The sequence below is a fragment of the Podarcis gaigeae genome (assembly GCF_964106915.1).
Source record: "Podarcis gaigeae genome assembly, chromosome: 1".
In the NCBI taxonomy this organism is placed as follows: domain Eukaryota; kingdom Metazoa; phylum Chordata; class Lepidosauria; order Squamata; family Lacertidae; genus Podarcis; species Podarcis gaigeae.
The window spans coordinates 15,163,778-15,271,404 of NC_139678.1; the positions used below are offsets into that span (position 1 = coordinate 15,163,778).

At 41.8% G+C, this 107,627-nt stretch overlaps 1 protein-coding gene across 8 annotated transcripts; it reads left to right on the top strand.

Annotated features, from left to right (window-relative positions):
- The first annotated feature begins 5,824 nt into the window (after nucleotides 1-5,824).
- Nucleotides 5,825-105,379, top strand: CDC42BPB (CDC42 binding protein kinase beta). Of its 8 annotated transcripts, none has more exons than XM_083730534.1 (38): nucleotides 6,048-6,546; nucleotides 32,149-32,240; nucleotides 42,601-42,684; nucleotides 44,290-44,385; nucleotides 46,284-46,432; nucleotides 49,908-50,001; nucleotides 50,565-50,765; nucleotides 51,289-51,537; nucleotides 52,266-52,345; nucleotides 53,626-53,792; nucleotides 53,902-54,021; nucleotides 56,640-56,773; nucleotides 59,917-60,159; nucleotides 62,497-62,607; nucleotides 64,102-64,349; nucleotides 67,560-67,665; nucleotides 68,196-68,320; nucleotides 69,590-69,695; nucleotides 73,572-73,720; nucleotides 75,248-75,342; nucleotides 76,510-76,589; nucleotides 79,840-79,890; nucleotides 81,283-81,378; nucleotides 81,810-81,884; nucleotides 83,302-83,407; nucleotides 83,884-84,020; nucleotides 85,743-85,882; nucleotides 86,361-86,442; nucleotides 88,748-88,964; nucleotides 89,888-89,950; nucleotides 93,248-93,844; nucleotides 96,844-96,941; nucleotides 97,054-97,138; nucleotides 97,642-97,762; nucleotides 97,927-98,044; nucleotides 99,507-99,612; nucleotides 99,697-99,767; nucleotides 103,407-105,379. In XM_083730534.1, the coding sequence occupies exons 1-38, from the start codon at nucleotides 6,369-6,371 to the stop codon at nucleotides 103,536-103,538; spliced, it is 5,202 nt and encodes a 1,733-aa protein (XP_083586660.1). In that variant the 5' UTR covers nucleotides 6,048-6,368; the 3' UTR covers nucleotides 103,539-105,379. The 8 variants fall into 8 exon arrangements, with proteins under 8 accessions (XP_083586662.1, XP_083586663.1, XP_083586660.1 ...); XM_083730535.1 differs by having other exon boundaries at nucleotides 97,645-97,762; XM_083730536.1 differs by lacking the exon at nucleotides 79,840-79,890 and having other exon boundaries at nucleotides 5,825-6,546.
- The last annotated feature ends 2,248 nt before the right edge of the window (nucleotides 105,380-107,627 follow it).

Below are 107,627 nucleotides of genomic sequence, written 5' to 3' on the forward strand. Positions count from 1 at the left end.
GGAGTGGCTGGGGAAACCCAGCCAGATGGGTGGGGTATAAATATTACTACTACAACAACAACTAATAATAATAATAATAATAATAATAATAATAATGTGAAACAGGTATGAACAATTTCCCTCTTAATATGAAGCAGTACTTACTTCAGGACCAAAATGAGGGAGAAATGTATGAGTCGTTCAATCTTATCAACTCACATGCTTCTTAATTAGTATTTTCTGGCTTTCATGCTGTTACGTGGCCTTCTCTTCAGTCTGGCAAATTACTGACACAGGAGTCATTTTGAGATGGGGTGCTCTCAAACCGTTAATTCATATAACACCATCAATGGGCACGACACTCAACAGAGTAGAAATGTGCAGGCCTCTGCCTCAGAGAGCTTACAATCTAACATTTGACCCAGCAGAAGAACGTTTGATAAGTTAATTTATGCCCACTTAGGTTTCGTTACAGTGCGGCATGAGAACTGGGTGTGCCAAAATCTTCATGGAGAAGATGGGTCTTGAGGTGGAATTTGAGTGAAATGCACTTTGAAGCAAAACTTGGGATGGTACAGTCTCTCTGTGAGGAACTGACCATCTCCTTATTCAGAGCTGTACCCCCATTGTGTTGGTGAAACTTTGTCACTCCCATGCTCAAAGCCATTCCACCAGGCTGCTGAGCAGAGGAAGAGAAGGTAAGCTCTGTTGAGAAACTAGCTTCTTTTAGCCCTCTCAGTTGTTCCCTACCTCCTGTTTCCACCCCAACTTGGGAGATCTGGGTGCTTGAGCTCGCTTTCACTTTTCCTACTTTTAGATTGTCAGGCTAAGGGCAGGGACTCTCTTGCTTTTTATTGATCTGTAAGGCGCTCAGGAGAGCTCTTCTCGTCAAAATGCTTTCAATGAATGAATGAATGAATGAATGATTTAAAGCCCTTCACTTAACCTACTGTGTAGATTGAGTATGTGCAAGGGGCTGCATCGACATGTTCCAAGGGTTAGGGAGTACAGTAGATCTGTACGCCTGCTCAGCCTGCTGCCCAGTTGCCCACTGTTGGGGGGCCAATTCAAAATCCTTTCTGCTCTCCCTGTCATCTCCTTGGAAAGGACAGCTCTCCAAATAGAATATGACTTCTTTTGCAGAGTAGGGAGCCACAGCCACTCTAAGAATGCCTCTTTTAAGGCAATGCCAGTCAACCATAGTCTTGTATTGACAGCTTGGGACTAGATTACCTGAAGGATCACTGCCTTCCACATGGACCTACCTGGACCCTGAAATCATCTTCAGGAGCCCTTCTCTGGGTGTCCCCACTGAGATGCCTTTTGAGCTGGGGCACCCGAGTTATGCAGAGACTCATCTGGCACCTTCCTCATTCTCTTTCTGGCATCAGGCCACACTTCTGATATCTGTGTATTTTTACTCTCCCAGATTTTAGTGTTGCAGTGCATCTTAATTTGCTACAACTGATCCTTTTATTATTCTTTTCATTGTATTCTTTTCATTTATTCATATCACATATAAAAAGAGCAGACACCCTGTTTTTGTATTGTTTTATTGATTTTCAAATTGATTGCGGGTGGTTACTGTGTTTTAGTGTTCTACTGTTGTAGTCCATTCAGAGAACACTGTTATTGGGGGATCACAAGTGAATGAATAAATAAAAACAAACATCAATTCTTAAAGAGGTCTGCTGCCGCCGCCTTGAACCACCTTTCTGCTGGCTGAAAGGTTTTTAATTGACTCATCAAACCACTTGAAGTGGCCCTGTGTCTCCCCCTGGCAGGTTTTATTCAGGAGGAGCTCCAGAGAATGACAAGTTTGGGCATTTGCCAAGACCCCCTTAATAATGCTCCTGTTCCTATTCTGCACAGGGAACCCAAGCTCAGACCTAAGAGAGAATTATTGGTTTGCACGCCCTCTCACTTTCAGATTAAGGGGGCACCCTGAGAGTGCCAAAGACTGCCCTCCTGGAACCAACATTATTCCTGAGTTCCAGGAATGATTGTCTTGAATTCACCACAGCCTCTCCACAGCATGAATGATTGTCTTGAATTGTCTTGAATTCACCACAGCCTCTCCACAGCATGAGCTATCCTAACATTTTGAGAATCGGTACTCTTCTATCTCCTTATTGGTTACTTCACATTTGTTGGTCCAAAACCCCTGATCTCTGGGTGGATTTTCCTGAAGCAGTGACACAGCCATTTCCTGTTGCCATCAAAATCTAACACAGGATATTCCTCTTGTGCTATCTGCTTCATTTCTTGGAACAATGCCAAGAAACCTGGGCAAGCATCTTGGCTTAGAATATCCCATTCAGTTTTACTTCACATACATGTTGCATATTAAGGGCCATTTCAGGAAAAACACTGTAGGAGTCTCTTCATTTTCACTGGTTCAACAAAAGCAACAACTGAACATAATTTCATAGGACTGGAGCAAGGAAGAGAGGTCTGTATTTTTCCACCGAGACATCAGGCAGGAAAAAGGAACTGTTAGGGCATGTTTTCTTTCCTTCTAGTCAAGTCACTTTTATTTTTAGCACGTCCCTCAAGACAGACAACACCTACCCCAGGCCAGTACAACTTGTGACCCACCAGGTTGAATGCAGGCTGCCGAGAATCTCTTTATTTTCATCAGTCCCAGGCTAGTTGCAAAAGCAAAAGAATATTATTGGGCTGACCTATATGGTTGGTGACCTGTATTTGGCTTGGTGGGTAACATTGTAGAGGCATGCCCTACCTAAAAAACTGGGTATCATTTTAAATTGTGCAGATTGTATGGGATGGAAACCCCAATACAGTAAAAACCCTTAGGGGCCAGATTATGTATCTGTGCTGCACCAGTAATAAAAGGTAGGGTGTATTATGTCACAACTGGGAACTTGTGGTCCTCCAGATGGTGGTGTACTACCAACTCTCATCAGCCCCAGTCTAAGGTTCATGATGGGAGCTGGTAGTTCACTAACCTCTGCATTACATTTTAGCATGCAGCCCATATGTAGCTCCAAGACAGTGATTTATTGATCTTATAGCAAGTGAAATAAATATTTTAGGTGCAACACAGATACTATATTACTTTCAAGTAGCAAAGGACAAATATGCCATTTACCGGTATTATTTTGTTGGAACCACAGAAGTGGGTTACGCTGGTGATGTGCGAAAGAAGAACTGTTGCTCTAGCTTTGTAAATCTAGAGTTGATAGTCACATTTTAAAACTGTCTTTAAATATTTATTATTTGTTATGGCTTTTTGCCTTCATTAAACAGCAGGAGCAGAGACGTTTTGGCCTTCCAGATGTTACTGAACTGCAGCTCTCATCAACCATGACAAGCATGGCCAATGGCTAGGAATGATGGGAGTTTTGGCAACATCTGGAGGGCTCAAGGTTCCCCACAGCTGCTCTAGAGCTCAGAGAATCTGCTACAGGGACAATCCGTATTCTACTTTGGCCATTATAGCAACAATAGGGAATGCAGAAAATAGATTTGCTCCTGCTTTTCCTATGTAACCTTAATCTAGGTCCCAGGAAGCACTGGGCTCCTGTGGAGAATTCCAGATTATGATAATTCTGGCACCAATCTTTTCTCCACATACATTTATTCAAAATCAAACTACAGTGGTACCTCGGAAGTCAAATGGAAGCTCCTGCAGCCAATTGGAAGCCGCGGAAGCCCCGTTGAATGTTTGGGTTCCAAAGAACGTTCACAAACCGGAACACTCACTTGCAGCATTTGGGAGCCAAAATGTTCAAGTCGCAAGGCATTCAGGATCCAAGGTACCTGTATACCTTATTCCCTGGGAAATGGGGGGGGGGGGCATGCTCAAACAGTTCAAGGTGTACTCTTTTCACTAAGGAAAGTCACACTGAATGATCAACGTAGTGCTTGTGAGCTTTGGATTTGGATCGCCACTGTGAGAATAGTTGGGCCACTGGCCTGATGCAGAAGAGCTATTATGTCCTTATGGCTGGTATTTCATAGAATCATAGAATTGTGGACTCAGGACCCTGAGGGTCAACTAGTCTAACCCCTTGCAATGCAGGAATTTCACTCTCAAGACTTTTAAGGACCCCACACCCCTGCAAGAGCTACAAACGTCCCCCCGCCCCCGGGATCCTTTTTGGGAAACAATGGATGCTACAGTGGTATAGCATATATAGTATAGTATGGATGCTACAGTGGTATAACAATGGATGCTACAGGGGACGCAGGTGGCGCTGTGGGTTAAATCACAGAGCCTAGGACTTGCTGATCAGAAGGTCGGCGGTTCAAATCCCTGCGACAGGGTGAGCTCCCGTTGCTCGGTCCCAGCTCCTGTCAACCTAGCAGTTTGAAAGCACGTCAAAGTGCACGTAGATAAATAGGTACCGCTCCAGCGGGAAGGTAAACGGTGTTTCCGTGCGCTGCTCTGGTTCACCAGAAGTGCCTTAGTCATGCTGGCCACATGACCCGGAAGCTGTACGCCGGCTCCCTCGGCCAATAAAGCGAGATGAGCGCCACAACCCCAGAGTCGTCCATGACTGGACCTAATGGTCATGGGTCCCTTTACCTTTAAATGTGCAATGTGGATATGAATGACATTTAAACCAGGTAGAAAAATTCTACACATGCTTGCTCTGATGTTAATCTCCCCGTGTAGATATGGGTTTGCAGCCCGAGTCTCTGAGCGTACTGGAAGATCCCATCCTACCCTGCAGCGGCAGAGTTCACCCCAAGGTGAGGAAAGGAAAGGAAAACAGCTCACCTCACACAACTGTGTGACAGACAGATATTCAGCAGGGGGAAAGTGATCTGTCTGTGCTGGGAGAGGCTGCTGCTCCCACCCCATCAAAACTTCCACCATTGATGCAGCTGTTCCAAGTCACAGGGAGTGGGAGAGAGGTGAAAAACAACAACCTTAAACCACTTACAGATAGGTAGCCGTGTATCTGAAGAAGTGTGCATGCACACGAAAGCTCATACCAAGAACTGACTTAGTTGGTCTTTAAGGTGCTACTGGAAGGAATTTTTTTTGCTTTAACCTTAAACCACTGTATTGTTTCCATAAAATAGCAGCTTCTTTCCCCTGATACAAATCGGCATAACCCTGCCTATCAATACCAAGCAGGTGCCTTCTCTGCACTGTTTTCAGCGCTTGCTAAAAACATCCTTGTTCAGACAAGCCAACCTAGAAACCGAGGCGATTTAAATCTAAGTATTTCCAAGCAGGGCTGTAAACCTCTCTTGATTTTTAATGTGTTATCTTTCCGTAAACTGCTTTGCGATGGTTTGTTTGTTTTAACAAATCAAGCAGCGTATGAATTTCACAAAACAGATGAATAACGCCCCTGAAGCGCTTAAAACCCTTGAAAGCGCCGTACAAATGTGAACGGTCCCTCAGACTAATTTTCGTACTGCATTTTAAGATGTCAGAGGCGTAGCTTGTTTGTAAGGAAACTTAATACTGTATTTTTATATGGTTGCAGCCCGCTCTGGGACTTTGCAGTGAAGGGCAGGTAAGAAACCCTAATAATAATAATAATAATAATAATAATAATAATAATAATAATAATAATAATAATAATCAGCTATGACTCGGCGGCTCCCTTCTCCCCGGGCAACGGCTTCCAACGGTTGCGCAAGCGGCCAACCTGAGGGAAGCTTCCTCCGGACGACACGGCCCCGCCCCGCCCCTTCCCGGCCCCGCCCCTCGCCCTCCTTTCCCGTTGCCCGGATGGCCACAGCCAACGCATCGGGATCCCAGGCGCGCGTGCGCACGGGCGCGCCAGGGAGGGGTGTGCGAATGTGTGTGTGTGTGTGAGAGAGAGAGAGAGAGGCTACCGGCGTTAGTGGTAGCTCCCTCAGACCGTTGGGAAGGGACCACCGGTTCGGCGGCGGCGGCCTCTGTGGCGGCGACAGCAAACCCCCCCTCCCCGCCCGGCTTCTTCTCCACACATCCACACACGCACCGCCTCCTCCTCCTCCTCCTCGGTTGCCAGGAGAAGCGAGAGGGCGGGTCCGAAGTGGGAGGGACCGGCCCATGGACCAGCCGGGCCTGGAGCCGAGCCCGGAGGAGCTGCCGCCGCCGCCGCCTTCGAGGAAGGCCTGTGGAAATGCGGGCGTAGCGCGGAGGCGCAGCGGCCGTCGCCAGCGCCTCAGCCGGGCCCGGGGCGCCGGGTCTCTCGCCGGAGAGCGCTGAGGGAGGAAGCAGCCGGATGCTGCCGCCGCTGCCCAGAGCCTGAGGCGGCGCCTCTTTACTTTCCTCCCTCTTCCTCGGTCGCCCTCCTCTCTCTCGTCTTTCCCCCCCTGCCTCGCTTCTCTCTCGCTCCCTCAGCCTCGCGGCCTCTCCCTCCTTCCCGCCTGGTGGGCTCGGCCAGCCGCTCCGCTCAGCAGCGCCCGCCGCCACCATGTCGGCCAAGGTGCGGCTGAAGAAGCTGGAGCAGCTGCTGCTGGACGGGCCGCGGCGCAACGAGGGCGTCCTGAGCGTCGAGGCGCTGCTGGACCTCCTGGTCGGCCTCTACACCGAGTGCAGCCGGGACTCGCCGCTCCGCAGGGACAGGCTCGTCTCCGACTTCCTCGAGTGGGGTGAGAGCCGGGGACGCGAGGGGAAGCGAGGGGTGGGGGTGCTGTCTTGGGGAGGGATCGCCAGGGCTTGCTCTCGAGGAGCCACGGCGAGGCTCGGGCCCTGAATCGAAGAAGAAATACGAGGAAATCTCCGGTGGGGAGCGCAGGGTTTTTTTGGGGTGGGGGTGGGTGGGAGTTTTCGACGGAGGGGCAGATAGCTCCGGACCCACGCAGATGACTTTGTGCAAACCTGTCAGCTGAGGGCTGGGCCCAGGTCTGTTTGGAGAGGACGGGATAGTTTCGGGGCGGGGGGGAAGGTAAGGAAGAGAGCAAACTTTTAAGGAAAGGCGAGTTTTGATCGCACCGGGTTGGGAGTTGGAGAATGCTTCCGGGTGCTCGGGGGTGGTTTTTTTTAGGGAGCGGATCGGGAGAGGGATCTGACAGCGATGTGAAGGGACAATGGGCATGGTGCAACAACAGGGCCTGCATGGTGGTTGCATGAAGGAAGTGTTGGCCGGGATTGAGCAGGGAGAGCTGCTGCTCTTGCAGGGCCTATCCTAGTCCCAGACACAGGTATTGGTGTGGAGGGCGGCATCATAGCCTGTTGATGATTGTTCCATTAGGAGACTCTGGGAATGGTGACAACAATGAGGGCGAGGGAATGAGTGTTTAGTGGTGCTTGGCAAACAGAGGACACATCAAATTATAAAGCACGGCGTACATAAAGGAAGTGAAAGCTGAGGTGGTATACAGATTTGGAGTATGTGTGGGGATACTTCCAGATTATTAAGTATAAAATCTTACACATGGAGAAATGGGGCTAGGAGCAGTGAAGGGACAAATGGCACCTCTTGGGCTTGCAGTGGGAAATGGGATACAATATTATTAAGGAGATGATGAGTAGCACAAACATAGGTTAGAGTGAGCCTTGAAATAAGAGGGATCAGTCAGTGAGCTGTCCGGCAATGGGTTTTGTCAGCCTATGGATTTGCTGGTGATGGGGTGAGGAAGTTGGGTGGGGTAGGAAAAGCATTGACTCATGAATAGAAGTAGCAAGGATATGGAAGAAAGATAATGATGCATATGCAAGATCAGGAACAGGAACTTTGCTGGGGTGTGGAGGGCTGGAATTGTATAGCGAAATTTTTCGAGATATGGAGCAATAATGCGTGATCCAGGTAGAAGCAAGGACTGTCCAAGATCTTGGTCAAGGAGGGTCTTTTGAGGAGAATATGTTACGTGGTTTGTGAAAATGCTGCATGCTGGTGGCAGTTTGGATAAATATTGTATTGGAAATAATTGATGCTATTACCTAGCAGAAGCAGCTCCCAGCAAGGAAGTACTACTGTTCTGTAGGAGTACAGAAATATAGGCAGAAATATATAAATATGGTTGTAAGAAGAAGATTTTCACCTACTGGCCGATAAAGTGGTAGAGTGAGGGAACCTGATTCTATCATAGCAGAGTTGGATGGCATATTGGGAGAGTAAATTCAGAATTAGCCTTCATATAGGTAATCTAGATGAATGATTATCTCCCCTTCCCCAATTTGGGGAGAAAAAGCCCTCTTGACTGTTGGTTACAGTAAGAGATGCTTTTCCAAATTGGGGAGCAGGAGGATAGCATTTGCCAGCATTCTGGATTGGGAGTTAAGCTGTTGTAGCTAATGGACCTCTTGATATACAGCAGTAGTTTTCAACTTTTCCAGATGTGGGACCCACCTTTCAGTCAAACTGTGCATTTTCTTACCATACTTGTCATATTTGCATGGTGGAAGTGTTCCTGTTGCAGTCCACCTTAAATCAGATCACAATCCAGTAGTGGGTCCCTACCCATCAGTTGAAGGCAAGTGATTTAAAGCTTGAGGTCGAACTTTTTGGAGCACAACTTGATGGACTGGATTTCAAAGTTGTTGCATTACTAAGTAATTGGTTTACTTATGAGTTTTGAAACGATGTGGGCCTAACTGTGTATTCTGGTTGTCTGCAGTTTTGGGCTGCAAGTTGATCTGGAGGCTACACGTGACAAATTCTCCAAGTGGGAAGAGATTCCATGAATTATGGTGGTCATGTGGCAACTGACCAAGTGATTTCTTTTGTCAGCTGACCTGCCTGGAAGCAATAATGAGCCTTCCTATCAGCAAGGATTAGACAGGAAATTAGAAATTCATAAACCCCCTTCTTGGGAAATTCCAGGATATGGTACTGAGGGGGACGCCAGTTCAGAAGTACAGCACCTACAGCTGAGGTGCAGCTGAGAAAATGTATGCATGTTGTGGAGAGAAAAAAAGCTTTTGTTTATACATGCTTTCAGATGAGCTCTTCTGTGTTTTGACACTGTTGTTGCGCTGATACTGTATGTTATTTAACACTGGCTAAAGTGTTTTGCACCAAAAGGAATAAAAAAATGAAGATAAATAAAAATGTACGTAGAAAACACAGCAGTGAAATATCCTCGGCTTGGTGCCAAGCTAAGCTTAGCCTGAAATGCCAAGTTAATCCCATGACCTTTCTTAGCCTGTTCTACCTGGAATGGGTGGAGAGAGAGGAAAGGAGAAGCAGGCAGTCAAGTTCCACTGTTTCAACAGTATTTCATATCCTATTCTGTCAGATTTGTTAGGGATATGTTTGTGAGTAAATGTTCAATGCACTAAGTCAGTTTTGCACAATCCTCATGGTATTTTTTTGCTAACTTTATTTTAATTTTTTAAATTTTATACAGAATACACAATAATTGTGTTTTGTGATCATAGTTTTAAGCATGATGACAGTGAAAAGTCTGCAGCAATTAAACAGACTGAAGCAGCAAAAAAGGACCGAGAATTTATTTTTTTAAGTTACTTTGTAAAAATAATAATAGAAATATAAATCAGCATACTGTTTTTAAATTCTGAACGTTACATTTTCTTGATTCTGAAAGTACTTTGTCTGCTTCTAGATAGATCCAAAGGAAACTGGAAATAGTTTCAGAATTTGTTTTTGACCAAGATTTATTGCTAAGGACAACTTCCATTCAGTAAAAAGTTGTCAGGTGGGGAACCAACATTTAAGAGTATCAGTGCTCCATTTTGCTTCTTTCAAAAACGATCCCTTTTCTCCCAAATGGTTGTTGTTGTTTTGCTCTGTTTTTGTTGGAAGACTTCTTTTAAAAAGTGTCAGAACTTCCCTAGAAAGAGCTTCATGTAATTTTGGAGAAGTATTTCTTACTCAGTCTTAGTAAAATGTGAACAGCTGGCTCTCAATTTCTGTAGGGACCATTGCTCTTTGTTATACATTAACCAACTAAGAGGATTCACTTCCTGGAGTCATCTGTATTGGCGTCAATAATTGCCAACTGAATAATTAAACACTGTCCAGCATCTGCTTTGGAAGCCCACCACATTGATTGCTTGTTTTGTGGCAGAAATATGGTGCACCTCCATCATGAGTTCTGTGTATTTGTGTAAACCAGTTGATGTGGATAAATTGTTGTAATATAGTTTCATGAAGGGAAAAGTGTTCTTGCACGTGCAGGTCATTTTTGTGTATTGGTTGACAGAGGAAATTGACAGGCATATTTCTGGAAGTGAACACCTTTATATTCTGATACCAGTTCAGTAGCTTCCATGTCATCATTGTATGACTGATGAATGTTTTAAAAAAGCAGAAAAGATTTACACCTACTATTTTAAAAGCAGTTACTACAGTTCAAAATGAAGTAACTTAGTGAAGGAAAAATTAGCTAACTGATTTTATTTTATATATGACTTGTTACATCCTAAAGTCTCTGGGATAGTGACATAGGTTAATCACTGTCATCTTGCCCTACACACATCCTATTCTTGGCCATGAGTGTGAAAATTAATAATACTTGGATACTTCTGTGTTTAGGTTTGGCACTCCCTTCAATCAACTGGTGAAATATTGTCAACTGATTACACACTTTACTGAAATCCAATGCTGTTTTGTAAATAAGTCCACAAAAATTTCTAGCTTGATAAGAGGCCAGCAGCCTGTGTTTCCCTGCTGGCTGGAGAGTAGGAGAAACCCTCTTTCCATGATCAGCATGGATATGCAGGATGCTGCTCTCTTAGCAGGCAGCCCTTTTTTAAAGTGTTCTACAAAACAGGTTGGTCAAGGAGGGACTGGGCTAAGGGATGGGCTTTCCCCACAACTAGCATGGAAACTGAATCTGTCTGGTGGTGGAGAAATGCAAAGAACCTTCCCTCCTTTGCCAATCCACTCACTTGTCTGTATGGAATTTCTAGTTACTTGTGACTACCAGGCTACTGTTTAAATACAAGGCTGGTTAAATAGCCCATTAAACCAAGAATACTATTCTGTCAGTACATCTTAATTTTTTGTTTGTTTGATCATGTCAGCAAAGAGAGGAGAGTTCTTTGTCTTCTAACCTGCAGCAGTCTGGGGCAGATCTAGCAGCATAACAAAGCTTCTACTTGCCTCCTGCTATTCCTGCAGTAATCTCTGAACAGAAGCATAAGGACCACCCATGACTCCATCTTCCTTGCTGCAGGAACCATGGAGTTCCCTTTTTTATAGACTGACTTATCTGTGCTGTAAAGTTCCTTGTGAAGCATTTAGAAAGACTTCAGTTATTGAAAGAACTGGAGGTATTCATTCATTTTATTTGTATGCCGCTTTTCCACACACAAAAATCATGTTCTAGTGTGTAGTTAATTAACACTCTCCTGAACTCTTGTATCGGTGCAACATCCTGATTCAATTCTGATGTGGGCAGTGACCCATATTGTGACCCTTAGCACCCATTTCTACCCACATTTGCCTTGTTTAGCAGACTATAGCATCAGAGTGAAAGTAGTTTTTTTTTAGAGTAATTGAAATGCATGTGTGAACCACCATCTGGTGCTATACAGGATAACTGGATGTGTTTAAAGCCCATTACAAAAAAGTACATTTCAAACTATTATCCTAATACTTAAACAGAAATTTCTGTTAAAGGCCCAAGTTATTTCTGTGACTTGCCATCTCCCATTAGGCTACTAGTGCTTATAAGGAAACAACAAGGAAATTCCTAGTTGTTGAACATCCTGAAATTTGTCAACACTCTTCTATGCAACTATTAGTGACAGGCCACAAACCCTTAGCAAAGCTCTTCGGTCTTTTTAGAAGAAACACCATATTGATAACCTATTACTTCACCTATTAAATGGTACATATATTTTTAGTTTCACTCTGGCAGAGTTAGCAAATAGTTGAACATTAATTCAGATGGTTGATGCCAGCGACCAAGATACTTCAAATAGTGAAGTGCTATAGCTTTAGTGGAAGAGTTAGATACTTTGCATTTAGAAGATTTCAGTTCCAGTTTTTGGTATGCTACAACTGAAGGGTTATCAGGATTGGGAATTATTCCTGCCTCACACCTTGGAGAGCTGCTGCCAGTTGGACTAGTCAATATTGGACTAAATGAATGGTCTGATTCAATACTGGACAACTTCGTATGTTCAGGTGTATGACTAGCAACAGCTATTTTTATTAGTTCAGAGAAGCAGAATGTAGATATCAATTGTTGCTCTGAATTTGTTAGTTGAGGTTAGAATTGCTTTTGTACTTTCATGAAAATCTGCTCTGGGAGATTGGGACAGGGGCCCTCTGGAATAGCATGGGAGGTGGCTGCAAGGGAAAAAAGGAAACTGGTAAAAATTATTCCCTCCCCTTCTGCCAGCTGGAGCCTTTTCCGTGTTGGAGTCCCTTATGTGAATGGAAGGCACCTTTCATTTTGCAGAATGGTAGCTTGGGTTCCAAGCCAGTGCATATTGGAACAGGTGGTAGCACTCAAAAAAAGACGAGTAAACTGGTGCTTGGTTTTATAAACTATTACACGATTTGAGTGTGCATTATTTTCATGTTGAAGATTTGAGTAGCCTCTGCATGCACATAGAACTCGGAGCTCTTCTGTGTAAGTTAAAATATGGAGCATGAAGTGCTTTGGGGAAGGACAGTGCCTAAGCACAGTTTGATTCTACATTGTTCTTACTCTGCAAGGGTTGACTCGAAGGCATGAAAATGTTTCATTTTCCCATCTGAGTGTATTGGAGCATGGAAGTTGAGGTGGGATGGAATGGCATACACATGAATGGGTATGGCAGAAGGACAGAAAATAGTTTGATGAGATGGGTTATCTGCACTTCCATTATTTGAAGGATACAGCTGAGTGTGGCATCATTATTTAACATCTGTCCAGCACAGAAATTTCAACTGCTATTTAAGCCATTTAGGAGAATTTGGAAATCAACAGCAACATATCTGTTTAGTACTTGAAGATTTCTTGTTTGAAACTCTGACCCACAGAAAGCAAGAAAAGACAAAGTATATTGGGGTTTTATAGGTGTCATATACATTGGCCTGTTTAGATGCTGCATTCTGATTGTCCAAACCATGATTTGGAAGATTGGGAGTAGCCTACGTGCCTTCCTGCTCCATCGTTTTCCTCCTTCCCTCTCACAATACACTTCATTTGCACACAGTGCTAAACAAGACCATTGCATAGTATGAGGGTTCAGTGTGAGGAGAGCATGGCTGCTGTGCTTCTCTCCCAGTCTTCCTTTTGCTGTGTGTGATTCAAGCCATGGTTTTGTGGCTTAGCATTTTGTCTACTCCTGGGCTTATAGTTGGACTTTCTCTGGACAAACCATGAACTGTAAACCTAAGAACAAAGCTTGTTTGCAGCTGATGGCTTGTCTGGAGTGAGACAGACCATAAGCCTGTGTTTGGATGAACTGCTAAGCCAAATCATAGCTGAACACACAGCTGTGCAACAGGAGATAGCAACAGAAACAGCAGCAGGACTGGAAGAGGAGCAAAGTGATCTTGATCTCCTGTCTTTGAGCTTGCATGTTCACAGTAAGCCATAGTTCCGTTTCACTTTTTGTGAAGCTCAGATTTTTCTCCTTCATTTCCTCTAACTGAGGCTTGTTGTGATGTCCAAATGAGATTATGGTTAGTGCTAACCGTCAAACCATAGCTTGCAAGCTCATTTCATGCCATAGTTTCAAATTATGGTCTGGAGGCTTATGTTAATAGTAGATTTTTTTAAAAAGGTAGCAATTTGAGGCCATTTTGGCTTGCTTTCCTACATAAAATGTACTCAGAAATGGCAAACCAAAATCTATTGTTTCTAGGAATATTATTATAAAACACAACCAATTTAAAAATGGTATGAACAGAAACAAAGCTAACTTTTAAACCACTTGGAACAGGTAAAAATAGAAAACTTGCACATCAAATGTCTGTCTACATAAAGAAGTTTTCACAGCCCACCTAAAACTGGGAAGAGAGGAGCCCTATAAGAGTTATCCAGGAAGAGTTGTGGTGCCATCCCTGAGAAGGTCCTGTCCTCAGTTTTGTCCAGTTTATGGGATAGAGAGCAGGCCATCATTAAGATTTGGGTAGGTTGGTTCAGATAGGTGAAGGCAGCTCTTGGGGGTAAACTTGTTCTGGATCATGAAGGGGGTTAAAAAATTAGTACCAGCAGTTTAGATTGATCTCTGAAATGTGTAAGTAACAGTGGACGCAGAGTCAACACACTATAATCTGATTGTTGAGCATGACACAGGATTTTGTCAGCTATGTTTTATGCAAGTTGTTGTTAGTGATCTAGGCAGCCGTAGGTAGAAAGCACTGCAGTAGTCCAGTCTGTTTACAACTAAGAGTATGAGTTACAGAGCCCAGGTCCATTTATTTCAAGTAATTGTCAGTAATTTGCTTGAAACAGAAAGTAAGTACATAGCCATAAAAGATTCAACCATCAACATACAACATAAACATATAGACAAAGCTTACGTAATAGTTGGTGTAAAATGAGGCTGTGGCTGTCATTTCCTGCCTCCATATCTTATGGTGGTTCTCCCACTTACAGCGCTTACGCTTAGATGACTGGGGTGATCGTAATGCATAGCAATATATGGAAACTTTTATTAATTTTATTAATTAAATTTATATACCACCTTTATCTTCCAAGGATTTCAAGGTGGTGTGCGTGATTCTCCTCCTTCCCATTTCATCCTCACAACAACCCTGTGTGATAGCTTAGGCTTAGAAATGGTGACTGACCCAAGGTCACCCAGTGAACTTCATGGCTGGGTAGGAATTGAAACCCTGCAGGACAAGGGGGGGTGACCTTGGTCCCCAGCCTCTCCATAGCTATTGACAACATAGATCATGGACTGGGAATTGGAGGCACGGTGCTACAGTGGTTCCAGTCCTATCTACATGGCCAAGTTCAGACAGTGCCATTGGGAAAGTGCTTTTGGGCCCTTTGTCAGTTTTGCTATGGGATACAGAAGAGCACTATTTTATCTCCAGTGTGATGTAATATCTTTTTGAAACTCCTGGAGGCAGTCATTAGGAGATTTGGGGCAAAGTGCCATCAGTATTTCCTGTGTCTGAGAAATTACCTTTTTACTTAATATGTTGGACGATACTTATTTACATGCATCAATGTAGTTATTATCTTCACATAATTATTCAAACTTTATATCATATGTTGCTGGGACAATTATGATGGTGGTATATAAATGTGGACAAAATGCTAAAATCATCATTTTATTTTCAAGCTACATTAGAAATGGTTGCTTCCATGTCTTGTGGAAATCTATCGTTCTTGTAATAGGAACCAGTGAAAGCACAGCAGCACATAACCATGGTAGATTTATTTTTTAAAAAATAATTTTTATTAATTTTCAACACAAATATAAAATCTTATCCAAATTTTCACAAATTTAACTCTGTTTGGACTTCCTTCAGCTTCTCTGACAATCATCCGTATTTACCTCTCAGTTACGCATTTCTTCTATTTTATATTGCCATTAGTCTTCCCTCCCACTATCTATTTCTTTTTAACAATATATCTCAACTTTCACAGTGCTTCTTTAAACCCCACTAGCGTTGTTTGCACAATAACCATGGTAGATTTAGCTGGTTTTGTCCATAAGGAAGGAAATCCCTAGACTAAAGTGGTGAGAAAGGGAGACTATTAAGATAGTGTTTGGAGCATCTTAAACTAATGCCTGATAAAGCTCAGAATATCAATCGCATAACTTTGATATCATTATACATTTAATTTTAAATCATATGTTAAAGTTCTAATTATAAATATTTGTGTTGGATTTTTACATAAAACATAATCACTATTATTATTATTATTATTATTATTATTATTATTATTATTATTATTATTATTTCTATACTGCCCTTCATCCTAAGATCACGGGGCGGTTTACAATATAAAAACAAAAAATATGTACAAACCATAATAACAAACAAAAACAATGCCCACCTGTATTATTATTTATTAAATTTCAGTTCTGAAGTTTGCAAAACTTTTCCAAGGAAATGTTTTATGGTGATTCATACACTGGATCATGCTGGAAGGTTCAGCACAAGCAATAGGAAGTCACACAGAGTGTAGTTAAACTATAGAATTTACTACTACAAGATGTAGTCATGGTCACCAGCTTGGATGCCTTTAAAAGCCGATGGAAACATGAAGCTGCAAAATCCTTTCTTGTGGAAACTTACTGTTAGTCAATATTTCACATTTATTTTTTATTTTATTGCTCTGATATTTGCAAAATGGGTGTGTGGGTGATTTCAGATTGGTGAGCTGTTTATAAAGGAACATTTCTCCTCTGATTCCAAGAGACTTTCAACAGTGAAGTCTTAAAATGTATAAACAGTTAAATAAGAAGTAGGTCACACAATGAGAATAAACAGATGATTGAACACTATTCTTTCTTCTTCTGATATGATTAAATTATCACAAGCAAGAACACATGATCAAATGTCTTATATCTGATTAATGTCAATTTTTTATGTACAGTGAGGTTATTCCTATAATGAAGCACTGCTTCAAAATATACTGGGAGTATATTAATAAAATTACACATACACACTGGAATGGACAGAATATCCTTTCAGCAAATGAAAATAACTAAGAAGGGTGAAGGGAGTCTGCTTGTAAATTTGTTCTTCTTCCCACTCCATTTCCCATATGGTTCTGGTGAGCCCCCCAACTCTCTGTAGCAGCTTTACAGCGGCATGAGGTTGTGGGGAGGAACTGATGAAAATACTTCCCCTTACGCTTTCAGGAGGATTGTCCCACTCATGGAACTCTGGATCTTACCCACCATTAATAAAGTAGAACTTAGATTTTTCTCTGTTTATAGGAAAAGGTTGAGTTATATGTTTGTCAAAAGACTAGAAGTTTAAATAAAAGTATTTGCTTCATTTTTCCTTGTATTTTGCTATTTCCTCTTGGAAAACAGCAGTGATTACTGATTCTGTGAAGAAAGCAATGATACAGTTTGCTATAATGATCATGTTCAGATAGCTACACCTATTTCTTGCTAGCAACAGCTATAATTTAAAAAGGCATTTTCATACTGCTTAGTTAGATGTAATTCTTAGTTAGATGTAAAGCTCAGGATTACATTTAACTAAGAATTACGGTACCTTTGTGGTCGTGTGCCACATGGCCAGCTTAACATTTACCGGTAAATTGCATACCCGGTTACTGTCTAGTGTGCTACACTGCAAATGGAGGTGAGGCAATCCAGTTTAAATTAGATGATACGTACGTTGAATGTTGCACAAGTACATTTTCCCCTATGTAATAATTTTCATATATATTCATATGTGTTTTTTGTGAGTATGCTCTATCTCATGTTTCCGTTAGGCTTGAAAAACTGTTTCTTACATTTTTTCCCAAGAGTGTAAGGTAGTTATGCTGGAAGAAATAGGTCTTAGATCATTGAAAAATGACTCTTGATGGGTTACAAGAGCTTTTTAAAAAAGAGTCTAGTTCAGATAGCAATGTCTTGTACTGAAATACAGAAATAAATGAGTAATGTACTCTCCTAGATAACATGTTATAATTTAGAACTGATCAACTTATTTAAAATACAGATGTGTTTTAAGTGCCATTGTACTTGTTCTATTTTTACTGTGGAACTGGACATTTTTGAGGCAGCACAATAGTCTTAATGCCACGTTTGCCTTAATAAGTTTATTTATTTATTTTACAGTTAATAGATGGGATGGGTGCAGTGTAACCTGTCATGCTGGAACTTGCAGGAGTGTTTGTTGCTGTGCCCTTCATGTTCTTTCTTCTTTGTGTGCTTGGAGCAAGAGTATAAAACAGCAGCCAGCACCCTTCGTTTTCATTCTACCGTTCAGTTGGATCCGATTATTCAGCTTTATAATATATTGATGTTGCTAAAAGTGCTTGGCTGCTCCTACATAAAAGATTCTATCCATTTTGATGCCACTTTCAACGTTTTGGATTTTTAAAATACAGTAGCTGTAACCCACCCTCGGATCTTATAGTGAAGGGCAGTTGAGAAAATGAATTAATAATAATAATAATAATAATAATAGTAATAATAATAATAAGTAATAATAACTGATCATTTGGTAGATTGCACACATTAAGTTTCTTTCTGGTTACAGTTATTTTAGGACAGTGAACCTGTTTTTTAAGAATCTCTCATGCTGCTTACATTCCAAAAAGTCAGTTCCATTTTTTAATACTGTAAATCTCTAAAATTGCATGCACTTTCACTCTGCAGGTGCCAGTGTTAAGTGCATAGGTGTGTTTAAGACCTGCAAAATATATGTTAAAATGAAAGCCCTGAGAAGAAATGCATTAGGTCTCTGGGGCTGCTGCAAAAATGCTCATCTGGTGAAGACTGAAGTGGGTGACAGCTGGTAGAAGATAATGGATTATTTCTTAGTTGGGGGAAGAGGAGTGGATGCATCCTCCCTCACAGCCTCTTGAAATCCTTGTGGATGGATACTCTTCCTGGTTCTTGAGTGAGAAAGATGGAAAATTGTACAATGTTCACTTTAAAGCTTCTTTACATATAAGGAATGTAGACACAATAATATATTCACTAGATCAGGCATGTCCAACTCTATAGAGACTATGATCTACCATAGTTGTTGAGCTTTTTTTAGGGGGGAGATACGAGAGTTGTTGAGCAAGTGGAAATAGCACCGGTGGCGGGATGTCGAGATCGCTAAGGAGCAACCGGGCAAACTCTTTTTTTACTCCTGTGATTGACCTGCGGAACCCTGGGGATCTACCTGTCAATCGCGTTTGGGCATTGCTGCACTAGATATAACAATTTGTAGAATAAATTGAATTAATTCTACTCTAATAATATATACTGTCTAGGAATAGTTTTTTTGTCTACATTGAGCTAGGGTTGCTATATTTCAGAAAATGAAAATCCAGACACAAAAGATGTTGAGCAAAATTTCAAATAAATAAATATAAGTTTTTATTGTATTTTTAGGAAATTCGGCAAAAAACAACAAGACTTCCAATATGAACTGCCATACGCCCAGGTTTCCCCTGGACATTTTAACCAGTTTTTGAAAATTTCGCCTGAATTCAATTTTTGCCAGACGAAACCTGTCTTTGTCTGGGGAATTCCAGATGTATGGCAGCCCTACTTTGAGCCTTCTATCACATACTATAATGCTGCAGATAGTGTTACTATACTGCGTTTGGACATTTAGCTTCTTCTTGTCCTCTTATGAAACTGGTCAGTTTTTTAATGATAAATGTATAACCAGCTTTCTAGGGAAACACTTCCAAGAAAAGCATAATTGAAATAAGATGAGATCACTCATTAATCCAAAGCCCTTAGATTGGAAACTAGACAATATCATTACTGGAACTGAGAGCATCAAATTTGTTGTGATACCTTTAGAACATGTTTTTCATTGGGGACAGGAATGAAATCTCATTTTAAGAAGTCATGACAACAAAGGGCATTTGGTTCTGGAAATTCCATGTGGACATTCTTTTGAATTGCCACCTGGGAGGCAGAAACTAAGAAAACTCAGAATATATAAGTATTGCACAACCTGTGTGTTGCCATCAACTTAACACCTGGTTCCCCATTCCAAATGCAAAATAATCTTTTTTTTATGTACTTGTGAGTCCCTGCCCACAAGAAATGCTAGGAAGAGCTTGGCCAAACTAAAGTACTCTTTGAATGGACAAGGGAGAAGCACTTTGTACATGGATAGGAACATAGGAAGTTGTAAGCTGACTATTGGTCCTTCTTGCCATTATTCTCTCTGTTTTAGTCTGGAGTTTTCCTCTAGCCCTACTTGGAAATGCTAGAGGTCAAACCTGGGACCTTCTCCATGCATAGCAATGATCTATCACTGAGCTGCACCCAAATGAGTATCTGTATCGCTGTAGGAAGGCAGGAAAGACTAGTTACCTAATCCACACATTTTTAGAGTAACTGAGCAGTAATCTTAAGCATTAGTTTCATGGCTCTCTTGCTGCATTTTCCTAAACCCAATTTAATGTGAAAAGTTTTCTGGAACATGCAGCTAGGAACTTAGGAATGGCTCAGCTATATTCAAGTTCTGTAGAGCTTTTCTAGGAATGATGTGTATACTAAGAACAAGCGTTAGGGCAAATCAGTGGTGCTCTAAAGAGACTAGTGCACAAACACACATGCAAATAGTGTTGAATCCTACAAGTTCTTGCTGCCTTCTGATCATTGTGGAGAAGGAATTGTGGAAAACAAAAGAGGACAAGGGGAAATGTTGCTTCTCTCCTTCTCTGTGTATGTAAATTCAAAATAGATTAATCATGTAATTGTATCCCATTGCAATTCAATTAAAATCCAGCTGCATCCAGAACTTGTGAACTCTCATAATTTTGCTGGCTTAATCCCAGCTGCTAAAAACCTGCTGAAATAGAAAAGTCTCATAATGCTTCCTGAAAATATTTGAACTTTGGCAATCTTCCCAAAAGAGGTGTGTTACAGAATAGTCCCTGAATACCCTTCTCTGTCTATTTGAAGGACTAGCAAAAACAGAATATTCTCCATTTGTTAGCCATTGTTAAGAGATCAGGAGTATTCCTTACCTCTTTTGGCTTAACCATGGCTTGTTGCTAACCATGAATTCCCTCTTAACCAAGGTTTGCAGAACAGCTTCAAACAAAGAAGTTTTCCTTTCTTCTGATTGCACAAGCAACAACAGCAACAGTATTTCTAAGCTGAGTGGTAGATAGCTTCATCTTCTGATAATTTAGTAAGTCTTTCAGCTACTTTCTGTGGCTCTTGCACATTGTAGTGAAATGTGTTGGAGTTGCCATCACTTTTTCTTTTTAAATACAATGCTCATCAGGAGAAGGGCAACTTGTAGAGTAAATGCATGCATTACAGGGCCCTGTAAAGAGTTATGCTTAGCTCTGCATTATTACTATTTTAATCACACTTTCACAAGAACCAAGACCCCTTAAGCAATTCTGAATAATTTGTTCAGGATACTTTTCTGTTCAAAATGAATGTCATTGTTTTACTTTTGAGTTCCCATTACAGTTCACTTTACAATAGAGAGTCTCTCTAGTTTGTGCCAGTTGTGGTTTTGTTTTCTCATTGTTTCTGCTAGCCAGGAATAAAAAACAAATGTAAAAAGGTTGTCTTGTTTAGCTAATCCCCTTGTATATTTACTGCAATGTGTATTTTTTTTAAAAAATGGTGGATGGTGAGTACTTGATATTCTGAAACATCATTTGTGTTCCATGAAATCTTTTTATTTCCGGTGCCTGACTCTCTCTGTTAATCCCACTGCTAAAAGGAGTTGCACTAGGCCCTTATGTTTTACTTTAGCTGCTGCATCATCAAAGAATGCCTACACTGGAATAGGGAGAATTATTTCCTGAACAATCTCAGACAATCCTGCAAAGACTTCAACCTGAAAAATCAGTACGTGTTCATAGATGTAGCAATATTCCCGTAATGTTACATCTCTTCCAGCACATACGGCCTGGAGGACATAATGTGTTAGCTTCTGTAGGGTACTAATGCAGGTTCAAGGTGATTTATGAATGTAGGAGCAGGGTAAAAGCCTTTAACAGTTGTTAAGAATTGGGAAAGGGCAGTAACTCAGGTGTGCAGCAATTGACTTGTATTCAGAAGGTCCCAGGTTGAATATCCTCTGACTAAAACCCTGGAGAGACACTGCCAGTCAGTGTCAACAATACTGAGCTAGTTGGGCCAATGGTCCAAGCTCAATATAAGGCAGTTCCTATATTCCTGATGCTTGAGTCCGACAGATGGTGGAATGGAAAAGGATGCTCACAAACAAAGCTGGTTACTATCAGAAAACTACGGTGATTCCAAAGGATTGAGAGAAGGGTGTGAGATTGATTTGAAGATAGATATTGTCAAACGGAGGTAGGACAAATGCAACTATTAGAAGAACATCCCACATGGTTGTACAGTTAGTGATTTCATGATTTCCTATCCTGCTTTTTCACTCAGTGGAGCAATTAGGAAGGCTAATGTTTTCAAAAGACCATAAAATTACAATAATAGGGTTCAAATGCACAACAAAAGCACCAGCTTTCAAACCAAAGCACCAGGGGGAGAAAAGATCACACAGATATGAGCTGAAAAGCACACACACACAAAGATTGTACTTCTGAGTGAGGTGAGACACAGCAGGCCTTTTCTCGTCTGTGGTACAGGAGCTGACAGTCCTTTAGGTCAGAGGTTTTCAGCTTTTTTGAGTCTATGGCTCCCTTGACCATCTACATTCTTCAGCACCCTGTGGGGCTCAGGAGCCCACTTATGTCACCCCTTGCCTGCAAAGCTGGCAGCCTTTCAATCTTTTTCAAACACCCTCCCTTGTGGAGTGTTCCCTCAGCCTCCTCTCCCCTCTCCTTGGGAGTCCTCTGAGCCCCCTCCCCAAAGAAAGGTGCCTCCTCACACTGCCCCACAGGGGCCTGGGAGGCACCCCCTGGTCAGCCCCAGAGGCACCATTCGCCTGCGGAGCTTGTAGCCAGCAGCAAACAGCTGTGTAAGCCTTTGGGTGGCAGAGATGCAAGAGGCCATCAGAGGAGGGAGGGAAGGAAAGAGGGACAGAGGCCAGTGTTGTCCGTGACACCCCGACCATCATTAAAGGTACTCCAGGGTGCAACGGCACGCTGGTTGAAAACCACTGATTTTGGTGCTCCCAGGCCTATTTTGTACCTGTTGCTTCTAGCAGAGTCTTTTGTATTATGGCTGTTGCCTTGTATGGTAGGGCAGCAATTTATACACATTTAACTTACGCACATTCAACTTTATGTGCGTGGCAAAAAACAACAACAAAAAACGTAAAAAATTGGAAAGGGGGCCCGAGTTCCAGGAAAAATGACGTTGACAACCCCACTGGCATTGAGCCCGATGTATTTTGACTATATGCCATTTTGGCTTTAGGCGCAATCCCCAGAATGTAACCCCTACATAATTTGTCATCAATTTATTAATTGCCTTCTGCACAATTGTCTTAAGGCAATGTACAATAAAAACAGCAACAAAGCTAACATTTCTTAAGGGTAGGCCAGTGCGAAAAGCCATAAAATGGTGGACAAACAAGCACGCTCAGAAAGGGACACCACCCTTGTAGAACTTGCAGTTTGCTAAACAAATAAACAAAAAGTCTTGTAAAACACTGTTTTTGGCCAACATTCATCACAAATGTAAAAGTCCTCAATTGGAGTCTTTGGATAGCTTTCATCACTGCAAGTGTTACAGCTAATAGCAGCAATGAGTGCCTCTCATGTGTCTTCATGGCTTTTTGCCCAAGGCAGGGGTTTGACTTTCACAAACCTTTCAGTTAGAATTCTGTCTAAGGAAATGAAACAGGGTGTGGGACAGAGTTGAAGATGGCTGGTTGTGTATTGCCATTTATTAAGAGAAAGTACAGTGAACAGAAAGGCGTGCCACACCTACGTGTTCTCTGATCATTGCTCTTTGGTAGTTATCTTTAGTAGGAAATAAGTTCTGTATAAATCTTTAGACTGTGTCCCAACAGTAAACACAAAACTGCTTTTACTTTCAGCAAGCATTCTATAGAAAACTTCTCCTTTAAGGAGGATTATTCTCAAATCTCATTGACTTCTAGTTTCAGATTTATCGTGCTGTGTTACTGAATTGTAAGCATAAAGTACCCACCTGTTCAGAAAGTCAGTTATATTTATAGCACAGAATAGTGGTATTGTAATTCCCAGATACTATAGAAAATCTGTTTAGCAATAATTTAGCTTTCTCCTCTTTAACAAAAAGTAATCTTAATTTCATTTCTAATTTAAAGTTACATTTCACAAAAAATACGAACATAAGAATTCCTCATCAGTTCAGTCCAGAAGGAATGCTAAATGCCTTATTATTATTATTTTATTATTTTATTATTATTAAAAGACTATCAGTGAAGTGTTCTCAGATTTCATTAATTAGAGAAAAGAACTGTTCAATATTAGCCAAATGTCAGATCCTAGGGTTATTGTCCTGTCTCTGCCAAAGCACATGGAGACAAGCCTCCCACCCTGTGTTCCTGGGCAATTCAGGGCACTTGTGTGGTGATTGTCACAGCCTCCACTGAGAGCTTGGTCTGGGGAGCTGTCTAAGTGGTGGCTGGAACTGATGCAGCAAGTTTTACTGGATGATGCGTCTGAAGGGATGTGAAACGCACCACAAGGATGCCACTCCTCAGCAAACAGTGACATAGCAAACAGTCGTGGCTGGAAACAACTGAGGGTTCATTTTGCTGTTTTCTCTCTCGTCATGACAAGTGCAGAAACAGTATTCCACGTACTCACAACATACCTTAAAGTGCAAAACCAAAAGCTTTAAAACAGATGCTTTATTTATTTATTTAGGAGTATTTATACCCCACCTTTTAACTGAAGTTCTTGTGGCAGCTTACAATAGCTCTACAACACAATAAAATAAACAGTGATACACCAGTCACTACCAGCAGGGCAAAGGTAAGTTCCCCATTCCTTTGTTTCAGCACATGCCATTCTGCAGCTGAATCTTCTGGCTATTGAAGCAGCTGTAAGTTTGCCCCACGTGACTTCTTCACTAGGTGGGTGCTCTTTATGTCCCTCACAGCCCCAGGCCTCGTGGAGGTGCTATAGGTGTACACTATACAGGAGGTGCTGGGTGGAGCAAAGATGTTACATGCCTTCCTGCTGAACCCTAGTGCATAAATCAACATAAGGTTTGGTGTTTTGACATACACAGGAGCTTGAGCCTCCCTTGGCAGCTGTCTGTGCCTCTGTAGGGAGAGTTGCCTGCCCTACAGCTTTGAAAGCTACTAGTAATGAGTATAGATGTACTGTTTATCAGATAGGTTATTAAACTAAAGCAGGTTATGGCAAGTTACAACGCAGTAGGTATATTGTCAGTGGCACGCTATGCCTCTGATACCCACAAAACACAATCAGTTTAAGGGTTTGGCAACCCGGAAATAAAAAAATGAGTACTTTCCTCCTCCTATATGTGAATTAGAAAAATCACTCTTAGCTCAGTTGTGGAGCTGCTTCTTTGAAACTGGGGCCTTCTGTGTTCAGTTGCTGGCATCTCCAGTTAAAAGGATCAGTTAGAGGGTTATAAGAGAAGCAGAAGTTACTGCTGCAGATCTGTATACACTGTAGTGCCCTAGAGTTTGGTCTGGTATAAGGCAAATTTCCTGTGATCAGTTTAAAAACAACTGAAAATACTGTCCCTCACACACAGTCTTGAGACAGCTGTGCTCACATTGGTGAGGGTTTCCTTAGTCTTGTTTGCAAATCTCTTTTAGTTCCTTTTCAAATAGTATTTTAAATTTATGAGGACTAGTTAATTCCTTAATTAGCATGAATGTGTCTATAGTTCACGCTGAAGATATTCTGAGGTCATTCAGTACAGTGATACCTCTAGTTATGAACTTAATTCATTCCGGAGGTCCGTTCTTAACCTGAAACTGTTCTTAACTAGAGGCGTGCGATTTCCGTTCTCATCCTGAGGCAAAGTTCTCAACTCAAGGTAACTCTTCCAGGTTAGCAGACTTTGTAACCTGAGGCGTTTGTAACTCGAGGTATCACTATAGTATCTATAATGCCGCATGGACAGCTCACATTATCCTCTGTTGCTTATCTCTTGCTTTATTTTCAACTACTGTTGCAGTATTTTTTGAAGCATGCAGTTTGTTGAAGGTAGGCATGTTGGTTGCTTGGATGTAAACTGATGCAGTGACAGATCCAGGAAATCCTGATTCAGTTTTCAAGTTGGTTACAAAGAGAGAGGTTTTTTTTTTCTTGGAAAGGAGACTCGGATTAAAGGTGTATATCTTTTGTTCTGATTTAGTTTCCATGATACTTCCTCATAGCATACGTTCTCTAATATGCTCTCATTTCACCCTTTCTGAAACCACAATAAAAGTTAAAATCTTCATAGAATATCAAATGAGCCCTCTATAAATTATTTTAGGTTACAGCATCAACACTCAAATATTAATACCAGCTGAATGGTGAACTTGCATAATTTTGAGTACAAATGGTTCAGTAATGTATGGTACGTCACTGCAATGTCGTAGCTTACAGAAACGATATGATTGGAAGACAGACAAAGTTGGGAACAATTTGACAAACTTTGTTCTCCTTTTATTAATTAATTTAAAAGTATTTAAAGCCTTTTCTGTGTTGTCAGTACAGATCAGTAACATACACACAGACACCCTACTCACACTAAGTGTGGGTGTGGAGAGGGAAAGTTAACATCTCTTCAGTGTGATAGGCTTGTTTGAATTTGTACTGTATGTAGCTGTATCCAGGCCACTTAGTAACATTACAAATTGAACATGACTCTGTGTAAACAGCATGGTATTTCCTAATTAGAATATGTTACGGCAAAATCTGGGTGCGAGGCTGCTCTGCCACCCAGCTCATCGGACTAAGTCCGTGGGTCCCTGCGGAGGAAAATGAGCTCAGCCGGAGACAGGAGCAAACTGCAGAAGATCCAAGTTTATTGCGCAACAGGTTCAAGGCGAGATTGAACAGTGAGAAAGGGGTGACATGAGTTTTTGAAACTCCCTCCATGTCCCAGAATACAGTGCAAAACACGTCATGAATACATTAAAGAGAGGTTTGGTTACACAGATTACATCATGAATATATTAAAGGGAGGTTGGGTTACACAGATTAACATATGGAGGAGGGAGGGGGGAATATGCAGAGCTGGAGATATGCACAGATAAACACTTCCTGGGGATGAGAAAACAATGGTCCCAAATATGCATAGTCTGCCACCTGACATTGCCTGGAGGAAAGGCTGATCAGAGCGATTTGACAGGATTAGGGTCTTGACACCTTGCTTGAGGGATTATGCTGGACAGGGGAGGTGTGATGGAGTCCTAGAGAAATTGAGCAAACTGGCACGCTGATTTTCTATGAATTTTATAGATTTTAGTCCCTTTTGACAGGTTAAGATTTCAAACTTGAGACACATTAAGGGTGATTTCTCTCAATGGTTCCAAGTTTTACATAAACCTCCTCTCCCCCCCCACAGTTCCCCCTCCTTCCTCTCTCTTCTATTTAAAAATCAGACTTCAAAGTCAATTCAAAGTTTCAACACATACAAATACATATGGGCCTTGACCAATCCTGTAAATAAAGGGGCAGGAAAAATTTTGTCTGCAAATGGTAAGGCCGAAATAACTTAGAATGTTAAAAAAAAAAAAAAAATCCTATGAATTGACTCTCTGGCCATTTTTTCCCATATATAAGGGCGCGGCATTGTTCCACGAATGGCCAGAGGGATATTAGCCCTTTCCTGTACATAAAGGAAGCAGTCGCTTTGCTTGGGCTGAAATTGCTAGCTTTTGTTGGTGAATACTTCAATTGCTGAGTTTCCCTTTTTTGTTTTAAATCTAACCCTCTTTTAAAATCGACTCCTTACCCTTCCCTTATTCAAATTCTAATTTTGCTGAAAGATGCAACATTTCAATAGTATAAAAGATTTGCTGAGACATGAACTCCACACATGCACAGAGACTAGATCAGCTAAAAAAAAAAAGATAGGAAAAGAAGAGAGAGGAAGGAGGGGGAACTGTAGGGGGGGGAGAGGAGGTTTATGTAAAACTTGGAACCATTGAGAGAAATCACCCTTAATGTGTCTCAAGTTTGAAATCTTAACATGTCAAAAGGGACTAAAATCTATAAAATTCATAGAAAATCAGCGTGCCAGTTTGCTCAATTTCTCTAGGACTCCATCACACCTCCCCTGTCCAGCATAATCCCTCAAGCAAGGTGTCAAGACCCTAATCCTGTCAAATCGCTCTGATCAGCCTTTCCTCCAGGCAATGTCAGGTGGCAGACTATGCATATTTGGGACCATTGTTTTCTCATCCCCAGGAAGTGTTTATCTGTGCATATCTCCAGCTCTGCATATTCCCCCCTCCCTCCTCCATATGTTAATCTGTGTAACCCAACCTCCCTTTAATATATTCATGATGTAATCTGTGTAACCAAACCTCTCTTTAATGTATTCATGACGTGTTTTGCACTGTATTCTGGGACATGGAGGGAGTTTCAAAAACTCATGTCACCCCTTTCTCACTGTTCAATCTCGCCTTGAACCTGTTGCGCAATAAACTTGGATCTTCTGCAGTTTGCTCCTGTCTCCGGCTGAGCTCATTTTCCTCCGCAGGGACCCACGGACTTAGTCCGATGAGCTGGGTGGTAGAGCAGCCTCGCACCCAGATTTTGCCGTAACAGAATATAAGTGTGCATTTCTGATGGTCTCATTTCATTTGCAGAAATGATCAGAAGGTTAGTTTACTTTTGCTTATTAGGAAAGGGTTTTTTTTAAAAAATACTTAGAATGGATACTTATAAAATGGTGTGGTGTAGAAAGTGAGGAGGGATAAATCACCCAGTCTTATGCAGTAACATGTGATAAATTGAACCCAGATTTGAGATTCTAAGGTTCTTAAAATGAGCATTGAACTGAATATGCTTTCATTGTAACTTGAGTTGACGATGGTTGTACACACCAAAAGAGAGGGAGGATACACATAATCTCATATCTTAGTCCCTTAAATCCTAATTTGGCTGTACTGTACTGCAAAACAGCCCATGGGTGTCTCCTGCTGAAGCTGACGGGAAAATGTGAAAAAATGTCAGTATGCCACTGATTAACTACATGCTGGCAGTTAAGAGCAGGGGTTGGCTATCACTGTTGCATATTAAGTCTAGGAGAAATGCCTTGGAAAATGATTTCTATCCTAAATCATGATTTGCCTATAGTTTGATCATATATGTGCAGCAGTTTGAAATGGCAGAATCTTCAGGTTGTAGAATGAACTGTGTTACTTAGGGTAACGTTTTAAATCTACTTCCGCATCTCTTCATTTTTCTCCCCCCCCCCCCCAGCAAGTAAATAAGCTCATGAGGGGAAAATGTTTTAGCTCTATTTCTGAGGAGTGAACTAGTTTTCTGTTTTCAGGGAATCTTTCATGCCATGAAGCATTCAAAAATGTCTTCTGCTTGTACTCTGGAGTGGTGCAATTCATACCACTATTTCAAGAGCCTACCACCTCACTCTTCTATGCTGAATTAATTAGGATCTAGACTACATTAATTAAGAGGCAAGTTAGTGTCTGGAAAATACCACATGCACAAGACTTTCAGGTTTGTGAGTCTCTGTGCAGATGGGGAAAGTATTAACTGCAATATCATGGAACAGGCTGTTGAAGCATGCCTTCCTGGGGAAGCAGCCAGACCCATTAAGACCTACCCAGCTATCTAATCTTGCATACTGTGGATGCTGCTGTTCCACATTCTTAAAAAAGAAAGCACACTAAAATATGATGTAAACAAGAGGCTTGGCCAGTGATCTGAAGTATTCTGATGGGGTAACAGTAGAAATCAAAGCATAAAGCAGCATTCTGTTCTTTGATTGTTAAAGCAGAAAATATTTTACCCTGAAATCTCTTGTAACTTTAGGTATTATCCCCAGTAATAATTAATTCCACGGCCTCAGTATCTGTTCAGCATTCTTATCAGCCTCCAGAGTCTTCTCTTACAGCAGTTTTCACAGTAAAAATCTTAATGTGTTCCTGCACTAGTTCCTAAAGTCTTGCATATGTAGCTCTGGCACGACTGCAAAACTCATTTTAAAAGTTATTTGCAAAGACTGCTCTGTGTCTCAAGATAGGTTGCATGTTGCACTAGGTTATGTTATTCCTATGTACATTTAATTCAATAGGAATGACTGTGCACTGCATATGAACAGCCCCTGAATCTGTGAGCAACCTCTGAGGCCCTTCTCTGTCTGCTTCCTCCACAAGAGCTGAGGAGGGTAGCAAGGAGAGAAGAGACCTTTTCTATGGTGGCTTCCCGTTTGTGGAATGCTCTCCCCAGGGAGGCTTGCCTGACACCTTCATCACATATATTTAGGTGCCAGGAGATAGCATTTCCATTCTCCCAAGCCTTTGGCTAATTAAGCAGTCTATGGCTTTTAAAACTGCATTTGTGGAAGGGGTGATTGCTTTGTTTGTTGTTATGCATTTTTGTGTTTTTATACTGTAACCCTTCTGTGATCCTCGGATGAAGGGTGGTATATATAAGTTTATATAGTAGTCAGCATTATCATCTGTGCAATTACATTGATTACTCTGGCTCACAAGAGAGCCTGACCTTTTAAAATGGTGTTGCAATAATGTTTGGAGGCTCCACTAAGTTTTACCTCCATTCTAAAGCTTGAAGAACATGTTATCATACTTACTGTTTTCAGCTCTAAGGGGGTGGGGATAATTTGCCCTAGGACACTAGGTATTTAAAAACCCACTCAAAGCTATGTTACCAGTCATTGTAAGAAGAGTATTTTTTTTTCTGACTGTGAACCAGACCACAGTGATCTGGTTCAGCTGTACTGTTAAGCCATGGCTTAGCATTAATGAGAATGAGTCACAGCAGCCTTTGGTTCCTGCACTTTCCTCTGCTCTTCTTGTCTGTATGGGTTGCAGCAGCGGAATTGGTCTGTGGGGCCCTTTTCATTCACCTAAATAAATGTGACTATGTCTGAAAATATGAGGGGAGTGCAGAGTGAGTTAGTTAATAACATGTGTTATCTTATCATGAGACTCCAGATCTTCTGGTGGGATGTTTTGTTTTGTTTGCAAAAAGGTGTCATACAAAGCTTTTGTCAATTGGCTCACTGAGAAGGAAAAACTGCACGTAATATTCTATCTAGTCAAAGCATTTAATAGAGTCTAAGGAGTTTAAATTAAACAGTGAGATAGATAAATTAAAATTGTGAGCCTCAGAAATAAATGGCATGCACAGAGTACATCTGCCTCTCCAATAAGATATCTGTTTGTATTTAATAAGATGAGTCCACAGCAGTAACTTCATTTTGAAGTATAAATACATTGGATTTTATCCCTTTTGCCAGTCCAGCTTAGAGGAGACCCATGACTAATTTAGGCTCATCAATTTCAGTGGGTCTGTTCTGAGTTGGACTAGCACTGGCTACAACCACATGATATATGGAATCACTGCTAACATCAGGTGATTGGCAGGTCACGAACCCCACCCATCTGTCAGATTTGACTTGACGGGTAGGGTGATACCGATCTAGAAAGCTAGAAAAGGTTCGCCACACCTGCTGTAGGCTATTAGGCCTGGGAGAGAAATATGCTCAGGCGGCAACAGTTGCTGGATCCTAGCATCTTCCTGTAATTTCTTAGTTGTCTGTATTGCAAATTTCTTGCCAAGTGCCATTATGGTAAAAACAATGGGCTGTACTTAATGCATATGTTCAGTTGTCATAATAGTGGTGCTATTATTGCTTTTGAATTGAGAACTTTGACAGGACACTCAGAGAGTGCTTGACCTGTTGGCTAAGCTGCTGACTTCTCTGCTACACCCAGGGATAGCTATTGCCTTATTTTTGACACTTCCCTTAGCACCTTATTTTTAAAACAAAAAAAATTCCTTCCAGTAGCACCTTAAAGACCAACTAAGTTAGTTCTTGGTATGAGCTTTCGTGTGCATGCACACTTCTTCAGCACTTCTTTAAGGTGCTCCTGGAAGGATTTTTGTTTTGTTTTGACTATGGCAGACCAACACGGCTACCTATCTGTAACAACACCTTATTTTTGTGTGTTTGTCTGAGGGAGTGAACGTATGCCTATTGGAACATAGACTATCTGTAATAGGGGAAAGGGCATAAACCTATTCTTAAGCACAACTTGAAATGTTCTAAGTATTTGCTTCATTCTGTATTTTATGTGACTGATGTAATGCTTTAAGGCAATTTTTCTGGACACTGATTTGACTAGTCTTTGTACAACACTGATCTGCAGCTAGTTTTTGTGAGAGATTAAAAGATAGTAGGTCAGGCTTGTTTCCCCCACTCCTCATGAACTCAACAAATTTCATTCCTAGAGCTCTCTGTTAGCAATCACTTCCTTAATACATCCTGCAGACAACTGGGGTCGGGGGCAAAGTGTTACTCTTCAGAGGTCTTGATTTGGCCCTGTAGCCTCTGTTGCTATTCTAATGCAAGGTAACATTAGGGAAAAAATGCTGATTGAAACTGGCTAGTGTTAGCTTGTAAAGAGCTGTGTGACTGGTTACTTGTATCAGGTAAAGAAGATGTTCAGGTGGGGAACTTTTGTAAATTAGTGATAACATGCCATAGGTTGCTAATACCTGTATAGGTGAGACGGCATTCCAGTAACCTTTGTGGGATTACTTGCAAGGTTGGGCTATTATGCAGACTTTAATTTGTGATTTTCTCTTTATTTTCAACAGCGAAGCCATTTACTCAGCTGGTGAAAGAAATGCAGCTTCATCGAGATGACTTTGAAATCATAAAAGTGATTGGGAGAGGTGCATTTGGTGAGGTAAGATGCCATTGGAGCTCAGTTTTAGATACATTGTCTATTGTAAGTTTTTGGTAAATACACTGCATGCTTTACTTTCAAACTGTTTCTCTTTTAACTATTTTTAGTTCATTGGACTAAGTGAATTCCAAACCACAAAAGCTTATGGCACAATAAAATAGCTTGGTTTTAAGGTGCTTCAGGAATCTTTATTGTATTTGCTAAATTAAACCAATTCCCCCACCCTTTTAGAATATTTAACTCTATAGCTGCCATAGCCTAGGGGTGAACACTTCATACATATAGGACTGAATCCAGTTGGGTCCTTCATTTTGTGGAAGGGCTTTTGATCCAATGGAGGCCTCCACTAATGGAAGAGGAAAAAAATACAGTTTTCACTGATTTTCCTTGCAACCCTAAAAATCTGCTCCAGAGAGTTGAAAGACAGCATGCGCAAGAAGTAGGAGAAATAGGCAAAAAAAATCCCTCCCTTCCACTTGTGGATCAAAGATGCTTCCATGACACTATTGGGTAGAACCCATAATGTGTTGGAATTCCGGCTAGCCTAGCATGAGGCAAAAAGTTTGTAGCGGCTAGTGATCTGAATTGTAAAGTGCACAGGAAAAAATGTTAGCTTTTATTGATGGGGATATAGTGTGAAAAATGTAGAGAATTGTTTGTTAATTATCTTCTATTGAGGCAGGATTTTGGAAATCACATCTAAAGATAGTAGCTAAATTATCAAAGTGATGGTAAAGTGACATAACGCATAACGTTTTGTCTTGAAGATAGCATTCTGTTAAATCCAAGAGAATGTATGCTTCCATGATAAATGGGAGTGGAATAAATGTTTTAAGAGCCTTCTCAGTCATATACAATACTGTGAGATTTATTTTGGTAAAAGGGCTATCTCGGTGTCTGGGCAAGTACTTCTGCCTTCTCAGACCTCACTTAAGTAATTGTACTGGATTCCGGGAGAATGTTGCATGCTGAAAAGAGTTCAGGGTGTTCTTTGGATTCATCAGCAGAATCTGGCTGCAATTGCATAATCCCTTTAGGTTCTTCCTAGGCTTGTGTATGTGAACTGGGAGTTCTCATTTCCTACCCCCTTCCCAATAGCAACTCGTTACAATGCACCAGAAGCTGGTTTTGAAGGTGGTTGGAGCTACCACTTGCTAGGGAAGCATGCAGAGCTGCTTCTGAACTAACAAGGGCATTGCTTGTGCAACTGGATCTCTTGCATCGGTATTATATTTCCATGGGAGATTTAATCATTGACCTGCGTCAGCATCCTTGATTTCTGGAAACACAAGCTGAACGGAAAGAGAATTGAAAATTGTATATCAGTGGTATTTCCAGTCCTAGACCCTGAACTGGAAGTCCAGCCTTTGGTTAATAGCCTTTGTTTATTGCATGGTATTGGTTCCCTGACAAATCAGATCTTTAATTTATAAAGGGACACTTCCAGTCCTTGGGAACACTTAGGAGGCTGCCCTATACTGAATCAGACTCACTAGTCCATCCAGCTCAGCCCTGTCTTTACTGATTGGTTCTTCAGGGTTTCAGACAGGGGCCCTCTCCTCCCCAACCTGGAGAGGCTGGGGATTGAACCCGAGGCCCCCTTCATGCAAGGCAGATGCTCTGTCACTGAGCTACACTTCCATGCTTCTAGTGGTTTGTAGGAGAGACCATTATACTCTTCAGAGTATACTTCGGTTTAGTAGTCTAGGGATTTTATTTTTTGATTCCCTCTATTGCATTTTGCAAACTTTGAGTATTTAACCTGTTCTAAATAAACTATTACTCTGTCTTTTAATTCAGACCATTACATTGTATTTTTGTTAGATAAAAAGTTTACATAATCTTCAGAATGGGAAGCTCAAGTCTTTGTTTAGAAACCATTGATTACAACACTATTGAATTAATAAAAATGACATTTTGGGTTGTGGAATGATGTGGCTTAATATGGTGTGGCTAAGCAGCATGCATGTTCTCCCATCCCAACAGTCATATTAGCTGTGATGATGCTACTGATTTTGCTTTTGGTGTTCTCCACATCAAAGTGCAAAGGACAGGTGCATGTCTTGTAAATATGTAGGACTGTTAAAGGCCCAGGTGCATGCTCATTGCATGTTTAGGAAAAGGTATATGTAATGTTGTGCTGCTTTGGCTTCTGATTGGTCAATAAGGGAATGGTCTCTTTCTGCCATGTGGATGAAGAGTGGCTGTGTTTACCTAACTTTAGGTGCTATAGTGTTTTAGAATGGGCCCCTCTGGGTCATCTGTAGAAGGTGACGTGTGGTGCTGTGTTTTGGAAAAGAGACTAGATAAAGGAGAAAATATTAAGAAGAGCCCACAGTTACCTATACTATCAAGATATTTTATTTCTACTTACAATCGCATGGTCTGTTTTTATAATGCAGCATGTAGAATGTGTCCTGGAAAGAGAGGATTTGCTTCAAATTCATTTAAATAGGAACCCATCAATGAAGCAATTGGCCAGTTTTTTGCTCCTGATGTTGCTGTCTGTTCTAATTTGGTGAAGTTCCTGTATCCTATTTTAGAGCTTTACCAGCTCCTGGCTTGTATATGGTGTATATGTTTGTCTCTCATATAGCATTTGCAACAGAATAAGTTCTTTTCCTCCTTGTGTTTTCTCTCAGTGGCTTCCGATTTGGAGAAAGGAACAGAGAAAAACATCCTGTTATTCTACATTTCTGTTGTTTCCATTAATTAATTAATTAATTGAGTGATTACCTATTTTATTATTATTGATTAGAAGATTTTAAAAATAGCAGAACATTTAGTTTTGATTTACCTTCCCTAACCCGGGGGGCAGGGGGGGGGGGACAGTTCTCCAACTGATCCCTCTCCTTGATTGGAAGAGGTTTTGCATTGTAACTCTGCACTTAAGTTCTGTCCACAAACCGAGGAAGACGGGTTTTCTTGCTGTACTTTAATCTTTAATCTGGAAAGCTGTCTTAACATCTATAATCCATGGAATCTTAAATAGTTTTAGTTTATTAGAAATTTATTCAGCCTGAGAAGTATTTTAAGGATTCCTCCAAATATAGTACATACAAGTTAGATATATTCTGAAATGCAGTAGAACAGTAAAGCATGTTTGTGAAAATGCCCAGACCAGTTTTAGATTATGCAAGTGCTAGTTTACATTATATAGCTTTCTTAATTAAATAACCTTGTGCAAAAAGGCTGAAGATTAATATGTATTAATATGATAAGCATTTAATGAAAAGGTTAGTGTACCCATGTTGGCTTTTTCAGTTGCTTAATGTCACACACACCCAAGAAATATTTCAGTACAATTCTTTATATAAATAAGCCTCTGAGGCTAATTTTAGGTTTATTAGTGTTCATTATTTCATGGTAAAGGCAAACAAATTCATTATATTAAAACAAAGAATCATGCAGCAGCTCAAATACATAAGGTGGAATTCAGTGTAACAAAGGTCATTCCATCAGTGCAAACATTTCTGCTTGCCTGACAGAACAATTTCCTCCTTCATCTCTCTATACACTATTCTGGGGCAGTGTTCGAAATTAGCAGGGCACCAGATGCATTTTGCACCTAAAGATTTTCCATTTGTGAGCACCTCAAAAAGTCTGGGTGCTATTTTTTGTGTTTGGCTGACGCTCAAGGATTAATGAAATGTATGTCCTTTGAAGCCTTGAAGTATATGTTAAGGATAGATAATATGTTAAGGAGTTTAACAATAAAGAGTAGAGTGTTTTGAAAACTCAAGTATGGTACCAGTATTTTTATTGTAAACACCAAATTAAACATCTATTAACAATTTAGGCTACAAATATGATATTAAAGATGTATCACTTTTGTGAATTGCATATTAATCCATGCTTACTAAAATAATAGATAAAAAGTGTCCCCTCCCCCAGCTACTAGGCATTCTGTTTTGGTGCCCACCACCCAGGTCCCAGAAGCCATTTGGCTCCTAGCTTTTCTACTCCAGTTTCTAACACTGTTCTCGGGGTTCTCCTGACCCTCCAGAGCAGATTTTGGGGGAGTTGTGGCGGGAAGCAACCAAAGGCGCCGACTCCATGGGGCCTGAGGGGGCCCAAGCCCCCTCAAAAATTCGTTTGGGGGGGCTCTGCCCCCCAAAAAATTTAAGAAAATTATTAGTTATATTATGCTTTGTAAAATGACAAAATTATGTTGGTATTTTTTATTTTCCTTGTTTGACGATAGTTACCTTTTAAAATACATTCAGTAATGAGTTAAAACAAAGCCACTCCCGATCTAGAGAGGGGGTGGGGTTGCGGGCTCTCGACCCATCAACAATCTCGCGGGGCTGGTGTCAGCCCCGCGAGAAGCGGGGATTCCCCCTAGCTCATTAATATTCACCGCCCACGGCGGCAGCCAATCGGCTGCCGCAAAGGGCGGGCCCTCACAGGTTCACTTAAGGTTGGGGCAGCCCGGGGCTCGCCCCTTTCGTTCCCCCAGCAGCAGCGGTTTGGAGGTCTTGGGCCCCCCCAATATTTTTTATAAGTCGGTATGGGCCCCCCCAATATTTTTTATAAGTCGGCGCCCCTGGAAGCAACATTGAAATAGCAGAATTCCTTGAGCTGGCTTCTACTGATAGTTCAATCTGGTCCCTGTTTTATGCCATAAGAAAATGTTAAGTGTTTCAACGCTCAAAAGTTTGTTGCAGGAAAAACAACAAACAGAACTACCCCCTCTTGTCAACTGTGTTAAACAATACAGCCTGATCTTCACATTAAAGCACAATGTTCAATTTACACCTAGTATTTGGGCTTGCTCCCATTAAGTTCTAAACATTATTTTCTGGTACAGAGAGGATTTGGGTTTTTGGTTGTGTGATGCAGCCATGGTTCCACTTCCTTAAAAGCCACAACTGCTTTGTATTGATAAGTCCATTGTGTCACACAAAATGGACAGGCACATAGAGGGGAAAATGACTTCAAATCTATTTTTTCCCTATAGAATAAAGAGCAGAATGGTTCTTTCCTCCCCAAAAGAACTCTTATATATTTTGTGAGCAAATAAAGGACACTTAGTAGCTGTTGTTTGCACATTTTAGTCTAGACAGTGAATTTTATTCAAAGTACAGGCAGCAGCTTGGTTGTCAGTTTAAATGATTAATGACACGCATATGTGAAAAATAGTATATTTTTCAAAATACCAAGCAGCAGATTGGATTGAACAGGGAATCATATAAAGGGATGGCTGCCTGTATAGGTTATTTATCACTTCTGCAACAATACATTCCTAATATGAGCAGAAGTCCAAGAGTTCAGTATGGCTAATCATTATTCCATTTTCTCAGTATGAAGATAGATTTAAAAATGCTTTTGTGTTTTCTGGATTGCTTTTCAGTGGCCAGAAAACTGATAATGAACTATGCAGATCATGCCTTAAGTGCCCAATCACAGTGCAAAGGTGTAGTTCTTTCATGAATGAGATACTGATGAAAATTCCTCTTGTAATCTAAGCTGTAATGACTGCCTGATCTAGTGCCCAGATTTAGACAGTGGCTATGGAAGATGTACTGCTACATTTGCTGTTGCTGCTGAAACAGGCATAGGGCATCCATCAATTTCTGTTTTGTTTTAACCTCTTGGGTCCTAAAACCTTATTGTGCATAACCCCTTATCCCAACCCCTTACAGTAACTTCTTCTCTTGTCTTCCTATGTTGGAATTGTGTGTGTTTGAGGAGGGATATAATCCCGTGCTCCTCAATTGATTTATAGGCAATAATCTTAATACAAAGGAGTTACTCCTCATTCAGCTAGATTAATGCCACCTAACAAAGTATATGAGCTGCCTGGGGACAACTCACAAATTTGGGGTTAGAGTTTGTATAACAGCTAGGTCATAGGACTGAATTAAGAATATACTACTGACCCACCGCATACACTAGTGCAAGCTAGTCAATACAGCACGCTCAGTTACAGGCAGCCCCTGTTTACACAGGGGTTATGCATACGGCGGTGAAATCATGTATCATTGAAACCGTAGAAAAAACCTGCAAGCACCCTATCCCACCCCTTTAGTGATGTTTCATTGACACCTTTATGACGTTTCTGAGTTCAGCATGATGCATGTATACATGTTCGCACACAAATGAACGTATGTAAATGGGCTGCCTGTATAACATGACAATATAACAGGAACAAAAGTTTTAAAAATGTAAAATAGAGAAACATTGAGACATTGAGGCTTAATTCTTGGCCTTTCTGGATGATATGTAGACCCATTTCAATCTGGCTTCAAGTCCGGCTTTGGAAAAGAGACAGCTTTCATGACCTACTCTAGAAACCAGACAGTAGGGAGTGTGCCTTTCTTGGTTTTGTTGGCTGTTAGTGCCTGTCATTGATTATGGCATCCTTCTGCATAGCCTGGCTGGGCTGGAACTTAACAACAATTTTTTTATGGTGCTTCCATTCTTTTCCGGAGAAGCTGTTTCAGAAAGTGGTGCTAGCGAACTTCTACTCATGCCCTTGGCCTGAGGAAATCTCTATGGGATTCTGTTACGTCTTCCATGTTGTTTAATATCTATAGTGAATTGCTGGAAGAGTTTGAATGAAGATTTGGAATTGGGTTCTGCCATGCAGGCCAGACGGAGGTGCTCCTCAGTATTTTGGTCCTCCAGAGGAGTCCAACAAGGCAGCCTGGTTACTTCAGCACCACAGAGAGCTCCGATGGAGCAAATTGCTCCAATGAGGACCAGAGGTCACCTATGATTCTTTGGGCCTCTGCCTCCAGTTTTCGTCTCCTGTGGTTTTTTCTTTTAAATGGGGGGGGGGGGTACTCAAGGGCACACAGTACTGACACCTCTCTCTCTCTCTCTGATTAAAAAGTGTGACAACTTTTACAACTCATGGTGAGTAGTGGCACCCATTTTTCTAGGGAAAAACGCACTGCACCCTACTAGTTGAAAAACTTCAGATGCAAAGGTCCCTGCTCTGGTTCTATGGACTCTGTTGATATAGAATCCACACCAGCAGCCTTGAACTTAAGATCCTCTGGTTCAGAGGGTCTCCGATCGCCACTGTTGGTCTCAAAGACAGAGTTGAGTTCCTAAGTCCAGTGATCCTGATTGGGTGTCCTGGACTCTAGAATCATGGCATTCTAGTCAGTAGAGTTACAGTGTTATATGGGGCAGGAAGCCAGGGTATAAACATTTGAATGAATAAATTTGGAAGGCTAGGGTAGGATAAAGGAATATAGTTGGAAACTTTTAAGTAGCTTTTTTATTATGAATTGTAGTATTTGGATTTCAATGCATTTTGTTGTTTTCTATTGGCATTCACAGTTGTGGCTTCTGTGTTTTAGAACTTAGCTCTGCAACCATGAAACCTACATTTTAAAAAAAGAAAACAGTCGCATACCAGATAAGCAGTTGGTATTAGAAATTTCATAGAATAAGCAGCCCTGCTTATAGTTGTATGTCAGCAGTAGTGGAAAGCTAAACTAATCCTACTTTCTACTGCTCTTTAGAACCTGCTAGTGCTTGCTTCACTGATTTCGAGAAAACGTGCAATTGTCAAGGTGCCAAGACTCATTACAGTGTTGTAATGAGTCTCCCACTTAGCTGCCCAGATTTTAAGATAGTGTGTGTGTTCTCTCCCAAAATTAACTTCGTTTAGTAGAAGTGATGATACTAGCCTAGGAAATAACATCATTGGGGGAGGGCTGTAGCTAGAGGCAGAGCTACCCTGAGTAGTAGAACATCTGTCTTGCATGCAGAAGGTCCCATTCAATCCTCAGCATCTCCTGGTAGGCCTGGGGAGAGACTTCCTCTCTGAAATCCCAGAGGGCCACTGCCAGTCAGTGTAGACAATACTGAGCTAGATGGACCAGTAGGTCAGACTCAGTATAAGGCAACTTCCTATGAATGATACATTAGCTGTAGCCAAAGGGTTCCACCAACCTCACCCACCAAAGTGTCTCTAAATGCATTTCATTGAAGAGCAGTCTCTTCTCTTTTTGTGACAGGACATCCACAATTGTTTTTATTGAGCTATGGGATATAGGGAACTTCCACATTTCAGGTCAGATTTATTTGGCCTTCTAACCCAACATAGTCTCTTGCATCACTTGCTTCCTGGTGCCTTTTAAGTAAAGCTGTTAGAGATGAGTGAGACATCCTTTAAGTCCTGGGTTAGTAACTAAGTTTTAAATGGAATCATATTTTGAATAAAGCAAGAGATGGAGAGCCAGCAATGCTGACTTTGCTGTGCAATCCAAGACAAAGGCAAATAATTATTGAATCCATTCTCTATCAGCATTAGCTGTGACCAGAAAGGCTGACCAAAAGGCTGACCATTCCTTCTGAGACAAAGGCAAAGGAATCCTAGAAAGAAACCAAGGTGCTTAACATAAAACATGTTTCCTTGCATCCAAGGTCTATGCTTAGGGCCAGATTTGAATCCGTGGGTCACAACTGGCTTTTCTCTTAACCTTTTGTCTGCTTTGCTCATTTTAGAGGGGTGTATGTGGTCACGTTTATTATAATTGAATTAATCTAGAATCACTTCTCTGTGCTTGTGCTCAAGTCTATGGCATTAAAGAAAATTCTCAAGTACAATTTGCAAACATGGAGCTGGAGCTGGAAAAATCTTGGGCATTTAAAAATTGTATGGTGCCCTAGGATCTGGGAGTTTCCAGTGCTTTGCCAATCTGACACGTGCTGAAGAATGGGGACAGGTTCATAATCTCTACGGCTCTTTCAGCCACCTAAACTGTGTATGACAGAGTGATAAAGGTTGCAGATCTGTATTAGGAGTGTGCACCCTAAGCTTGGACAGATGTTTTCTATTGGTCTTGTAGTAAAATCATGCTGCTACTAAATACTCACATATAGGTCATTATGTGCATATCTTTCAAATACTTGTTTAACTTGGCCCCCTTCAAACTGGTGTCTAATTTGTTTCCTTCTAGGGTACTAGCTCTTGTTTTGTGTGGTTACTCTGCATAAACTTCTTATTGACTGGAGGAGCAGTGTGAAATTTCCAACTGGTGGACCTAATTAGGTCCGGCAGGCTTCCCCATTTGGCCCCAAGGGAATTTTGGCTAAGCCATGCCCACCTGCCTTACACCTGAAGTCATATATAACATCAGGAGTGGTGCAGGTAAAGGTGCAGCTGAGCCAGAAGGAGGTGTGCAGGTACCTGCAAAACCTTGTGCAAATTGCTGTGTACCAGGCTTCACGAGCTACAATAACCAGGTGGTTTCTTAAGATCTAATGAGCAGCAAATCGTCAGTGCTTCGTGAATTATGCCTTTGCCAGTGTGGTTTGATTTGAAACCGTGCATGCAGAAACAGGCTACTTGTCAATATCAGGTGCTTTACAGCTGGCCCACAAAGGGTGGTGGAAATAACTACCTTACCTGCTGGCCAGATCCAGCCCCCCCCTCCCGCCGCCTAGAGACATAGGGCTGGATCCAGTTGTGCTTTTCTGTTTGCAGAAGGGACTTTTATCCAACAGATGCTTCTGCTAATGCAGGGGAAGATTATTTTCATCAGTTCCTTTTCACTATAGCAGTCCCCTGTACCCTGAAAATCTATTCCATAGGTTGGGAATCCTTCCAGAACCTGCTGGAAGTGGTTCAGGGGACAGCAGGGGGAAGTGGGAATCAACACACACACACAAATCTCCCCCAATTATTTATTTACAAGAATTCTTCACACCCTTCACCATAAGATCCCAGGGTGGGCTTTGCCAATATAATGTTCAGTTATTAAAACAAAGAAAACAATTACAGTTATAAAAATAAGTAATGCCATTCCAACCAGAATGGTGTCTTTTGTTAGTGGACACTTCTACTAAATCAAAGACTCTTTCATGAATGGAAGGACATAATAATATGCATCCCATAGTAAACAAATACTGCTGTTTCTGGTAAATAATGTGTAGAAAGTGGCCATTTTGTGCTGAGGTTCTGTTCCTGACCACCACATTTGTTGGTGGAGCATGTATAAGCATACCCTGCCCCATTAAGCCTCCTTTTGGGTCCAGAAGCACCCACATCGGTGATCACCCCTGAAATGGTTGTCGCCTGTGCAGTCCCCCCACATCTTCATATAAAAGGCTTCCCGTTTATTTGTTCATAAGTATTTGGTGGCACATGACCCACTGTTTACCCTTAGGATGTGCAGGTTTGCATGTGTATATTTCCTAGTAGTCCTTATTTAAATATGAAACTGATTATCAGTAGCATGTTGATCTCCCCCAAATTTACAGTAGGGTGTAATGTAAGATGACATTCATATTGTGATATACTTTGTTCATCAGAAAATGTATTTCATTTCAGAAGTTATCAATCCATTCAAAATTGTTAAAATGTCATTGACTTCATTTTTTAAAATTTTAAATCCAGGTTGCAGTTGTTAAATTGAAGTGCACGGAACGCATTTATGCAATGAAGATTCTAAATAAATGGGAAATGCTTAAAAGGGCAGAGGTAAGTGCAGTATTTCCAATTCATATATTTCTTTTTTTTTTTTTTAAATGGCATTAAAGAAAATCACAGTGAACTTCAGCCAGATTAGAAAGAATTACTGCATGAGCATATAGGAGCTTGATTCCTCCCTGCAATCCCCCCCCCCCAAAGTGAGCTGCTTTAATGCAATCAAGTCTGACAGTCCCTTCGAGGCATCTGTTGTTCTCAGCAATACTGTGTATTCATTTACCAGACAGTCTGCCCTAGTTTTTTTTACCATGAATTATATTGGCCAGATTTTTGTTTACTATAAAACCAAGTTAAAGACTACATGGAGGCTTCAGATTTCAGTTGATATGACATACAGAGCCACATGCTAAATGCATTATTCAAGACAAAGAATGTAAGTTTGTGCAATTTGAAAGTCAAGTCTTCAAGGAGGATAGTTAATTGAGGGAGGATTTTTTTCAGTTCATTAAAAAAGATCAGAATGTATTTGTGAAAGGAAAATACTGAAGCACTGTTGATCCCTTAATAAATGTAATACTTGGTTCAGAAATGTTATAAATTCCTTAATAGACCCTTTACATACTTTTAAAAAGACTGGGACACAATATGCTGAATAAAGCATCTTAGCATAGTATGCATCACAGTAGAATCAGTGAAAAATGCATTAGCAAAAAACTAAACAATGATAATTTATAACAAGACATATATGACATTTAGCAAGAACTCTCAGAAGTACAAAGGAAATTTGGTTGCAAAGTTCACATACAAGTCTAGTGCCTAGTTTTCATTGGACAGACATATATATGACTGGATGCTGCATTGCATTGTGGGGATACCATGTCCAGTTTCTGGTACAATACATACAACCTTTATCAATCGTTAGAGTTTCATAGCTCTCCAGTTCTTTAGTTACCACTTTATTTTTCATGTAAGAAGTCCTGGGAAATAGTTTCTATTCTGCACACATAGATATAGTCCTAGCTGCTGCTAGAAATCTGTCACTTCCCTGTTCCATGGCTTGTTCAGATGTTTGAAAGGAAAATGACACCATTTCCTTCCCTACCCTGTATGGCTTGGTTTTGCTATCTGTTGAACGGTGCTAACTTCTTTTTCTTACTACTACTACTACTACTACTACTACTACTACTACTACTACTACTGTTGTTGTGGTGGTTATATTGTTATATTTATACCCAGCCACTCTGGGTGGCTTATAAATGGTTTTGCTGTGTTTATATGCCCTCTGAGGGAAATAAATATAGAAATAAAAATTCTGGACTAGTTAAGAAGCTATATCAGACATATTGTATAAATTGGTCAGTTGGGAATGGTTAACGAGTTTGGTGATCAAAGGAATGTTTGACTTTGTAAAAAAAAAAAAAGAAGTAACTTTTACACTGCAATTTTTTAATGATTTGGTGGTTTATAAATATTCATATAATAAGATACTGAGCCTTTTGGACTTGTCTTGAAATGTTCTTTTGATATATTGTAAGTAGTAAGTGGTTCCTTGCTATGAATATTGGTGTGTTGCAGAATTGGTGTAAACATGTATTTGCACCTGTGTTTTCTGCAAAGATATCAAATATTTAAAAGAACTCCTCTTTCCCATTTTAGACTGCTTGTTTCCGAGAAGAAAGAGATGTTTTGGTGAATGGAGACTGTCAGTGGATTACTACATTGCACTATGCCTTTCAGGATGAAAACTATTTGGTATGTGAAAACTGCAATTCTTTAAAGGAATGGGGCATTGACTCCTAGTTTCTCAGTTGGGTATCTTTTTTGAATCTAGAGCATTATCTGCCTGCCTGCTTGTGTCTTTATTGTAGAAGAAAAACAGATTCCCTACATCATTCATATACACTTTATTTTGCTCTTTTGATATGTTGATTTGTCATTAAACGTAATGAGCTAGAGTGAATTGAATTAGATTGTTCATTAAATGCTTTTATTCTCTAGTTATTTACCTTGGCTCAGTTGCATTATGTGTTATTTTATACACAAGATCCCAAGGCTTCTGCTCAAATCCAGGGTGGCATGACTGATTTGAGGGCCAACTGTGGCTTTTAGAATGTTAAGTTACAGCTCTGAAATATTTCTGAGGAAAAACACAGAAAAACTCCAACTTTAGAGTGCAGTCCTATGCATGCTTCTCCAGGAGCCAGTCTCACTTACTTAAAAGGGATTTATTCTTAGTAAGTATGCCTAGGTTTGCAGTGTCATTGCATATGTTTGGAGGGCTGGGGCTCAGCAGGGGGCAGCTGAACTGTCCAAGGGCTATTGCAGAGAAATTGCACCAAAAAATTACCTTGTGTCTTTGAAGAGAGTTATTGAGGAACAGACATGCACAGACAAGGGAACTTTATCCATACAAAATGGATGCAGTTCTTGGGAACCTTGGTCAAAGTTACTGTACCCAAATGATTGAGTAGCCAGATTTCCTTTTATTTTCTTGTACTTTTTTACAGTTATGTTTTCCAAATCAAATTAACCCTTCTCACCTTTGCGCAGTTTCTGCACTTAATTTTATTCTGTGTATCTTTTAATTTGAAGTATTTTTTTTTGAAAATCTTTCTTCACTGATTATCCTGTGGTTTGGAGACAGGAAAGCACAGAGAAAATAATGTGTTTGTGTTTTTTTTTAAAAAAAGTTTAAATAAAATCATTTAAATTCCAGAAAGCATTTTTGTCAGTATTGACCAAGAGTCCCAGAATTCTTACATGACAAGCAGTCAGTATCTTTGACTGTTGGCTGACCCATATTCTCAAGCTGTTCTCTCTTGAGTTAACTGCCTGTCAAGAACTGATGATACCAAACTTCTGACCCAGCAGATTGTCTCCAAGGCATCATTTTACAAGTCTTAAGGACAACTCTATAACCATAGCTCTTGGAATCTATTTTCATAGCAAAATATTGCCACTCAATTTTCTGTCTAAATGCTCTAAAATATTCCTAAAATCTATTCAGTTACCTACAGTGAGTTAATAAATAGAACTTTCACTGGATGCAATTAAGTCAGGCACCTTCATTATAACTCAACTATTTGATTAATTTATTCAGCTACATTTGCACCCCACCTTTCATCTGTCGCACTCAAGGTAACATAGGTTTCTAGAACTGAGCTGCTTAGCTTAATGTCATCTTCCTTCAGTTCTTGAGCTGGGACCATGCCACTCACACACACATTCCCATATTTCACAGAAGCTTGCAGAAGAGAAATGTTTGATGGCTTGTGGCCACTTTAGCAACTGGCTGTATGAAAGCTTGAAATAGCTTAACTTTCCATCTTTCCTGTAACTGCATTACTTAATAATTTAAAAGCACATTTTAAATACATTTCGATATTTCTGTGTTTTATTTCCATGGCTCTGATTTGCTTTAACTTTTAATTCTGAATTTTAAATTGTTGCAACCCTCCCTAGGACCTGCTGTTGAAAAACCTATAATAAATTGGATGGTAATAATTTAAAGACATCAGCCTCTTTGACTCCTCTTTTTGCAGACACATCTTTTGTGCCTTGGTTGTGCAGTTGCTGAATGTGATCAGTTGGATCGCATTCTGCATTGATTTTCACCCATGTTGTTTATTTTGTTTTTGCATTTTTTTCAGTACTTAGTAATGGACTACTATGTGGGTGGTGATTTACTGACCTTACTTAGCAAGTTTGAAGATAAGCTTCCTGAAGATATGGCCAGGTTCTACATTGGGGAAATGGTGCTTGCTATACATTCCATTCATCAGCTACATTATGTGCACAGGTAAGGATTCTGTCTTGTTGGTTGTGAATAAATAAATAACATTGTGGAGGAAACCCTTACAACTTAGGGGTAAGCAATTTTCTTAAAACAGAAAACCCCCACCTCCAACCAAACATTTTATACATCTCTATACATTGTGGCTACACCAAGTCTGCTGATGGCTTCATAAGCATTGACATGTTCACCTGAAGATTAGAAATAAATATAAGATTGATGTAGTAAAAACAGGAATAGCTATGATATCCCTCCTGTGGGGTGCGTTTTATTTCCTTCCTGTCTTCACAGTGATAGAAGAGTTAGCAACTCTTCCAGACATATGTAGCAATGGTTCCACCACCAGTTCTGTTGTCGATCATGTCCTTTTTGTCCCATGTTTTCAGCTTTCCAAAACATAGCTTTTATATTTAAACAGTCAAAATGTAATTCACCAACTTACTTTAAAAAATACACACCTTCAAATTTTAAAATGCTGCAACAGTCTTTCTCCAGGGGAGAGGATTTTGTGATACGTTATAGATGTTTGCCAATCTGTACTTTGTGCAGCTGCTACGACTCAGCAAAACAGATGTTCTGATCCTGAGAATTAGATTAGGTATGCCTGACGAGAACACGTTATATGCACTTCCAGATTGCAACTGTTTATATGCATTTCATTCACCTCTAAATAATATTTCTTTCCCCAATTATTAATAAGCAGAAAAATAAGCATATAATTAAGGCGAGACTCACACTGAAGGATGACATTATGTGGAAGTGTCTGCAGTGTGCACTTGGCACAAATAATCACAACTGTAAAATTACACATATAAGAAAATGACCCCATTTAGTAAGGGGTGAACACCCAGAATGTTAAATTGTACATGATACGAAGGAAGCTTGAATATGTGAAACAGAGGGGGATAGCTAGAGTGCTCTTGAGCTTTGATGGCTTTATTCTTACAACAGCAAATAATAGCATTTGGAACACAATCAATGCAGAAAAAGAAAGAAAGAAAAATTAACAGCATGGCATCAGAAATGTTAAGTTGTCTCATCTAGAAACCTCTTAATGTGTATCAGTACATGATTAGTGAGCAAGGAAGCTCAAACTACAGATCAGCTAATATTTTGTATTAATAGAAACACCCACAGATTCTGAGGCCATGTGGCCATTTAAAATATAATAATTTGGGGTTACAGATGAAGAGTTGGAAGTTACCAAACTAATTTGGGGCATATATATAAAGATTATTCACTCCTCTGTATTTTGATGTCACAGCTTAAGCCTAACAATATTTACTGATTAGTAAACTCCATGTTTGTATGCTTAATTACAGTTTAAGAATATCAGAACAACTAATAGGGATTAATTACAATCTGGGGCAATTGCACAATTGTCTATTCTTCTGTCGTACTTGTTGCGATATGGAATTTCTTTTGGGAAGTGGCTCAGTGTACATTGGTATAACATGGCAGCCATCAAAAATCAAGTCTGCCATTTGGTAGTTGCCCCCATTCTGAATTCTTTTATGAGACAGATTTCAACATGGCGGTGTGTTTGAGGTGATTGCAAAAAAAAAAAACCCACCACTGGTGGGGATGTGAGAGATATAGGAAGTACATGGATCACACAAAAGGTATAAAAGCATCCTGTTTTCCACAGTGGTCATCCAGATGCTTATGAGCACCCTGATTTCCAAGGCTCATGTTGTTGTTTAGTCGTTTAGTCGTGTATGACTCTTCGTGACCCCATGGACCAGAGCATGCCTGGCACTCCTGTCTTCCACTGCCTCCCGCAGTTTGGTCAGACTCATGTTTGTAGCTTCGAAGACGCTATCCAACCATCTCGTCCTCTGTCGTCCCCTTCTCCTTGTGCCCTCCATCTTTCCCAACATCAGGGTCTTTTCCAGGGAGTCTTCTCTTGTCATGAGGTGGCCAAAGTATTGGAGCCTCAGCTTCAGGATCTGTCCTTCCAGGGAGCACGCTGGGCTGATTTCCTTAAGAATGGATAGGTCTGATCTTCTTGCAGTCCATGGGACTCTCAAGAGTCTCCTCCAGCACCATAATTCAAAAGCATCCATTCTTTGGCGATCAGCCTTCTTTATGGTCCAGCTCTCACTTCCATACATTACTACTGGGAAAACCATGGCTTTTACTATACGGACCTTTGTTGGCATGGCTCATGTTGGGATGATTTAAAACACAGTTTAGTATACCATGAGGGCAACTTCCCACAGCAGGACATGAGGGCAACTGTCTCTCTCGCACGGCTGTTTCCCAGCAACTTGTACTCAGAGGCATGCTGACTCTGATCCTGGTAACAGAACAGTCATCATGACTGATAGCCGTTGATAGACTTATCCACCATGAATTTGTCTAACCCTTTTTTAAAGTCACCTCTGGTCGTTGTGTTAGCATCTCTTTGTGATGTGTGTGCCATGCTTTTGTCATTAAAGTATTTTTTATCTTGCAAAACATAACATGGCTTTTAATGACCTTTCTAAATTACTGCTACCTCAGGAAATCACTTGAGGACTTTGCCTAGGCTTGAGCTAGCTAGAAAATTGGCATTTAAGTCAAGTTTTCTAAGTAAACAAATGTAAAATGCCATGGGGGAGGGGACTCTGTAATGTGATATATAACATAGCCGTATAAGAACATTGTTACCTGCTTGATTGTATTTAATTTTACTAAAAAGAAACTTGTTTTTGTGTGGTGGTTGTGAGGAAAGGCGGTGCCTGCATGTTCAAGACAAGCTTAAAAAAACAGAAGAATTCGTTTTTGACACTCTCCAATAGTTAATCACCTTCCTTCCTGTGGGAAGGAAATGGAAGGCAAAGGACACATTGTACATTTTTATTGTTGAACTGCTGTTAGCAATGCATGTTCCAGAAAAATCTTTGGTAAACAGAAGGCGAAACACTTGCTCAGTGTTGCCTCGATATGATGCGAAAGTGGAAAGTGACACTACCCCCCCCCCCATTAATTGCGTTATCTCTTTAATTTGGAAGAAAAGTAAAGTAGTTTCATATTGGAAACTTATATAGTCATTTCTGCTCTGACCTTCCACCTCAGAAAACTATGAAAAACAATTATCTTACGCATGCAATTATGAAGTATGGGAAGCATACACCTGGTTTCTTAATCCAAATACAGAAAAGGCAATTTCTTTAATATTGAGGATGTCTCAAAAGTAATCAGTAGTCTACATATTTGCATATTTAGTTAAATGTCATTAACATATTTCCATGAAATTGGCGAGTTGGGTATATTTCAAACCAATGTGGGTTGTTGCATACCAATTTTTAAATGCCCAGTACCATCATAAAATTGTAGTGAGGTATATATAATTTTCATTTATAGCCAGGTAAACAGAATGCTTTACTGGAGAAAATATATGGTTTATTTCTAAATTAGATTACTAACTGCTCAGTGAAGTTAGTGCTTTGACCTAATGTGTGTACTGTATGAAAATAATAATTTCTTTTCAAATCAGGGATATAAAACCTGACAATGTTTTATTGGATGTGAACGGCCATATACGCCTGGCAGACTTTGGATCGTGTTTGAAGATGAGTGAAGATGGCACTGTACGTATCAATAAAATGTTACGATTACTTAGTTCAAATGGAACTTTGTGCATTTTTGTGGCTTAATTGCTCCATGTTAATCTGTACATTTTTTTGGAAGAAGCAGTATGTAAAAACTGAAAACAAAACTAGAGATTTCGGGGTGGGGGTTCAGGGAGAACCTCATGCACTAAGCTGGCCAAAATAGAAATTTTAGAACATCGTGCTTCCAGGATATTTTTTGTAAGGGATTCACTCAAAATTAAGATTTTAAGAACTTAACTCAGCAACATTGGCTTGGATCCCGGAAAATACAAGTCTCTCTTACACACCCACAAAGTGCCTTTGCCTGAACCCCATCCCACACTGTCCAGGAGAGTTCCTGATCCTCTAAACTTTCCAGGGGTACAGGGGGCTTCTTGGTGGAGTAGTAGACGGAATGGGAAAATCCCTTACTGCTTATGGCTCCCAGAATCCAATCCATTACGTTTCATTACACAGGGATGCATAGCCCTCTCTCATGCTAGGTAGTGTGTGTAGATGAATTAATCTTAAGACTTAGGTATTTATTTTACTTTTTGAAGGTGCAATCTTCAGTTGCAGTGGGCACACCTGATTATATTTCCCCTGAAATACTGCAAGCAATGGAGGATGGCATGGGGAAATACGGGCCTGAGTGCGACTGGTGGTCCCTGGGAGTCTGCATGTACGAAATGTTGTATGGTGAAACACCTTTCTATGCAGAGTCGCTGGTGGAAACCTACGGGAAGATTATGAATCATGAAGTAAGAGCTATTTAACTATGCATTCACTAAAATTCTCATTCGTCTTATGTACTAATTATATCTTGAACATATATAACATGTTTTTGGCTGCTTTGGGATTTTTGCAGTAGATAGATAGATAGATAGTTCTAGTAAATACACAGGAGTAAACTATGCAAGTATGAGGTCTGTCTGCCCTTAATGTATGGAGTGCAAGTGGAATCAGTGTTTAATTTCTGAAGAACTTCTATTGTATCTTCTATAAGACCTTGTCCATAATTCTGTGTGGGGATGGATGGGCAGTTCCTTCCCATGGAAAGGAAACCGTGTGTGCTCAAACATATTCTGGTGTGTAAATAATGGTTGGCTACCAAATTTAAGCACCGTTTGTGAACCCTAATTATTATTATTGTTCAAATTACCACAACATTTTCAGTTGCATTCTGACTTACCAGAAGCCCGTTCAAAAACAGTCCCTTAGCTAGCCTTTTCTCATTGTAGAAGTCTGAAACATTGTCTCCCCACCCCGTTCTGTTTTCTTTAGGAGAGATTCCAGTTTCCATCCCATGTTAGTGATGTGTCTGAAGAGGCAAAAGACCTAATCCAGAGGCTTATTTGCAGTAGGGAACGTCGTCTGGGGCAGAACGGAATAGAAGACTTCAAGGCGCATGCATTTTTTGAAGGGCTAAATTGGGACAATATCCGAAATTTAGAAGCACCTTACATTCCAGAAGTTAGCAGTCCTTCGGACACATCAAACTTTGATGTAGATGATGATGTATTAAGAAACCCTGTGAGTGATTGTTTTCTTCTTAAAGGCAATAGTTTTCAAACTTGCTTCTTTGAACCAAACCTTTTAATCACTGACAGGACTCCTGTGTGTCCCAGGGGATTCTGGGGACAGTTCTAATGTGCACACCAGGTTAATGTTAATTCTCTTGGGCCTCATCTTTCCTCTGCATGAATTGAATTAAGTTGAGAACATATTCAATTCTTGCCAGTGGCTGTGTGTTCTCATGTGACTAGATCATCAGCGAGATTGAAAACTGATAGGCTTTCTCTTGGATGATAATTTGGTCTTTTTTATTTTATTTTGATTGGATTATGATTTGATATGTTAAGTGGATGTTTTTTATTGGAAAATTAATAAAAATGATTTAACAAAAAAGAAAGAAAGAAAGAAAGAAAGAAAGAAAGAAAGAAAGAAAGGAAAACTGATAGACTTTCAGAAAAGCTGGTCTGCCACTGTTGAACATTTCACTGATATTTCCTTGGTGCATAGTGAAAACACTGGCAGATAAAGTCCAGAGTGAAGTATTCCTACTTTAAATGAAAAAATCTGAATACTTAATCTTCCTAATAACATTTATATGACTATGGCCCTTTTTACATGAGATGGACAGTATACACATGGATGAAATAGGGTTGAGGCTGTTCCCTGTCCCTGAGGCGAGGGACAAAAAAGCCAGCATGTCCTTCCAGATTCAACTTGGTTTTCATCCTGCATTCCTTTTTGTGCAGGAAATGATACCACCTGGTTCTCACACTGGCTTTTCTGGACTACATTTACCATTCGTTGGCTTTACCTACACAACTGAGAGGTAGGTGAAAAAAGTTCATGCATATGGGCATATGGGAAAGCACCACACTCAGATCTCGTCATTTGCCTTTCTCAACTTCAGCTTAAAATGCTTGCCCTGCGTGTCTTGGGCTCCTGTCCTTTTTTGTTGCTTATGATTTATTTATATGAGCACCATCACTGGATATGGCGCTTTAAAGAGTAATCTGAGCAGCAGAAGACAGGTCTTTGCCCCAGGGAGCTTGAAATCTACAATTCAGCAGTGAGGAAGGGGGCAAGGTAAGGTAAAAGGGTAAATTAAAGCAAATACACTTCCGCATATTTAAGCACAATTTAAATTGGGAACGAGGACAAAGGGAGTTGAGCAGTAAAATAAGAGAGCGAGAGCGCTTTGTCAAGGTAATCACTTAAATGGTGCCCCAACCAGTAGTTCTAAACACAAAGAGAATCCATCATCTGCAGTCTCCAGCCTCAAGGTGAATTGAACATCACCATACTTCTTCCCTAGAAGTGAGCTTCAAGGCTGATCAGGGAATTAAACCAGGATTTCCCTGTCTGGGTTCTCCCCACTATACTGCACTGGCTGTGATAATAGAAAGGCAATAGACTGGCTTTCCATGTGGTTTGAGTTGCAGAATATTTTTTTAAAGCCAATTTTTGTACTGAAAATAATGTTGAGGAGGTGGTTTGTTCTCTTGCGGATCAAAGGGTGTGTGGAGTGGTGAAAGGTCAGGACAGACTGATATCATAGATGCACACGAACTTATATGAGGTTCAGTCAGATCGTCATTCTACCTAGCCCGTTGCACTTTGATATGACTGGCAGTAGCTCTCCAGGTTTTGGGGCAGAGATCCTATCAGGTGGAGATTCTAGGGGATCAACCTGATACTTTTTATTGAAAACTGTTTGCTCTGAGCTGTGGTTCCTTCAGCTTTCAAAGGCAGTCTACCTGCCCTTCCTGGAAAATGTAGTGTGTCCATACTCTTAAACTTAAGGGAGAATTGTCACAGCAGCAGCATTGTTCCATTTCCAGTCTCTCCTGAATTAAAAGTTGCTGCTGCTGCTTCCTCCCCGATAAGCTAGCCTGTGCTGGCTGGAGTGAGAGAAAACAGATCACACAGCACATTGCTGCCATTTTACTTTCAGGCCAGTTCAGATAGTACTGAAGCAAGGATCTCTGTTATATAATCTTCACAGTTGTTCCAAGGTTTCTGCTTCTGTTGAATTTCCAACAGGAAACTGCTACTTAGGGTTGAGCATAAACTGATTAAAACGTGTTCTCCAATGTTTCTGGTTTCCAGTTGTTTTTCTGATAGAGGCTCGCTAAAGAATGTCATGCAGTCCAGTGGTATAACCAAAGATGAGGATGTGCAGCGTGACTTGGACAACAGCTTGCAAATAGAGGCATATGAAAGGAGAATACGAAGGTTGGAGCAGGAGAAGCTGGAGCTGAGCAGGAAGTTGCAAGGTACGCCCTCTCGCTTTCCTTTTATGTTGCTTTGCAATGGAGCAACAGAATGTTTTTCAGGTTGGACTAAACAAATTGTTTTGCTTTGTTCTTTCGGTTCAATTTAAAGAATCTACCCAGGCTGTTCAGTCCCTTCATGGTTCTGCTCGCATAACAGCAAACACAAACCGGGATAAAGAAATAAAAAAGCTAAATGAGGAAATCGAGCGCTTGAAAAACAAAATAGCAGGTATGTGCCTGGCATGTTTTAATAGGTTTCTCTCTAGTTCTCAAAAAAAGTACAAAATAAGTCCAGTGGTAAAGTGCTAATCCTCATAGCAGCCTATTAGACATGAGCCTCATTCTTTTTTACTTTTGGATCTTTAGCTCAAGTACCAAGATGGCTCAGAGTGGAAATGCATGAAATATTACATTATGATACAGCTTTGGAAAGTGTGGCAGGTGCAACCTTAAGCAGCATTTAGATTTTTGAACAAAAGCTTATCTTTCTTCTAAAGCTTCCTTTACTTGATAGCAGATTATTCCCACTGGGGAGCCAAGAATAAAATGCAATTTGTACGGCTTCACTTAGATAATTCTTTTGACTTCTATCCTTTCTATAAAAATCCCAGGATATCCTCTTCTAATATTTTTCCCCACAAAGGGGCAAGCTTTGAACTTTGTGCAAGTGCCATTCATATGGAAAATTTTAAGCTGCAGTGCACAATATTTCGCTTATGATGTCTATATCTGCTATGAGGAAATGTGAGAAACTGGCTGTTTGATGTGGTCCTGCATCCATTCACCATTCTGAGAACCTTCAGTTTTATAGGGTTATGCCTTTGTAACTGGTGACTCTCTTTTTGTTTGTTAATTAGGTATCCACGGTATGCACCTGAAGTTTCTTTTTTTGAGACAGTAGGGTAACTAGAGCGGGACAGTAGGAGAACCTGCTCCAGGTGCAACCTTAACAGGGACACAAAACAATCAAAGGTTATTGAATATATTCAACACCTTAAATTAATCTTAATTTATAAATAACGTTAAATTATAATTTACATATCATTTTGCTCAGAGGCTCAAGTAAGATTCACAGGCCAGGCTGATTGGCACCATTGTACAGGCAACTCCCAATTTATGCATCACCTCTTTGCGTGCAACCGTGTACACACTCAGTGCTGGGAACCTGGAAGTGGAAGCTGGAAATGGGGATCACTTCCTGTTTTGTAAGGAGACCCTCTCCAGAGCCTGTAGAGGACATTACCTTTGGGCTCCCGAGAGGGTCTCCTCGCAACCCAGAGGCTTGTTGAGCCAATCAGCTGACGGGCAGGGAAGCAACTGCTGCTGCTGTGCTGCCCCACATATCAGCTGTTAGACAGGGAGGTTGAGCAGCTCGACAAAGCCCTTCTTGCCCCTCTGGCTCGCGAGGAGACATTCCCTAGAGGTGGAAGAAATGGCTGCATACAATACTGAATCTCCTACCTGAAGTAGCTGCTTTTGAGTGGATAGGCTACATTGCAGTATTAGAAACTAAGGGGTGGCTGTTGCTGACAAGTAAACACTTCTCAGACTTGTAGCCTTGTTTCTCTCTTTCCCCCGTAGAGGCATTTCCTTTCCCTGCTCCCATGAGGTACCTCTCAACTTCGGAAAAATAAAACTTGTTTTTTTGTTGGTTTATAGTTAGCTGTGTTGAAGTAGCCATAGTTGTAAATTTGGGTGAAAATCTGATGGATGGAAATTGAGGGATCAACCATTTTCTGAACTGGGGGCAGGGGGAGGGCTGACATTTTCCCACAGCTACCCACAGACAACAAACCTGCAAGTTTTGTTCGTAGAACCAGCACTGCTATAATCTTCTATTTTACTTTGAATATTCAAGATCCAATTTTTCTTTAAAAAGGAAAAGAAAGGACCACAGTAATATTATGTAACCTGCTTATATCTGTTCACAGGCGGCAGCTAAAATTGGGGAAGGAAAGATAACAGTTTCCAAAGGGGCAATCCAGTGGGGCTTCTGCTTCTGCCAAAACTGTCCACCCTCTTATACTTGAGAAAATGAATTGTACTTTGAGTTTCTGAGACATTATTTTATATACCCACTCCTGCTTTTTTCCTTTAAGGTTTCTAGTCCTATTGTTCTAGCATGGAAACTTGAAAATATGTCAGCAATGATTGGAGACATCTCTTTGGTGGTAGTGAGGTTAAGGCAAAGTGGGACTAGAGTAGCCAGGGAGCTGTGATTACATTGCCTGAACTAGTTTCTTGTTCCTTTAAATGACCTGTACTGCTTATCTGACCCTAACCTTAATGTTTGCCCTTCCTCTTCTTTGCCCTTCCTCTTCTCTAGCTCTGCATGCACAAATGGGTTTTGAACGTGTGTGTCTCTTAAAAGCTACTTAAGTCACGTGACAAGCTGCTTTCAAAAGCGATGGGACTTTCAAGCGCAATTTGAGATATGATGGGGCCTGTTGTTCAAGCAAAGCCACAGTGGTCTTATCTAAAATAGCTTTTTGGATCTCATTCCTTGAAAACATGAGTATTGAAAGCAGGTTCAGTATTGTTGAAAGAAGCAGATGGCAAGAATGCTTATGTTGCATAATTTATTCTGCCTTCAGAACTTGGAATTCTTTGGTACTGGGACTGAGGTAGAATTTGGATTTTATTTGTATTTGTCGACACCGTGTACGTTGAGCTGTGATGATGGGACTTGGGGTTTTGCCAGTGTGTGTTATGTTAGAGAGAAGAATGAATGAGTTCACTCTGAACTACCCAGTGTAAATTGTTCTTGGCAGAGAAGAATGCAGAACTGCTGCATATGCCAACTGAGCAAAAAGGCTATGGAGTAATCCTCCCTTTTAAAATTTATAGACTCAAATAGGCTAGAGCGGCAACTGGAAGACGCGGTGACGCTGCGGCAGGAACATGAAGACTCCACCCACAAGTTAAGAGGACTTGAAAAGCAATGCAGGATATTTCGGCAAGAGAAAGAGGATCTCCATAAGGTATGAGGTATAGAACATTTTTCAGTCCAACGATGTGGAACATTATGTGGAACTCTCACTATATAGAGAGTTGTTGTTTGTCATACTTTTATTCTGTCCTTACTTCATGCAGCTCAGGACAGCATACATGCAATTATCCCATTTTATATCAACTTTGTACTATAAGCTAGGCTCAGTAATAGTGACATGCCCATGCTACCAAGCTCCATGGGAACAATCAGAAGCCAAATCCAGTTCTCCTCATCCAGTAGATCACACGTGCTGTAGTAGGAACATAGGGGAAAGCCTTTACACCACATTTGACCATTGGTCTCTCTAGATCAGTCTTGTCTTCAGTGACTGCCAGCTCCTCTCCCAGCTAGACTCCCAAACCCTACCTGAAGATGCTGCAGATTGGATCTGGAAACATCTGCCACTGAGCTATAGCCCTCCCCCAAAACTGTTGGGCAGGGACACAAGTTAAACTTGTTCATTGGAAAAACCAGTTACAGTGGTGCCCCGCAAGACGAACGCCTCGCAAGACGAAAAACCCGCTAGATGAAAGGGTTTTCCGTTTTGGAGGTGCTTCGCAAAACGAATTTCCCTATGGGGTTGCTTCGCAAGACGAAAAAAATCTTGCATCCCCCCGCGGTTTTTTTTTTGCTTTTTTTGCCCTTTTCTTAAGCCGCTAAGCCGCTTATCAGCTGTTCCGCTGATAAGCCGCTTAACAGCTGATCGCTGGAAGCCGCTTGACAGCTGTAGCGCTAATCCGCTAAGCTGTCAATGGGCTTGCTTCGCAAGACGAAAAAACCGCTAGACGAAGAGAATCGCGGAACGAATTCTTTTCGTCTAGCGAGGCACCACTGTACCAACTGCCACTCGGGAAGCCCCCCCCCCCCATTGCAAATGGGGTACTTGGTGCAGTTGCTGTAGGTGCATAGTTGTAGGGACTGCTGGCTGCACACCAACAATGCAGTGAATGCATGTATCCAGCTTATACCATTGTTTTCTTACGTGAATTTCAGTATTATGTTTGGATTCAGTGAGCATACAGTTGAATGTGTACCTCATACTAAGACATCACATGATACTTTGTGCTTGCTTGCTTGCTTGCTTGCTTGCTTACTCTTGGTTTCACATCAGCAAAGCCTGCATTGGATAATTCACCGTAATGCAAAAAACTGAACCACCTCTGGGTCCTTAAAAGATGGCAAGGATGTGATGTGTCAAAAAAGCACTGGAAGAAAATTAAGAAACAAAAAAGAACTTGGGTTATGGAATTCCTCTCCATCCAGAATTCATTTTACAGTATTGAATTATCTGGGAAGATTTGGTGGTATGAAAACATAAAAGCATTAGTTTCTTATATCTTAACTGCGGCAAGAATATTGTTTGTTAAGTCATGGAGATCAGCAAACACACATCCATTCTTTAATGGATGGAGAAATTTTGGGAATTTGCTGCTATGTCAAAATTAACCCACCATCTCAGATTTAGGCAACAAAAACAAAGGCATGATAGGTTTCAGATGAGATGGAATACTTTTGCTAAATACAGCAAAAATAAATGGTTGTGGTCAAGTTTAATGTCCAAGTATCTAAATAATGTTAGATGAAATTAGTAATTTTGTTTCTTTAGCAGAACAATATTTTTTTCTTCATAATGCTAGCTTGCTGGCTTTGTTTAGGCTTGAAATACAGTCAACTTGCAGCTTGCACACGTTTAACTTGTGCAATTGTAGTGTTAGGCACTTGCAACTGCAATCACAGAAATTAAATGCACATAAATTGAAGCTCTCCACCTTGCGTGGGGAGGAGGGGGCAAGACCCATTTGACGCACGAGCTTCTGAGAAGGTAGGGATGCTCGCGTGGGGGCTGTTCCGGCTATACTGTATGTGGGCTTTACACACAATCCCCAGAACATAAGCCCTGTGTAAGTTGTGAGTCGACTGTATTATAATGGAATATAAATGTTGATGTGTTGTACATGTAAAAGAATAACTTAAAGAAAAGGATTATAGAGGGGGAAGGATGAGAAAAAGGCTTCATAGGGCAGAATTTCTAAGCACTTTTGAGGGATTGACCAGTAGCACCTTTTCCACTGAGAATGTCCCTCATAATTGATATGTTATTGTGTCAGTATCAGTCCCATTCTGTCCATATTGACTGTGCCAAACTATATGCACAATGTTTAATAATAATAATAATAATAATAATAATAATAATAATAATAATAATATAAAGCACAAATGGTTTGGGTTGGTTTTTTTAAAAGGCAAAATAAAATAAAATTGAGCCCTATAAAAGAGAGAAGCATTCCTCCCACCCTGGACATACACTGCAAAGGCTAGAGGCAACAGAAGAAAACTAAAGGGCTGATGGAAGTAGGCTGTGTATGAGGGCTCCCCAAGCTATTCACAGCCCCTTTTCCCTTTGAGGGAGGGTGGCATTGCTAAAGCGCTGCTCAGGTTTCTGGTGTCCTCTCTAGAGAAAAAGGGTAATCACTAGCAGTAATCAGCTCTTGTTCCCTGTGGTGTTTAACCCTTTTGTGTTCTTTGGCTTGTGGGAGTGACCGTCCTTCTGCCAGGGATTTCAGCAGAAGCTTAAGCATCAGCTTATAACCTCCTTTTGCCCCTGGGACTGGCTCTGATCCCCACCACATGCAAGTGAACACCGCAAAGCAGAAGCACACACAGGGATAAAAGAATTTATCCTGATATTTATTTTTTCTTTCTTTTTAGAAGGTTGAGTACGATTGAGGAAAGGGAGGAGTAGGGAAGAAGGGAGATGGAGAAAAGGCGAACAGAAAGAAGCAGAGATGACAAAAGAGGAAGAGAAGTAATGAGATGGTGCTGGGAAGAGTGGTTGAAGAGCTATGAGGAGAGACAGAGGAGGAAAGGGGGAATGTATGAAAGAAGGGGAGGGAGAACAGAGGAAGGTGGGAGAAGGATGGAAGCATACAATACATTGGGATATCAGAGTGGTAATATATAAATACTTCTGCTTATATACTGCCAAAATGCCTGTCATTATTTTGAGAGCAGGGATGGGGAGAGGTGGAGATGAGGACTTAAATTGTCAAAATGTGATTTTGCAATAAGATTGAACTTCATGTTCAAGAGTGTCGATCTCTAAACACTTGTTTGGACCTTTCTTTTCACCAGCAACTCATTGAAGCGTCTGAAAGATTAAAGGCACAGTCCAAAGAACTAAAGGACGCCCATCAACAAAGAAAGCTAGCAATGCAGGAATTCTCAGAGCTGAACGAGAGGATGGCAGACTTGCGCTCCCACAAGCAGAAACTATCTCGACAGCTCCGTGACAAAGAGGAAGAAGTGGAAGTGATCATGCAGAAAATTGACTCCATGAGACAGGAAATCCGTAAATCTGAGAAAGCGAGAAAAGAGGTAGCTCGGCAGGGTACTTGAGGATAATGGATTTCAGCTGCTATTTTAGCTTGAAATAGTTACTGTGGCTGGGTTCCACACATACAAGCAGCTGGTTTATTTCTTCATGCAGTCCTTCCACACTCCCTCTGCCCTGTGGAGTTGTGTGGAGAAACATAATGTGTGAGCCAGCTATTCCATGGATTCACTTTGCTAAAACTCCTGCTATATCACAGTAGCACATTCTGGACCATAATTTGGGCTTCCTGTTTTCATCTTACTCTCCCTCCTTCCCTTCGTCTGTCCGTAAAGGAGAGAAAGCAAGCAATGAAAGAACCAGAAGCACTAACTTTTTTCTGTCAATTATTATATTTATAGTTAAATGCCGCAGTCATTCTTTCCTTATACAGTGGTGCCTCGCAAGACGAAATTAATTCGTTCCGCAAGTCTTTTCGTCTTGCGAGTTTTTCGTCTTGCGAAGCACGGTTTCCCATAGGAATGCATTAAAAATCAATTAATGCGTTCCTATGGAAACCGCCTTCAGACCAGGTCCGGGGACAGTCTGTCCCCCGACCTCTTCTGAAGGCTGGTGGGAGGCGAAAGTCTTTGCTCCCCCCCCCCCGCCTGCCTTCCCGGGACAGCGGAGACTTCTCCGCTGTCCCGGGGCGGTCTTAAAATGCTGGCGGGCGGCAGCGAACCCTTCACTGCCGTCCCCCAGCATTTTAAAAGCCCCCGGGACAGCAGAGACTTCCCGGGGCGATTTTAAAATGCTGGCGGGCAGCAGCGCTGCCGCCCGCCAGCATTTTAAGATCACCCCAGACAGCGGAGAAGTCCTCCGCTGTCCCGGGGTTTTTAAAATGCTGGTGGGCGGCAGCGAAGGCTTCGCGGGCAGCAGCGCTGCCGCCCACCAGCATTTTAAGATCACCCCAGACAGCGGAGACTTCTCCACTCCCGGGGCGATTTTAAAATGCTGGCGGGTGGCAGTGAAGCCTTCGCTGCCGCCCACCAGCATTTTAAAAACCCCGGGACAACGGAGGACTTCTCCGCTGTCTGGGGTGAACTTAAAATGCTGGCGGGCGGCAGCGCTGCTGCCCGCCAGCATTTTAAAATCGCCCCGGGACAGCGGAGGAATTATCCGCTGTCCCGGGGCGATTTAAAAGCCCCCGGGAAGGCAGGCAGGGGGGACAAAGACTTTCGCCCCCCACCGGCCTTCAGAAGAGGTCCTGGACCTCTTCTGAAGGCGGGCGGGGGGCAAAAGTCTTTGTCCCCCCTGCCTGCCTTCCCGGGAGAGCGGAGAAACGCAGCGCTGAAACACAGCGTTTCTCCGCTCTCTCGGAAGGCAGGCAGGGGGGAGCAAAGACTTTTGCCCCCGCCCGCCTTCAGAAGAGGTCCAGGACCTCTTCTGAAGGCCGGTGGGGGGGGGGAAGTCTTTACTCCCCCCCCCTGCCTTCAAAAGCCGTCCGGGAAAGCGGAGAAACACGCTGCGTTTCTCCGCTCTCCCGGGAAGGCAGGCAGGGGGGAGCAAAGACTTTCACCCCCCGCCCGCCTTCAGAAGAGGTCCTGGACCTCTTCTGAAGGCCGGCGGGGGAGCAAAAGTCTTTGCTCCCCCCGCCTGCCTTCAAAAGCCGTCCAGGATAGCGGGAAGCGCTTCCCTGCTATCCCGGACTGCTTTTAAAATGCTGGCGGTGGGGAGCAAAGCCTTTCGGCCCCCGCCGGCCTTCCTGGACCTCTTCTGAAGGCCGGAGGGGGGGGGGGAAAGGCTTTGCTCCCCACCGCTAGCATTTAAAAGAGGTCCCCGGAGATTTCCCTATGGGCTTTCTTCTTGCGAAGCAAGCCCATAGGGAAATTCGTTTTGCGAAGCGCCTCCAAAACGGAAAACCCTTTCGTCTAGCGGGTTTTTTGTCTTGCGAGGCGTTCGTCTTGCGGGGCACCACTGTACTGAAGTTTCCTAGCTACCCAGATCTGTCTTGTTGATCTTGGATTCTATGTTTCCCCTTTTAAAGTATCTGGCTCCTAGTTGGCTACAAAATATTATAGTGCAGGCCTCCATGAGATGGTTAAGTCGCCATAGGCATGAGGATGGGTTATAAAGATGTGTGTGTGTGTGTGTGTGTGTGTGTGTGTGTGTGTATTCCCTTGAAGTTTCTGAAAGTTGGTAGGATTGGGAATAAAAGGCAATATATCATCTTCCAAAACCGTTTTTATCTTTTCTTCTTCTGTGACCCTTGTCATCTAGATTGTAAACCTCAAGATGGGCATATCTCTTCCTTTCTGTTTTTTGTAGCTGCTCTAGTCATAAAAATAATAAGGGTTAAGCTATAGCGGTTTTAATAACCAGGCCTGTTTTCCTTCTTATAGCTAGAAGCCCAACTTGATGACGCAGCAGCAGAGGCATCAAAAGAGCGTAAGCTTCGAGAGCACAGTGAGAGTTTCTCTAAGCAGCTTGAAAATGAACTGGAGACCCTAAAGGTGACATTATTTGAAAAGCATCTAGGCCATATAAGAACAGCTTCACTTGACAAGGGATAGAAATCCAGATCTCCAGGGTGTCCCATGACAGATGCAACTTATTCACTTCCGAAAAACAGCTTGCCAGAATGTGCAAGGCCCGAGATTTAGTTCTTCAATGTATTTTGGGCGTTCCAACAAGATATTTTTGGATCTAGGCAGGATAGGTAGTAATCCTCCCTGTCTCACAATTTTAATGTGAGAAGCAACCATTGACATTGACACATTTCTCATCCCCATTTTGGTAGACCTTTAGATTGCCATACGTGTTATGGGTTTTTTTGGGGGAAGTTTGGAGTAGTGCAGGAAAAAACCTCACATAGCACATGTTAAGCTGCATGGGGGCTACTACTGCAGGCTGTTCTCATGTGTACCAGCTCAGAATTAGCCTCTTACAGAGCCCAGACAAGATTTTATTTGCTGTATCCTCTTACACAGTCGCCCCACCCCCCAAAATACCTAAATCTGTACCACAGTGAATAGATTTGCTTACGTTTCAGGGGCTCTGTTGCTTGACTTCTTTAGACTTTATCATTCTTAACAGTTCAGTCCCAGGAGTGCAGGGCAAGAGACAATATGTTCATTAAAACAGTAATTAAAGGGGGGGGGGGGAAACACCATTTGAAAGTTGGCTTTCAGAATTATTATTATTATTATTATTATTATTATTATTATTCTGAAAGCCAACTTTCAAATGGTGTTTCCATTATTATTATTATTATTATTATTATTATTATTATTATTATTATTATTTTATTTATACCCTGCCCTCCTGGGCCAAAACCGGGCTCAGAGCAGCTAACATCAAATATATGACACATTACCATAATATCAAGCAATCAATTAAAATACACCCTACATCCTAAAATCAAGTCAGAATCAAAGTGAAATCCAATCAGATGGCAGCCTGCAATATAGGCTTAAATGCTCACTAGAATATGTTCAGATTGGGACTCCTGCAAATGGCTGGTGCTGGAAAAAATAGTTTCAATAAATGGGGAACAGCTAACTAAAATGATATCTAAATAGTGGTCTGTGCTTCTTCAGGATGCAAATAATGCGTGTTCGTGTGTGCTCCATGGTTCTAAAGAAAGTGGAAAGTCAGCATGATTATGAGACTAGAGTAAAACCTTTCCACTTTGACATGCCAGTCTTCTACATGAAGGCAAAGTGAATGAGGCATGCAGTCCCCCTCCTGCTGCAGTCTGATGTGGACTGTTTTCTGCATGTTTCAGTCTGCTCTCGGTTCATGGCTTTCAGAGGGATTATGATGAAGCAAATGAGATCTCTAAACTATGCAGAGACAAATAAATATGCATGTGTTTATACTTCATGATCAAGTATTAAGGAGATGAAATATGTTTTATGTCACCTTGAACAAAACTAAAGTCTCTAATATTGAATGTACTGTACTGTGGTGTTGTCTGTGTGACTTTCCCCCCTGCTCTTGTGCAGATAAAGCAGGGAGGTCGTGCTGCTGGCGTGGCCATGCATGAGCATCAGCAGGAATTGGCCAAAATGAAGTCAGAGCTGGAGAAGAAAATCTTGTTTTACGAAGAGGAGCTGGTCAGGCGAGAAGCATCCCATGTCTTGGAAGTAAAAAATGTGAAAAAGGAGGTGCATGACTTAGAAAGCCATCAGCTAGCACTGCAGAAAGAGATCATGATGTTAAAAGATAAATTGGATAAGGCCAAACGGGAGAAGTAAGTTCTGTGTACAGCTGCTTTTTTTGGAAACATTCCCCCCACACCGCAAAAAAAAAAATGTCACTATACATCACAGGTGTCAGACACAAGGCCCGCGGGCCAAATCCGGCCTGCCAGACCTCGTCATGTGGCCCGTGTAGCCGCCGGCGGCCACCAGCCTTCACCTTTTATTCTCGCTTGTGTTGGTTTTTTTTTACACAATAAAGTTTACATGGTGCGGCTCCCTACTCGCCTCCCCCCGTCGCTCTTAAGGACGTGGCTGCTGCTTCAAATGTCCCCGTGTCTTTCAACTTGCGCCTTCGTCGTCGGGGGCTGAAGCGAGGCGGGCAGCTTGCTTCTCTCTCCCGCTCACTGCTCAAAAAGAGCAAGCGGAAGGTCAGGTCTCTCCGCGCCGCGGAGGGGGAGTCTTTCTCCTCGGAGAAACTTTTTTATTCCAGCCTTAGATCTTCTCCGGGGATGCTGGATCCCAGTGTGCAAACTCGCCCTGCGGGAGGCATCCTCTTCTCCTCTGCGCTGGATTTCACCAGCCTCTTCCTCTTCATTTCGCCTTCCTCTTCATTTCCCTTCCCTTCCTCTTCATTTCGCCTCCCTCTCCATCTTTGCACGGCCAGCCTTTCCAGGACCTACGATGCCCGTGTTCTTTGGGAATATGGGGTGGCTGGTGTGTGTGTGTGGGGGGTGAGTGGGAGAGAGAGAGAGGCGCGCGCGCGCGCACTCCAAACACCCTTAAAATAAATGTAAAGTGGGGGCGGCGATGATGATGGCCGTGATGGGAGGGGGCTGTGTTCCCTGGCACCCCCTCCACTCCCTGCACCCCACCGCCACCTTCCTCCTCCTCCTCTTGCAATTTCGCGGCAAGCCAAGCAAGGAAGGCGATCTGGCGCCCGGCTCTCTATCTCAGCTCCACAAGTTGGACTCCGTGCCCGCACAGCGGCGCTGGGCGGTTCTCCCTGTCCGGCACATGTCAGTCCCGCTGGCACATTCCTGGGAGGAGATCGGACTGCGGCTCCTTGCAGCCCTTCCATCACTCGGTCACACAATTGGGCGGCTCGCTCTCCGCCCTGCCAGCAGCTCCGTCTTGATTTCTCCCTCCCGTCTCAGCGGCCTTTGATACAATCAACCATAACATCCTTCTGGACCGTCTACATTATTACAAAAAACAGTAATAATTGTTTTTTATATATATAATATTTATTAATTTTTTGTTTAACAATAAATGCATATAGTAACATACCAATTTCAAATATCCACATTTCATAGACATCCTTGGACTTCCTCGCACCTCTTGTTCCTGCTCTCTAAACTCATAAATTTTACCAGCAAATTATTAACTTAATTTAATTTATCTAATAAAGTTTTCCAATATTCAGATCTCAAATTTTAAGATTTAACAACTCTCTTATTGAAGGTTAATTATAGAATGCTATTTATCTAAAATTTGTCTTGTTTTTCAATTGCGTTCACTTTTATACACAATGATTACTAATTTGTTAGAGCCATGTTGTTACAGATCTTACATTTTTCTTAACATTCATACAGTTTACAATGTTTTTGTAAGTAGTCCTTAAATTTCTTCCAGTCCTCCTCCTCCAATTCTTCTCCCTGGTCTCGGATTCTGCCAGTCATCTCAGCCAGTTCCATATAGTCCATCAGTTGCATCTGCCATTCTTCCAGTGTGGGCAAGTCTTGAGTTTTCCAGCATTTAGCGATGAGCATCCTTGCTGCTGTTGTGGCATACATAAAAAAAGTTCGATCCTTCTTTTGCACGCTCTGGCCGACAATGCCCAGGAGAAAGGCCTCTGGTTTCTTAGGGAAGGTATACTTAAATACCTTTTTCAGCTCATTATATATCATTTCCCAGAAAGCCTTCACTCTAGGGCAAGTCCACCAGAGGTGAAAGAATGTTCCTTCAGCTTCTTTACACTTCCAACATTTGTTATCCGACAGATGGTATATCTTTGCAAGCTTGACTGGAGTCATGTACCACCTATATATCATTTTCATAACATTTTCTTTCAAGGCATTACATGCCGTAAATCTCAAACCTGTGGTCCATAACTTTTCCCAGTCAGCAAACAAAATGTTGTACCCTAGGTCCTGTGCCCATTTTATAATAGCTGATTTGACCGTTTCATCCTGTGTATTCCATTTTAGCAGCAAGTTATACATTCTTGAAAGTATCTTAGAGCTGGGTTCTAACAATTCTGTTTCTAACTTTGATTTTTCCACCTGGAATCCTAATTTTTTATCTGACTTAAAAACTTCTTTGATCTGAGCATAATGTAACCAATCTCGCACTTTCCCCTTTAGTTTCTCCAAACTCTGCAACCTCCAGTTATCTCCTTCTTTTTCTATTATTTCCCAATATCTCGGCCATTTGGCCTCCATATTGAGTCTTTTCGGGGCCTTAGCCTCCATTGGTGATAACCACCTTGGGGTCTTGTTTTCCAGTAAGTCCTTATATTTTGACCAGACATTAAACACTGCTTTTCTGACAACATAGTTCTTGAAAGCCTTATGTATTTTGACCTTGTCATACCACAGATATGCATGCCAACCAAACGCATTATTGAATCCTTCCAAATCTAAAACAGTAGCCAATCTTTCAACCAGCAAAAGGCTGCTGATTCGTAATACAGCTTTAAGTCTGGCAGGGCAAAGCCCCCTCTTTCTTTAGCATCAGTTAATATCTTAAACTTAATTCTGGGCTTTTTGCCCTGCCAGACAAATTTAGAAATATCTCGCTGCCACCTCCCAAAACACTCCATTTTGTCCACTATTTGCAAAGTTTGAAATAAAAACAACATCTTTGGCAATACATTCATCTTGACGACAGCAATGCATCCTGACAAGGAAAGTTTCAATCTTGACCATACATCTAGATCTTTTTTAATTTCATACCAACATTTTTCATAATTGTCTTTAAATAAATTCCTGTTCTTCGCAAAAAACAGTAATAATTGAATGCAGTGACAATAATTTATGATAATAAAGAGTGGACACATAGTCCTACAGATACAACCGGCTCTTTGAGGGTGACCAAACTGCTGATGCGGCCCCCGATGAATTTGAGTTTGACACCCCTGCTATACATAATGTGGCATCCAAAAACTAAATAAGATTTATGTACTCAACTCCATTAAAAGCAGCAATAGTTTCTTTGTTCTGTGAAAATGGCATTTACATGATATTATTTCACGCTTGTAGGCACAGTGAGATGGAGGAAGCAGTGGGAACTCTGAAAGAGAAATATGAGCGAGAGAGAACCATGCTCTTTGAAGATAACAAGAAAATAACAACTGAAAATGAGAAGGTAAATTGTCATAACCTGTGAAGTAGCACAGTTTTTCATCAGATACAATAATAATCGCCCACGTGGCTTCCTCCAGATGCTATGGACTTTCCCATTAGCCCCAGCATGCATGGCAAATGGTAAGGGATGATGGGATTTGTAGTTCAGCAACACCTGGAGGGCACGTTGCCTACCCCAAGATATCTTATGTTTTATTTCTATAATTCAAATACCATTTTAGAGTTCCCTGCCCTGCTCCTAATTCAGGAGAGGCTACAAATAATTTTCAAAAAAATAATGCAGTGGTTTTAATTGTGTGTGAAAGTCTGACTATTCCGTGTCAAGTGTGAAAATCTGGGTGTTTAATCTCTGTTATCAAAACCGAAGAAGCCTCCAGTGCTGCTTATACACATACTTTGCCACTTAACTGGGCTGGCTTAATTTGACTGTTTGGAAAACAAAATGTTGCAGGCGGTTTTACACATTTGCTGCAGGAGGTTCAACGTTACAATAAATTACAGTTATGAAAACTTCTAATTTTCTCATTGCAGCTTTGTTCCTTTGTGGATAAACTAACATCACAAAACAGGCAGCTAGAAGATGAGCTTCAGGATTTGGCGGCAAAGAAGGAATCTGTTGCCCACTGGGAAGCTCAAATTGCAGAAATTATTCAGTGGTATGTGCATTTTAAGGATCCTTTGAAAAATAAATTAGTGCTGTATTAGCAGAAGGAAGGCTCCCATAGAACGGAAATGTGTCATCTTGTAGATGATACACTTCAGAAATCACATGCAGCCACAAATATTGATTGATACATACTGGCTCCCTCAGTTTTATTACCCTTACAGGAACTTTATTAACCTTCTATGTCAACTGATTTCACCAAAGTGAGAATGTCTAGGTCATACATTAAAAATTAATTTGTATTAAATGAAAAGGTTGCAGCCTGGCTGTTCATCAGTTCTTTGTTTCAGTTCTTCTTTTTTAACGTCAACCTTATGATTCCTGCGCCAGACATATAAACGAGGCAGTGTAGATCCTTCAAAGATTTTTTAAAAATTCACATCATAACACAGACATGTAGGGGGAAGATTGAAACCATTATGCCACAGCCTTTTCCAAAAGGAGTTTATAATGCTCCTAACAACCACATATGCACAATCTCAACACAAATTACATTCTCCTTAATGGTAGGGTAGTCTTATCTGATGGAAAGAGCTCCTTCTTTTGAATCACAAAGAATCGGAGAATTGTAGAGTTGGAAGGGACCATGAGGGTCATCTAGCCTAACCCCCTGCACTGCTGGAATATTTTGCCCAGTGTGGGACTTGAACCCATGTCCCTGAGATTGTCTCATACTCTACTGAGTCTCAAGCTCTACAGACTGAGCTATCAAGTGGGCTAAGAATATCAAAGAAAATGGTTTCTCCCTTTGCTCCCAGACCAGCACTGCCTGTTAAGCAGCAATATCTCAGTTAGGCTCTTTCGTGGTTTTTGCAAACTGTTATTTTATTATTGCTTTGGGCTGTTTACAGGTTCTTAATACATTCCTTGAACTAAAGGGGAAGCACATCCCCTTTGCAGTGGTCTTCGCATAACCCTGCCTGTCCATCATGAGTAGCTCTCATCAGACAAGGTTGGCCCACTCTTAGTACCTCAGAGATGGGAATTCACAGGTCATCACAAACTCCAAATTTCCCCTGTCAATAAACTTTACTGCTTAATTATCTCCACAGCAGGAGTGTTACAATAGGTCTACCCTGGGATGATTGTAGGGAAAACTACCCTGGCTGTGTCTGCTGAGTTTAATCCTGAAAATTTTCATGCAAGAAAAACAACATTTTAGGGTTTGAACACTAAGACTGGTGATAACATGTTATTGAATGTGTGTGTGCCTGTGTCCTTTATCGATATAAAGGAGTGACTCTCTATGATTGTGCACTAGGGTGAGTGATGAAAAAGATGCCCGTGGCTATCTTCAAGCTTTAGCTTCTAAGATGACAGAAGAACTTGAATCTTTAAGAAGCTCCAGTCTGGGATCGAGGACTTTGGTAAGCATGAAAATCTTAATTGGTTAACTGGAAAGCTTTACAATTTGAGGGGCCTCCAATCTTCAATGAATCTAGAAGTTCTTTTAAAAATGACTAAGGGCTTGTGTCCTTGTTCGCTCCAATTGCCAACCCCCTGCACCACACATTAGCCAACAATAGCGTCCCCTTCCCACCCCAGGCGACTACTACGCTCGCTTTTCACCTTCTCAGCCCCATTTCTGAACCCCCTTCTATTCTGCAGCCCTTCTTTGAATCCATTTTAATCTTCAGTCCCATGTCCACACCGCCTCCCCCTCCTTCTGTGTAGTCTCCATCCTGCACACACCCCACCCCATGGTTACCACCTGCATATTCCTCATCCCCACACATTGCAACTACTAAGCGGCCTTTTCAGCTTCTACCCAATTATGAAGCCATGCTTTCATCTTCACCCCCATTCACACGTTTTCTACTTTTTTGCAACTCTCTTTGCACCCTCATTTTCACATTCACTCCCCCTTTCCCCTCCTCCTCCTTACTTTTCTCAACTCTCCCTTGCACACAGGTCGCTCCCATTTCCATTCCTCATCCTCTCTCCTACTCTGCAGCTCCTTTTGTGCACATGCCACATATGTTGCTGTATCTTTGAGATTAATAGAATCTTAAGAGCAAGCCTGTCGGTTAGCTTGTTGAGTTAGAGATAGTTAAATTAAGTTGGTGGATGTGAGTATTTGCTTGTTAACAAAATACCTGTTCTAAATTACCGTATTTTTCGCCCTATAGGACGCACTTTCCCCCCTCCAAAAATGAAGGGGAAATCTGTGTGCGTCCTATGCAGGCTTTCGCTGAAGCTTGGAGAGCGAGAGGGGTCGGTGCGCACCGACCCCTCTCGCTCTCCAGGCTTCAGGAAGCTATCAGCAAGCCTGGGGAGCCCGCGGGAGTACCCGCAGGGCTCCCTAGGCTGCGGATAGCAGCCTGCTTCCCAGAAGGCGGGGCGCGCTGAAAGCAGCGCGCCTGGCACTTCAGGAAGACATCCGCAGCCTAGGGAGCCCTGCGGGAGTACCCACAGGGCTCCCTAGGCTGTGGATAGCAGCCTGCTGCATGGAGCGCGGGGAGCACTGAAGCAGAGCGCCCCGCGCTTCGCGTAGACATTGGGCAGCCCCACAAGCTCGGGGGACAGCGGGGAGGCGCAGCACCGCCATCCCGCTGTTCCCCGACCTGGTTTGGATTCCCCAACCTGGTTTTGGGGGGGAAATAAAGGATTCCCCCCCTTTATTTCCCCCCCAAAAAACTAGGTGCGTCCTATGGGATGAAAAATACCGTAACTACACTGAATCTCAAACTTCATGTTGAAAGCAACACATGGTAGCAGTAGTGAAATGCATTTTTTGAAGGTACTATAGAATATTTGAGGGCTCCTAATCTTTTATCTCTGACACATGAGACAGCTAAGAAATGTAAGAGGGAGAAGCTTGAATACAGCGAGAACAGAGGACACTGAAAGGAAAGCAACTGGTTGTTTTAAATAACTACAGAAGTTTGAGTAAAAGTGACGGTGGAGGCACACTGAGAGGAAAATTGTGATTTTAGACAACAGCAGAGGTTGGAGTAAAGCAGGGATGGAGGACACAGAAGGGTTGCCTTTTAAAAAAAACAAACAGGGCAGTTTTAACAAGAAGAAATAGAAATGATAGATACAACACCAGAAAGCTAACACAACAGAGCTATTCCAAATTCCCTTCCTGTCATACTCAAACTTTGTTTAAACTTCCACTGCCCCCTGCATCACTTCCTGCTTACTCTACTCAAAACCTCTGCCGTTGTTTAAATTTGCCACTTTTTTCCTCCCGGTGTGCCTTCATCGCTGCTTCATTTAAACATCTGTTGTTCCTCAAAAACTACTATTTTCCTCTCAGTTCTCTCCATCCCTTCTTTGCTCAAATGTCTTCCTTTACTTTAAGCCACCATATTCCCCTTCTCATCGTACCTCCCTTTTTGCTCCCATGTCATGGCAAATGTAGTTGTGCAACCTGCCTTTGATGTTCCTCCCCTATCCCATCCTGACTTTGTGCAAATCCAGAATTGTGATGCTGTACTACAGATCCTCCCATGGGGCTGCATGATGACATTCTTATATTTTTGTTATATATAGAGAAAAGGCAGACCATTACTCCCCCAAAGCCTCCCTCCCACATTCTCCGTAAGAACATAAAAATTCCTTTGCTGGATCAGGCCAGTAGTCCTCAGCAGCCTACTAGCAGCTATAGCCCTTTCCTTTTGATATTCCACCAACAGCTGCTATTCAGTGTCACGTTAAGTGGAGCCATCGTGACTAGTAGTCATTGATAGACTCACCTAAAAGCCAGCTGAGCTAGTGGTAGTCACCACATCTTGGGTCTCCAAGTTCCACAAATGACTCATGTACCGTGTGAAGAACCGCTTCCTTTTTTCTGTACGGAATTTCCTGCCAATAAGTTTAATTGGTACTGGACTGCTTTTAGGGGAGAGGGGCATTTCTCTTACTGATTTCCCAATGCCATACATAATTCTATAAATATCTATCATGTTCCCTTTCCCCAGGTAACTTTAACGTTTTAAACTAACCTCCCCACAAATGCTATAGCCTTTCTTCATATCAAAGGTGCCCCAGCCTCCTGATCATTCTAGTTGTTATTTTCTGCACTTTTTCCTGTGCTACAATATCCTTTTTGAGCCTGGTGGCCATCTCAAAGAGAATCCACTTTGCATCTCCTAATTCTAATGTATATTATTTGTGGACTGATTCTGGAACCAGTTACCATATATTTGGCTTGTTTTAGTTCTCATTATAATTAAGAATCCCCCCCCTTGGGTATTTTTATTTATTTTTTAATTACTGGGATGTTCTGCTATCTATCTTTCATTGTATTTACTTATTTAATGCAGCCCAGTTTGGGCTACCTTTTTGAAGGAAGAGGAGCGTACAGAGTTTGAATCAATGAAAATGAAGAATCACATCATTCAGTGAATTCTAGAAGGCAGGAATGTGATGGTATCTAGCATGGAACTTAGAAAAGTTCCAAAAGAGGATGGAGTGTTGCCCTTGGCAATCAATAGCAGAAGGAAGCAGCCCTTCTCAGCAAATAGATTGGCTTAAACAGCTGGTGCCTTTGCCCATTCCCATCTCCCTTCTCAACATGCTGCTTGTTACAGCTGAATTGGCCCTAGGGAGAGGAATTGTTTCTCCTATTGGAAGCCAGGGGAAGGGTGAGTCCCAGAGCTAGTTTCCTTTCTCGTACAGTCTTTGGACAGTGTCATTGTTTACTGCCTCAGTTGCTCTTTAGAGACTCTAATGTAACAGTCTAATCTGTATAAAAACATTAAAATATGGAGAAAAAAATAATGTCAAATGTAAGGCTAGAATGGGAAAATGGTGATTTTATCTGTTTACAAAGGATAGCAGATAGTAACACAGTGAAATGGATTTTGGCAAATCATCAATCCAATAATTGCCTCTTTGAAGCACCTTTGAAGCAAATTTTTAAACTTTTCCTTGGCTTTGTTTGTTTCTGTATTTACATCCATCCTGCCAGGCCACCAGGGGCCCTCAAGGGCAATATTTTGGTCAATTCATTCTCTGGAGATTTTTTGGTCAGCTCTTGCTCTCAATGTAAAACTGCTTGGTTTGTGTTTCAGCTACATTTTCCAGCTGCATTCCCCACCTCCCCAATTTTTAAGTTGGAATGCATTACAAATGTTGTTGTTCCCTGAATGCCGTCTTCCTTTTAAGATCTCATCTGCCCTCCACCCCTACCTCGCTAACGATGATGAATACAACTGAAGCTTTTTAATCGCTTTTAATATTTAAACACATGTGATAAATTCTTTAGCAGTATTAACCATTGCTTTTTGCAATAGGACCCACTCTGGAAAGTGAGACGTAGTCAGAAGTTGGATATGTCAGCAAGGCTGGAGCTGCAATCTGCTCTCGATGCCGAAATACGTGCCAAACAGCTGGTCCAGGAAGAGTTAAGGAAGGTTAAAGATGCCAACCTGTCCTTTGAAAGGTAATGTTTCAGATCATTCTTTAATTTTGCTTTTCTAATATAACATATGGCATTCATGTAATTCTTTATGTAATTGACTTTTTGGTGCATATTTCTGAAAGTACGTGTATGTGCCAGGGAGTCTAAGAACTCAAAATAAACAGCCCTAAGCCTCTGCCTGGCATTACAGTTTAAGCATAGCGGCCTAGAGTAGCCCTCAGCCAGCCTGGTGTCCTCCAGGTGTTTTGGGCTACCAGCCTCTGTCAGCCCCAGCCAGCTCAGTTTTGGCTAGGGGTGAGCTGTAGTCCAAAATGTCTAGAAGGCACGAGGTTGGGGTAGGTTGACCTAGATCCAAAGAACAATGCAACTAGTTCCTTCCTGCCCAAGGGGAAAGCGAGGATCTCTTTCAAACTGGGGGAAGCTTCGAAAAGCAGTTTGGGATTTGCCATTGGGGTTGTTGCTCTTAGAAACAACAGTAAAAAAAAATAATCCCACTGACCGTGCAAAGCCCTTTGATGAATTTGCGTAAGTTTTTGGATCCTGGCTAATGCCCTTAAGTCTGTTTGGAAAGCAAACTGCCAAGTTGTGGGTTCCTTCTCCTTCTCTCCCTGCTTTTCTTGCAGCACCTTCTTAAGCTTTAACTATAGGGATGTCAACCAGGGGTTGAAATGGGCAAGCATTAGTCATGGTTAACATTTGTATGGTCATAACGCTTAGCCATGGTTTGTATGGTCTGTATGGTCATAACGCTTAGCCATGGTTTTGGGCTATTAGCATAAGGGCAGGAGGGAAGAATTGCACACAACACAAGCTGGGGGAAAGAAGCATGTAATTCTGTGGCCTGCTTTTCTTTTCTCAGTTGTAAGTCATGATGGGTGGATGGAGCGCAGAACCCATCCAGTCATATTTCCTACCCCCCTCCCCAGTACACCTTTCACCTCCCCACACCTCCGCACCATTTCCCATATCACTTCCATCAGCACCTGCACCACAATGGCTGCTTCTCTTTCAAGGGAAGAAGTAGCCCTGTTCCTAATTTCCTGTGTAGGAGGAAGAATCGAGATTGTGAGAGACGGAGGAAAAAGGTGGCCAAGCAAGCAGTCATTTCCTTCCTCATGATACCCTAGGTCAAATTCCAGCCAGGAAGCCAAGGCATTCTAGCCCTGCAGCCTGAGCCTAGAGCTCTTGCATTGGCTTTTGTCATAGTGCGGGGAGGGGGGTGGGTTGGCTAGCCTGTTGTTGTTTTCAGCAAGCCCTGGGGCATCTCTGTCCCTGTTCGAGACTTGCAGCTGGCTTCCTCCAGCCAGCCAGCATGTGCAGGATTATGGGTCGTGAAAGTGTCATGTTGTTAGGAAGCGTCACGATTTTGGCAAGCTTTTTTGAAGCTGGTTTTGTACATCTGACGCGTGGCTTCTATTTCTGAAACTGGGCAGTGTAGCAACCTAGAGCTTGAGCAAATCCACATCCCTTGGAGCCCCCCAAGGGCAAAGAAAAGTGTTTTGCTTTATTATGTTCCAAATGTTTCAAGGTTTCCATTTCCCCATTTAGCAAACTAAAGGAATCTGAAACAAAAAATCGGGAACTCTTGGAAGAAGTTGAAGCTTTAAAGAAGAAGCTGGAGGAGAAATACAGGACAGATGCAGGTAATGTAGACACTAAATCCTGTTGAGACCCTTCTCTTGCTGTAGAATTAACAGTAGATACTAGATTCAAGCAGGTAGCCGTGATGGTCTGATGCAGTCGAAATAAATAATTTTTTTAAAAAATGTCCAGTAGCACCTTAGGGACTAAGTTTGTTCTGGGTATAAGCTTTTGTGTGCAAGCACACTTCTTCAGCTACTCTGTCACTGTACAGCTTCCTGGTACTCTGAAGCAATGAAAAAGGCCAGATGACAACTAGAACACAGGCGGCAGAAATAACTTTGAGGTCGACTGAGCACTGGTTATAACCATTCTTACCCAGTGTGGCTATGAGGACAGCAAACATACCGTGTGCCTCCATGGCATCCTCAAGTAGTCTCCCAGTGGAACTGTACAGGGTGGTCTAACAGTTGTCCACAGATCACCACTGGATTCCTCAAAGGTCTGTTGTGCCATGTTTGCATGACACTTTGAGGACAGAACTCACTCACCTTGATGTCATGACTATGACAGTTCCTAGTCAGGCCTCCAGTACAACATCTTGCCCTGTTTTGCTTGGTCAGTTTCAGATTATGAGGCCTCAAGGTGCTTGCAACTATGCATTCAGCTAAGTTCCCTCTCAATCACTGTCCTTCATGACTAATCAAATCAAGACAGCAGGGTATGTCTGGTTGGGTCTGGAGGTGATTTACATTCCTTTACACAAGGGAGTGGACTCCACTGCCCTTAAAGAGGCTTTGGTATGGCCATTCCTTTAAAAAAAAAAAAGTCACCCCAATACCAGCAGTTTGTGACAGCTATCCACTAGTTGAAAATGCCCTGTTTTGGGGGAAGGCGATCATTATTCAGACATTCTTGGAATATACGCATTATCTAGACCCATTCCAGACAAGGTTCAGGCCTGGCTTCCAGCAAACATCAGGCGGGGACCTACAGTATTGGCATTAAAGCACCTTCTCAAAACTCAACTTTTCACCCAGGCTTTCCCAGAGGGGTGATCCAGCTATGCCGATGGTTTACTCTGAGTTACTAATTTGTGATGCATTTTGTAGTTGTTTTAGGAATGTAATTTTATTTAATACTGTTCACCACCATGATGATTGTTGCATTTTTTTAAAAAAAGTAAAATAGCGGGATGATGACTAATTAATTGTGCTTTCTTTTTCCAGGTCTCAAACTTTCAGACTTCCAGGATTCTATTTTTGAATACTTCAATACATCACCTCTTGCTCACGATCTGACTTTCAGAGTGAGTATTAGCACCCTTAAACCTTTGCACAGGAAACTTAAGAGAGTTGGGATGTTAAAAAGGAGTGTGGATCAAGAAGGATAGCCTGATCTATACTGATAAATGACTGTGTTTTTCTGATGATACCATCAGAATTGCAAAAAGGAATCCAAAGGAGGTCCAAAAGGATCTCCAAAAGAATGAACGGGGAGTAGAATGGCAAATGCAGTTCAACAATAGCAAGTGTAAAGTTAAGCACATTAGGGAGAAAAATCCTAATTTTGCATAGATGCCAATGGGATCTGGGCTGGTGTTTATTGGATAGTTCAGTGAAGCTGTCCCGTGAAGAAAGTGAATTCCATGTTAGGGATTGTTAGGGAAATGATTGAAAATAAAACTGCCCGTGTCATAATGCCATTTCACCAATCAATGGTGTGACTGCACTTGAAATACTGTTAACAGTTCCGGTTGTCTCACCTTGAAAAGAATATTGCTAGACCTGGAGAAGGTTCAGAAGAGTGCAGCCACAATGACCAAGGGGCTGGTGTAACTCCCCTACAAGGAGTTACATTTGGGCCTTTTTAGTTTAGGGGGAAAGGCAAGTAAGTGGGGATATCATAGCAGTGTATGCAACAAAGTGGATACAAATAATTACATTCAAAAACTGGTTCATCTCTTTCTAACTCTGACTCACTTATTATATGATATTGAAGTAGGTAATAGGAGTTCATAAAGAAAAAGGACCCTGTCCCCCAGGCAATCTGAATTGTAAGCTCCTTGAGGCAGGGTTCCTCTCTTTTGCTTTTACTGTAAAGTGTCGTTGGAATTTTACTTTTGGGGAGTTTAAAGTTAGAGCACAGCATGGAAGAAGAGAAATGAGTGTTTTTTCTTCACTAACATAAACTTAAATATCCTATTCTGTGGTCCATATCTGTTTAGCTCCTCTTACAGTATTAATATACAGTGGTGCCTCGCTAGACGAAATTAATCCGTTCCGCGATTCTCTTCGTCTAGCGGTTTTTTCGTCTTGCGAAGCAAGCCCATTGACAGCTTAGCGGATTAGTGCTAGAGCTGTCAAGCGGCTTCCAGCGATCAGCTGTTAAGCGGCTTATCAGCGGAACAGCTGATAAGCGGCTTAGCGGCTTAGGAAAAGGGCAAAAAAAGCAAAAAAAAAACCGCTGGGGGACGCAAGATTTTTTCGTCTTGTGAAGCAACCCCATAGGGAAATTCGTTTTGCGAAGCGCCTCCAAAACAGAAAAACCCTTTCGTCTAGCGGGTTTTTCGTCTTGCGAGGCGTTCGTCTTGCGGGGCACCACTGTATACGTGCTTATTCAGCCTCTGTTCACCTCCCTTGAGCTGTCTATTAAACCCACCTCCCATTAAGGCTAAACAAAGGGAGAGCCCACCTGTATCCATTTTTCAGACCTCCCATATCTGTATATATTCTCTCTCTCTCTCTCTCTCTCTCTCTCTCTCTCTCTCTCTCTCTCTTTCTGTGTGTGTGTTTCATCCCATACAGCAGTAGTTAACTGTTGTTAGACTACAACTCCCATCAGTCCCGGCAACCTTGGCAATGGGCCGATATCATGGCAGTTGTATTATAACAGCATTTGGAGGCCCACATGTTCCTCAGCTCCATTCATTTATTTCTCTCTCTGTTGGAAAGGGAATACATGACAGTGTTACTAAAAGACAGATGGGTTATAGAAAAATAAAATCACAAGAACATCCCCAAAGCTATGCTACTCCACTAAATTATCCAGCAGACCAAGCAGACTGCAAAACCTGTCAGTTACAGCTTGCCTGACAGGAAAAATAGGCCCTTTCTTCAGCTTTTAGGTGATGTGACTGAAGATTAGTAGCTAGACACTGGAAAAAATATATACATTCTGTTCTTGATAAATTCACCTACTTAAACTAATGAGTTCTGTGTTTGTCAGAAACACATACTTGAGCACAGTTTGTATTCATTGTCCTTATCAATACTTAATGGGTTGCATATTTGTTTTATTGTATGGAAATCCATCTGTTGATTGGAATGGGATTGGAATGACCATCACAAACGGATAAATGAATGCTAACAATTGCCTTGCTTGATCAGACCAAGTGATCATATAATTCATGCATTGCAAGCCAAAAGCTTAGAGAAGGTCACAGGATACAATAGTAATATAATAAATGCAGTGTAGAGTCATATTACAAATTCAGCACAATCATATTCACGGTGAAAAAATGAAATCTTAATGAAAGTATTTTTAATTCTCTTCCACTCTGCATGTTTTATAGAACAAACTCCCAAGTCAGTAGAAATCAAGAGTGCTTAACCTGACATGACTAATTCTGTATGCCACTTTGCTTTCCTCGGGGGATGTATGACTTACTTGCAAGTGCCTAGTCATCTGCATCTGGAATTTCATAAATCCCAGAGAGGATATGTGTCACAACCCAGCTCAGATAAAAACCTGTATGGAGTTTGGGTCTACGATTTCACATGCGATCACTGGAGCTACAATTATATCTATTCTTGCGACTTCCTGGCTTTCCTTATTTCCTTTTCAAACTGCATGTTGGTTGCCAGGGAAAAGATAAATTGGCTGCAAGTCTTTGCAGAAAGGCTGCTTGCATCTCACAGAAAGTGGGCACTGGTTTGTTGCTGTTGCAGAAGGATGTGCTGTGTGCTGCTCTCCACCCACACTGCAGCCTCTTTGAAAACAAACTAGAATGCAATCACAAGTTGTGCCAAACCTTAGCTGTTACTGACAACTGGGAAGTAGAGAGATCTTTGCTACGTTAGATCTAAAAGCCCTTTATAGTGAGGCGTTGAATTTTTTATGAAGATCAAATATCTGCCTTCATTATATACATCTGCAGGAAATGTTTATTATTGTACGTTGCACTTACTCTCGAGTTCCTTACCTCATTTGACCTCGCAATAGCTGCTGAGACCGATCAGTATATTTCAGTATTACAGATGGGAAAAGGAGGCTGAGTGCTAGGAACTTTCCCAAGGCCACTCACCGAGTCAGAGCTGCTGTTTTCTCTGACAACATTTTGTTGGTTGTATTCGACAGCAAACACTGTTCAGATGTATTATGAGGAATATTTAATATTGGTAATGCACAGTTTGGGAATATCAGGAAAATATTGCCTTTGCAGTCTGCAAACTTTGCCAGTTACTAACTTACCTAGTTAGTTTGCTAATAACCGCTCTGATGGCTTGTTGCTGGGTAAAAAGTGATCAATTTTATCCTCTCATATCTATTACAACAAGGACAATGTTTCTTCCTCGTCTTCATCTTCTCTGCTAGCCTTTTGGGAAGAAGTAAGTTCATGCTGATGGCTTTGCCTCCCTAATCTGTAACCTGTATGTGTAAAATTGCCATCCTAAACTAGTGACCTTTTTTTTTTTTTTAGTTTCCTTTATACATGCTTATTAAATCATACTGAAGATTAACCGACTAAATAGAAATAGCTTCATTTCCTAAGAGTTCTCTTGTAAACTGCTCATTTGAAGTTGCTGTGGCAATTACAATGTGTATTAAAGGTGATTTATGCTTTTTAAAGCAATTTGTATTGTGGACAGCAGAATAGTGACAGGGCCAAAACTTTTCCTGTTTCCATTGAAACTTGCTATAAGATGAACAGCACATGAACTCCACTGTAGCATATGTATTTTCTAAGACCTTTCTTTCTCTAACAGCATCTTATTAAAGACTATTATTATTAAAGACTAGCTCCGTTATGTAAGATTTCAGAGCTCCAAAGTGTGGAATTTCATTTTGGTAACAATATTAGCATTTTTTAAAGGCCCATTATCTAAGAGTCAAAAAATGATTCTTCTAAATACACCTTAGCTCTGTACCTACTAATAGCTATATTTTCCCATTTAAAATTTGAATGAAATTTTGTGTGTGTTACATCTTCTAGCTGCTGAACAGTGTTTTGTTTTTGTTAAGTGAATTACCTAACCCAGTTCTAAATCTTAAATGAGTAGGCCATATAGTTCAGCAAAATAAGGGTTATTTTTATAACATTTTCTAGCCTTTATTTAGATGCAACATAATAGTGCATTTCTGCATTTTCCTCCTAAGTCCTCAGTTTTGTTCTCCCCCTCCCCACCAGAAATTTCATCTTTTAACAGTTTGTTTTAAAATACAGAAATCATTAGTACTATCTCCATATCTAATGCTCATTAAAAAGCCTTTAACAATAATGAACAAAGTAGATACCGTGTAAGTCTTATTTTATGGTGATTGGGAGGGTGCATACACACACATACAGAGAGACAAAAACACACAAGCACAGTGTAATCACACACCTGCTGTATGGAGGTAAGTCCTTGCCAGGCAGATCTGATCTTGTCTGTTCCTACAGTGAGTTAGAAGTAACCTTCAAAGGGTATTTGAAGGCCATGTATTAATACTTTTCCTTAATCTCAGAATGAACTGATAACTTCACAATTTGGGGGTTTTCAGCATCAGCCAACTCCACATCTAATATAGCCGTGGCCTTTGTTGGTGGAGGGTTTCCTTTTAGAGTGTAGGCGTTGACTAGCTTGACATTACAGAGCTCAGCAGAATGCTCTACACAAAGCATTTTCTGAGCAGACAGGCTCTTGTGCCCCAGGTGAACTTGGTTTTGTTCTGCTACTCAGGGATCCGTTGCTGGAAGCTAACTTCCTTTACTATCTCCTCTCCTCCAACCCACTTTGCAGACAAATTCCGTTAGTGAGCAGGAGGCACAGGGTTCTAAAGCAGAGGTCTCGCCATCGACATCTGTTGTGACTGCAGAGCAGCAGCAGCAGCAAGAAGTAAGCCGCCGTTGTTTCATTAATCCAGATTAAAGCATTTTGGGGAGCCCTACATTTACAAATGTATGTTTACAGCCATCAGTCCGCAAGAAAACATTTTCTTTCCTCGCAGCTTCTTTCTGTGTTGACTTGCGTCAGTGTTTAAATGTACACGCTTTGTGAGCTCCCTTTTGTTTTGCTCCCCTTTCCCTGGGTGTATCGCTGAGCTCCATCTTCTTCCTTGTTTACCTTCTGCTGCTTGCTAGAGTGCAGGCTTTCCTATGAGTCTTTCTGATCTGCAAACCTGCTTCTAGTAAATTTGGAACAATGCTGCGTTTTGTGATATCGGCTCTTACTCACCTTCAAAAAAGATACTCGAGTTGTTGCCAAACCAAATGCATATTGGATCCTGGAAGTCTTTAATTGCTCAACTGTAGTTTTTTGCAATTCAGGAACCAAATCGGCTTCAGAGGATGCCTGCTGCTCCTTCCCCCACCATTCAGTCCATTTCTCTAGCTGTACCAAAGGTAGGGGGCACTTGTTGACTTGTTTTGCTTAGAACTTTTTTTGGGGGGGGGGGGGTGCAGATATGAAAATGATTATATCCCATTCATAAGCCATCTGTATGTTAATTTTGTCTGAGTTCGTCATTTTCATCTCTTAGGATTATTTCAAATTGGTCCTGCATAGCTGTTTACAAAGCCTCATGCAGTCCATTTGCCAGGTGTCCAACAGCCCAACAGGTCTGCTGGCTCCTTGGGACTGTAAAAACAATGGGGTTGTTAAACACACAGCAAGCCAGTATGGGGCAGATCAGCTGTGTATGATTTTGTAGGCTGCAAGTTGTGCAGGCTTGTGCTATTAAACACTCCTGTGTGTGGTGTCCTTACTCATTGCTTTAGTTTTGTTGGGGTGCCGGAGTAGATTTCCTTTAGGTTGCAGTTCTGGTCTGCTTGGTCTACATATAGTTAAAATTTGCCATGATGCAAAACTTTATTCAATGCTAATCCATCACAGTATACTTTCTGTGTTCATTTTAAAATTGTTACACACCCGTCATCATGAAGAGTGGGTAGCAAATATGCCCCCCCCAAGAGAGAGCTTTCAGTGCTGAAAAAACCAGTGAAAGAACCAACTTCAACACAGTGGATCAATGTACACATAATACTAAGCAAAACCAAGGCTTAGTAAAAATATTGATCACTTCACTCCTGTCCTGGTCCTGCTGCTTCCACTCTACCCAGAGCTTCCCATAGGGCTTTTCACAGACATCTGGTTGGATGCTATAAGAACAGGATGAAGGACTAGATGGGCATTTAGCTTGACCTAGCAGTATTCTTATCACGTTCTTAGCCAAGTCATGGTATGGCATAGAGTTGCATCTGAACATGGGCTTGTGGCTTGCCTCCCTCAGACAAACCATGAGCAGGAAGCCAAAGCACACCTTGGCTGAAATCTAGAACAAGTCAAAGCAACCAGTAGCCTAGGTTCAGATGTAGCACTAAGCCAAGCCACTTATATAAGGGCAAACGTCTCTGCCCTCATATAGGTGGTGAGATCATCTCCCAGCGGCAGAGCAAGGGAGTCGCAGTCTCAGAACTGTTTCATCCACTGCTTCCACCATGCAGCTAAGTGTAGGAATGAAAATGAATTTGAACTGCTAGATCTCTGCGTATTTTAAACATTTTGTAAGTTGCATTGAGTATTATTTCAAAAAGATGCCCTAATAATAATAAATAATAATAATAATAATATTCAGTACACAGTTCAGGAGTAATGGTTCCTGCTGAAAGTCCATTGCAAGTAAATGAAGGCATAACCAGGGCCACCTCTTCAAATCAAGGTCCACTGAAGTGGGAACTTCTGCCACTGATACAATTTTACAATTACTTGTCATTTTATTAACCTTTTGAAAATGTTATTTACCCTGAATTTATATTCCAGCCTAAAGCTCATCAACTCAGTATCAAATCCTTTTCAAGCCCCACTCAGTGCAGCCACTGCACCTCCCTCATGGTGGGATTGATTAGACAGGGCTACGCTTGTGATGGTAAGTTGGCTTAAGTCTTCTAAGTACTCATAGAGACTTAACAGCATAAATTTTACATCTTTATTGCAGCAAGACAGTTGCCTGAAGGAAATGGTTATATACCTCTTTAAAGCAAAAGGCTGGGTGATCTAAAATAGAAGTTTAAAGTGACTGCAAAGGAGCTGAATGTGATTGTCATTTGCGCCATATTTGAAGGGTCAGCTGCAGAAATGGGTTATTTACGTTCCTAATGTGAGCCCATGAAATTTTCAGGAAGGGCGAGGCATTAATAGAGGATTGCAGGGGTTCCAATTCCATTTTGACCCATAGAGTTGAAGCTGTGTTATCAGTCACATGTGTCAACTGTTTTAATCAGAAAGCCTCATGCTAGCAATACACTGTACTTGTATGATGCTGTGCTCCTTATTTTTAACTGAACTTTAGGTTTTATTGTGTAACAGCAAAGAACTTTGACAAGTTCACCTTTTCTTTCTTAGTGTGTTCATTTGCATGCCATGTTTCCTGCAAGGACAGCGCACCACAAGTCTGCCCTATACCTCCAGAGCAAGCCAAGAGACCCCTTGGGGTAGATGTTCAAAGAGGCATAGGAACAGCCTACAAAGGCTACGTCAAGGTAGGAAAATTATACAGGAGCAGAGGCAGGGAGAGAATTATGATTCTAACAGTAGTGTTAATTGAATCCCACCTATCTTTAAAAACACTACTGTGTTTTTACCCCAGAATCCAGTAGTTTGATTGGCATAGGTTATTAGGTACAAACTCAATTAATTCATTCAGTGCCGTATTAAATAATAATCTTCAAGCATGGAAGTGTACAATAAAAAGTACAGTATATTGTGTAACTATTTCTTCACTGCATTTTGCTCAGGTGGGGTATAAAACCTGAAAGGAGGGCTTTGTTTGTTTAATCTGCACTTCACGTCATAGAGATACAATACATTTTATTCTTTACTGCTTTAAAAAGACATCACCTTTCTTTCAGGTTTCATACCCCCACTTCAGCAAAATGCAGAGATTAGAAAAAAGGATTTGGTTTAGTTAAACAGGAAGCAAGGGTACCGAAAGAACACTGTGTACCAAAATCATCTGTGTTTCTTGGTTCCTGTTGGTTTTGGTATGCTTTTGGTTCCTATTGCGTCTCCTAAAATGTACTGTAATCGTGGTGTGCTCCATGAACTCGTGAGGCCCACCCTGCATCAAAGCTAGATGGAAAGTTGCACATGTCAATAGCTTTGTCACTTAACCAAGCAGCAGACTAGTGTAAAAAATAACTGTTGCTTTTCAGAGACGCGCAAGTATATATGAGAAAAGAATCTCTGTGTGTTTGATATCACATAAGATGGGGCATTAGAATTCCAAGCTGAAAAGTCCAACTGAAAATACAAACTTTATGCAGAAGCTAAACACAAAATCTTGCCTTGTGTCATTTTAGCGTACTGCTTCTTTATAGCAGCAGTAGCTGGAAGGCATTTGATTATCTTAGTATATTACAAAAATATTTTTCTTTTGGCGTACGGCTTAGTATCTTCTGCACTAGTATCTGACATGCTAGAAGGGGCAAACTGCATAAGGGGATCTTCCCTAGAATTGTGCCGAAAACCCATTCTCTCTCTATCCATCCATCTTCCCAAATTATGATAAAGCCCCAAGGCTTTGTTTACAATTTATAGTAATCCCCTTAGTGCTAATCTTTATACTAGTGAGCACAGCAGGTGATTTGATAAAAAGTTCTGGAAACTGGCAGCTGGATTGTCACAGACTGAAAGTTGAGAAAGAATTCTGGGTGAGAGAGGTTTGTTTCTAGCCAAACTTTAAATGGGAGAGATAAATGTTCTCATCATCTTAGGCGCTTTGATATTTTCCAGTTGCAAGGCTGAAGTGCACACATCCTGAAGTTAATTTTGTAAAAGGGGAATGTTTTGTAAAAGGGGAATGTTTAAAAAAATCTGTCTTCCCTGGAGTTTCTTTATCAATCTATATTTCCAGACACACTAGCATTTCCATGCTTGAATTCACATATGACTATGCATGCCGTTTGGTTTCTTATAGCTCCATGATCCATAGCACTCCAGAGTTCATCATGGAGGTCATAGGTCCTTCAGTAAGCGCATCATGTTTACAGCATAATGCTCAGTACATTTGCACATGCATCTAAGCTCATGGAACTCATATTCTGTACAAGAAATTGTAGCACTATAATAAAAAAATTATAGCACCAAAAATTGTAGCACTAAAAATCAGAGTCAAATGTCGCATGGAAATGTCCTCAAGGGTCCCGCTTCTGCTTTATCTGCTAACATGTGAATGATGTATGTGTGCATTTGTTTATTTACAGGTTCCAAAGCCAACAGGAGTTAAGAAAGGATGGCAGCGGGCCTATGCAGTCGTCTGTGACTGTAAACTATTCCTCTATGATGTACCTGAGGGAAAATCCACCCAGCCGGGAGTGGTTGCAAGTCAAGTCCTGGATCTCAGGTTTGTATTGGTGTAGTCATTTTGGTGATAAACCCCATTCCACCACCACCCCCCCTTTGCATGGTAAATTTACGCGGGATTTTTTGGGGGGATACAATTAAGCAATCAGAAATTGGCATACAACCCCTTAATTTTCATCAAAATAGTGTACTGTGCTTTGTTATTTCAGGGAACGATTTGACAAAATGGCCATGTTGGTCTACAAAACGACGTTAGAGTGAGCCTTGATTTGCACATGTTGTTACTGTGTTCGTCTGTTCCCTCACCTGCTCTCCCTGCTAAAACCTAATGTTTTACCTTGTTGCTATAACTAGCTTATCTGTACCCAGGGTCTGCCTGAACTGCACAACCAAGTATTAACACCAGTTCATGTGTTAACGTCCTAGGGAAAGGAGGCCGACAGCATTTGCTTTAGCTGTACTTTTAAATAAGTGTAAAATCCAACGCCAATGACTTGAATTATTTGGTTTCTTACCAGAGATGAAGATTTTTGTGTGAGCTCTGTTCTAGCATCGGATGTTATACATGCAACCCGCAAAGATATTCCTTGCATATTCAGGGTATGTTCAAATACGGTTTTTATTTTACTGCAACTTCTTATTCTCATACCTTGCTTCAGTGAATGACTGATAAATAGTTGTATTGTTTGTCCCTAGTATAAATCTCAGTTTTAAAACATCCATTTAACATGTATGGAGAGGGATACTTGAAGATTAATAAATTCACTGTAACTGATCTGTGAAGGACAGGCTGTGTGTTTACAGTTCAATTTTTATATGAATAATTTGTGCTTTCAGATACTAAAATTAAGTGCTCGTATCTGGCAAAAAAAAATTGGGACGCTGCTGAAATATATTAAGGTGGTTTATGCTAGAGGTGGGCAACCTGCAGCGCCCTGCCCTAATTTCATATGAATGAAGGAGCACCAAGGGAGATGAAGAGAGTGGGAGGAGGAAAAAGGGGAGGGGTGGGAATGCTGAAATTAATGAAGCCATGGGAGGAAAGAGAATCCCTTTGAAAACAAGCATTTCAGACTTCTAGCAAAAGATACATATTCCTTCCCCGGCAACCTTCTGGAAGAGGGGAGAGAAAAAGGGTGTCCCTCCTCATATTGGGCTCTGGCCATATCAACACCGGTATGTGGTCCCCAACAGATTACCCCTGAGGGAATGCATAAAAAGATTTCCCACCCCTGGTTTGCACAACTCTACCATACACGTGCATTAGACTAGGCTGTTGTCCTTGTCTAATAAATTAGCAGGGTGCATTGCCTAGTAGCAGGTAGGCGTCTAAACTAGCTGTCTCTTCCTTGCAATTGTAATTTTTGGCAACTGGCATATAAGGGCCACCTTTTTAAAGAGCAAATAAGCAAAGAATTTTAAAAAGTGTATTAAAATGTAAAAAAGGAAGTTAGATACACTAATCAAAACTATTCACAACATCTGGAGGGCCAGCAGTTCCCTATCCCTGCCGTATGGGACTGCATCTCTTTTCATTAACGATTCCTATACACTGATTGAATGGACCTATACCTACATATACCTCCCTAGCGACAACTAGTAATCTATCATAGGTACTACAGATGTTACCAACCTTTAATTTGTTTGCTTTGGGTCATGACACAGTTGGGACTTTCATACCTTTCTATAATAAGCATGTTAGGGGTAATGTAAGTTGAACGATTAATGCAAGTGGCCATCGTGCCGCCAGGCCTCATAATACATCCATGAAGAAGGAATTGTGGACATTTCTTGATCAGTATCCATAATCTCCAAGAGGCCCCTTGGAAATGTGCCTATTTCAATAGCATTTTGTACATTCTCCAGGCAATATTCATATTCTCCTGTCAGTATGCATAGTGTCAAGAAACATGCTTTTTTTACTGTTACAGATAGGTAGCCGTGTTGGTCTGCCATAGTCAAAACAAAAAAATTCCTTCCAGTAGCACCTTAAAGACCAACTAAGTTAGTTCTTGGTATGAGCTTTCGTGTGCATGCACACTTCTTCAGATACACACTGAAGAATCTGAAGAAGTGTGCATGCACACGAAAGCTCATACCAAGAACTAACTTAGTTGGTCTTTAAGGTGCTACTGGAAGGAATTTTTTTGCTTTTTTTACTGTTTCTCATTCAGAAGTGTGCAGTCTGTTCCCCCAGCTTCTTTTGGCCCACTGCATAATGTTCTGTGGAGCACAACATACAAGCCAAGAAATAAGGAACGAGGCTCTAGACAAAGATTAACATTTTTCTCCCAGCTGTTTCCCCAGTCATATGAGCAAGCTGGTGTTATCATGTGGCAGCAGTGGGGCTGGCCAAGCCCCACCTCTGAAGTGATTTGCCTGCTCCCGCCACCATCTTTTGAGCAGCAGATGCAACTTTGCCACTGCTCCTCCCCAGCCAGGATTTGGATTGCATTGCCAAGAAATGACACTGGCCCCATTGAATGTAAATTCTTGAGAATATTTCTAATGATCACATTTTAGCTAGAAATGCAAGGTTGTGGGACAAGATAATGCACATCATCCCCCTTTAAACGTGCATCATGCTGAAAGTAATGCAGTGTGGACAAACAACATCCCGAAATACTGTAAATGTGAGAATGTAGCTCAGCATTAAAATGGATTCTGCAAAGATTGCCAAATCACTGTACTAAGGGAAATGTTAGGAAGGGTTTCACGAAACAGGATTTTACACATAGGACTTTAAAAGGAATTGGAAGGGCTTGTGTATATTGAAGCTGTCACTTTTACGAAGCCATTGCGAGTGATGTATTTGCAACTTACTTTAGCCAATGTATTTCTCCGGCAATAGAGAGGCAGCAAATTTCACTTGAATATTTTCATCTTGCTTCCTCTTGCTGTCAAGGTGACAGCCTCTCTCTTAGGCTCGCCTTCAAAGACCTGCTCTCTGCTGATCCTAACAGAAAATGAGAACGAGAAGCGAAAGTGGGTTGGAATCCTAGAGGGGCTGCAATCTATTCTGCACAAAAATAAACTCAAAAACCAAGTTGTACATATTCCACAGGAAGCCTATGATAGCACACTTCCTCTCATTAAAGCCAGTTTAGCTGCTACTATTATAGGTATGTTGAATATAATGAGACATTTGAATGTTTGCTGTTACAGCTGCAGATGGAGCTAATGTGTTGCCTGTGCTGCCATCCTCGTGCATTTTTCCTCATCTGCATATGTGCCCAGAGAAGCTTAGTAGTGTGAAATTTACTAATTGATTTTTAAAAGCTAATTATGATTAACTCTGTTTGCAGTAGGCATCTGCAGTGCTTGAATGAATCGTCTTATTCTTATGCCCATTGCTTTTTGGCTTAAGGAAAAACAGCTAGCTCATACACTAATGATGCCTTAAAATGCAATTGTGCATATTTTCCCTACAGGCCTTCTCATTTGGGGGTATTATTTATTTTCATATTTATAGCCTGCCTCTTGGACAATGGGCCTCAGGGCAGCTACCAAAATTATCACAATGGCACCACATAAAAAAACAGTTTTGGAGCAATAAATAAGAGCAGCTTAAAACCATAGAGCATATAGTTGTAGCAATGTAAATTGCCAAGCTGGTTATAACAATGATCCCCTTCACCCTCTGAACGCTTGCTGGGATAGAAATTTCTTCCTTGCTTCAGAAAGTGAAGATGAGACCAGCCTGGTAAAGGGTTAGGGCACTGCTTCAGAAAAAAGCCTTCTCCCCACCAATCTAAATTAGAGAAGGAATTTAGAGTACATCCTCTAGTGACTTCTGTGTCCATGGAGTCTGGTACAGAAATGTTAGTTCCATTAGATAAACTGTCCACTGGAGATTTTAAAGGTTAGAATAATTTCTTTTCATTGGTGCCCAGAAATAAATTGGGGAGCCAGTACAGTTGTGAAGTCCCTCCAGCTCACTCTCACTATCAAATGGGTCCCTTCCATTAGAACAGCAAAAACTCACAATTTGCAAACCTGTTTATATTAATAGTGGTTTCCTCCACCCTCTCCCCACTACCATTAGATCGAGATAGAATAGCAATTGGTGCTGAAGAAGGCCTCTATGTTGTAGACGTGACCCGTGATGGTAAGTGAAGTTCTTTCTACAATCAGCTTTTTTTTTATTGAGCCCCATCACTTAAAAGTTCCGTGTTAAAGTTGGTTACACAGCAGTCCATTCTGTGTAGAAAACTTGTTTATCTGACAAAAGTTGCCCACTCTCAGTTGCCTTTTTGACGGAAGAGAATCTCATTGGTCATCTTACCACTGAAGGCAGGTAAGGACTGTTTGCAGTTCCCCATAGACACCTTAGAAGTCCCTTTCAGTGCATTTCCAAACTCCATAAATGCAAAGGCGCTCCTGCAGTACTAAGCATTCACATGCCCCTGGCAGTTGACACCCTAGAAGAATGATCATCCAAGGATTCCCCATACAGTTTGCACAGATGAGCTTTCGGCTATGAAAGAGGGGCCAGAAAAGGTATCTACTATTTTGCCTCTTTCTGCACACTTCCATGCTCATGCTATCATTGAAACCAAAATATGCAGGAGCGTAATACAGTTTAAGAATGTAACTGTGATCGACTCTTGTGCTAACTCTGGGCATGTTTGCCATGCAGGGTTTCATTGCACACGAAGCAAAAGTTTTAAAAGTTTGCAGACCTGCTTCATTGCTACATATTATAGCAAATAGAGCACACACACATATCACCGGTGAAAGGGGAATGAAGTGGTGGGGATAAAGACTTTAATGGAGGCTTGCACCATGCCCATCAACACCTACCAGCTATATATTGTGACCTGCCAGGTATTGCTCTCACACACCATTTTTGTAATCTCAGGCAGGCAGCAAAACCAGAAGATTTATTAAGCCCTTTGTGAAACCATAGATGTCAGCCGTATGATGTTGTTTTTGTGAGTCACAAGTTGTCCAGGCCATCTCTGCTGAGTTCACCCAGCATTGATTGCTAGTGCCATGGAGTAAACATGACTTTTGAAAGCATGTTAAATGTCAGTGAAATTTGCGGGCTGTTTGCTCCATGTACACTCTTGATAGACTTGAGTAATTGGAAACAGGTACAATTTTCTCTGGGTTACAGGAATAATGATTCTTTTTTCTCACTTGGCTGTCTGAAGGCAGTGGTGATTTTCAGACAAATATTTCTCCTCTCATGCTCTCATTTATTACAGTAGAAGTGAAAAATCTTTATGGCTTGTCAATGAGCTTTCAGAAAACTAACTATCTCAAATGAATAACTAGTCTGTAGACATCAGTATCTATTCTTCCCTGATTAGAGGCTATTTTATTTTATTTTATTTTAATTTTATGGGTACATCTTGTGACCATATTCTGCATGTCAATGTGACTCTCCTTATTCTAACAGTCTCATTAAATACTAGAATTAATTAGTGAGAGTGTGTTTATGTATGCACCTTGCATGCCCCTGAGGAAAATAATTGTATGATGCACCATGTTTTCTGGCAAACTAATGAATAGCAAAGTATAAACTCTATCACATTTTTCTCTCTACCAAAGAAAGTAGAATACTTTCCTGAGCCTCACTCAAGAGAACCGTTCTGGCTTCTCTGCATGTGATTAAACTGAACAATAGCAGTGTCATGCTACTCCTGCAATGGAATTGTATAGGTTTGCTTCTGTTATCAAGGAAGTGAGTTGTACAAAAAACAGAACCAGCAGAATGAAATTTATGGCAGTATTTATAATGCTAGAGAGAGTAAGAAAAACCAGAAAGTTACCTTTTAGCTCAGTCACTGTGAAGAAGTGGCTATAATTTTGTTGTTAACAAAGGAAGATTTTATCAGCCCTTCTTGACTGATAAAAACTAACAGGGAGGGGACAGTTGGCTGGGCCGGGGAGGTGATTAATGCCTCCCTGCGGGTGGGTGGTCCCTCCTGCTTAAAGGCAGCAGTGATAAAACTGCTCTTCAAGAAACCCCTCATGGATCTGGAAAATTTAAGTAACTACCAGCCAGTTGCCAATCTCCCCTTCTTGGGCAGAGTTATTGATCCGATGGTTGCAGTTCCTGACCCAACTGTACTGACTGCTGATTAGATTTTGGACCCAATTCAATGTGCTGGTTTTGACCTATAAAGCTGTAAATGGCCTAGGACCTCAATACCTCAAGGACCACCTCTCCCCCTATGAACTGACCCAGATTCTGCAATCATAATCTGGGGCCTTTTTGTGTGTGTGCCTCCTCCACAAGGGGTCTGGAGGGTGGCAACGCAAGAACAGGCCTTTTCTTCAGTGGCTCCCCATTTGGGGAATGTTCTTCCCAATGTTTGCATTACTAGAATATATGTTCAGAATGGTACAAATAGTTCAGACCTAAATTGCTGCATTTAGCTTTCATGGGATTCACTGACATTCACATTGCATCTGGCCAGTTTTAGTATTTCATATATTGTAATTGCAGAATATTTTATTTGAAGTAAAGCTCAGTGTAATGTTGAACTCCATCCTATCTTTCAGTCTTCACTTTTTCTGCACTCAATGTGTATGCCTGCTGTCAGACCCCTCCAACTAGGTCAAAGAATTGTTTTTTTTTTTAATGCTGCATCATCCTCACCTATCTTAGTATTTCCCAATATCTTTCTTCCCCGTTCCATTTGTTAATTAATAATGAAAAACCTTTTCTTTATAAAAAATGAGTTATTAATAGAATAATAACTTATGTGTGTTGACCTTTAAAATATAATGTAAAGTGCACTTGGTGTTTCCCTGGATATAAGAAAATAGGAAGGTTTTGTCTGTCAGCGCTGGGTACCTTAAAAATATGTTCACTCTACATCAGGGATGATTGATTGAAAGGCCACTAACTAATTTATGGTGGACAGCATAGTACTATGTTACCTACAAAAATACTGGATTGAATGGGCTAATCCAGAAAGGGAAATATAGGACCATTTGACACAGTTTGGTTATACCTTATTGTTAAAAGATGAGAGTATGTACCTCCTGCTTTGTATGTTTAAAACATACCAGAGGTCCATGGAAATTGCATTTTTTTTTAAAGAGGTCAAAATATTCTTTCTCTGTAATATTGCAGTATTGGTGTACAGTTTTAAGGGAAAGTTGAGAGTGGGACTGGGTCAAAACTATGTCTTCCTACCATCAGCCTCCCATAACCCGTGGCCCTCCAAAAGTTGAGGACTAGAACACCCATCATCACTATCCATTGGCCATGCTACATGGAACTGGTGAGTGTTGTAGACCACAACATCCAGAGGGCATCAGATTGAGGAAGGCTGCTATCACTATGGAGATTTGCACATATCCTAAGTAATTACATTGCTGACACTTAAAATGGCTCCGCCTGTCTGCACTCCTATCACTTACTCACATTGACCTGTTGTTTTCACAGTGATCGTCCGAGCTGCTGACTGCAAGAAGGTCTACCAGATAGAGCTGGCTCCCAAAGAGAAAATCATTATCCTTATCTGTGGCCGGAATCATCACGTTCACTTGTATCCCTGGTCCTCTCTGGATGGATCTGAAGGCAGTCTTGATGTTAAGCTTCCTGAAACTAAAGGCTGCCAGTTCATTACAACTGGGACACTGAAGAAAAGCTCTTCAACAAGTTTGTTTGTGGCAGTCAAACGGCAGGTTCTGTGCTATGAAATTCATAGGACTAAACCTTTCCATAAAAAGTTCAGTGAAATCCAGGCACCTGGCAGCATACAGTGGATGACAGTGTTCAAAGACAGGCTTTGTGTTGGCTACCCATCTGGTTTCTCTCTGTTGAACATCCAGGGTGATGGACAATCTATAAACCTGGTAAATTCCAATGACCCATCGCTTGCATTCCTCTCACAACAGCCTCTTGATGCCCTTTGTGCTGTGGAGCTCAGCAATGAGGAATACCTGCTTTGCTTCAGCCTTTTGGGAGTGTACGTTGATGCGCAAGGTCGAAGGTCACGCATGCAAGAGCTAATGTGGCCTGCAACTCCTGCTGCCTGTAGTATGTATATGGGTTTTTTTTCCTGTTGCTGCTTCACTTGTCTGAAAAATAATCGTCAAATAACTGTTTTAACCATCATAGTTTTAAATCGCGCTATACCACCATTGTTTTTGATGGATCTATACATGTTGAATAGGGCTTTCAGTGCCTACTAATTATGACAGCTAAGTGAAGGCTGTATTGCTCTACATACCAGCTGCTAGGTGGCTGGGTGAGAGGATACCTTCATTACCGGCCAGTTCCCAATCTCCTCTTCTTGGGCAAGGTTCTTGAACAGGTGTTCACAGACCAAATCCAGGTGCTCTTGGAGAACACTGATTTTGTAGTAAAGGCTCAATTGTAAGATATGAGCCACCCCCTAAAACATGTACTTCTCATGTTGATAACCAATAGTTTAGTTCAGTCAACTTCAAGCATAGTGTGCAAATGTGTGCTCCCTAAAACATCTGACTGACCTTTTCAAATGTCTTGTTCTAAAAGGCAGATTTTAACCCATCTTCTCCTAATCACTGTACAGTCATACCTTAGGATGAATACGCTTCAGGTTAAGCATTTTTGGGTTGCACTTCGCCGCTTGCGCATGCACAGACGCTCAAAATGATGGCATGCGCGGAAGCGGTGAAACGTGACTTGCAGCGCATTACGTTCGCTTTAGGATGCAAACAGGGCTCCGGAACGAATCCTGTTCGCATCCAGAGGTACCACTGTACTGTGTGAATGTGTACCCTGTTGTGTTGATAGTGCTAGTGCACAGAGGGGGTACTCCCTGCCCTCCCACATTTTTGCAAACCTTTGTCAGCCTTGTCCGTGGGCCTTTTTTATGGCATGCTTAGTCTTGTATGGGCTTGTTCTCTTGCAGTTTGCTTGCCCTCACAACTGCGATCTGTAGCAACCACTTCCAACAAAGCGGGCTCACATAACATCATGGAAGTTATTCCGGGGGGGGGGGGGGATTAAACACTTGAAACATTGAAACGTTTAAGAAATGTGAGTAAGGCAGTCAACAAAACTAAAGAGTGGCTTAGACTTGCCACATCTTTCCCTTTTTCTCCCTTAAAAAAACAGCATCACCTGAGTCTTCTGTGCTTTAAGCAGCTGTATGGCAAACATAGCTGCACCAGCTATACCTTTTCCAATAATGAGAAATACTTCAGCTGGTGCACATCTCATTCATTCAACGATTTAAGGCACAGGAGCTTGTCCTTAACAAAAGTGCCATCCCTGCAGTAGCTGCTAGCTGTGATGGTTCCAGCGGGGGGGGGGGGGGGAATAGAAGAGCTGTTGCTATCAGGCGCTCCATTTTGAAAGACCATTTTGAAAGACCATTGCACAGTAGAACTATGGGGGAGGGCTCTTTTTCACGAGGGACCCAACCACGCGTTGGGAGAAATGGTCTGCTGTGTTTCCTCTGAATCACTTCTGAAAGGGGTTTTCTTGTATAGGCAACTTCCTATGACCATAGCACACCACGCTTCCCTTTGGGAAAACCCCATAACTTCTGGAGTTCACCTCATCCTCATTCAGCGACTCAGTGCAATGACCTTTCTATTCCCCTCACTACCAGGTGCAGCAGAAGAGATTATGCCACACTCCCCCTCCTCCTCGCTTGGAAATTCTGTTTAAACTTTCTAACATACCCAGAGTGCCTTCCTCTGAGGAAGGTTCCCCTTGACCCTTCCTCAGAGCAAGGCATGGCAGAGGGGCTGAGGCGGAGAGCCCAGGGGGTGCCCTTTTGCCTTCCCTTAGCTTGCCTCTTGGAAGGGACAGCCCTGCCCACGTCTTTCCTTCTTCCTCTGTGTTTACGCAGATAATCTTGCCAGTGGAATAGGTATTTCTGCCTTGCTACCGTGTAAGAGGACTTGTCAGTCTTGTTCTTCTTTGCAGGTGTCTTTTACACAGCAGAAAGCAAGTCAAATGCATCTCCCGGAAAGTGTGTCGTAGCCAGCTGCTGTTTGGAAACCATAAATCAAAACACCTACTCGGGCAAAGGGCTGTATTTTCCCAAAAAGGCAGAAATGAAGGCGTCTAGCATAGCTACACCTCTAACTGATTTTTTTTACATATTTTTCTCATTCTAGATATGTTGCTAGACATATCTAGTACTGTGCCTTTAAAAGCACCTTCTGAAGCAATCTTGGCTTTCCTGTAGCCTTCCAGTCTCTCTCAGAAAAACAAGACTCTCCTCCCATCTTCAAAGAATTAATCCTTTGAAGGCATAGCTGGTAGATAGCAGGGTGGCTTGTTAGGCTGGAAGAAATCTTCCAGCTTCCATTTTCTGTCTTTAAATGGGAAGGATGACCTGCCTTGCAGGCTGGTGGAGAGGGGCTATTGGAAAGGACCCTGCAGATTTAAACTGCTGATGATCTATAATGAAATACTTGCAACAAAATTGCTTGCTCCAGGGAGGCCTGATCTACAACCTACTTCACAACCTTTTTTCTCTATGGTCTGTGGCAACAGAGGAAAGGCCTTTCGCAGCACTGGTCCCCCAACTATGGTATATAGTATAGCCACATTGCTATCTTTTTTTGTGCCCCCTTAAAAAAAAATTGTCCACCTGCTCATTTTTTGTGCATTTTTTATTATTGCCATTGATGGTTTTATCTATTTTGTCATTGTATTTGTGTTGCAATATAACTGATGGCACACTGTGCTGAAAATCTATATAGAATGATGGGAGGTATAAAAAGGGTTTCAAATAGACAAATACCTAAATAGGAATCTGTCTAGGCTGTACCAGTGCAGGATGGGAGGGGGAGGGTGTTCTCATGATGGAATGCTCCCTTTACAATAAATCTTTCCCGCACGAAAAGAGAAATGTCAGGAAGAAGAGTTCTTAATATGCTGACTGCCAGAATCAATGCCTTTTCATTTACTTATATCAGCGAGAACTAGACCTGAGAGATGGCTTGAGAAACAGTAACAGTTGAAATAATGATGGTGTTCGGTTTTATCTCAGAAGTATGCAGCCATAACCAGCTTTCGTATTTTCTCTCTAGGCTGCAGTCCATTCTATTTAACGGTCTACAGTGAATACGGTGTTGATGTATTTAATGTCAGCACCATGGAATGGGTTCAGACTATCGGCTTAAGAAAGGTAAGTAGCTTGCCCGTACTGTAAAACACAGTGCCTTATTCGTTTACTGCAAACTTCTTGGCAGTGTGTTGAGGATGAATTTTAAGCTTCCCTTACTTTGTCTCCATAACAGATCAGACCCCTAAATGTGATGGGCACACTGAATCTCCTTAACTGTGAACCTCCTCGACTGATCTATTTCAAGAACAAGTTTTCAGGTTAGTGCGTTCGGTCGGGGTGGGGTGGGGACATACAAAGGAAAAGGGATAAAGAAGAGTGGTTGTATTGTGTTGGTGATGCAGGGATGGCAAGTAGAGTCTGTGTAAAATTACAGCCATGTGTAAAAAATGGGTGGCTAGCCTCCTTCGCCCCAAGGGCCACATTCAGCCTCGGCCTGCCCTCTAGGGGCTGCATGTAGGTAGTGGATGTGGTTAGCCCACACTCCCCACATGTGTGCATGCAGGGCACAACTCTGTAGATCAGATAAGAGAGGGCTGTAACCCTGCCTCACTCAGCAAAGAGTCCACCTGATGCTTTGTAAATTCCTAGGTTCCTCTGCAAAAAGAGCTTAAGGATTCCACAAAGGTCTCCTGCATGAGTCTCCTTCACTGCAGCAGGGCTTGTACAGACCTTCTGCTTAACCTACCTCAGGGCTGTTCTGTTGTGAGGATATACTAAAGAGGGGAAGAACCCGTATAAACTGCATTATGTCTTGTTACAGCAGGAGCCGCCCTTAGCGTGCCAGAGACATCCGACAACAGCAAGAAGCAAATGCTTCGCACCAGAAGCAAGAGAAGATTTGTCTTTAAAGTCCCCGAAGAAGAAAGAATACAACAAAGAAGGTGTGGATTTACTATTTCTCTTCTCTCTCTCTCTCTCTCTCTCTCTCTCTCTCACACACACACACACACACACACACTCACACACACACACACACACACCGCAATTGGTGGTAAAGGAGACTCTACTTATGCAAACCCATCATTTAATGTCTTTGTTGGTTTAGGGAGATGCTCCGAGACCCTGAACTCCGATCCAAAATGATTTCCAATCCGACCAATTTCAACCACGTGGCTCATATGGGACCAGGAGATGGGATGCAAGTGCTCATGGATCTCCCGCTGGTAAAACTTCTTGTTCCTAGGGAAAGCAGAGAGGCAGACCTATGCTCAGCCACAACCCGCAAATCTTGGGAACAAGCTGGCAGAAGAACTTTATAGCTGGAGCAGAACGGCTGTTCGTTTTCTAAGGGGCAGCTGCAATGTTTAATCAGGGCTAATATACCTCTTGGAAGGGATCAGGAGGAGGCCTTGGCCATGCCTGCTCTCTCCCCACCTTTCTTCAGCTCGCGTCACTGTAGGATGATGCAAATGACAGGATAGTTATTCAGTTGTAGGATGTCTTCTAACCCTGGGAAATCAAACTCCCTTTTAAAAGGGGTTGTATCTCCTAGGAACCCCCCAGGTCTTTCCGTAGTGAGAGGAGCAAGCATGCCAGCCCAACCCCTGCGACAAATCTTATCCAGGAGGGGGAGGGGAGGGGAGGCAGATGCCTGAGCAGGCTGTGTGAAAACTCTCTTTGAGAATGCCAGCACACGCACACGGCACTGAAAGTAAGCAGGCATCACTGCCAAGAGTGCAATAGTGTTTTCTAAATAACTATTCTCTCCTCCTTCCTTTTTCTTGTTTGTCTTGTCTAAAATAACAGAACGAATTTCCTTCCCCTTCACTCTCCCGACATTCTGCTCTGATATCACCTCCAACAGGCTTTGAGCACGTCTATCACATGAGCCCTATCTCTGCTGAAATCTTTCTCCAGAGTGACCATTCTTCCTCACTGCTTTCCTCCTCTTCCTGTCCCTCCTCTGCTTCTGTAGCAAGGGTAGGAGCAGCTCTTTAGGAACTGGATGGTGACGGTGGGCATTATGCCTCTCTGCCAACATTAAAGAAAAGTTGGGAGGGGGCACTAGCAGTTTGCAGGGAATTACTAACCTATATATATATATATAAACTAATGCTTGCTGCTCTGAATCCTACACTCGAGTTAGCAGGTTGTCCTGCTAAACCCCTACACAGACTAGATTATGGTCCTTCCAACAGCAGGTGGCAAAGGGAAAGCTCACTGGAGAATGCTTTGAAAGCAGTATTTACTGTTCCAGGTGTCAAATATACCATAGCTCAAAAACAATTTTCATATGTTTGTAATTGGAAAAAACCTTGAGGCATGATCTGCAGTCAAACTCCATTCTTTTCTTTTACACAGTCTGGTTTACTGGTGAGTTCTGTTATCCTGCCTCCAGCACTTGGAAGGAACTTAGACTGATGACTCAGTTTTGTTTCGCTTGCTTTTTGGGAGGGGGGGGAGGGATAAATTGCCCCCTTGTCGGTTATTTGAATGATGTGCCTTTGTGTTAAATGGCCCTCTTTAGCAAGCGAAGCTTAGTTTGTAAAAAATACCACCATACAATAGCTCTGAAAGCAGTATTCCTTTGGTGTTTTAAAAAAACTCTGCTAAATGTTTCACTGAAAAAGAAAACAACGTTGAAAGTGTCTTGTCTAATTGTCTGTGGCTACATTTCTGCTGCAGAGTGTCTTACCTCCTTCACAAGATGAAAAGGCTTGTCCTCCCACGACCAACATTTCACGCCAAGCACCTCAGAGAAACAAAAGCTACATTTCGTGGCCATCTTCAGGTAACAGTAGAAATGGATCTATTTATAACCTGCAGTTTTGTAAACCTATCGGAGTGGAGAGTCTCAAACATATTTGCTTTGCAGGTGGCAGTGACCTAGGAGCAGCTATGCCCTTGAGGAGTATGTCTGATCCAGACCAGGAGTTTGACAAAGAGGTGAGATCTATCTGTAGACACCCTTTGGTTTCCTCATATTGGTGCATAGCTCTCTATGCAGTCTGGAAAGAGCCTTCTACGTAAACAGCAGCTGTTTGGTTGTTTGTGTATATCTCAAGTGCCAGATCTCAGGTTTCATAGACCTTCAGGAATCTTGATTCTAGAAGACTCCTTCACTACAAAATACTACGGAGAAATGTCTTCTTGAAAGCTCTGATTCCCAAGAAACACATGCTCAAACACTTTGTGAGTGTCTTAGCAACAGTTCATAACTGAGGATCCAAAATAGGTGATAAGCTTTAGAACAGTGTTTCCCAAACTTAGGTCTCCAGCTGTTTTTGGAATACAACTCCCATCACCCCTAGCTAGCAGAGGATGGGAACTGTAGTTCAAAAATAGCTGGAGACCCAAGTTTTGCAAGCCCTATTTTAGAAGAACACAGCCTGGATTCCTTATCCGAGCACTCTTGCCAGCAAGTTGGTCTGCCACCTTGCATAAGCTTTTAGCAACGTTCCTGGAGTGTTAGAGAGATTATCAAACAGTACCAACTGCATTTTTGAAATTGGTTCTTAATTCATCAAAACCCAGGAGCTGCCACGGCTGATTTTAATTACATGTACAAGGAACATAAGAGCTTGCCTTGTACTGACCATCGGCTAATCTGCTCTATATCACCTGCACTCATTGGTAGTAGCTCTCCAGGATTCAGTCAAGTTTTTCCAAGCCCTGCTTGGAGTTGCCAGGGATTGAACAATTCAAAAGAAAACAATTTTCCTAGTGGAGGATGTCTCTGAGACTGAAATCAGGAGCAAACATAGCCATGCTCTGGTTTCCTAATTTGTGGGTTCACACAAATGCTTTCCTTCCATCTCTTGCAAAATTATTTTTGTATCATAGTTGTATCATAGAATGCTAATACAGCCATCGCTGGATGGCCGGACCTTTTAAAGAAGCCTGCAGCTTTTAAATCTGTTCTCCTCCTCCGATACCCTCTAGCGCTGTTAGCAGTGGCAGTGATGGGGCTGTTATAAAACAGTATGTAGTGATTGTAGCCTCTTTGTTAGTGAAGGAGCCATTGGGGACTAAAGTAACGGCCAATAATAAACAAAATTTAAGGTAGTATATTTATATGTCAGTTTTCAACTGTAGTCATGAAAGTGCTTTATAGTATTTATAAAATGCAGGGTACGCCACAAATGACATGCTCAAAGCAAAACAGGCAGGCTGGAGCAGGAGCTGGCATCTTATGTCCCAGTTTGCCCATGGCGGATGAGGCAGTCCAGTTGCATCAGGCTCTGAGGGTCATGTTTGTCATCTGCTTCCCTCACCCTCCTATTCCTTCCCACCTGTTCCTTCCATTAATGGAGGCGCTTTCAGTTTTGAGAGAGGTGGAATAAAAAATACCTTTAAATATACAATAGTGCCTGGTGGGTGTCGTGGGGGAAATAAGCATGTGTTGGGAAGGTGCATATGAAAGGGTGAAAGTGAGCTTCAAAGCATCTACTAAAAACTCCCCAAATATCTGTTGACCCTTGCCACTTTCCTACTGAATACTGCACCAGAGAGAGCCACATTTGTGGAAAGATCCAGCACCCTTTGGGCTGTGGGCTGTCACTGGTGTGTGGTTGTTTTTTTAAATTTCTGCCATCTGCACCTTGGGTCAGCATTCTGTTGATTTTGCCCCACGAGGACTGCAGAAACCACATGGCTGCAGACTCCATCCTGGCGACCCAAATAAGAGGCAAAGCTTGCAGCTGCAGCCCTAAGAATTGCCAAGCAGGTTGCCATAAGTGTCAGGTTTTGAGGTGGCATTTTCAGTTTATCTTTACAATAGTTAAGATCAGAGCATGTGAGCTATTGCCTGTATATCAACAGTGTGCTGTGAAACTCGGGGTCATTCTCCTCGGTGGCTCCTTGCCTTGTCACAGCTCTCCCTTAACAGATCTTGCCTAAATGATTGTCTGAGGTTGCTGTTTACACCCACAGCAAAACCTTCCTGATGGTATCTCTCAGTGATATCGCCTTTTAATCTGTTGGCTAAATATAAATTCTTCTTCCCCCAATTAAATGGGCTGGCGCAGCAACAGTTCTGCTGTACTTTGCAAAGAGCCAACTGCATTCCAAAATGCTGGGAAAATGTCCAAGCAAATGGCTGAAGTGAAAAGGGAAGGGCTACACCACAGAGCCATCAGCAACAAATCTAGAAAATAACGCTGGCTGGATAGGCGCAACTGACTGTCCAGTGAATTCCTCATTTTGGGCTGCCATTTGTGTCTTCCCTGACACCATTTGCAGTCAGAAACCTTCGTGTGTTTTTTTGTTTTTTTGTGTTTGTTTTTTTTTTTGCTGTCAAGGACATAACATAAATAACGGGTGGACAAATTCATCTGCTGTTTTACATAACGGTCTTTGCCCCTGCTTTTCCAAGCTACTCACTACTCACAACTGAGTGATTCTTTCCCCTATCTGGGGTTTGTGGTGGTGGGGTGTTGCTGTTGTTGCTTTTAATGTAAAACAGCCATCCAAGGCTGCTGTCAGGAGCAGGAAGAGAGATGGGAGTGGATACACTGCCTTCAATACTGTCCAATCCTGCCCCACTCCTTTCCCACCTGTGGGGGTGAATGTATGCCCATTATGTTTTCTCCCTGTGGATGAAAGAGGTGCTGCTATGCCCACTCCCCACCCCCCCGAGAGAGAGAGAGAGAGAGAGACACTAATCAGTTCCATAACAAGCTGAGACCCAAACTACTTTGCTGCTTATCACATTCATGGCTTGGACCCCGAGAGAAGTTCAAACAACGGAAGGAAGGAAGGCTTCTCATCCTCTCCTCTCCTCTGTGACCCTTGAGAAGCCTCTCTGGAAGCATCAGGGCACCATCCTGAACAACGTAGGATGGAGTTCTGGGGGAGAAAGAGACAGGAAACTTTCCTTCCATGAGCTTAGGATTTGTCTTAGGATCCAAGCCTGCCTCTTTAATTGACTTTGCCTCAAACCTTTCTAAAGTAGGAAGGCTGCAGCATAAAGCACAGAAGGATCTATGGAGGGTGTTTGTGCTGAACACTCCTCACCCCGCCGTTTCTCTTTCCCTCTGCAGCCGCTTCCTAGGACACTTTTTCTCCCATTTTGGCTTCATGTTTATCAAGACAGCAGGCTGGATGCTCTCTGTGCAAGGACTTGGGAAATGATGTGCTCTGTCTTCTGACTGGTTTAATGCATAGAAACCTACAAGGCAGCTGCTTGAACTAGAGACGGGCTAGTCTTTCAAAGCTCTCCTCAGGTTGGGTTGAGGGTCCCCTGCCCTCAAATCCAGAAACTCTGGGAAATTTCCCCCAAGACCATCTAAATGGCTCAGAAGATTTGCTCTCGGACAGCCCCTGAGAACACCACACTTGGCAGGCCTTCCGCAATAGGACTATGCTGAGAAGACAGGCTTTCTTTTCATCCTTCCTCCTCTTCCTGTTTCTCCCTTCCCTCTTATCACGCTGTCAGCCAGTTGTCCACACTAATAGGTGCAATTTGGGCCCAGTTCTTTCGGGAGCTCTTGCTGCACTGCCTCTGTCTCCCATCAGAAGCATCCTAATGGTTTCAGGCGCTTGACATGCAGTATTTTTCCTCCCCCCCCCCTTTTTTTTTTGCAGCCTGACTCAGATTCTACCAAACACTCGACTCCTTCCAACAGCTCGAACCCAAGCGGGCCCCCAAGTCCCAACTCCCCACATAGGAATCAGCTGACGCTAGACGGGTTGGACCAGTCGACCTGTGATGCATAACACTACGGCTCCCCCCTCCCTCCCCAAATCCTGTTCGGGACCATCGGCATCAGAAGCAGCTACTCCACGGAGTATTCAAGAGCAGGAGGCCCGTCTCCAGCAACAACTGTGCCAAGACTTGATACTGAATTTCTAGTGTTGCACAAAAGTAAATTCTATAGTTAGAGGTCTAGATTTGGGAGAATAAAAAAAAGGAGGAGCGAGTTCTTTATTACGACACGGATCAAGTTGTTACTGTTTTTTATGCAAAACTGTTTGTTCTTAACCCTATGGTGGATCAATTTCTGCACAGATGTGATATTAATGTGACATACACTACAGGCTTTTGGTAAACAGTCTTCATATTTAAGTTGGAAAGAAAATAGAGAAGAGTCGCTGGTAGTTTTTTTTTTACTACAGTGCGGTGTCAGGAATATTTTTCTATAGGATGATGTAATGTCTCGTTAACAGGAAATCCTTTTAGGGGGGGAAATGGTCCTTTTGAGTGTGAAGTAAAAAGCAGGCTATAAAAGCAGGCTAGTTGCATCCTTGGCTAAATATATTCTAAATATATTCTGGTTGTGTGTTTTTTCAAGTTTTAGGAGAATGATAGGAAGCTGTAGGGCCATTCCCAGCATCAGTAGAAGTATGTCAGGAAGTTGAAAACCGAGGTTCTAGTTTGTGGCCTTTTAACTTATTTAGCCATTACATACATTCTCAGCTTTGTAAATGTCCTTCTCCCAACTTTTTAGTCATGTACATAAAACTATTGCCGGTAACATTTTATCCTTACCCTGCTTTTTTAGACCTCTTCAGTTCATCATTAGCCGGGGCAGGGCTTTAAAAAAAAAAGATGAAAAGAAAAAAAGACTGCTGTGAAACAGGTTTTACTTTGCTTTTCCTGCTACCACCTTCGCGGACATTCTTGTAATTCCTCTTTTTGTTTTGCTTTTGTTCAAGTGTTAAAGATACACTACATTAAGATAAAATAAAATACGCTAGGGAGCGTCCTCTTAGGATCGCTCCCTTGAAGGCTGCTTATGCGAAGGGATTGTGTAGTAGTACTTAAACCATCGGTCTATCTTGATTGGTAACCAAAGTGGAAACGTTGAAGGATGTGTATATGTGGGTGCCTCATCTTCTCCCCAACACCACCTTCCCCAGTTCATTGTATCCTCGCCTGCATGAAGACCCCATGATTGCTAATCAAAAGTATTGATCATGTAGAGAAAAAAGGAAAAATGCACAGCACACTCCTGTATATTTTGCTACGGCCCATGTGCAGCGGTGACATATTGCGTGTATATTTAATCTCATGCTTCCATGTATTATACATTTAGTAATTTTCCCTCTTCCCCACCTCCACCTCTCCACACCCCCTTCTCGGGGGGCGGGGGGAATTGTGATCATGTTTCATTTAAAAATGCGTGTGTAATTAATTCTGTGGCTGGCATATCCAGTTTGTCATTGTCACATTAGTGTGCCTTCTGTGCCAATTTGATGACAGTTGGATGTCAATTGTTTAAAAAAAAATCTGGTTTCTATGGGCTAATGCTATACCAATGGCTAATACTCTTTCCTGAAACACTGTATAGGACATGCACTTATCCCTAGTTTTAAATCAAGTGGCTCTAGTCAACATTTAATCCTGTTACATTAAGTGTTTGACAATACTTGCTCTTTTCTCAGATTCTTGATCAATGAAGCTCAATTTGAGCTGGACACTACTGCTTTTGGGGTTTTCTGGTTTTTACACCTTTTTTTTAAATGTAAGTCTGAAGTCTTTGTAATTATTGAATTGTGAGAACATTTTTGAACAATTTACTTGTCAATAAAGCAGAAGAGGAAGGTTTTAAAAAGTACCTGGAGCTCCTGTCTTCCTTCTCTGGACAAGCATGCATTGGCCTCTTATACCTGTCTGGTTCATTTGAAAGTCACCAGGACATGATTTGAAAGGGGAAGAACAACCCTGTGTTCTGTGTTTCACCTTCAACCAACCAAATACACAACCTCGATACAAACAGCAACTCTTAAGTGGTCTTCTGAGGACGAGAAATGTACCAGCACCTGAAGTTGCTTCCTGCAGCTTGCCGTAGTCTTTCAGTTCCTTACTAGAGATTGCAGAAAGAGTGGTAATTGCTGCTGATGTTCTGTTGCTCTTTTCCTTTGGCCCAAGGGTCATCCAGTAGACTTGAGGCCAGATCAGAGCAGTAGACAGCAGGCAGCTTGTCTTGGAAATAATAGCTAGATGAGAGTGGTATTAATAGTCTTGATTAACCTTTTTGTTTTCCTCAGTGCAAATGGAAAGCACTTTTCTTATTCTTTTTGGGTGGGTGGGGGGCACATAATGGGGCATTGCCAGTATTACACACAAGCATTTTGACCAGGCCCCGGAAAAACATTCATGTGGGATTTTGTTCCAGAAATGCAGAAGCTTTTAAGGACTGTTGACTCTCTCACACACACCCCGACAAATTTGCTGCAATATATTTTAAGTAGCTTAGAAAAATTAAGGTGGGAGAGGGGTGAGAACTAGGAATTAAATTCTGGTGTTGAATATTCTACATCAGGCATGTCCAACAGGTAGATCGTGATCTACCGGTAGATCATAGAATCATAGAGTTGGAAGAGACCACAGGGGCCATGGAGTCCAACCCCCTGCCAAGCAGGAAACACCATCAGAGCACTCCTGACATATGGTTGTCAAGCCTCTGCTTAAAGACCTCCAAAGAAGGAGACTCCACCACACTCCTTGGCAGCAAATTCCACTGTCGAACAGCTCTTACTGTCAGGAAGTTCTTCCTAATGATTCCACCTAATGTTGGTGGAATCTTCTTTCTTGTAGTTTGGATCCATTGCTCCGTGTCCGCTTCTCTGGAGCAGCAGAAAACAACCTTTCTCCCTCCTCTATGTGACATCCTTTTATATATTTGAACATGGCTATCATATCACCCCTTAACCTCCTCTTCTCCAGGCTAAACATGCCCAGCTCCCTTAGCCGTTCCTCATAAGGCATCGTTTCCAGGCCTTTGACCATTTTGGTTGCCCTCCTCTGGACACGTTCCAGTTTGTCAGTGTCCTTCTTGAACTGTGGTGCCCAGAACTGGACACAGTAGTCCAGGTGAGGTCTGACCAGAGCAGAATACAGTGGCACTATTACTTCCCTTGATCTAGATGCTATACTCCTATTGATGCAGCCCAGAATTGCATTGGCTTTTTTAGCTGCCACGTCACACTGTTGGCTCATGTCAAGTTTGTGGTCAACCAAGACTCCTAGATCCTTTTCACATGTACTGCTCTCAAGCCAGGTGTCACCCATCTTGTATTTGTGCCTCTCATTTTTTTTGCCCAAATGCAATACTTTACATTTCTCCCTGTTAAAATTAGATCACTGGACGTATGCGGTAGATCACTGGTAGAACAATTGGCTCCCCCCAAAGAAGCTGAACAACTGTGGCTCCCCTAAAAGAAGCTCAATGTTTTACCTCCTCCCTGTAAAAACTCAACAACTTGGACCCTGAACCCCCCAAAAGGGGGTAGATCACTGCCAGTTTTTAACTCTGTGAGTAGATTGCAGTCTCTTCGGAGTTGGCCACCCCTGTTCTACATCAGTGAAGTGGATTCCAGTCCACAAAAGCTTGTGCTGCCAATAAACTTTTTGGTCTTTAAAGTGCCACAAGATTCTTCATTGGTTTTGCTGCAACAGACTAATGGCTGCCCCTCTAGAGGATGTAATTTAACAGTGCAGATTTGATAATGCACAACTTACTCCAGGTTGCACTGCAGACATAACAGCAATCGTGGAAGAATCCACATGAATCCACTACTTAGACACAGAGAGTGACAGTGAAGAATATGTGCAAAGGCAGGAAGTTTTAAATTAAGCTGCCCTCTTCTATCTAGGGACAGCGCTTAGCTGAAAAGCTGTCAACTTATTTGCAGCATTTAGGGAGCAGGTGAGAGCTGCAGGCTGGACCTGAACCACAGTTTACTAATGCAAAGGCATCACTGAAATGAGGTATCCTAGCAAATAAATGCTAGTATACTTTGACCTCTTTTGCTGAATTTTCACTTGGATACAACCAAGGCATAATTTCATAAACAGGCCAG

Bases quoted from the DNA above. Each gene is read 5' to 3' on its own strand.
- CDC42BPB (XM_083730534.1), top strand. From the start codon at position 6,369: ATGTCGGCCAAGGTGCGGCTGAAGAAGCTGGAGCAGCTGCTGCTGGAC. The intron at 67,666-68,195 runs GTAAATTGTCAT...TTCTCATTGCAG, and splicing joins TAACAACTGAAAATGAGAAG to CTTTGTTCCTTTGTGGATAA. The intron at 99,613-99,696 runs GTAACAGTAGAA...TTTGCTTTGCAG, and splicing joins CATTTCGTGGCCATCTTCAG to GTGGCAGTGACCTAGGAGCA.